The sequence below is a fragment of the Chelonia mydas genome, chromosome 10 (assembly GCF_015237465.2).
Source record: "Chelonia mydas isolate rCheMyd1 chromosome 10, rCheMyd1.pri.v2, whole genome shotgun sequence".
NCBI classification, from domain to species: Eukaryota; Metazoa; Chordata; order Testudines; family Cheloniidae; genus Chelonia; species Chelonia mydas.
Genome location: NC_051250.2, coordinates 45,602,481 through 45,739,100, shown reverse-complemented (window position 1 = coordinate 45,739,100; position 136,620 = coordinate 45,602,481). Strand labels below are relative to the sequence as shown.

Here is a 136,620-nt window from a genome sequence, read left to right as displayed (position 1 = left end):
ACGCCAGGAGCAGCTTTGTTATTCTAGGCCTGAGAGAGGAGTCATCCTGAATTTCTCTCCTGTCAAGAGAAGCACTGAGTTTGTTCCTCCACCAATAAAGTTAATGGAAGAGCTGCCAGTGAGCTCAGAGTTGCAAGGCTGGCTCATTTGCTCTCTTCCTCTTCTTTGCCTAAGAGCTCTCTTCCTCGCCTCTCTCCCCCTGACAAGGGGGGAGCCCTGAGCAGTCTTCCTGTTTCCAACTGGAGTGGGGGAAAGCCCCACATTCCTGCCTGCCCCAGAACTTCCTCACAGGGGACCAGGAGGCAAACAGACAGTCACTGTTTATAAAGTACGTTCAGCCCCTTTCCTGAGCTCATTTCCTGGGCCCTACCCCCCGATAAAAACGATAATCAACTGGTTGAGAATAAAAATAAGTGCCGGGCTAATCCCCAAAACAAGCATAGCAAACCCCGGAAATTCAGAGCCAAGGTTGCACTTAGAAGAAACCCAAGCATGTGACAGTGTGGAAACACATAGCTAAGGCTCCCAGACATCCATAATTCTGCCCTGTAGTGACTCCATGCTGTAACAACTCCGTTATGAGTGGTGCAGAACAGAATTTGTGGTCCCAGATTAGATTAAATTTGAATAGCTCCACCCCCTGGAAATTGAGTCATCTTCCTAGGGCTCTGACATTGGCGTTGTTAGCCAGGGGCTCAATGGTGACCAGGGCCCACACAATGGGCTGGGGGCAGGTGCCTTCCCCCCACCCCCGCAGCACTCACACAGTGCGGCCAACCACAAAAGCTCAGTTGTCATCAGTCAGGTCCAACAATCCTAGAACTAGCCCCCAAACAGTGAGATTTTTCTACCAGGTTATAACATGGCTTGGTCTGCTTTAGATTACTGACCTCCCCCTGTGCCCCCTCCCCAACCTAGTGCATGTGGGGCAGCTGCAGTGCACCAACAGGCCTAACATACAGATAGAGGGATCTGACCCCACTGCATGGGCCCTGGCTGAGCCTCCAGCTTCCCAAGCCCAGCCTTGGAAACAACTCATGCTGTGTGGAACCCAGCCCCGCCCCCTGCCATCCATTGTCAGTCCCAGCTCTGTCCCTCCCTACTCACCCATCCATTGCCACCCCATCCCAACCCCTTCCCACCCAGCCATCCAATCACCCTACACCTGTCCCACCCCTCCATGTCCCACACCCATCCCTCCCCACAGCCATCCATTGCCACCCCATCCCTGACCCACCTTGCCCAGCCCCACACCTGCCCCCTCCCCACACAGCCACCCATTGTGCCCCCCTGAATCTCCCAGTGATCTTCATCCCGCACCACAAGATCCAGGGAGGGGGAACTTGTAGCAGGATCCTCTTCTCTCTCCCTGGCAGACCACAGGGGCAGCTCCTCCCCCATCCTGGGTGCTGCAGCCAGGAAGAGGAGCGGGAGACAGCATGAAGCAGACTGACCCATGGCTCACAGGAGGGGAGGGGAAGCAGGGAGCATAATGACTAGTACACACTCTATATCAAGAGTGCCATGTCAGCTGGACGTTGATCCCCAGCAAGATAAGGGAGTGGCTGTTATGGGACTCAGTTAATAATGACGTAAAGGAGGGTAATGTAGTTAATGCAAATCAACATGGGTTTATGGAAGATAGGGCCTGCCAAACTAACGTGATATCTTTTTTTCATGAGATTACAAGTTTGGTAGCTAAGGATAATAGTGTGGATGTAATAGACTTCTGCCAGGCATTTGACAGCATGGTATTTTGATTAAAAAACTAGGACAATATAAAATTAACATGACACACATAAAATGGACAAAAAACTGGCTAACTGGTAGCCTCAACATGTAATTTAAATGGGGAATCCTCATTGAGCATATGTGTTTCCAGTGAGGTCCTGCAGGGATCAGTTCCTGGCCCTATGCTATGTAACATTTTTATCAATGACTTGGAAGAAAACAAAATTATCACAAACTGGGGGAGTGGTAAATAATGAAGAGGACAGGTCAACGATACAGAGCAATCTGGATCACTTGGTAAATTGGGCACAAGCAAATAATACGTGTTTTAATACAGTTACATGTAAGTGTATACATCTAGGAACAAAGAATACAGGCAACACTTACAGGATGGGGGACTCTATCCTGGAAAGCAGGGACTCTGAAAAAGATCTGGGCTTGTGGTGGATAATCAGCTGAACATGAGCTCCTCGTGTGACGCTGTGGCCAAAAGAGCTAATGTGCTTCTGGGATGCATAAACAGGGGAATCTCGAGTAGGAGGAGAGAGGTTATTGTGCCTCTCTGTTTGGCACTGGTGGGACCACTGCTGGAATCCTGTGTCCAGTTCTGGTGCCCACAGTTCAAGAAGGATGTTGATTAAATGAAGAGGGTTCAGAGAAGAGCCACAAGAATGCTTAACGGATTAGAAAGCCTTCCCTATAGTAATAGACTAAAAGAGCCCAATCTATTTAATTTAACAAAGAGAAGGTTAAGGGGTGACTAGATTACAGGCTATAAGTACCTACATGGGGAACAAATATTTACTGATGGGATCTACAGTATAGAAATGAAAGATCTAAAACCATCCAATGACTTGAAGTTGAAGATAGACCAATTCAGACTGTAAATAAGATGTATATTTTTAACAGTGAGGGTAATTAACCACTGGATCAACTTGCCAAGGGTCGTTGTGCATTCTCCATCACTGGCAATTTTTAAATCAAGACTGGGCTTTTCCTAAAAGCTCCGCTCTAGGAATTATTTTGAGGAAGTTCTCTGGCTTGTGTTATACAGGAGCTCAGGCTAGATTAGTGGTCCCCAAACTGTGTGCGCGCCCTGCTAGGATGTCATGGAGGAATGTTTGGGGGGGTGCACACTGGGGCCCAGGCCAGCCCCCACGGGGGGTGGGGAGGGAGCACCACACTTCCAAACGTGCTCCTCGCCCAGACCAGCTCCACCCCTCAACCATCAACCCTGTTCAGCCCCCAGTCCTGCTCTGCCTTTAGGCCAGATCCGCCTCCAGCTCCACCCTACCCCCTGCTCCACCCCCAGCCCAGCTCTGCCCTCATTCCCTCTCTGCTCTCAGCCCCACTCTGCCTCTAGCCCCAGCTCCTCCCCCATCCCCAGTTCTGCCCCCAGCTCCACCCTTGAGGAAGCCTTGGCTGCAGGGCCGTCCCTACCCATATGCAAAATACGCAGCTGCTTGCTGCTCCAGCCCTTGCTCCGCCTCTTCCACATGGCCTCCACCCTGGCCCCGCCCCTTCCCACCTCTGCTCTGCCCCAGCCATGTCCACACTCCAGCCAGCCCTTCCCCTGAGGACTGCAGCAGGGGTTGGGTTCCTTGCGCTCACTGGCATTGGTAAGTAGAGCCACCTGGCCCCAGGCTTGGGGGGAGGGGGAAACCACCCCCCGGCACTTGCCGGTGGCGAAGCTGGGAGCCAGGGAAGCAGAGCAGGCTGAGGCCGGGTCACTCCACTTCCCGCAGGAAGTGGTCAGTCCAACCCTGCGGCAGAGGCCTGGGGCCAGCCTCCCCCTCCCCCCCACGGAGGCCTAGGGCCCCACAAAGCCCTCCCCCACCCGTAGGGGGGGCTGCATAGGGTACCAAAATGGCTAGGGATGGCCCTGCTTGGCTGTGCAGTATTGGAGGAGGAGCACAGACAGATTCTGTTACTGGGGGGGCATGATTGGAAATGTTTGCACACCACTGGACCAGATGATTACAATGGTGCCTTGTGGCCTTGGAATCTATGAAATGGCAAAAGCTAGCAACCCTGCTGTAGCCGGCACCCAGTGCCGAGAGGCTAAACAACAGCTGGAGTTGGTTCGCTACCCGGTGTGCTACACCCAATAATCACAACGGGGTGGAGAAGCAGAAAATTTTATTTGCAGCTGCAAAAAGGTACAGGGAGAATAAAATCTCAAATCCTGCACACAGAGCAGGAAGTTACACAGGCTTTTATACATCCTTTTTCCCAGCATACTTATCCAATAGCAAGCTGCCCTAAGTATCCATATAGCCAGCCAATCCAGTTCCCAGCTAGTGCCCTTGTGCTCTGTATCATTTCTTAAACCATACATAAAGCTGCTTTATTCAGCATTGTTCTTCCATATCTGCCCTGTTTGGCCTTGTTTAGTTTCAGGCAGTCTGACTCTGCAACATATTGTTGTAGATCCTCAGCATAACTGCTGTGAGTGCCTCCAGGCTGGGGGGCCAAGGACACTTGGGCCTAGTACGCAGAGCTGCTGCGAGTGCCTCCAGGCGGGAGGGGGGGCCAAGGACACTTGAGCCTAGTGCGAGGGGGCTTCATCGACACTCGTGGTCTTCCATCCCCTCGAGTTACCTAGTGGCCATGCCCAGTGTCCCCAACAACTGCCTCCTTTGAGAACACTCAACAGCCTTGGCTCTGAGTTTTCTCACTTGGGCTACTTATTTCTTTACAATAGGACTTTGCATAAGCACTTTGTGATAGCCCTGAAAAGAATGACTTATTAACTTTTGCAAAAGGGTCCTGACACATGATACTGCACAGCGTAATACCAATAATACAAGCAATACAGGAAAGAGAAGTTTCAATAGCTGGCTAAATAAACAACCAAGCCAAAACAACAAACCCCAGCCTGAAAACAAGGTTTGCAACCAATTGCTCTCTCGGGCATGGGCCTCAGCCTGTACCACCTTTTCATAGATTTCATAACTGCTATCATTTACATATACACAACATCGGGGCCCGACGAGGGCACAAACCCCTCCTTGGGATGCCAAGAGATAGTTCAAAGCCAGCCTGTTTTGGAGGGAAAACGTCCTGAGCTGCTGTACCTCTTTATTTAATGTTTTTACTGCTGACACTAAATCGCTAACCGAGTCCTCTAACTCTAAGGCAACTTTCTCAAATACCATTTGCAGCCTCACAGTATAGCGGCCTATGCATGCCATGGCTGGCCCGGTAAACAGTGGCGCTATTCACAGTACAGAGCACCCTACAAGCTTCTCGGTTGTGAGAGAATTCTTCATGTTGCCCTCCAATGCTGTAGTCAGTCGCCGCAGGGTCTTTTCTCGTGACTGAACAGAGGTGTCTCGGGCATTTCTAATCTTTCCTTTGGGCAGTGTGGCAGTTATTGACAGATGAGAAACTCCATGAGCTATATAACAGCTACCTGTCCAGTTGGTTGGCAGCACCTTGTAAGCCTTTCGGCCACATACAAAATAGTGACCCTGTAGGGCCCAGTAAGGACTGTTTCTTAAGGGGATTCCTGGGATCTTTAAGACTGCTTTGGCTGCTTTTCCAAACAGTTCATATGCCCCTAAGGGGGCATCCCATCCTCCTGATTGGGTACAAGTGTGGGCGTTTCTAATTGTGCCGTTCAAATTACACTCGCCATAGGGACCACTACAAACCCACCATTGGCTTGCTACATTGGAGATATTAACTGGACGGCAAGTTATATTTCCAAACCCTTCTTTTGTGGTAAGAGTATTTGTAAGAGTTTCCCTAAAAGGGTAGGAACCATTACACCCACACTGCTGGCCTCCCCTTTTGGTCTTTATCCAATACCCATCAGCCCACTGTGTAATAATACAGGAGCTTTTTCCCACAGGACACCCATAGTGATCAGATTGGTTTTGGGTAAAACATAATACTCCCTCAGTGAGTACTGCAACTGAATACTCCTGGTCCTGATAGGTGGCTTGCTGTAAAGAGGTCTTATTCCAGAACAGCGAGTCCGTTCTTTCCTGCTCTTTGGTGGCGGCTAATTCTGCTAGGGTCAGGGGCAGCATGTCAAGGGGCATTCCCGTTTTGGGGGACAGTGGAGTTGGAGCACATACCCAGCAATCAGTCTGGTTTGTTAAAGTAGCAACATGGTGCACAAGCGAAACAAAGGAGTTATGCTCCCGATATGCACAGTTTGGAAATAACAATACAGAGAATAACAATGTTACCCAATTAATTATTACCAGAGTCTTTTTAACCCAGGGTCTCCAGTACCTGGGTGGGTCCATTTTAGTGTTAAGGTGCCCACTATTTGTGTCTTTTAAACAGTAGCTTTAGCCCGAGATCGTCACTAGATGAGGAGTCAGCAGGTTGGACGGTCCACTGTTCTGCTGACGAGGGGGCGGGTACTGCCTTCAGACGAGAGTGATGGATCCAGTTCTTGTGTCCCTCGATCTTTGCCGCTGTATGGGAGACCAGCAGGACGGTATAGGGTCCTTTCCACTTTTCCTGGAGAGGCTCGTCTTTCCAGGTACGAACAAGCACGGAGTCACCGGGCTATAAGGAGTGGACGGGAGAGTCCAAGGGGAGAGGCTGGGAATCCTTGGTATACCTGTGAAGAGACAAAAGAACAGCAGACAGGGAACACATATACTGTGACAAAAAAACATTACCCAACTCCCATTCCCCTGACAGAACCGGGGTGCCATTCATAGGCCATGCCCTTCCAAACAAATTCCCTTCCAAACAAAGTCCCTTTCAAAGGGACTAAGCCATAATCTACACTTAGGGAGAATGCGGATACGGAGTAGGACGAGGGGCAAAGCATCAGGCCATCGCAGTGAGGCTTCTTGGCACACTTTTGAGAGATGCCGTTTAAGGGTCTGATTGGTACGCTCCACTACCCCACTGGCTTGCGGTCTCCAGGGCGTATGGAGTTTCCAGGGGATCTGCAAGGCATGTGAGATGCTTTGAATGATTTTTGACGTGAAGTGTGTCCCGTTGTCAGATTCCATCCACAGGGGGAGTCAAAAGCGAGGAATGATCTCTTTAACAAACTTGAGGGCCACTGTTCTGGCAGTGCAATTACGGCATGGGAAGGCTTCTGGCCATCCACTGAACCGATCCACTATGACAAGGAGATATTTGAACCCTTGGGTCCGGGGAAACTCAGTAAAGTCTATTTGCCACACTTGTCCGGGGCCCGGAGTGGGTTCTAGGGCAGCTGGTTGCACAGGATGTCCCGGTCGGGGGTTATTCTTTTGGCAGACTAAGCAGTCCGCTTGTACCTGGGCAGCCAGGGGTCGGAGTCCGGAAGTGATAAAGTATTTTCCCATTAGCTGGATAAGTGCTTCCCTGCCAGCATGAGTGGTTTGATGTAGTTTCTGCAGTACTGGCCGGATCAGGCCCTTTGGTAAGAGGACCTTCCCTTCTGGGGAATGGAGCCATCCCTCCTTTGCCTGGAGACCGAGTTTGTCAGTTAGCTGTCTCTCCTCCCCAGAGTACTGAGGGGTTGGAAGCTCCCCTACTGATGGGATAAGGGCATGCATATGGGCATTCTCAGTCTGAGGGCATGGCAGGATGGCAGCATGCTTAGCCTCTCTATCTGCCCAGGCATTACCTCTGGCCACATCTTGATCTTCCCTTTGATGGGCTTTACAGTGTACCACCGCCACTTCCGAGGGAAGTTGTACAGCTTCTAGGAGTCGGAGGATTTGGGGCCCGTACTTGACTGGGGAGCCTTGGGCTGTCAGCATTCCCCTTTGCTTCCATAAGCCAGCATGAGTATGCAGCACACCAAAAGCATACTTTGAATCAGTAAAAATGTTGACCCGCTTTCCTTTTGACAGTTCAAGTGCACGGGTCAGGGCTATTAGTTCGGCAAGCTGGGCAGAGGTCCCAGCAGACAAACCTTCAGCTTCCACAGTGTCATGGAGGGTCACAACAACTTAACCCCCCTTTGCCCTCCTTTGCCCATCTATTACAGTACTGCTACCATCAGTGTACCACTCATAATCTGCATTTGGGAGGGGTACATCCTTTAAATCCAGACGGCTGGAGTACTGGGCATCTATGATCTCTAAACAATCATGTTCCTGTTCCTCTGTTTCTGGCAAGAGGGTGGCTGGGTTAAGGGAGGGGCAAGGCTGTAAGGTGACTTCAGAGTTCTCTAACAGCTTAGCCTGATACCGAGCAATCTGAGCCTGGGTGAGCCAAAGCCCTTCCTTTGCATCCAATAAGGCTTGGACCATATGGGGAGTATAGATTTGCATAACCCCTCCCAATGTTAGCTTCTCAGCTTCCTCAAGCACTAGGGCAGTAGCTGCGACCGCCTGTAAACATGCCGGCCAACCCTTTGCAACCTGATCCAGTTGCTTAGAAAAATAAGTCACGGGACGTCTCCATGCTCCTAACAGCTGTGTAAGCACTCCTAGGGCCACCCCCTTTCGTTCATGTACATACAACTGAAACGGCTTAGAGAGATCCGGCAGGCCCAGAGCCGGGGCTTCCATCAATTTTCTTTTTAGGATTTTAAATGCCCTGTCAGCCTCTGGGGTCCAATCGAAGGGGTCATGATCTGCTCCTTTTACACAGTCGTACAGGGGTTTAGCCCACAGTCCAAACTCTGGGATCCATATCCTGCAAAAGCCTGCCATACCCAGAAATGCCCTGAGCCGCTTATGATTACTTGGGGTAGGAACTTGACAGATAACTTCCTTTCTTTCGCTTGAAAGCTGACGCTCCCCTTGCCGTATGTGAAACCCGAGGTACCGTACCTCTGGGAGGGCGATTTGAGCCTTACTCCGTGCTACCCGATATCCCCGGAGTCCAATAAAATTCAGGAGGCTCACGGTGGCTTTAAGGCAGGGGGTTTGGCCCACAGCAGCAATTAACAAATCATCTACATACTGCAGAAGGAGGGCCTCCTCATTATCCCACTCCTCTAGGTCCCTGGCCAGAGCCTGGCCAAAAAGGGTGGGGGAGTTTTTAAATCCCTGGGCCAACATTGTCCAGCAAAGTTGCTTTTTAACCCTTTTTTGGTCCTCCCACTCGAAGGAGAAGATCTCCTGTGACGGGGTGGCAACTGGGATGGTAAAGAAAGCATCTTTCAGATCGAGGACTGAAAAATGGGTATACTATCCCCCTATAGAAGCCAATAAGGTATATGGGTTAGGGACAAGAGGGTGCAGAGTCTTAACCCGTTCATTGACTGCCCTTAGGTCCTGTACCAGCCGATACGTGCCATTAGGCTTCTGTATGGGTAGAATGGGAGTGTTCCAGGCTTACTGACATTCCCGGAGAATACCATACATGAGGAATCGATCTATAGTTTCCTGTAAACCTTCTCTGGCTTCCCTCTTGATTGGATACTGTTTTACTTGCACTGGGCCTTTCCCTGGTATGAGCTGAATAGTAATGGGGGTCTGGTGGGTGGCCTTTCCTGGAATCCCTGATGCCCACACGAGGGGGTACACCTGGTCTTACCACGGGCTCCATTCCGGGGCTTGCATGGCTGAGGGCTCAACTGCAAGGGTCATGATCCATGCATTCTCAGGGGATAAGGTAAGGGTTATTTCATCCTCAGTAAAATGCAGAGTGGCACCGAGGCGACAAAGCAGATCCTGTCCCAGCAGAGGTGTTGGACACTCAGGGAGGTATACCAGCTTGTGGGATATAGTCCTGTTTCCCAAAGCGCATTCCGCTGGGGCATACACTGGGCACTTGGTGTCCCTGCCTGTGGCTCCCACCACAGTAAGGGAATCTGCTACTGGCAACTGAAGGGGTCAATTTACAGCAGTTCGTGCAGCTCCAGAGTCCACTAAAAAATCTATTTCTGAGCTTCCCACCCGCATCTTTACTCGGGGTTCCGGGGGTAGGGTGGTCCGTCTCCCCTGACACCCCTATTCCTGCTCAGCCATCGCCATCACAGAGGCACCCCCCTTTTCTTTCCTCTTTGGGCGCTCATTTTTCCAGTGTCCCTCTTGTCGACACAAGGCACACTGGTTGCGACCCAGCTGTCTCTCCTGCGAGCCCGGACGTTCGTGTCCACAGCCCCTTCCTCCCCGGCCACTTCCCTTAGTGCCGGCCTGTACCTCTGTTACCATCAGTCTCACTTGCTTTCTCTCCTTCTCTGTCTCTCTCAGACTATAAGCTCGGTTTTCAGTCTCTGAGATTTGTGCCATGGTCATGCCCATTAAATCCTCCTTTTGTTGTAACTTTCTCTTAATATCAGGAGCTGCTCTGCTCGTAAAAATTCCCTTAATAATTGACTCAGTTGCCTGATCATCGGGGTCTGCATTAGTGTTCTGTCGAACTGTGTCCCGAATACGCTGTAGAAAGGCCCCTGGGCTTTCTTTTAAATCCTGCATTACTTCATATGGCTTTGCCCAATTATTATGTCGGACAGCTGAGTGACGGAGTCCATGCAAAAGCAACTCCTTATAGGAGGTAAGGCGGGTCATATCCCCATGATCATTTGGATCCCACCTGGGGTCTGCTTGGGGGACTTGTGCATCCGGGTCAGGGACATTAATACGATCCCGGTCATACCGTTTCTGCGCCTCCTCCCTTGCCTTGGACACAACCAGTTGTCTTTCAACCTCAGACAATAGGGTTCGCAGGAGGATGTTACAATCATCCCAGTCCGGCTTGTGACTAGTGAGGCACCCCTCAAAGACTGATATAAACCTGCTTGGGTTGGTGGAAAACTCTCCTGCCTGTGCTTTGAAAGCAGCCAAATCCACAGGATTAAAGGGCACATGAGTATAAACCTGCATAGTCGTGGCCGGACGCCTGTCCGATCCAGACCGGGCGACTTTAGTTTCGGTGATTAAGGGGTATAGGCCAACCATTGGGGACTTACAAGGTGTGGGTATAGGGGCCGAAGGGGACACCGGCTCTGCCATTACAGTGGGGGTCGGGGTCTGGGAACTAACATTAGCTGCTACCGAACCAGTCGGAGTCAGATTACAGTGCTGTAAAATATCTGGTGGAGTACATAAAGTCAGAAACAAATGTGCATACATATGTTCATTCCATTTCCTTGTTCTCTGACAGAACAGGAGTAACTGAAGGATCGTGTTGTAATTAATTGACCCTCCTGGTGGCCACCACTCCTGGTCCTCTAGTTGATATTGAGGCCAGTCAACTGTACAGAATCGTTTTAATTGGCTCTTAGTCATCGGATCCGCACCAAATACCTTCCAGTTTGCTAGAATGCATTCTAGGGGCGTACACCGTGCCCTAACCCCGAGCCCTGTCCCTGTCCCTGTTGCACCGTTGTGCCCTCCGGGGTTGATCAAATCGCATCTCCTCCAAGGCCCTGATGAACTCACTGGTGCGCACTGGGCGTCGGTTCTCGCTGCAATCCTCTACCTCCAGGAGGGGTCCGGGCAAGGCTAAATTGCAGCCTCGTCGCCCACCCAGGGACGCCAAAAGCTGTAGCCGGCACCCAGTACTGAGAGGCTGAACAACAGCTGGAGTTGGTTCGTTTCCCGGTGTGCTACACCCAATAATCACAACGGGGTGGAGAAGCAGAAAAGTTTATTTGCAGCTGCAAAAAGGTACAGGGAGAATAAAATCTCAAATCCTGCACACAGAGGAGGAAGTTACACAGGCTTTTATACATCCTTTTTCCCAGCATACTTATCCAATAGCAAGCTGCCCTAAGTATCCATATAGCCAGCCAATCCAGTTCCCAGCTAGTGCCCTTGTGCTCTGTATCATTTCTTAAACCATACATAAAGCTGCTTTATTCAGCATTGTTCTTCCATATCTGCCCTGTTTGGCCTTGCTTAGTTTCAGGCAGTCTGACTCTGCAACATATTGTTGCAGATCCTCAGCATAACTGCTGTGAGTGCCTCCAGGCTGGGGGGCCAAGGACACTTGGGCCTAGTACGCAGAGCTGCTGCGAGTGCCTCCAGGCGGGAGGGGGGGCCAAGAACACTTGGGCCTAGTGCGAGGGGGCTTCATCGACACTCGTGGTCTTCCATCCCCTCGAGTTACCTAGTGGCCATGCCCCAGTGTCCCCAACACTGCTGACTAATGCACTTGTGCACTCACTGATACTTTTTGCCTGTGGATTCGTGAATGGCTGGTGATTCTGTCCCCTGGGCTGCCCAGAGCCTTGCCAGACACAATGTGTGCGGCCCCTGACAGGCTGCTAGGTGCCTTTATCCCCACTGCATAAACAGCATGACAAAGGGCCTGTCCCGGGGTCATACGGGGGGAAAGCCAGGAATAGAGCCCGATCTCTGAACCCAGCTCTTTGCCTTCTCCTGCAGGCCGTCCCAATGCCACCATGCACAGAAGATACAGCCTTGCCTACCCCACTGCACAATGACACCTTCTGAACTTGAGTGAATGAGCTTCCAAAGGGGTGGCGTCAATATGGAATCAGACACCAGATAATTCAAAAAATTTGGGTTCTTCCCGAAGTTCATCAGTGCTGTTTGTCCTGAAAAATCTCAAATTCATCCAAAATTGCTTTCAAATGTAGGCGAACCCAGATCCTGTTAGCGACTGACTCACCACAGACACCTGGTCCTTCTTGTGCGGGTTGAATACATATCACAGCACCAGAGCGATGGTTTTACTTCCTTGCCTTCTGGTATGCCTGCCTTAGCTCCTTTATCTTCACACAGCACTGATGTGTGTCCCGTTTGTAGCCTTTTTCCAACATGCCATGGGAAGTCTGACCGTAGGTATCTAAGTCCCTATGGATGGAGCGGAGCTGGGACTGCACAGCCTCCTCCCCCCACAGTGCCAGCAGATCCAACAACTCAGGCGTGCTCCAAGCAGGAGAGCATTTGCTGCATGGAGCCACCATGGTCAGCTGGGAAGATGCAATGTGAACTGTCCACGCAGAGCAAACAGGAAGTGGAATTTCAAAAATTCCCGGGCCTTCAAAGAGGGAGGGGCTGATGTCTGGGTGCAGGACCTCGGAGTTCGAACTGCTGACTAGATGGGCATTGTGGGACACCTCCTGGGGGCCATTTACAGCAACATAACCAAGTGCAGGGATCTCACTGACACTTTATCGCTATAACTTTGTCACAAAAAGCTCTACACCTCTCATCAAGATGGGTTTTTTTGTCAGCAAAGTGGGAGAGTTTTGTCAGCGGAAGGAGCCTTATCGTGTGTACACCTCCACTATTTTGTCAACGAAAGCTGACTTTTTTTTGACAAAACTCTGTCCGGTAGGCAAGGTGTTAGATTGCATTAATAGAGGCTTAGCATGCATGTCACAGTGGGTGATAGTACCGCTCTACTCAGTGCTGGTTATGCCTAAACTGGAGTACTGTGTTCAGTTTTGGTCACAAATGTAGAGAAAGGATATAGAGAAACTGGAAAGGATCCAGAGGTGAGCGACAAAGATGATCAAAAGGATGGAACGCAAGCCATGTGAGAAAAGGCTGAAGGAACTGGGTATGTTTAGTTTGGAAAAGAGGAGTGTGACTGGGTATAGCGGACCCTCTGAGGCCCCCTACTGGAGGCCTCATGGTCCTGCCACACCCCGCCCAAAAAAGGGCAGCGGAGCGGGTTCTCCAAGCTGCCTAGAGTGGCTGTCCCCCACACAGCCAATCAGGGACCAGCAGCCTAGTATAAGAAGAGCGGCAGGGCCAAAGGGAGTTCATTCCTTGCTGGAGCTGTAGGAGTGTGGATGGGGTGTGGCTGGCTGACGGAGCTACAGAACCCCGGAAAGGGCAGTGCAGCCAGAAGAGAGAGCAAGAAGGAACTTTGAGCTTGTTGCTGGGACTCCATTAGGACAAGGCCCTGAGGTAAAGGTGAAGACGCCACGGGGAAGTGGCCCAGGGAATTAGAGAAGCCCTGCAACATCGTTGAAAGGACGCAGCAGATGGCTGCTACCTACAGGTCCCTGGGCTGGGACCCAGAGTAATGTAGCCAGGAAGCGCAAGAGGGTGAAGACATTATCTCCCGGGAGGGAGCCTTTGAGCTGTATCCCAGAGCAGGGGCAAACGGAGAGAGTGCAGGCACATGCACTCGGCCAGGGGCCGTGCATGAGAGGTGAGTGTGTCCCGGTACCAGAAGTGGGGATTTCACGACCGAAGCAAGGGAACAATGGAGGAGTTAGTAAGGCTGCTGGCCCAGCAGCAGCACAGCTCTGCTGAAACCCGGAGGGCACTCGGGGAAGCACAGCTGCTCGACAACAGCAGGCTGACCTGCTGGAGGGTGGCTTCCAGATAATGCTGCACACGGCTTTGGGGGCCAGCTGCCCGCCCAGGACGGACAAAGATACAAGACGAAGTACTTCCCAGCAGAACAAATCCAATTACGGAACAAACTTCCTGCCTTCGTTATTCAGGCTTGCAACATGCTTCTTTCGCTGACTGGGGAATAGAGGGTATATAACGACTGAACCACGTTCCACTCTCTGTAGGTGCTCCTACAACTACATTGAGGAGGGCCAAATGAGAACAGAGAGAGAATCACGTTAAAGGAAGACGCACAAACCCAGAGGCGGGTTTACCATGAAACAAACAGTGCCGTGGCACGGGGCCCCCAATGACGGGGGGGGGGGGGGAGAGGGGGGGCCCAAAATGCAGAACAAATCTCATCTGACAACCTGCCCCAGAGTCCTGGCTGGCGGCCCAGCTGCTTGCATTCTGTGGCCGGTGGCCTGACGCTGCTCCCAGAAGCGGCTGGCTGCTGGCACATCTCTGCGTGCCCCTGGCAGGGGGGAGGTGGCTCTGTATGCTGCCCCCACCCCAGGCAGCACACAGAGTCCCGCTGCCTCCCTCCCCCCAAGGGTCACACAAAGACTCGCCCGCAACAGGGCTAAGGCGGCTCCCTACCCGTGCTGCCTGCCTCCCTCTGCTCTGTGCCGCTCCCGGAAGCGGCCGGCAAGTCCCTGCGGCCCCGGGGCGGGTGTGTGTGTGTCCACGCATTGCCCCCGCCCCAAGTGCCGACTCCGCAGCTCCCATTGGCCGGGAACTGCGGCCAATGCGAGCTGCAGGGGCGGCACCTGCAGGCAGCAGCATGCAGAGACCCCCTGGCCCACCCCGTCTAGGAGGTGCCACCAGAGGGGTGTGCTGGTCGCTTTGGGAGCCACGCTGCCCAAGGTAAGCGCTGCCCCTCTGGCCCCTCCTCCACCCCATACCCCTGCTCCAGCCCAGAGCCTGCACCCTGCACCCAAACTTTCTCCGAGAGCCTGACCCCCGCACCCCCTCCTGCACCCCAATCCCCTGCCCCAGCCCAGAGCCTGCACCCTGCGCCCAAACTTCCTCCCAGAGCCTGACCCCCGCACACCCTCCTGCACCCCAGCCCACGGCCCCAATCAAGGTACCTCACTTTATTTTCATTTACTTCCTATTATTTATAATATAGGAGGAGGATGAAGAAAAAAAGAATGAAAATAGGGGGGATTTTAGAGAATGTTCTTTTCCTTGGCTGAGTCCCAAGGGGGGGCCCCCCGAAAATGAAGCTGCGCACAGGGCCCCACTAACTCTAAATCCGCCACTGCACAAATCCCAACCCAGATGTTGAACCCTTTAGAACCCATGCTCATGAGTTCTGATTACTCCGCCCCCACCCCCAAGTTCACTCTCTCCGTTATAGAAATCTATTGGTTGTGATGGTCTCGGCTGGGCTGATTGATCAGACCTGAAGAAGACCTGAGCTGAAGAAGAGCTCAGCACAAAAGCTTGTTTTTCTCTCTCGCCAACAGAAGTTAGTCCAACAAAAGATTTTTACCTCACCCACCTTGTCCCTTGGGTGATCTCTGTCAGTTTCAGAGCTAACCAGGCCAGATGAGGAGTGATGCATTCTGGTCGTGTTTGTGCCTGTGCGTGGCCTGTGAAAATTTGAATAGAGCAGCCAGGCAGCCCCTAGGAGAGAGGGCCAGCCCTGTGCATCTCATCCCAGTTAACATCCATCGAAGAAGCTGGTTTGAAGAGCAGGAGCTGAGGCTCGGAGAAGGGACAAGCTTGGGAAGGAAGGAGGGAGATGTGGAGATGAGACCTCAAGCCTAGGAAAAGAATGTGAAGTGTGCAGCATAGCCAAGCCACGCCAGGCCCCAAACTGTTACTGACGGCAGTGGGTTTTGTTAAAGCAGACAGCTGCTGTCTGGACCACAAACGGAGCGTTGCAGCAGGGAGGGGGGCTGGCCCAGCACATTAAAGACTAAACCCCTGAAGCAAAAAAAAAAAAAAAACCCCACCCTAAGAAAAGCCCCATTCTCTGTGCTTGTTTCCAGTGAGCCCCACTGCGCTGACATCCAGGGAGCATCTGTCTCTAATTAATGCCCCAGTCCCTCTGTCTTCAGTCAGGAGAACCATACGTTTCAGGAGCAGAAGAGAAATGGAGCTGAGCGAGGCTCAGCAGCTTGTGCAGGTTGCACCGAATTGGAGTCGTAGTCCTTGAAAGGGTAGCAGGGAACTTCAGGAACTTCCCATGCGCTTATGTGATGGCGGGATTCTGCAGAGCAGGGGGAGAGGAAATAGAGAGAGGGGTTGATTTTTTTCTACCCTCCTTTGTGTGTGACTCCACAGGTGCACAGCGGCAGCTGCGTCATGCCACAGGTGCCTGCAACCGGGCCTTCGTGCATACACACACATCACCCGATGGAATCATTTCTCACTGCTTCTGCACAATGCGTCCCTGCAGTCTGTTCCGCAGGCCTGTGCCCAGGAGATGTACCCCGTCCCTGAGACAAGGTCTTTGCCACTGAGCGTCACTCTATCATAGCAGTACGGCCCATAGCAATGAACTGAATGTGGCTAACTTCTAGATCTCTACGTGCAGCTGTTAACATGGGATCATCCTTTAGTGGAGGGTTGCTAGTGGGGTCACACAGGGCTCCCGTCTCACTTTAATGTCACAGGACTGTGCCGACTTTAGGGTAAGACTACAATGAAGTGTATTAACCAAGAGCAGAGATTGAAGTGACACTGAGCCGAGAGAATAGGTTCCAAGTGAAACAAAAAGAAAACCTGCTTTCTAATGTCTAAAACTTGAGAGGAGAATGTTCTTTTTCTTGGCTGGGTCCCGGGGGGGGGGGGGGGGGGGGGGCAAAAATGAAGCTGCGCACAGGGCCCCACTAACTCTAAATCTGCCACTGCTCATCCCTGTGTTAGCGTGGTCCAGGCAGACAGGTAAGTCCACATTCCTTTGGCTAAGGCAGCCTTGTTTATCAGCCGCCCCCAGGAGCTATTTTAGGAACCTATTTCCAGCACACGTACCTACCGCTTTATGCACCATCTGTACATAGTGCACCCCATGCTGTTCATGGCCAGTGTGTCGCCGGTTTCCATGTTACCTTACCAGACCCAGTCTGGCTAGATAGTCTGACAGTGTGTTGGGCGTAGTGAGTTTGTCAGCCATGCTGAGATTTACTGGTACCTAGCAATGCGCTCTTCAACTGGCATAAAGGGGCTCTTCCCAGGCACACATCCAGTGAGTGCAAAAGAGTGATAAAGGCTGCTTGAGCAGGAGATGTGTTTGTGTCACACGCCTGTCTGGGGTGATCGCAATGGGGCATTCAGGGCTGGCTAAAATCAACCCGTATCAATGGAGCATTTGGAAAGACAATTCGGGGGGGGGGGGCCCAGTGACTGAACAACTGCCAATGGGAAGCTCCTGAAATGGGGACACATGAACTCGGCAGAGCTCGGCAGCAGGAAATGGCGCAACAGATGACAGGAGCTAGGATAAGAACTAGCCTCGCACGGGACATCTACAGTGCAAAAAACCACACCGTGGCAGTGAGCGTCAGAGACCGGGGGAAGCCATTGACAGAGAGCAAACCCCACTCTCATCCTCCATTTTCCTGTCCCCTAAGAAGGGACGGCTGTTACTGAAATTTGGAGGAACACTGCTGGGGGAGGGGGACAGGGGACTAACAGTTCAGCCCCTGGCAAAACGCTGGCTGACTGCAGGACATGAGGTCTCCTGCTGTTTGCCAGCAGCCTGTGACAATAACCCCTCCACCTGGTGGAGGGAATACAGCAAATCAAAAGTGGGGAGGGGCCAGCACTAGAAGCAGGGCAGGACTGGATCTGAGTGTGTTGTTCCCTTAAAGTGATCCAGCCTCAGACCCCCATCCAGGTACCCATATCAAATATGATGAAAATTTCTGTAAGTCTTATTTCATCATATAAAAGAACAGGTTCTACCAATCCCAAAGGATCGGACACATTACCTCCCAGGTTAATGAATGTTTCAGCTCTTACCCAAATACATGCTACAGCCAATTCTTATTAACTAAACTAAAATTTATTAAAAAACAAAAGCAAGAGAGTATGGTTAAAAGATCAATATACATACAGACATGAGTTCAATTCATTGAGAGTCAGATTCACAGAAGAGATGATGAGCTTTGTGGTTGCAAAGAGTTCCTTTAGCATTCAGTTCACAGGTCATAGTCCAATGTCCAAATCTCATATTCAGGGCATACCAGCATAACCGGGACCTCAGTCTTGCGACTCAAACTTCCCCTGATGAAGTCTAAGCAGATCTGAGATGACAGAATCAGAACCCAAGGATCTTTTATAAAATTTCATGTCCTCTTTGACAAGTTGGGCTTTCCTCGTGGAACAAAAGGTAATTAGGATGACTTTGAAGGAAGTCCATCACTGGTACTTAGCTATATGAATTAACATAAGGCCATTTGCTTTTCCCTCCACCATTCACAGTACATTTCAAAGAGAGATGCATACCGAGATAGCCCGTGTTTACAACTCATTTAAATGATATCAGAATACAGCATAGACAGGGACTGTTGATTACGTTGTGGACCCTATTCATACGTATGTAAACACACAAAAACACAAACATTATCTCCCTACATGTCTTTTAAGGGTTATTTATTTTGCAGGATGTTTAACGCTTTCTAGCCATGCGTCACAAGGGGCTTTGTGTAAAATAGCATGTTTAGTTTTCCTTAATCTATGGGCCAGCTTCTCAGCAGCATAAATCAGCGCAGCTCGATCGGCACCTAATTTTAAAGCAGTGAATACATAATGGCAAATGTAAACCCTCCCCCTGAAACAAACACTGAACAAGTCTACCTCAGAAGCTGTTGCCTAAAATAGTCCTTCAGTGTTCTGAGAAATCTCGGAGGAGCGCTGAGATGAAATGACGCTCATGCCAGAGGGAAATGCAAATTAATTCCTACTTTCCATTTGGCTTGAGACGCCGCTGAATCCTGTAGTCTCAGCCCCTCATTCTCCATGGCATGTAGTAGATGAAACAGCTGGAAAAACTCCAGAAAGAATAAACAAAGCAGAGAGGGAAAAATTTAGCCTTTTGCATTCAGATGAATCAGAGTTTGGGGTGTGCATGGCAAGTGCTAGTAGGCCTAGTCAAACATAACTGGATAAACTTCCTGTAACAAAAAGTATGCATAGGACTGTCCCTTCTTCTATGGCATTACAGTCCGCTGGCCTGCATGCACTTGCTCTCAGAATAAATCCTGGACAATGGACCATTTGGGGGGGGGGGGGGGGGCATGCTTAAGGTGACCAGCTAGCAAGTGTAAAAAATCGAGACAGGGGATGGGGGGGGGGGGGTGTAATAGGTGCCTATATAAGAAAAAGCCCCCAAAATCGGGACTGTCCCTATAAAACCGGGACATCTGGTCACCCTACCCATGCTTCGTATAACTGCTATGAGTGTAGAAGAGATCCCACCCCTTCTCCCTAATAACAAACCTTTTGTCCCTGTCCCATGTAACATGGCAAAAGACACATGGACTGGTTATTGTTCTAACAGGAGCCGTGTGAATGGCTGCTGTCGGGCTAGGCAGTGCTGTCCCAAGATATTACCCAGAGCTGCTGCCTTTCGTTATCAGACAGGACCGGTCTCTGGGTGAGCACTGCATTCAGGGAACTCAGTACTTGCAAGCCCCAACTTAGCAATGGACTGGAGCGGGTGCTTCGTTTTAAGCACATACTGACCCTTTGCTAAGCAGGGCCAGTTGTAAGCACATGGCTAATGCTCAGTGCCTGCACAAGTGCTTTGCTGAATCAGAGCCTTAATGCTGGCCCATCACTGCCATGCACAAAGCAGGAGTGAAGTGCGCAACACTCTGCCTCATCAGTATCCGGCTGCACTCCCCGTGGGACTGCTGCTAAGCTGCTGGTACAGCACCGACACTGACTTTTATTTTTCCTGGTGGGTGCTCCATCCCTGCTCCCCGGTAGCCCCCACCCCACTCCGCCCCTTCCCCTGCGGCGCCACCCTCGCTCCACCTCTTCCCGCCCCTGCTCAGCCCCCTCCCCTGAGACGCCCCACCCACCCACGCTTACTACTCGCCGCCCTCCCTCCAGTGCCTCCCACCACCCGCTGAACAGCTGATTGGCGGCCCCGTGCTGAGCACGCCCTGTTTTTTTTCCATGGGTGCTTGAGCCACAAAGCACCCACAGAGTCGGCACTTATCCTGGACAGCATCTTCCCATCCATCTGCACTCCTGCTGCTAGAGCCAACAGTTCTTGCAAGGAATTTAGTTCTCTGTGACAGCCTCCGCTCTGCACCTTTTCTTTAACTGGCCTCATCCATGGGGTTTATTTCAGGCCAGCTGTTATTTGCCTTTCTATGTAACCCATTGCTGGGATACATAGATCTAGCTATCTCCATACATAATCCATACATCCATGTAATATGTTAGAAGCCTAGTGAGGATGAAATGTGCTTGACTTGAGTTGCGTGTTGACAACTGAAGCAAGCATTTGCGGTTTTAAGCCATCAAGAGCGGTTTGTGAAAAATAACTTTGTTCTGAGAAAGATGGAGAAACACCAGATAAGGCAATAACACTGGGGGCATTGCCATGACAATGTACCTGTTGCAATGTATCTGCTGCAGTTATAAACAAGAACTGGGGAAAGAGGAACATCTTGGGCCTGGGACTGTTTCTAAACATCTTGGGTTTTGACAATTTGCCCAGTACTCTTTGAAATTGCCCAGACAACTGATGAGGGGAGGGAGTGGATTATAAGAGATGTTTGATACACTCGCAATTTGGAGTCCTTCGTGGATCCAGGGCCCTGTTTGGATTAAGATGTGGTAATGCTGGATCCCTGTGTCTTGTGAGCCGACTAACGTCGACTGGCCATCAGGACTTCAGTTCTGATCATCAGACGCTGGTGTAATATGCTTGGGTTATGAATGTGGAGTGAATGGTTTATTTTGTAAGCAATAAAGAGTATTTGTGGATTATATACCAACACTGTGCCCAGTATCTGCCTGCTCCCCTATCTCGCAGGGAGACTCCTGCTGTGGGTCGAACACCATGACGGTTATTTGCAAACATGGCCTCATTTTTCTCTGCTGTGTTGATAAGATACAAAGATATTTGCTGCTTCAGGTGAATCTAAGGAGAACGAATTAGGGTGCCACTTTGCTCAGCTGCCATTAACTCAGGAGTAAACTCAAATCTCCTGGAGAGATTGCACTGAAGGTGACACCGGGCCTTGTGTAACTCCCCCCACCCCCTTCCAGGACTGGGAGCATGCTGAAAACTGAGCTGGACATTCTTAAATGCTGTTGGACTAATGCACTGATGCTCCATTCACCAGCTCTTGAGTGTCAGCTGCGGCCCCCCCTACACAACTTGGACATGATCTGCTAGACAGGCATGATGCAAAAGCCAAGCCAGGCTGGTGGGTCAGCTGGCAACACAAAGGGCTATGCCAGCATGACTGGCAGCACAGCAACCTTGTGATGCAGAGTGGACACATGCTCTAGCGGTTTAGGCACAGGAGAGGAATTGTGAAATTGGGCTTCTGGTTCTGATTTGGATTTAGTTCAAAATGTGTCCTTTGGACTTAGAACCCAAAGAAGCTTGTGCCAGCTGCTCAGAGAATGTTTTCCTGGATTGAGCATTGGATGGGGCTACTGGACAAGCAGCCTGGAGAATGTGACCCAATCCACACCTCCGTGCCACAGATCTGCTGTGTCTCAAGAACTGCTGAGCGAGGACAAAGCCAACAACCGCTATGTTAAGCTTTCCATAGAGATGGTTTAATTCATGCTGGATGGGCTGCGTGACTCACCAGGGCCCTGCACTGGATTTGCCAGAGGACTTGGCCAGGAGTTTCTTCAAAGGGGAATGGGGAAGAGCCGTGCCCTGGAAAAACTAAAGATAAAGGTCAAGAACTTCATCTTTGGGGGTCAACAGGGAAGGCTGATGCTCCTGGGTTTCTAAGGATGATCACCCTGCCAGTGAGCGACTGGCCAGTCCAGCCTCTGACCACACTGTGTCCCACACTGAACCAGTGTGCTTATTAGCTAAAAGCAGCGAGCCACCAGAATGTCTTTGACTGGCTTCTTCACTGCAAGAGCTACTCCAGGGGGAATTCTGTGCCACTGTGCATGTGCAGAATTCATGCCCCCGGCAGACTTTTTTTTTTCTCCGTAGAAAATGCATTCTGACAGAGAGGTGCTGCAGTTACACCTTTCACCCACTGGGGGCTGCTGTGGCACCAGAACAGAGGGCAGCCGGGGCCAGAGCAGCCAGCCACAGAGAGGGGAGGGAGGAGGAGGAGAGGCTGCATTCCTCATAGTGTCCTGCCCATGGGGCCAGGTGAGGAGGAATGGGATATGGGGCGGATGGACAGAGCGGGACACATGGTGCTGCTGGGGGATCACATAGACGGGGTTCAGAAGGGCGAGTGTGGGAAGACAGACTGGGGCAGGGGTCACAAGAACTAGTGGGGGTGACAGCATTGAGCCAGGGCAAAATGGGAGTGGGGGTGCAGGGCCCATTGGGATGGAGGGAGGGGGATTCTGGGACACATGGGGCTGGGGGGCAGAGGTGTCTGAGGGGGCACAGGGACACATGGGGATGGGGGAGGAGGGGTGGCTGAGTGGGGTGCAGGGACACATCAGGGGGGGGGTGGGGTGGTGCAGGGACACCTTACCTAGGGAGGTGGTGGAATCTCCTTCCTTAGATATTTCTAAGGTCAGGCTTGACAAAGCCCTGGCTGGGATGATTTAGTTGGGGATTGGTCCTGCTTTGAGCAGGGGGTTGGACTAGATGACCTCCTGAGGTCCCTTCCAACCCTGATATTCTATGATTCTGTGATTCTATGACACATGAGGACAGGGGCAGATGTGCCTGACTGAATGGGAGAGGCTAGGGGTCAGCCAGGGTCTGTATGGGGGAAGCTCCCCAACTCCCTAACAATCCCCCCCCACAAAAAAACAACAACCCTGTTCCATATTTCTCCCACCCACACTCAGCAACCCTCCAGGTTCATGCCCAGGATCCTTCCCAGCAATTAATTCCCTCTCCCTCAGTTCCTCCATTACCCCTGACTCCCCAAGCCTTTGCTCTGCTTCTGAGGAGTGTGGGAAATCCTGTTCTGTATTGTAGTTTAAATTAATTATTACTCAAAGCTCTGTATTACTATGCCTAGTACAGAATCTATTTGTCAAAAAACATTTCCTAAATCTGTTTTGTCATCTGTATTGTTACAGACATACTTGCTGACGGGTATTTTGAAATAAATGACCAAAATAATTGAAACTGGCGTGATTATACTGTGTTATTTTGACAAATAAAAGCTGCAGAATTTTAAAATACTGAGCATAGAATTTTTAATTTTTCTGGTGCAGAATTCCCCCAGGAACAAAGAGCAGAAGAGGGCACAACACCCCACCCCCACCCCTGCCGCCCTTCTCTTTCCCCAAATACACACTCAACCCGATGGATCCCAGGCATGGAAAACATCAGCCCAAACATTAAGAGTTTGGCAAAGTTACAAGCAACTGAAACCAGGGTCTTATATGGGATGCAGCGGGCAACCGTCCCTCCAGGCATGCTGCCAGCCTGACCTGAGGCCAATGAAAATCCACAAGAACAAAGAATGCGAACAGATATCACAGTGCCAGTCCTTTGCATTGACATGACACTAGGGGGCGCCCCTTGGCCAGGGTTTAGGGGATAAGCACAGAGCAAATAACTAATCCATTCTAATGACACATGGGCATTAATAATCATTAGCCTGAATCTGCTCTGATGTGGAGGGTTCGGACCCCACTGCCTGGAGCCTGGGGCTGAGGATGCAGCTCAAGATGCGTCCCTGGTCAATAAAACTTCTTCCAAGACACGTGAAGTGCAGGAAGCTGCGTCAAAAGGCCCCTGGCACCAGGGATCCTGAGGCAGGGACAGGATTTATTACTGGCCTGCCGCACTGCAGGCTGCTCCGGGCAGTGCAAGCGGCAGAGTCTGAGGAGCCAGTGTATTGGCAATCAGATTTCTGTGGGATCGATGTCCGCTCCACCCCTGTTACCTTCCGATCAGTTACCCCTCCAGAAACCCCCTTCCACCATCTCCAACCCACCCCTTAACCACCTGCCCCCAGACCCTCGCCCCACATCCAACCCATCCCTTACCTCTCCGCCCCGCAGACCCTCGCCCCACGTCCAACCCATCCCTTACCTCTCTGCCCCATAGACCCTCGTCCCACGTCCAACTCATCCCTTACCCCTCTGCCCCCCAGACCCTCATCCCACGTCCAACCCATCCCTTACCTCTCTGTCCCCAGACCCTCGCCCCACATCCAACCCATCCCTTACCTCTCTGCCCCGCAGACCGTTGCCCCTCGTCCAACCCATCCCTTACCTCTCTGCCCCCAGATCCTCATCCCACGTCCAACCCATTCCTTACCCCTCTGCCCCATAGACCCCCCCATCCCACATCCAACTCATCCCTTACCCCTCTGCCCCCCAGACCCTCATCCCACGTCCAACCCATCCCTTACCCCTCTGCCCCACACCCCCACAACCAACCCATGCCTTACCCCTCAGACTCTCCAGACCACCCCCCACACCCAATCCACCTCCCCACCCTTCTGCACCCCAGACCCCTGCCCCCATGTCCAACCCGTCCCTTACTCTCTGCCCCCCCAGGCCCTGACCCCACATTCAACCCATCCCTTAACCCTCTGCCCCAGGCCCCGCCCACATCTTCAACCCATCTCTTACCCCTTTGCACCTCAGACCCCCGCCCCCATGTCCCACCCATCCCTCACCCTCTGCCCCCAGACCTCGCCCCCACATCTGACTCATCCTTCACCCCTCTGCCCTGAGACCCCGCCCCTACGTGCAACTCATCTCTTACCCCTCTGCTCTCAGACCCCTGTCCCCACATCCAACCCATCCCATACCCCTCTGTCCCTCCAGACCCCCGCGCCCATGTCCATCCCATGTCTTCCCCCTCTTCCCCCCAAACCCTCACCCTACCTGTCCAACCCATCAGAGTTGGGAGGCTGGGAAAAGTTATATTAACAAACATACCAGTATCATTTTTCACAGCAGACTTGCTAGCGCAGCGTTCACGGCAGCCAGCAGCAGCGCAGAAAGAAGGGTGGCAATGGGGCGCTCAGTCTCCTGTGAAAAGTGATACTGACAAAGTTTCTTCATGGGGTCCCAGTATTAAACACTAACTGGTTTAAATAGTAACTGTTTTGCTTATAACAATCATTTGATAAAAATGTGTTTGTCTTAATTTAAAATTGGTGAGAAATGGTCACGTCATTTTAAACAATTGGGGTATACATTTAGTATTTAAAATAGTGCTAAATATAAAAAATGTAGTTTTGATTTATAATGGGGTTTGCACTCAGAGGCTTGCCGTGTGAAAGGGGTTGCCAATACAATACATTTGAGCACCACTGCTCTAAGCGAAGGATACACACCTTGCCACCTGAAATGGGGTGACCCAGACAATTTAACTTAACACTGAACTGGATTAAACAATAAAAGAAGTTTATTCATAAAATAAAGGATTTTAAGTGAGTACAAGGAATGAGGCCTAAAAGTCAGAAATGGTTACAAGAAAAATAAAGATAGAACACTTCCCAGTGCCTAACTTAGCAAACTATACTTGACTGACAGTATGGGCCACACTTTTTAGGTCAGGGCTCCTCCCCCAAAGTCCAATAGCTGTTTCTTTTGTCATCGGTGCAAAAAGGGAGGTGGACAGGGAGAGTGATCCCTTGGCATGTTTGCCACTCACTTTTATAGTTCAGCCCCATCATACAGTTCTATCCAGCTGAGCAGGAGCCATGGTGTCTAGTGAGGAGAGATGCTTCCTGCTGTTTTCTTTCACCGGTGCGTGCCGCGGTTCAGATTTTCTTTGTCTTCTTTCTTTTCTCTCTCGCTGTCTCAGGACTCTGTTTACAATTTGTATGGCAGTTGAGAGAACCACATATCCCTTTGTTTGAGACCTGCTTGACCAGTTGTGCCTAATCAGGGCTACATGAGTTTGAACATGCCCCTTTAACATTATACAGGGGGGATTTCATAACTTTACACACAATGTTGCTATGCACTTTCACCATGATATTATTGACCAGCGGGTTGATAGTTTTCAGATGATGATGTACGAAGCATATTTGGTACAATGATTATTACAATAGTGTGCAGAGTGTGAATACAGGAGTGCATTCAGTCACTGTGGTGTATTAGTACCATGGTCTTTCCAGTCCATTGGTGGGGACGGGGATTTTATGAGAGAGCTGGTCTCTGGGACCAGTGTCCCCTGGAACTAGCTCAGATTTGATTTAGTTTATTCACCTAGAAATTACCTGAGATCTGGATGGCCAGCTGCTTGGCCAGATCCTCTTCCAGCCTACACAGCCCTTCCTGCCTCGCCCCAGTCACATCTCCTCCTCTGCTCGACCATGACCGTTCCTGCAGCCCCATCTACCTTGGCCCTCTACCCTGACACCTGTCCAAGAGGGACAGTGCAGAAGGATCCCAGCAACACGATCTGGGTTCCGCCCACCATATCTGTTGTCACAGAGTCACAGGGTCTGGTCTATGCTCCAGTCTGTCACCAGTCTCCTGAGAGTGACCCCTCTAGCCCTATGGTTCCACCAGGGCAGGCTGGTGGCCTCCAAGACTGGGCCTTCAGCACCAGCATTCCCTGCAGCGAATCCAGCCAAGCCAGACCCCTGCGGGAGACGTGTACGGTCCCCCTTCAGGAGGTGATATATTCTCAGGGAGTATTTACAGCAACACAGGAAGCTTTTGCAAAATATGGGAACAATTTATCAGTCACCTAGCCAGAGAATCTGATGGCCCTTGGGTTAGCAGAGAGAGGCAGAAGTTAAGCCACAGTCCAGCCTGGTCAAACCAGTGCCATGATGGGCCATCCAAGCTGCGATGGACTCCAGGTCTGGTTCGCTCTCTCTGTCCTCCCCTTTGTCTTCCAACTCCGGGACACCCTTCGTGGGGGATGATATCCCTGGGGCGTGGCTGTGCGAGCCCTGCTGAGCACTGCTCCCTGCCACCCTGGGATATTTAACTGATGGGAAATGCCACCCTGGTGCGCGAAGAGCCAGACCTGGCACCCCGTCCTGTTCATAACACGCACATCCGGAACAGGAGCAGATGAGAAGCGTCAGCTGTTCCATAATGGCCCTGAGCTGGCATGAGGCAGATATGTTGTGTCCAAGGAGAGTGTATGTCCCAGTCTCCACTTCCATACAACTCTAGCCACAGCAATGCAGTGGCTAAGGAAGTCAAGGAGAGATGGAGAAGCAATTTCCAGTGTATTTGTCTCTCCTGCTGAGCCCAACCCAGTGCACCACAGAAATCTCCCCATACACTTCCCTCTGACACCCTGTCTGTAACGTGGTAATAGTGGGGGGAAGAACACAAATAGAGACACACTTTTTGGATGAGAGCCCACAGCTGATTGGCCCAGTTTTGCATGCACAGCACTTTGTGACCCTGCACACTCTGTCCTGGCCTTGCTTGCACAGGTAGGAGCTCGTTGGATCCAGGGTGCTGGACGGCTGGCTCCCAGTCTGCAGTGTTCTTTGCATGTGAAAATGCAAGGATTGTGCATACACAAAACTCTGCATGTTCAGACATGCAGGCATAGGCTTAGAGGTGGGGTTGGGACTCTGGACTAAAGCTTGGCCGGCTGGGACTCCGGCTAGGCACACAGTGAAGGAGTAGGTCATGCAAGCAGGAGCTGTTACTGGTGAGGAGCTTAAAGATACTCAGTGGAAACTGACGAATGCCCTTGTCCCCACAGCAGCCCCAGGGGCCACTCCACTATCACCTGCCAAGAGAAGGACCGCTGAGTTCCTTCCTCTTCATTTCCCCGTCCCTCTCCAGGGAGCCAGAGCCGTTCTGTAGGAGAGAGGGATTCAATTGCCAAAGTCCAGGGAGTTCAGAATGAAGCTTGCCATGCACGGGTGGCGCGTGGCTCCGGCACTTGGGGAGGCTGGCCCGAGGGCTCGAAGCTCCCCCCGCGCCCGCACTGCGACCCCGCCCCCTGCTCCCCCCGAGGCCCTGCCCCCACTCAGCCTCTTCCCCCTGAGGCCCTGCCCCCACTCCACCCCCGCTTCGCCCCAGGCCGCATCTTCACGCGGCCCCCCTCGCCACATCCCTCCTCCCCTCCCGCAAAGGCCCCCTCTCATGCCGAATCGCTCCCCCCCCCCCGCCTCAAGGCCGCAACTGTCCGCTCGCCACATCCCTCCCCTCCTCCCCCCAGGCCCCCCCCGCCCGCTGAATTGCTCCAACCCCTGCACCCCCGAGACCCCCCCCCCCCGCACCTGCTGCTAACCGCATCCCTCCTCCCCCCCCCCCCCGAGCCCCCAGTGGAGGAGAGGAGAGACTCGCAAGCGGCGGGGGCCTCAGCAGAGGTGGGGAGCAGGGCTGGGCATAGGTAGCGCTGGGGGGGCGGGGGGCTGGGGGTGAAGCGCGGGCAGGGCCACCGCAGCCCAGGCGCCCATGAGCTCAAAAGCAGCGGGGCGGCGGCGGGGCCACAGGGGAGGCTTCGCCGCCCCTCTCCTCTTATACCTGCTACCTTGCCATAGCAATATGAACCGTGCCCCTTGCGCGGCCCTGCTCGGGCGGGGGCTCCTTACCCAGCACGGGGCTCCGTCACCGGCTCCCAAGCGCCGACCCTGTTTGCTGAAGGGGGCTCAAGGCTCCAGGCCGGCAGAGCCGCGGCAGCCGCTGTCCCGGGAGCGCGAGCGGGGGCGCCGGGCCGGGGGCGCCGGGCGTGCGTGTCGCTTCGTCCCCGCGCCCAGGAGCAACCCAGGGGCGCGCTCGGACTGCGGGGCAGAAACGGGCCAGGCCAGCTGCAGCCCCCCCCCCCCCCGCCCCCAATTCACTGCACTTCACCGGGGACCGAGAATGCTTTGAATCGCCCCTGGGGCCCCAACTCAGCACTGGGAGCAGGGATAAGACCGGTGCCAACCCCAGCTGTGGCGGGGGGAGCTCAGTGGTTTGAGCATTGACCTGCTAAACCCAGGGTTGTGAGTTCAATCCCTGAGGGGGCCATTTAGGGATCTGGGGCAAAAATTGGGGGTCGGCCCTGCTTTGAGCAGGGGGTTGGACTAGATGACCTCCTGAGGTCCCTTCCAACCCTGAGATTCTAGGATTCTGTGATTCTGTCCAGTCCAAGCGGCGCATCCCTGTGTGCCCACACGCCGCACCCCGGGCTGGGTAGCTTCATGGCCACAGCGCCACCTATCCGTGAAGCTGCGCAGTGAAGTTGACGGGCCAGCCCGGCCCGTGGGAGTTCGGCTGGGCTCCAGCTCAGCTCCCTTTGACCTCAGGGCCACGAGGTCCTGTTCGGCCCTTCGGGCGGGATGAAAGCAGCTCGCCTCACACTGGTGGCCGTGCGCAACTGCAGCGCGATTGTGGGGGAAGACGCGGGGAGGCCAAGAGTGTCCTTGGCAGGGCTGGCCATGGAGGAGCTGGGAGAGCCTTGACTCAGAGGGCTCCCCACTCGTTCGAAGAATCCCCATGATGAAGCACTTTGTCCCATTGGCAGCCCAGCAGGGAAGAAGCAGGCAGGCTGGGGCTTGTCAGCTGTCAGGGAGGGTTTGCTACTCATCTGAAGGGCCCTGGCAGATGCAGGGCCTTTTTTTTTCAGATTGACGCACTAACCAATGTGGACGCCAGTGCCCCCAACCCTGTCCCCAGCAGAAGCCGCATGGCTGCAGGGGAAGCCCCCACACCCGACCCCGCTCTCCAACAGAAGCGCTGGGGGTGGCGGGGGAAGCCCCAGCACCCGGACCCCTGCTGTGGCCCCAGGGCTGGGGGATCTTTCTCTACCTGCCACAGCTTCAGTGCTGGGGGAGATCTCAATCTGTGCTGCAGCCTGGGGCCGTGGCGGGGGGTGGGGGGTGGGGACAGAACTTCTATGGTCTTGGGGCCACAGTGGGGGGAGCAGAATGGGGGGGACACTGGGTGGAATAGAGGCAGGCCCCAGGAAGGGGCAGAAAGGGGTGGGGCCACAGGCAGAAAGGGTGGAATGGGGGCCTGACCATAGGCTGAAGGGGTGGGGAGGGGCCCCAGGAAGGCAGAAGGGCCCTGGTGCCACCAGAGGGCTGCTCTGAGAGTTGTTACATACTGGGGTGCCTGCTGGTCCCCTGGCCCCATGGCAGGCCCTAGCACAAACCCTGCTGCACCTGACCTCTCCCTGTGCAGCCTCCAAAATGCTATGGCAGCTCCTGTGGATCAGACTGCACCTGGCTGGGTGGGCAGAAGCCATTTCGCTGGGCCCCCAAGGGATTTTGGCCCCAAAGCATCTGTTTGTCCATGCTCCCTCAAGGAAGTGGGGGTTGTTACAGCAGCCTGCAGGCACCCAGGGTGGAGCCCTAGGCTGACCACTTTGCATTGCAAGGACCCATCACCACCCCCAAGATCCTGCTCTCCTGATGAATGAGTTTACAGTTACATATAGAACCCCCTGGGATTCCTTCTTCCCTGCCCCTTGCTCAGTGTCTGCAGCTCTGGCCCCCCAATCTCTACCCAGCACCGAGAGCCCTCACACACACACACACCACGCCAAGCCCGTGGCCCCCTTCACGTCCATGCACGGCAGCTGGGGTGCACAGTGTGATTCATCCACATGCTGGTTTTGTGTTGGCTCCTTGGCTCTTTGCCATCAGATCAGCTTCCGTTCCTTGGAGGGTGTGGGTCCTGGGGCGGGGAGGTTGACTCATCCCACTGAGGTCAGCCTCTCTTCCCTGCAATTGCAGCAAATCCACCTGCTAGCTGCTGCCTTGATTGTGGCGATCACGGAGCGGCCCCCTTATGTCACTCCCAAAGCCAGACCCCATCCCATGCGTGCACCAGTACCCAATCCAACACTCAGGGCTGAACCCACAGGGGACACCCAGCGATTCATGGATGGCTCATGGCCCATTCCTCCTTGTGCCTCCCTATCTACCCAAATCCAAGACCCTGCCCCCTGGATCAGCAGCACGAGCTTTGGCCACAAGCCACCAAGTTATTCTCACGCTCAGGGGTCAGTGTGTTCGGGTGATCGGTAGGAGACCCAGGTTCAAATCTGCTAGTCTACAGCAGGCAGAGGATGGATTTACACCTGTGGCTTCACATGTGAGGTAAGTGCTCTAACCATGGGGCTAAAGGCTCCCAAGGAGGCCACTACCTGGCAAAACATGTTCTTGAGGCTGAAACTATGCAGCAAATTTGCCAACAGTTTGAGATAGCCACAGATGCATTTTTCAGTGACTAATTATTTTTCTGAAAAAGTGTTGCCCAGCTGTAGCGGGGCCCCTGCTGGCATGCTCCCTGAGCCTCTCCCTGCAGTTTGGGTGCATTCACCAACCCATGCCCCTCCAATGCCACAGCCATGGCAGGGACAGTGCACCCTGGCAGCTGGAGTCCACTGCCCTTTAAGAGCCAACTGTTCACTCTTTATCCCACACATGGTTTGTTATTGTAAGGTTGCTGATGATCTCTAAGCTGCACATACAGGTTTGTTATTGTAGGGATGTTGAGGAGCCCTGGGTTGTGCACGCAGGTTTGTTATTGTAGAGTTGCTGATGAGCACTGAGGTTTCACCCTGATTTCATTTTACAAGAAGACTAGAAGTGTGTGCTGAGGGCAAATGCTACGTTAATGAAGGACAGTGTGGGAGAATGGGCAGGCTTGCCCTTTGAGCTGGCAGCGTCTCCAGCTGGGTGTTTTGTGAGCACAGTGCCCAGTCTCTAGACAGCACCTGAGACCAGCACCTGTCATGCAGCTCCAGGGACTGGCTTGGCCAAAACACTGCGCTCTGGGGCTGGTGATGGCTCAGCCTCTCTGGAATGGCCTGGCTGGTGACCCTTCTGCTGCTGGGACACCTGGCACTGGCTGGCCCCCCAGGGAAGGCCAGGGCAGTAGCACAGCCCACTCAGTATCAGCTAGTAAATCCAGGTACTGGTGTCAGGAACGGTATTTGCATATTGGTTCAGGTGATAGCTTGTGTCCCAACATTGCCATCTGTTGGGCTCTCCCGCAGCAACACCCCCAGACTCCCACCAGAGAGCAAAGGGAACCATCAGTCTCCACAGCTGGGGCATTCTGTAGCCTGGCCCATAGCCCTGCACACCCAAGGTATGTCTACACTGCAGTTCAAAACTCATGGCTGGCCCGTGCCAGCTGACTTGGGTGGCTCAGGCTAAGGAGGCTGGTTCATTGCCGAGTAGACCTTCAGGCCCAGGCGCTAAGATCCTGCGAGGTGGGAGGGTCCCAGAGCTCGGCCTGCAGCCCAAGTGGGAACATTTATACGGCAATTAAACAGCTTCTTAGCCTGGGCCAGCCACGGGTGTCTAACGCCAGGCAGATCAGCAAGATTTGCTTGTGGGGTTTTGCAGCTGCCTGACCCAGCTGTGCGCGTGTATGGTGGGAGTGGGAGTGGGTCAGCAAGTCAGTGACTTGGTGGAGGGAGTGTCAGTAACTGGGTGGCCCTGGCTGGGGGGAGAATCAGGGACTGACTAGCCTAGGTTGGCGGGGGGGAGGAGAGAATCAGGGACTAACTGGCCCATATGAGGGCGGGGAGGGAGGGAAATCAGGGACTACCTGGCCTAGGTTGGGGGTGGGGGGTCAGGGACTGACTGGCCTAGGAGTTTGCATTTCTGTCCCGGTGTCCTGCCCCCCACCTCATGTGCTGGGCACCCAGACTGGGGCTGTGCAAGGGTCAGCGGGGGCTGTGACTGCCGCTTGTATTTCTGCTTGTCTTCCCCCATGGCACCCTCACCAGAGCAGGACTCTGTGCACGGGACATGGAGCAGAACTCCGCCACGCAGCGTGCCTGCCATGGACACTTGCCCTGCTCACACACTACAGCCCGTTCGCAGGCAGAACACCAGCAGCTGCCCCACCCCGTGTCCCTAACGGATTTCTGAGCACAGATGAGGTTGGCTGCTTCCTCACGTAGCTGTTGCTATGCTGCCATGAGTATTCACTAATGCCCGCACAGCCCCACAATGCCTGGTTGCGGGTGGGGGCTCATGAACATTGCCTGGGATTCTCTGCCATTTTCTTTCCTAGATACCAAGGCCAGAAAGCCCAGTGTGATCATCTAGGCTGTGCCCAGCACAAGCCAGAGACTCTCCCCAGGGATTCCTACATCCCCCCAAGTGCTAAAAAGAGGCCCAGTCTTCACTGAGCGCCCCCACGTGATGGAGACTCCCAGTGTCCCTAGAGGAGCTGCTCCAGTGTTTAATTCCCCTCCCTGTTCAACATTTGGGCCTTGTTTCCTGTTCAAGTCCATCCAGCTTCACCTCCCAGCCGCTGGCCCTCACTCTGTCTCTGGCCATGGGATTAGAGAGCCCTCAGCTGCTAGAAAGCTTCCCTATGTGGGTACATGTCTCTGCTGAGCTAACCCGCTGGCGCTTCATTAGTCCCTCCTATCCAATCTGGTTTCCCACCACCTCTCAGTCCCACGGCTCCCTCAGCAATTTGTCCCAGTGCTCTTTGAAGTGCCACATGGAGCTGCATGGAGGTTGGCATCAAAACGTTCTCTTGTTGGGAAATGGTGATTCGTCAAAACCAACTTTCTGTTTCAACCAAACTTTCTCAGGGCCGGGATGGAATGTGTGGGCAAAACCAGAGAGAAGCACCCCAGATGAGCCAACAGCTCTGCCTGACTTGGAGTAAGGCCTTCAGCCTGGGGCTCCCATGTCCCAGGCAAGTACTGGGCTGCAGAATCATCTGCTTGCTGCCTTTTGCTTGTGGCCAATGACTATAGAGTGATTTACACAGGAAACAGCTTCAACAAGAAAGATTTGGCTCTATAGCCTGGGGGTGCATGCACTCACATGGGATATGGAAGATGCAGGTTTAAATCGCTCTTCTGCCTGATTCAGGGGTGTTCACAGGGCTAGTGGCCATGCTGTGGTTTTTGTTTTTGTTTGTTTGCTGTGACAAATTCTGAAAGGGCTGCTTCATTCTGATGCAGAACAAAACCTCGATGTGTTTTATGAAGCAGCGGTCTTATTTTCCAAGCAGCCCACCCCAGTACTGATCTCCCTAACCCCTTGGTTGGAGGCCACACCAGCTCCCTGCTGTTGTTCAGCATTCCCTTGTTAGTGCAGCCAGCTTTCCCGGCAGTGGGAGCTCATGTTCAGCTGTTTGCAACAATGGCTCTTTTCCATTGTCTCCGGTCACTGGGCTACAGGCCCCCATTCTGCAGGGATGGCTGGTGTTCCTAAATGGATGACCTTGCATTTGGCCCTATTGAGACACATTTGTGTCCCGCTTGCTGGGCTCAGTAGAACTGGCCAGCTCTTGCTGTTATTTATCACCTCGGCATCAGCTGCGCCCTTTGCCAGCAATGAGTTGGTGTTTCCTTCCAGACCATCGATGAAGATATTGAATAGCACTGGGCTGAGAACACATCCCTGGGAGGCACCACCAAAAACATCCCGGCTGACGATTCCCCATTGGCCACGTTTGGGGATCTCTCACCTGGCTTTTATTCCAGGTAACATGGGCTACAATGTTTGGAGTCAGCTGCTTCAGCAGGCAGTCGTGCATGCTCCGTCCCACAAACTTTAGTTGCTCCTGGACAGTAAGTGAAGAAGGACAGAGGCCCTGTGGCAGGCCTGGTGATGACGGACCAGCTGTCCCTGTGGGCTCATGGTAATGGAGGTGGGTGTGCCCCTGGCCACACCGTCTCTGCCTGGTCCTTGCACAGCAGTTAGATGAATGCTTGTGTTCAGAAACAATCATCGGCTTTACTGCTTGCTGTACCAGTGATGAGCAAGCTGCCCATCTTGACTGTGTATCTATCGGAGCATGGTCCATCAGCCAGACAGCTTCATTGCCATTCATCAGCTTCCTACGCAGGGAGCACTAGCTGAGCGGGGCGGTGAGGAAGAGCCTGGAGAGCACTGTGAGGGCTAACTCGTTGCCCTGTGGGGGGTGGCTGCAGGATGGGGGTGGGGTGGGCAGAGAACCCCCTGCCCCAGCACAGGGCTCTGGCAGGGCAGGGGTCAGTACCAGACAGCCCCTCCTGGACCCCTGCACTGCCCGTGACTTTGCATGCAGAGTCGAGCTTGCAGTGGCGAGGAGACTGGCAGCAGTGCAACAGCCAGGAGACCCCTGATGTGCCCAGCCCTGGGATCTGCCAGCCCAGGAATGCCCTGCCCAGGAGACAGGCCAGAAACCCCCTTGCATCTCCCAGACCCAGAGACTGAGTGGGTTCCCTTCGGAGTTCACCCCCAACTGTCCCTAGCCTCCCAGTGCACCCCCATTTGTGCCATCTTGACCTTGGCTGGACATGGGGTGGGAAGCCCATCTTGAGGGGTGTCTGGAGGTGCAGTGCTGCAAGGGATGGGGAGTGGGACCCTTGAGCCAGCAGATGCAAGGAGGTCTCAGTTGTTGCAAAGGTTGGGCTCAGCCCCCCAACCTCCAGCCCTGAGAACTCACTGGGGGCTGTCTGTAGAGGTCAGGCTGATGTGGTCAGGTGCTTCCACAGCAGCCAGCAGCTTGGGCCCTGTCTCCCCAGGCCAGGCTGGGCACACACCCAGGGCAAATCCTGCACCAGATGCACATACCTGCAGTTCTGCCCCATGCTTGGGGGTTGCTCCTCAGCATGGACCTGGCTGGAGTCTGGCTCGGCCCAAGGTTGGAGTTTGCTCCTGCTCAATCCCACTGACAGGCTGCAAGGTGTCCAGGCTGCCTCCTGTCCAGAGTTGGGTCTCCTGGCCAACAGCCTGTTGGCTCCTCTCCATCCTCACAACAGGAACAGCTGGAGGAGCTTGGCCCTCGGTCCTGGGGAGAAGGACCCTCAACACTACGGGGCCGAGTGTGCACTGATGGTGACCCAGGCCTTTCCACCCTCCAAAGGGAAGGGCTGGGAGCCTCCCTCTTGGCCAGGTGATGCTGCAGGAATAAATCCCCCCCAGCCCCAAACTGGGGGAACAGACTGCCACACAATGTCAGGGGAGGGGTAGTAACCTTCTCACAGGTGTCCCCTCCCAGCCCAGCTCCCCGGGAAGCCCCATCATTTGAGACCCCATGAGCTGTAGCTGCACAGGTGCATGCGAGCACCGCGTCTCACAGGGAGGGTGGCTGGCAGCTTTGCATGACTTTATTGGGTGCTGGTACGGCACACTCAGTGTGTACATTTGGCCAAGGAGAGTAGCGGATTGTCCTGGGCCCACTGACCCAGCTCTGCAGTGAGCTGCGCCAGCTAGCCACCTGGCCTGTCCCACGGCGCGGTCCTCTTCCAACAACCTCTTCCATGGTGAAACAGTCTCACAGCAGCAGCCCAGCAGGCTCAATCCGGTTTTCACTGCCCCCTCTAATGCAATGAGGGCCGGGGGCGGGTCAGGAGCAGGTCCTAGAACCCCCCGCCCCTGGTCTTATTCCTGCTGTGGAAAAATGTGTTAGGAATTTTCTGTGATATCAGGGTGTGTGTGTGTGTGTAGGCATACACAATGGGCACATCCCCTCAGCTCCTTCACACTGCCTATGGGCAGGCCAGCACTGCCAGGGGTCTCGGCACTTCTGGAAAGGGGCCACTTACCTGCTTTAGCAATAAATTATCTCCCAATTCCCCCCTTGGTCCCTGGGACTCCACCAGGCCCCTGTTCTTTTCCCAGCCCTGGCAACGGGAACCATGGGAGCCAGCTGGGCCAGGCCTGCAGGCAGGAGACCGGCGAGGGGGCGGTGGACACAGTGGTAGCCGGACCTGGGTCTTTCCATGGGGGTATGTACACAAGCTGGTCCCAGAGAAGGGGCGCATCCCCTAGAGTTTGGGAAGCGTCCTACTGTGTTGGCAAGAAGCCAGAGTGCAGCTAGTGGTCCGGCCACTCCCAGCGCCGGGCCCAGAGCCAGCTGTACCAGTGAGTCTGTACTTTGGCCAGCTGTCCGGAGCCCTTCCCTGGCTCTGCCCCAGCCAGGATTGATGGTCGGCCTCCCTGGGAAAGCTGCGCGCATGCCAGGCCCAAGCTGGGTGCTCCATGGACACCTCCCTGCTGCGCAGCAGGCTATAGGGTTCGGATAGCCACTGGGTAGAGCAGGGACATATGCTCAGCCCCCTTGATGGGCAACTTGTGGCTGGTGTAGTGGTGGATGATCTTGGGCACGCTGTCAAACAGGGGGCTGTTCTGGCCCAGCACGTATTTGTTCTCTTGGGTGCGGGACAGTTTCATGTGCATGAAACCCTGGCTGCTCCTGTCAGGAGAAAGAGACAAAGCCAGGATTAGAGGGGTGCAGTGCCACCCCCCTGCTCTGCCCAGCGCCGGCGCAGCATGCCGTCCACACAGCTCACTAGTGCCACCTGCCAGCTGGCCCTGCCCTCCAGCATGGGACCGTAGTGCAAGGGGGCACCGGGGCACTCAGCATCAGGGGGCTGCCGAGCTCCACACGCCAGGCTGCTTCAGCCCTGGCCGGCTGCTACACCTGCAGCCCCCACGCAGCACTAAACTAATGCAGAAAACAAACATCCCAGTTATCGGGAGCTCCTGCCTGCTGGCCCCCTGCAGCAGGGTCCTGGGTCCAAGTAAGGGCCACTCCTCATTCGTGCCAGGCCTGCTGAACAGCTGTCTGAGCGGAGGGTGCCTTAGTGTGCCAATGGCACTAAACGGGACTTTTGGGTTCAGGCACAATCTGCACAGCCTGGCGGCCAGGCAGCCCCAGCAGGTGCTGGGGAGCAGGGCTTTGCCAGGAACACAGGGCTAGCAGCACTTTGGAAAGCGGCAAATCCCCTTATCTGGATCCCCGGGGGAGGGGAGGAGGGGGAGGAGGAAATCTAAGATCTCCTGGCACCTTCCCACAACCCTGTGCTCCCCCCCCCCTTGGTGATTGGATTACAGTAGCTCCCAGAGGCCGCACTGAGGACCAGGCTCTGGGCACTGGCCAGACACCACTCCCTGCTGTGAGAAGGGCTCTGCAGACCCATGGGCAGTTGTATGGCCCAGCGGCAGAACCGCTGGGTCCTGACTTGCTGTGGGACAGCACGCTGACGGGCACACGCTCTCTTAGCATTCAGGGAGCTCTCTGCGAGCTCGTTCACCTGCTGCCCACAACCCGCCCGGTAGGAGTGGGGAGCGCGCAGTCTGTCACTGCCAGCCTCAGACCCGCATGCCAGGAACACCTTGCCTGTTCCAGGGCAGCGGCTTCTTCTCTTTGGGCCTCAGCCTGACCCAGAAAGCAGGTCCCGTCCCATCTCTGCTTCCTGCCTAGGCCTGCGCAAAATCCCATCAGCCTCCCTCAGGAGCAGCGAGGCCCAGCGCCGGCTGAGCCGCATGGGAAGATAATGCCACAGCCGCTGATTCCAAGTGACGGGCTAATGGCCCTGTTGCTATTAATTTGTGTCTCCGAGGAGCGCCACAGCCTGTCTGCAGCATCTGGAATGCACATTACCACAAAATATTGATAGCTTACGAGCAGCCTCGGCGGCTAGGCTGAGCCGTCTCCAGCTCTGCGCTGCGGCCAGTCCCCTCCCCCATGCCGCTGCCGCGCAGCAGCTGCGACTCAAGCGGAGGCCGTGCCCGCGATGGATTGATGGCTGCATTAGTGGAATGGGTTTCAAATCCATTTGCGAGCTCAGGAGCTGAGCCATTCTGGGGTGGGGGCTGTGCTGCTGCAGAGACTGAGCTGAGGCAGGCAGCTCCCAGCGAGGGGAGGCAGGAAGGGCCTGAGGTGAAGCCCAGCTCTGTACCATGCGCTGCGCCAGCTGGGGCTGCACCAGTCCTGCAGGAAGCACTAATGCCCAGCCTCTACTCTGCCCGCTTGTGGATCATTACAGTGCTCCAGGCACTGATTGCCTGTCCGCATTCGCAGTGCCTCCAGCTGATGCTGGCTGCTCTCTGCCCAGCCCCAGTCAGCCTGGGGGCTGCTCTGAGCTGTGCCAGCTAGGCATGGCCCTGAGAGACTGCGTGCCAGCTGGGGACTGCTGCAGTCCTTTGTGGGCAGGGGTTGTGAGGAGGGAGGTGGGGAAGCAGAGCCTGCCACCTGGGGACTCACCCATGCTGCAGGGCAGAGCAGAGCCACTCTCCCTAGCCAGGCTCTTAGACCATGCAAAGCACTATGGGAGGCGTCTGGGCACCACTGGGAAACCCAGCCCCATGCACCTGGCAAGCCACTGGTGCTGCGGCAGGGCAGTGGGAGTGCAGCGGCAAGAGCCTCGTGTGAACACACTGAGCATGCCCAGCAGCAGCCCAGCAGTGCGGTGGAAGGTGCTAAGTCCCAGCCCCTGCCCGCCAGCAGGGGATGCTCGGTTTGCAAAGGGGTATTTTGCCACTCTCCTGCAGGTCAGAACAGCTGCAGCTTCCAACCAATGCTGCTCGGAGCCGAGCCTGGACAACATCAGCCTGAAAGGCGAGTATGGGAACTTTACCCACGACAGAGCCCAAAGCACAGCCGTAACTGCAGAATCGCTGGTGCTCCCTCCAGGAGCCGGCAGCAGCAATCCCTGCCCTAATAGCTCCTCGCAGCCAGGATCCACCCCGACCAGGAAACTGACCCCGGAGCGGAATAGTGACTTGTGCCAGGTCACATGGTGGCAAAGGGCAGGCTCTTGGCCGCCCACCCTCCCTCCAGAGCGGACCTTCCTCTTCCCTGGGAGGCTCCCAGAGGCAGACAATAAAACCCACTTGTAGAGGTGAAACGATTCCCATCTCAGCAGCCCAACTCCAGCCTGGGTGTGTGGGAGACACTCCTACCAACACCTACGGCAGCTGGAGCCAATTCCTAGATGTTAGGGCCAGAAGCGACCATTGTGACCAACCAGAGACTGTCCCCAGCGAGCCCTGCATCCAGCCCAGAATGCCTGGCTCAGCAAAGACATTACCCCAACCACCCTCCACCCATGCCTGGATCCCTGCTGGCAAACGTGGCACAGAGGGTCCCCAGGACATGGGCAGGCAGCACCAATGCCTACCTCTGGCACGGGGGGGGGGGGGGGAGAGAGAGAGAGAGAACATGGGCTCCTGCTAACCACAAGGGTTATTCCAAATGGCTCATACAAACTGCCTGCTTAATTCCTGATGGAGGAGAGAGGGGAATGGAAGGCAATGGATTAGCCCTGCAGGCAGCCATCCCACACAATGACTACCAGATACCTCCGTGGGGACTGACAAAGGGAGCAAAGAGCAGGGCTCAGGCACCGGCTGCTGAGCAGGGGGAGCATTCCTGGCGATCCCCTGCATGGGGGCACATGGAGGAATGCCCCGGGGTCAGGGCTAGCGACCATTTAATTGGTCACAAGAGCAACTTCCCATCTCTCCCACTGCCAGAAGACCCTCACCAGCCCCGCTGTCCCTCGCCAGGCTCTGCACAGACTCACTGCCCAGGTAGGGGCCCGCTCAGCTAGCCTGCCACTGACCCCAGAGCCAGAGGGGAGAAGGAAATCCAAGCACCGAATGCCCCGGGGCTCCTGGCAAGAGTCAGGCCAGAGGAGAGGAGTGGTGCAGCCTGGAAAGCAGGTGGCCAGAGTCCGTGGCCTTGATCCTGGACAGCGCTGAGCACTGGGGTCTCTATACAGCCATAGGCACTCCAGGCAGGAGGAAAGGGATTTCACTGGGCAGGCAGGGAGCCACAGCCAGATGTTGAAGGGTAACACATCCAGGGCACACACTGGAGACTGCTTCTGATACTCAGGGCACTGAGCTAGAGGAAGAGGCACCCAGCCCTGCAGCGACGGGCCTGTGTTGACCGGACGACATGGGCGTTCAGGCAGAGATCCTCCTGCAGAGATCCCGAACGAGGCCTGCTGGGAGGAACTAGAGGGGGACCCAGGTGCCTCAGACTCAGCAATTCCAAGGCCAGCAAGCACCATTGTGACTATCTTATCCGAGCCCTGCCCAATACAGGCCACAGGGCCTGCCCCAAATCCATTCTTGGAGCAGATCTGGGCCCTTCTCTAGGGCATGCCACAGCCCTGCTGCTGCCAATCACACTGACTCACCAAAGCAAGCGGATCAGAACGACACCAGAGTCCTCCTGGTATGTGGGCACACTGTGGCCAGCTCTGATGCTCCAAGCAGCCGAGCAGGGAGGGAGTGACCTGGAGTTCAACCCCTCTGGGGAGCTCCTTCCCCTGCCTGCCCCGCAACAGCCAGAACAGAACGATGCAGCTTGGCAGGGTGGCTTTATTCTGCTCCCCAGCCTGCATGATGTCACCATCCCCCAGCATTGGATGGGGCTGGGCAGGCCTGCAGCCTTCCTGACACTAACCAGCTCCGCTCCCACCCCAATTCACTCCCCGCTCGCAGGACCACGCCGGGCCTGGAGGAGCAGCGGGGTGAGTGCCCGGGGAGCTGCGCTGTCCCATGCAAACGTCGGAGGTAGCCCCCGCACCCTTTGATTGGCTTCAGGCTCAGGAGGCCGCAATTGGCGGGTCTTTCGTGGCTGCCTGTGATCGGTGCCATTTGCTCACACTCGGACCCCGTATCTAGGGCCTTCCTTACCCATACACAAACTACGCAGCTGCGTAGGGCACCAAATGGCCCCAAATTTCCTGGTGCCCTACGCAGCTGTGTACTGCTCCAGCGGCCAGCGCCATCACCCAGCCGGCTGAGCTGGCCAGGAAAGCTGCCCCTGCCCTGCCCCCGCCCCGCCTCTTCCCACCCCTGCTCTGCCCCAGCCCTGCCCCCGCTCCACCCCTTCCCCTAAGCTACATCCCAGGGGACTGCAGCAGGGGTTGGGCACGTCCTGCACTCACTGGGCAGCGGGAAGTGGAGCAACCCGGCTCCAGCATGCTCCGCTCTGCTGGCTCCCAGTCGCAGTCGGTGAGTCGGGGGGGGGAGGGGGTGGTTCCCCCCTGCCCCCCAAGTCCCAAGGCTGGGAGCCAGGGGAGCAGAGTGGGCTGTGGCCGGGTCACTCCACTTCCCACCGCCCCATGAGTGTGGGGTCGGGCCCGCCCTGCAATCACCGGGCAGCAGGAAGTTGAGTGTCCCGGCACCATCCCGCTCTGCTCTGCCGGCTCGTGCTGGGGGGTGGTTTCCCCCCGCCCCCCAAGCCTGCTCCTGCCCCTCACAGACCTAGGGTGCAGCCCCCTTCTCCCCTGCGGAGGCCTGGGGCCAGCCCCCTCCCTGGGGGGCGGGGGGGGGGGGGTTGCTGCGTAGGGCACTAAAATGTCTAGGGATGGCCCAGCCCCTATCCCTCATTCAGCAGGAGCTGGGAGTTTCCCCTGACCTGGGGCACTGAGGCAGTATGAGAAGCAGGCAATCTTGCAGGAGCTGGCAGCACTAGCCCTGCAGCATATTGCCAATGGCACAGTGCATGGGGCCCAACAGACACTGCATGCGGAGCCCCTCGCCTCACACACGAGGCCCCCTAGCTCTGTCATGCTCCCATCACCACACTGGCCCCACCTGCCCTACGAGTACAGTCATAGATTCTAAGGCTAAAAGGAACCATTGTGATCATCTAGTCTGACTTGTACAACACAGGCCAGAGACCAGTCCCAAAATAATTCCTAGAGCAGAGCTTTGAGAACAGCCATTCTTGATTGAAAAATTGCCCGTGATGGAGAATCCACCACAACCCTCAGTAAGTTGTTCCAGTGGTTAATGACTCTCACTGTTAAAAATTTACGCCTTATTTCCAGTCTGAATTTGTCTAAGCAACTTCCAGCCATTGGATGGTGTTAGATCTTTCTCTGCTAGATCGGACTACCATTATTAAATATTTGTTTTCCATGTAAGTAGTTATAGACTGTAATCAAGCCACCCCTTAATCTTCTCTTTTTTAAACTAAACAGATTAAGATCCTTGCATCTACAGAAGGCAGGTTTTCTAATCCTTTAATTATTCTCATGTTTCTTCTCTGAACCCTTCTTCAATTTATCAACATCCTTCTTGAATTGTGGGCATCAGAATGCACGCAGGATGCCATCAGTGGTCACACCATTGCCAAATACAGAGGTAAAATAGCTTCTCAACTGTTACTCAAGATTCCCAGTTTTGCACATCCCAGGATTGCATCGGATCTTTTGGCCACAGCACTGCACTGGGAGCTCATGTCCTGCTGATTATCCACCACACCCCCAGATCTTTTTCAGAGTCACAGCTTCCCAGAATAGAATCCTCCACCCTGTAAGGATGGCCTGCATTCTTTGTTCCTAGATGTATCCTTTTACATTTAGCTGTATTAAAACACATCATTTGTTGATACCTGGTTTAACAAGCAATGTAGATCGCTCTGTATCAGTGACCTGTCCTCTTCATTATTTACCACTCCCCCAATTTTGGCCCATCTGCAAACTTTATCAGTGAGGATTTTGTGTGTTCTTCCAGGTCATTGATAACTATGTTAAACAGCATAGGGCCAAGAACTGATCCCTGTAGGACCCCACTGGAAACACATCTGCTCGATAATTCCCCGTTTACAGTTACATTTTGAGATCTATCAGTTAGCCAGTTTTTAATCCATTTAATGTGTCCTGTTAATTTTATATCATTCTAGTTTTTAAATCAAAATGTTATGCAGCCACAAGTCATACGTCCCACAGAAATCTAAATATATTATGTCAACTTTAATATCTTTATCAACCAAACTTGTAATCTCATCAAAAAGAGACATCAAGTTAATTTGACAGGATCTATTTTCCATAAACCCATATTGATTTGCATTAATTACATTACCCTTCTTTAGTTCATTATTAATCGAGTCCCGTATCAGTCACATCATTATCTTCTCCAGGATCAATTCAGACTCTCAGACCTGTAATTACCTGGGTCATCCTGTTTACCCTTTTTAATAATTGGCACAACATCAGCTTACTGCCCTATGCTCCAAGGTTTATTGCAAATCAACATTAAAGGTCCAGCAACCTCCTGAATCAGCTCTTTTCAAACTCTTGGATACACAGTATCTGGACCTGCTGATTTAAAAATGTCTTACTTTAGTAGCTGCTGTTTAACATTCTCCAGAGATACTAGTGGAATGGAAAGAGTGTTCTCACCACCACATTATGAGACTATATCATGTTTTTTCCCCAGATACAGAACAGAAATATTTATTGAACACCTCAGCCTTTTCTGCATTATTATTGATAATTCTACCATTTCCACCTAGTAATGGACCAATATCATTGTCAGGATTCTTTTTGTTCCGAATATTGTTTTAAAACAACCTCTTTCTTATTGTCCTTAACTCTTCTGGCCATAGATTTTTCCTTGCGTCTCTTGGCTTCCCTTATCAATTTTCTATAATTCCTAACTTCTGATTTATATTCATTACTATCAACTACTCCTTTCTTCCATTTGTTTTTTTTTATATAGGCAGCTGTAAAATATTTTTAATTTTTTACAGCTGCCTTCACTTTCCCTCTAAACCGGGTCATTTTTTTAACCAGTTCAGCCTTCTTTCCTCAATTGTGATATTGTGGCTTTTGGAGCATCTAGTCAGGTGTTTTTAAATGATTCCCAATTATCAGTCATATTTTTCTGACTAAATTCTTCCTCCCAGCTGATTCGGCTCATAATTGTTTTCAGCTCTGTGAAACTGACCCTATTAAAGCACCAAATATATATATCACTTGTCTGGACTTTATTTTGCTTATCATTATAAATGTGATCAAGTCACGGTCATTTACACCTAAGCTACCATTAAGTCTCAGTTCTGTGATCAGTTTGTCTTGAATTGTCAAGATGAGGTTTAATACAGAATTCCCCCCTGTTGGCTGTAATACTTTCCGAGTTAAGAAATTATCATCTATAATGTTTAGAAATTCCAAGGATGTTTTAGTACTGGGACCATGAAACCTCCAGTATTTGTCACTCAAACTGAAGTCCCCCATGATCACCAAGTGCCATTCCTACACATTGTAGATAAGAGCATAAGGAGCCGGTCCTCTTGTTCTCTAGTGTGATTTGGTGGTCTGTAGCAGACACCAACTAACATCGCATCTTGTGCTTTATCTGTTAGGACATTAATCCATACGCATTTAAGATCATTTTCTTCCAAGATATCAGTGACTCGGAAACAGATAATACCATTTTTGACAGAGTGTTCCTTCCCCTCCCCTTTTGCCCACTTGATTCGTCTTGTATAGGTTATAACTGTTGACTTTTAACATTCCAGTTGTGTGACTCATCCCACCCGGTCTCAGTAATACCAACTAAACTCAAAATTATGCTCATAAATGAGCAATTCCAATGTCTCTTGTTTGTTTGCTCTTTGGTAGAGAGGTCCAGTGCTGCTCTGCTCTCTCTGCTGTCCACCCTGCAGAACTCTCAGTCCCACTGCTTTCCCTGACATGAGGCACAGCAGCCATGGGTCAGGGGAGGCAGGTCGTGGAGCCAGAGCTACTTTGCACGGTGCCACGAGGTTGCGAAACAGGGATTTCCCTACACCCCCCTATGGGGGTGTTTACCCCTCCTGAATTCCCCCCCCCCCCCCCCCCCCAGTTTTGTGAACTAGTTACATGCAGTGTTGCCAATTTAGTGATTGTTTGGAAATCTGAATTGAAATTGAAACATTAATACACACTTTAAAAGCACATACAGTCTATGATAAAATACATATATCTGAAAAAGTGTAATAGATTTGAAAAGTATGAACATCGACTAACTTCCTTGTACAGCTGTTTATGACAATGTCAGTGCATTCATTTCGGTGATGTTGGCCAACCTAATAATTTCAAATTATGATTTGTAAGCAAAGTCTAAATGAGCTCTCCCTGACAGCTAGTGATGAGCTGGGGGTTGGGGGGGGGAAGGCTTCAGGAGCAGATTGTATTTACATTCACACCTAATCTACCTAGGTATCCAGCAAACAGAGCTGTGTTGCCCAAGTGATAGATTTTGGCTGGGGTTGGGTTACAAATCACTTGAATGCGGGGGGGGGGGGGGGGGGGGGGGAGGGGGGTAATGAAATGTTGTTATTCTTATTGTACGAGTAAAGGACAGCAGAACTGTACTCAGCCTGTGCTGATGGAGGGCATCGAGAGAGAGAGAGGGAGAGAGGGAGGGTGGGGACAGGTGTTTTGCTTGATGGTCTGCCTGAGTCACAGGTACTATTAGACCTGCCCCTCTCCACTGTTTAAAGACAGAGTGGTTAGGCTCCATAGATAGTCTTTGTTTTGTTAAGTGATCACTACAGCTGAAATCACTGATGATCAGGTCTAAGTGCTTAGACCTGCTGTGGATCAGTGTTTCTGTGGAAGAGATGGCCCTAGCAGCGAGGTTCCCCCACTGAGAGCTCAGCTAAAATCACTGAGAGCTGGTGGAACCTCAAGAGACCAACTTGCAGAGGTCACAGTGGCAGGTGACAGCAGAAGGTGATGGCCCAGGGCCATTGGCAACAGAGCGATGGAGTGAACGGTGGCACAACGAACAACAGCGGCCAGAGCAAACAGTGAGCAGCTGGAGGAACGAGGAAGGTGCCTTCTTGCCCCCTACCTGGGAGATGAACTCATGCGAAAGCACCTCTGAGTCTCCACTGACCAAGGACAATACCGGTGAGTATTAATGAGGCTGTTGAGAATGTTGGAGACACAGTTCATGGGAACAAACATGGCCGTGGCATCGTACTTTCTATTTAAGCAAGAGATACCACACACAACAAACTGGAGGCCAATGTTAAGTGCATTGTCACTTGTTCATCCTGAAGTTGAACACTGGTTCCGAACAAGACCAGCAAATACTCACTATCTTTCTGCAAGAAACTCAACTGACTGGCTAGACTCATGTGGTGCAACAGTGAAAGACTCAACGGTTGAAAAAGTCAAAAACTCCCACCACATTCAAAAAATTTGCATACATGACTGATGAATGCACCAATGCAAATGGTCATCAAGTATTAGGTCATTGTGTACGTTATCTTGATGTCAGTGGTAGGCCAGTGGATGCATTTCTAGATGTTCAAGTTATAGAAGACAGAATGGCTGCATCTGTGACAACCCACATCTTAGAAGAGTTAAATGCTTGTCAGTTGGACCCCAAACAGATGGCTGCTTGTGCATTTGATGGAGCTGCAAACTTCTCTGGAAGACATGGTGGAGCACAAGCTTTGCTCAACGAAAAGTGTAACCCTAATCTCTCCTACACATACTGCAGAGGCCATCTACTCCAACTAGCACTAGTACAAGCTGCAGACTCTTCAAAAGACATTTAAAAAGCTATAAATTTAATGTCTTCATTATATTCTTTTTTCAGCAAGAGTCCAAAAAGACTGAATATCTTGGAAAATATAGAAGATACACTGGGACTGAAGTTCAAATTAGTCCAACCTGGGAAAACCCTCTGGCTTTCTCATGAGTGATCCTTGGCTGTTGTCTTAAAATTACTCCAGCCATTATTACTGGCTTTGGAAAGTATCTACCAAGATGGGATGGATCTAAGTAGTGAGGCTGGTGGATTACTTTTGTTACTACATTCAGAGAAGACTACTGCCATTCTCTCTCTTGTAAGTCTATTGTTGAAACCACTTGGGTCATTAAACAATGCCAGCCAGGCATCTGCTACAACAGTAGTAGATCTTTGTCCAGAAATAGAAGCTACATTTGGATCAATCAGAGAGCTATCCATTGAAAAAGTACTGGAAGAGGCAAAGATTTCAGTCCAGAAGTTGACTAATGAAGGCATTTATATTGAATCCTTAAGTGAAGGGGACAAGAAGTGTTCGTTAAGACAACTGAAAAAGCACAGACTTGATTCTTAAAAATCTACAACAGCGACTTCTAGATTCTACTCAACCTCTATGTAGCTTTTACAGATCCCTGTCCTATAAAACACCGACAGTTGAGTGGAGTGAGGCACTACCAGCAATGGGGCTGCCATGGGATCAGGACAGAATAGAGAATTTGAACACAGAGTGGAATATCCTACGACGAATGAAGATTTGACTTCAACTTCTTTTTTATCATCACTAGTGGCTTGAACGGATCTTTGTGTTTATGTTTCCTGGGCTGAAAGAAGCAGGAATTCATCTCTTGCTACTCCCAGTCACAACAGCTACAGTTGAGTGTTCTTTTTCATCATTGAATAGAATTTTGTGTTTTGAAAGAAGTCGCCTTCTGCCTGATCATGTGAATGAACTAATGAGCATATCAATTGAAGGAATGGAAGTACTGGACACACGAGAAGCCACCAAAGATGAATGCATTGCATTCAAGAAGTTCGTTAATAGAGTTGTGCAAAATTATAATAAGAAACCAAGAAGGATGTAGACGTAGTGCTTCATAGAAGGCTTAAATAGCCAACTTTAATTCGTGTGATGATTTTAAAATCAAATCAAATGGTCATGAAACATTTTTCAGTTTTTACTATGGTGCCATAGAGCCCACCTTCACCCTCACGGTCTCACCCCTCATCGGCCCTGACCCCCGCGCCCCGCTGTAAATTTGAACACCCCCCCTAATCTCAATTCCTGGGGAAAACACTGTTGCGAAAGCACCTGCTGTAGAGATGGGGAGTGAGGCTGGGCAGGGAGCCCTCCCCAAGGGAGCCAGCACTGTGCTTCAGATCACCCTGCCCAGACTCCATGATGGCTGGTGGCACCAGAGACCCTGATCCAAGCAGCAAAGCCAGCCCACAGGCAGGGATGCTGGGTGGAAATAGGAAGCCCAAACACTGACGGCAGTGAGTTACGAGTTACGGGAGTGAGTCACGAGTCCCCCGTGAGGCCAAGGGGTGCAACAGACCATGTGCTGGCCACTCTGCCCTGGGTTGCATGCAAGGGAGGGAACTGAGCAGTTCAGAGACGTGCTGTTAAAATACCACAGCCAGCTGTCATAAGAGTGGGTCAGACCAATGGTCCATCCAGCCCAGTGCCCTGTCTTCTGACAGTGCCCAATGCCAGGTCCCCCAGAGGAAATGAACAGAACAGGTAATTATCAAGTGGTCCATCCCCTGTTGCCCATTCCCAGCATCCGGCAGTCACCCAGCACATGGTTTTGCATCCCTGACCATCTCGGCTAATAGCCATTGATGGATCTAGCCTCTATGAACTTACTGAGTTCTTTTTTGAATCCAGTAATAGTTTTCACAAAAAGAAAAGGAGGACTTGTGGCACCTTAGAGACTAACAATTTATTTGAGCACTAGTCTCTAAGGTGCCACAAGTCCTCCTTTTCTTTTTGCGAATACAGACTAATACAGATTACAGACTAATACAGGATATAGTACAGATGGCTGCTACTCTGAAACCAGTAATAGTTTTGGCTTTCACAACATCCTCTAGCAAGGAGTTCCACAGGGTGACTGTGCGCTGGGTGAAGAAGTACTTCCTTTTTTTGTTTTAACCCTGCTGCCTATTAATTTTACTGGGTGACCCCTGGTTTGTGTGTCATGTGAAGGGGTAAATAACACTTCCTCATGCACTTTCTCCACCCCATTCATGGAGTGCGTGTTGCATGTGATAGGCCCAGTCACAAGGGAACTCAGCAAGCCCCCTAAGCAGGCAGATCCAGAGAGCTGTTTTGGCCCTGGCTGTCTTGTCGGAGATGCTGCCCGGATCCCAACATTGTTAGAGTGGAAATAAGGGGTACATTTTTAACAGTGAGAATAATTAACCATCGGAACAACTTACCAAAGGGTGTGGTGGATTCTCCATCACTGACAACTTTTCAATCACGACTGGATGTTTTTCTAAAAGCCACCTGGCATGGCCCCCACTCCACCCAGCACAGGGCTGAGCTCACTGCCTCTCAAGGGGCTAATGGGGGGGGCTGTTATAACTGAAAGGCCTGAGGAAGGCAGGGGAGGGATGCCAGGGGTGGTTAAAAAAGCTGTCTGTGCGTGCACATCCATGTGTCTATGCGTGTGTGTGCATGCGTGTCTGTGCGTGTCTCCACGTGGAACTGCGTGTCACTAATAACAATACATGCTCATTCATTCGTGCCTCCTGCTTTACTGAGTGTGTCATTCTCTGATCCCTCCCTACTCTTTACACCCATACCTCCATCTGTTCTGGGGCTTCCTTCACTCCCCAGAGCAGCAGCATTCCTGACCTAGGATGCAGTGTCCCGGGGGGTGTGCATGTGTGTAACAAAGGGGGAATGTTCTTAATGTCTTCTCTGAATACTGTGTGCGTGGCTCAGTTTCCCCGATGTGTTACTCAAGTGTTTAGGTGGTGGGATGAGAGTGTGTGATCATTGCAGAGGCAGGTGTGACTGCTGGCTTGCCAGAGGCGCTAGGTGCCGCTGGCGGTATCTGTGCAGAAAGGCCCATCCTGCAGGCATGAAGCAGCAACTCTCCTGGGAGCTCACTGAGCCACATGTGCTCTCACGTGCCTCCACACACCCAGCCACTCTGAGACAGCGCCACCCTGGGGACAGCTGCCAGCAAAGGGCAAGGACAACATCACAGGAAAGGGAAACAACAGCCTCGCTTCCCCTCCCCCCCCGGAGCCCTCAGCCTGCTGCCTCCCCGCACAGGGGACGGATGCAGCCTGGTACACACAGCAGCAGCCTGGCCAGTCACTGGTCCTGCAGCCTCCCACCCCTGCCCGTGCCCTGCCCCAGCACTTCCAGTGGGGGAAGGCCCTGCCCGATGGCCTGGCCAAGCACACTCACTTGAGGGAGAGAGAGAAGTCGTTCTTGCTGGTCTCGCTGTTGCGCACCAGGTAGCTGGCCTCCTTGCACAGCCTCAGCAGGGTCTCAGCGTCCGTCCGGCTGATTGCCCCATGGTACCAGCTGTCAGGGGAGAGAGAGGCTGGCTCAGGGGCACTGCCCGGGCACGGAGCACCAAGCGGCAATGTCTATCCAGGGAGGAGCGAGCAGGAGGCATCAGCCAGCGGTGATGGCAGGCGAGCCAAAGCCACAGCAAGCAGCAGGAACAATTTGCTGCAGAACACTGTGGTTCTCTGCGTGGAACTTGCAGCAGCCATGTCAGTGAGTGCCCTGGTGGGTTCGCAAGCATGCTGATGCCCAGGCCCCGTGTCGTGAGCTGCGCAAAGCAGAGGAGAGCTGGGGGGCAGCGGACTGGGAAAGGCTAGGGAGAGTGCTGCAGAGCTCCAGGAAGGATGGATGGGTGGCTGGCAGCGGGATTCTCTAGTCTCACAACAGGCTGAGGGAGGCAGAAGGGAAGGATGCATGGAAGGGGACAGGCTGTGAAGAGGGGTGAAGGAGACTGCTGGGGTTCCCAGAAATAGAGAATAACATGGAGTGGGGCTGGGCATGAAAGGAAGTGAAGGGACTATGGAAAGACATTGGAGGGGAAGCAGGACAGGGCAGTGGGACGTAGGGGGGAAGCAGGGCAGGGCGGTGGGAAGCGGGGTAAGGCAGCGGGAGGTGGGGGGAGCAGGGCAGGACGGTGGGATGAGCCGGGGGAGCAGGGCAGGCACTGGGACGTAGAGGGGAAGCAGGGCAGGGCAGTGGGAAGCGGGATAAGGCAGCGGAAGGTGGGGGGAGCAGGGCAGGACAGCGGGATGAGTGGGGGGAGCAGGGCAGGGTGGTGGGACGCAGTGGGGGGGGAGCAGGGCAGGGCAGCAGGACACAGGAGGAAGCGGGGCAGGGCAGCGAGGAAGAAGCAGGGCAGGACGGCGGGAAGCTGAGGGGAGCAGGGCAGGACAGCGGGATGAGTGGGGGGAGCAGGGCAGGGCAGCGGGACAGAAGCAAGGCAGGGCGGCTGGAAGTGGCGGGGGAGCAGGGCAGGGCGGCAGGTTGCAGGAGGAGCGGGGCAGGGCAGCAGGATGCAGGGGGTGAGTGGGGCAGGGCGGCAGGAGTGCCAGGACGGTCGGGCAGCGGGGGGGAACAGGGCAGGGCCGGGGAATGGGGCAGGAAGCAGGGCAGGACGGCGGGGGGGAGCATGGCAGGGCGGGAGCAGGGGTGAGTGGGGCAGGGCGGCAGGAGTGCCAGGACGGTCGGGCAGCGGGGGGGAACAGGGCAGGGCGCAGGGCAGGACGGCGGGGGGGAGCATGGCAGGGCGGGAGCAGGGCAGAGTGGTGGGGTGGAGTGGGGCAGCGCAGCGGGACGCGGGGGGAGCAGGGCAGGGCGGCGGGGAGGAAGCACGGCAGGACGGTGGGAGGAACAGGGCAGGACAGCGGGAAGCAGGGGGGGAAGCAGGGCAGAGTGTGGGATGCAGCAGGGGAGCAGGGCAGGGTGGCAGGATGCAGCGGGGGAGCAAAGCAGGGCTGTGGGCTGCAGGGGGGAAAACAGGGCAGGGTGCTGGGATGCTGCGGGGGAAGCAAGGCAGGGCGGCAAGACGTGGTGGGCAGCATGGCAGGGTGGTGGGGGGAGCAGGGCAGGAAGGAAGCAGGGCAGGGCGGCGGGACACGGGGGGCAGGGGAGGTTATGGAGCATGGTGGAAGGCCACTGTTATGGTTCCCTTGTGCTCAGTCATGGTCCCATGGCCTGGGGCACTAGGGGCAGCGTGACGGATTAATGGCCTGGCCAGTACCCAGAGGCCAGGCCCGCAGGATGAGCAGGGCTGGTTGGGGGGCTGGTGGCGTCCCTGACCGGTACAGGACTCACCACTGGCTCTCCAGAGGCAGGGTGGGGTTGATCCTCTCCCCGAGGGCCGGGCTGGGCTCTGTCTTGGGGTTCCCACTCACGTGTCTGTTCGCAGTTCGGGCCTTCTCCTCCCTGCTGGGTGACGAGTGGCCGCGCCCTGGCCCCTCACAATGGCCTGGGAGAGACAGACGCAAGGTCAAGGGCCAGCTGGCAGGCACTGGGTACTGCTCCCGTCCCGCGTCCTGCTGCCCTGCCCAGCTTCCCACCCCATTGCGTCCCGCCGCCCTGCCCTGCTTCCGCACAGCTGGGGCACTGAGCCAGCCTGCCAGTTCTGGCTCACAGGCCCCAGTGGGGACAGCATTGCTGGGCGTCCCCTACACACCAAGTGCTGCACCGGGCCTGGGGGCACGAACCACACAGAGGCCTTGGGGCGCATGCATGCCAGTTCCCATGGAGATGTGCTGCGGAGGTAGGGTGACCAGACAGCAAATGTGAAAAATCAGGACGGGGGTGGGGGGTGGGGTAATAGGCACCTATATAAGACAAAGCCCCAAATATCAGGACTGTCCCTATAAAATCGGGACATCTGCTCACCCTGTCTGGGGTGGAGGGACATGCTGCTATTATCAGCCTCCCTGCAGGCACAGGGGAGACACAGACCCTGCACCACTGAGGGGGTGCAGTGCAGCTGTCCCCCGTGCCAGGCCAGGCGTGCCCTTGCTCTGGTTTCACACTGCACCCACATCGCAGTTTGCACTGGAGCGAGGGAGTGAGCTCCCGCAGCCTGAGCGGCGCCGTGTCAGCATGTGGGCAGCATGGCACAGTGCGGTGCGCCAAGGAATATCACTGCTGAGAGGCTGCTGTCTGAGGGGCATCGGCTCCACGCAGCCCGGCTCCAGCAGGCAGAGGGCTGGCGCAGCGTGGGGTGCAGGGGAACGCAGGCTGTTGAGCAGGGAGATCAGTGCTAGCACTGCCTGGGCTGGGTGGTGAGCTCAAACCAGGGCTCAGAAGGGGGAAAGAGTGTGGCTGGCTCAGGAGAGGGGGCATGAGAGGGAGTGTGGCAGATGGATTGGGGAACAGAGGCAATATTTCCCAGGGTCCCACGAGGCCTCACTGAGGCGCCTGGCTGCGGGACACAGGAAATAGTCCCAATACAATCATTAAAACTCTCCAGTGCTCTTCAGGGAGGTTTCCTGCTCATTGCAAGGCCCACCCAAGTGGCAACAGGGCAACCCGGGCAGTCTGCAACTCACCCCCCTCAGAGCACAGGCTCCCTGGCCCTGGGCACAGACAGCAAGAACCAGGATCTGGGCCAGCGTCCCAACGTGGAAATCTCCCTGCCCAGTGCTGCCCACAACCCCAGGGGCTACGCATGAGCAGCGCTCTGCCCTCCCGGCCTCTTAACACAGTCACACCCAGAACAGCGCATCCTGGCTGAGCTCCATGCAGCCTCACCGGGACGCCCACCCAGCCCCACGGCCAGCTGAGCTCCACGCAGCCCCACTGCCAGCTGAGCTCCACACAGCCCCACAGCAACACCCGCCTAGCCCCACAGCCAGCTGAGCTCCACGCAGCCCCCCGGTGATACCCGCCCAGCTGAGCTCCACGCAGCCCCATGGCAACGCCCACCAGGCCCCACAGAGAGGTCTGCCATGGGGCTTGTCTATATGGGACACTCAGGCAAGTTGAGCGGCATTGCCTGGTGATGTGCAGTCAGGGCACAGTAACCCTGGGGGGTGCTCTCTGCCAGCAGTCGGCAGCCATAATTTGCTGTAGCATCCACACAGGGTTGAAGTGCGGTCACTGCACCAGAAGCTAATTTGCCCTCACACTCCTGAGTGTCCCATGCCGGGCTCTGACGAAGCCAGTGTGCAGAACAGACCTGTGGCCAGGGCTGGCGCAGCCCCCACAGCACGGAGCAGGGCATGGCACTGGCACAACACTGCAGGGATCTGCAGCTGCCAGAGCCATCAGCCCTCCCCCCCCCGCAGCCTGAAATGTTCACTAGCTCCCTGCTGGGACACACTGAGCCCCCCGTCACCCCCCTAAATGAGGGGTGAAGGGTAGCTCCCTTTTATGGACACCCAGCCAGCCATAAAATCCCTGTTAGAGGCTGTTCTCTACTTACTTTACCTGTAAAGGGTTAAAAAAGTTCATAGGTAAAGGAAGGGAGTGGGCACCTGACCAAAAGAGCCAATGGGAAGGCTAGAACTTTTTAAAATTGAGAAAAAACTTCCCCTTTGTCTGTTTTTCTCTGGAGAGAGGGGACAGAGCAGAGACAAGGCTGGAGCGATGCTGTAAAAAGCTGTGGGCCAGGTATGAAATCACCAGATCACACCTAGAAACTACTCATTTGAAACCCCAGGTATGTAAGTAGATCAGGAAATGTCTAGGAAGATGCAATTAGGTTTATCTCTTTTATTTCTTTATGGCTTGTGGACTCCTCTGTGCTAACCCCAGGTGCTTCTGTTTTGCTTGTAACCTTTAAGCTGGACCTCAAGAGAGCTATCGTGATGCTTAATCCTTGTAATTGTTTTTTTAAAATCGAGCAAAAAGTCTAAGTTCCAAATGTATTTTCTTTCCTTTTTGTTTTAAATAAAATTTACCTAACAGGTTTATGCATATCTTGTTTAATTAACTGATGGCAACAGCTGATTTCCTTTGTTTTCTTTCTCAGCTCTTCCCCGGGGGGGGGGGAGGGGTGAAAGGGCTTGAGGGTACCCCACAGGAAGGAATTCCCAAGTGCGCCTTCCTGGGTTCTAAAAGGGTTTTTTTGCACTTGGGTGGTGGCAGCATCTACCCATCCAAGGTCAGAGAGAAGCTGTAACCTTGGGAGTTTAATACAAGCCTGGAGTGGCCAGTATTAATTTTTAGAATTCTTGCAGGCCCCCACCTCCTGCACTCGAAGTGCCAGAGTGGGGAATCGGCCTTGACAGCTTCTCCAGAACAGTTCAATTCCACAGCCTCCTCCAGCCGTGCTCAGCCCCCATGGCTCATCCTCCCCACAGCCCCCTCCAGCCATACTCACCCCATACAGCCTCCTCGAGCCGTGCTCACCCCCCACAGTCCCCTCCAGCCACACTCAATGCCACAGCTCAGCCCCCACTCCCCGCGGCCTCGCTCATCCCCCCCACGCAACTTTGCCCCTCCCATAGCCATTTCAAATGCCCCCGCAAAGATCATTTCCCAGCCTGTCGCTTTGACCCGTCTTTGCATCCCTCCACGGGCTGCCCCTTCTCTATCGCATGAAAAATAAGCTACTGGTCTTCACTTTCAAGGCCCTGCACCACCTAAAGCTCTCATTCTCTAGCAAGATGTCAGCTCCCGCTTCCATAATGTCAGGCTCCATTGCACCACTTGTTACATTTTCACACAAGCCGCTTGGTGCTCCTCTTTCTTTGGAGTTTGTGATGGAATTGCACCCCCGTGTTCACAGCAATATAATGATCTTTGCACATGGTAGCATTTGAAAACTCATTTCCTGGTAAGTATCACTCCAATAAAATGTGTGTGGCAACATTGTATGTGATGTTCTAAGATTCCCCAGTGTGATGTTCAAAACTCACGCAGCACCAAACTGGTCACGCAGGCCTGTCTTGGCCAGAGGAGTGTGTGTTTGCCTTAATTTGCATTTAAACAGAGTCACCAAGCAGGAAGGGAAAGCAAAGCAAGCTCAAAACAGGTGAAAAAAACAGCAGGGAACATCTTTCCGACTCTGTCTCCTAGTGCCCAGTTGGAAATGTTTTTTTCAAGAGAGGGACTGAATCTATTAAAAGATGGGGCAAACATCCCAAGTGACCCCTCCCACTCCCTGCCCATTGCATTCTCTGCACCTGAGAAGACAAAAGGAAACAGCCATTGGACTTGGAGGCGGGTGGTTTCTGACTTAAAGAGTTTGGTTGGTAACCTTGATGGAAGCATGTGGTGAGAAATTTTGCTTGAATTTAATACAGTTTGTTAAATTAGGGCCTAGGAAGCATTTTATCTTTATTTTTCTTGTACCACTTCTGATTGTTGTGCCTCATGACTTGTTCTCACTGAAAATCTCTCTTTGTAGTTAACAAACTTGTTTTACTGTTTTATCTAATCCAGTGTGTTTAAACTGAAGTATGTGGGTAACACTATTTAAAATAATAAACTGATATATTATTCCCTTAAAGGAATAACAGACTTGAAATATGTATACTGTCTAGCAGAGGGCTGGGCAATACAGGACATATATTTCTGGGGGGAAATCTGGGACTGGGGGTGGGGTGTGTTGTGCTGCAGTTACACACAGGGTGTGGCTTGCACGCTGAAAGGCTGTTTGAGTGGCCCAGGTGGAAGCCATTCAGCAAGGCACCCCAGGTTGCAGGGCAGGGGTGACACAGCCTCCCACTAGTCTGGCTGTCACAGAGTAGCTCCCCATAAACATCCCCCAAAGCTCCCTCATTATCCACCTTCAAATCCCTCCTGAAAACTCTCCTTTGCCGTGATGCCTACAGAAAACTAGACAACAGCCAGGCCATGGTGTGCTGAGCTCACTGCCCATTGTGCTGACCAATACAATCTCACTGTTTCTTTGTGCTCCCTCATTGGTCTGTTAGTATCCAAAGTAAGTGGGGGAAATGGACAGCAATCCATACCAATTAGAATTCAGCAATGGCAGAAAATTAGTAACTGAAGCTAAGGGCATTAGGGAAAAATTCATGGCTGGCAGGGATAAGGACAATAAGTTTTTAAACTATGCTAGCAACAATGAAATCCTAGTGTTGGTATGGGCCCATTGTTAGCTGGAGATGGGAACATTCTTTATAATGATGCAGAAAAGGCAGAAGCGTTCCACAAATATTGCTGCTCTCTCTCTTTGGAAAGAAGCAGAATCACCAAATACTTTCTAGTCCATTAGTAATCTAGGAGGATGTTAGATAATATCTACATAGTCCTGCCTTGAGTGCCAGGGACTGGACTAGAAGACCTCTTGACGTCTCTTCCAGTGCTACGATTCTACTAGGGATAAACATTATTAAACTAGCAGGTCTGGATCACTTGAACCCCAGAGTTCCAAAAGAGCTGGCTGAGGGGATCTCTGGCCAGCTGATAATTTCTAATAAATTTTGGAATACTGGGGAAATTCCAGAAAACTAGAAGATTGCTAATGTGCCAATATTCAAAAATGGCAAGCAGGATGAGCCCGGTAACTATGGGATGATTAATATTGCTGAATGAAAGTTATATATCAAAGAACAATGAGTGCAGGCCATGCCTACAGAATGGGGGACTATATCCTAGAAAACAGTGATTCTGGAAAGGATTTGGGGATCGTAGTGGACAATAACGGAATGTGAGCTCCCAGTGTGATTCTGTGGCAAAAAGAGTGAATGAGATCCTGGGATGTATAAACAGGGGAGTAGTGAGCATGAGTAGGGCAGTGATTTTTACCTCTGTACGCAGCATTAGTCAGACAGACACTGGAATACAGCATCCAGTTCTAGAGCCCACATCTGAAAAAGGACTTTGAAAAATGGGAGAAAAGAGCCACAAAAGGGATGGAGAAAATGCTGTTCGAGGAGAGATTTAAAGATCCCAATCTTCTTATCAAAAAGAAGATTGGAGGTGACTTGATTACGGTGTATAAGTACCTTCCTGGGGAGAAAAGACTGGATATTAAAGGGCCCTAGAATCTAGCAGACAAAGGCAGAACAAGAACCAATAGCTGGAAGCTATCAGACCAATTCAAATCAGAAATCAGACACAGATTGCTAACAGGGAGGGTGATTAGCCACTGGAACAAACCAGCACAGGAATGTTGGTGTCTCTATCTCTTGAGGTCTCCAGATCCGGACTGGGGCCTCGGGGAGATGCTTTAGCCCAACACAAGTTATGGGGTTCAATACAGGGGGAAATGTAATGGCTGGTGTTACACAGCAGGTCAGGCTAGCTATTGAATGGTCCCTTCTGGCCTTAAATGCTATTAATCCACAAATCTGTCACCTCCTGTCTTAGTCTGTAACTGTGCAGGATAGGGACCATCTTTTCCTACTTTCACAGTATCTCAGGGACCATTAGACTGTCGAGTCTGACCTGCTGTATAACACACAGAAAGTTACCCCTGCACTGAGCCCAAGGACTATAGTTAGATCAAAACATTTCAGCCCTCAGGAGACTAAACGGTTGTGAGCCACAGGCAGAGAACAGGAGTGCTGAGGTGAAACAGTGCCTAAGACCCCTGCAATGGCAGGAAATTGGTTAGGTGGGATATGCTCAGATGATACTACACCCCATGCAGCAGAGGAGAGCAAAACCCCTCCAAAGTCTCTTGCAATCTGACCTGGGGGGAAATTCCTTCCTGACCCTAATCTGATCACCCTGAGCATGTGAGCAAGACCTGCTACCCAAGCATCTAAGAAAGAAGATTCTCTGTGACACCTCAGAATGCTGGTCCACCCCATCCTGTGCCCCATCTCCAGCTGTGGCCAATCTCTGGTGCTTCAGAAGAAAGTGAAATAAAATCCAGAATACATGGAGCCAATTGTGCATGTGGGGAAAATATTCCTTCCTCACCCCTGGCAGCGACTGGCTGAAGCCCTGAAGCATGAGACTGGGTTACAGAAAGTAGCACAACGGGGTCTTGGCCCGTGACTGGCACTAGGGCAACACAAATCAGAATGATAACTTTTCCCTGCCAGCACACTGCCACTTGTGTGTGTGTGTGTGGGGGGGGGGGTACAGTAGCTGTTCTGCACCCACTGCCCCATGCAGCCCAGAGCCAGCTTTTTGCCTACATTTCTGACAACCCCACTGGGCATCAGAGAGGCAGGAATGAGCTTAGAGCCACCCCAGAGATCGGCCTGTTAGTGGATATTATTTCCTCACAGGATGATTCTTGCTTCCCTCTCCTCCTGAGGGTTCATTATCGTTACTGAGCAGCACAGCCCTGCTGCACAGGTGCCCTACTGATCACCCAGCCATGGCAAGATTCCCCTTTGTACTGTCCTGACACACTGGTCCTGGCAGCCGCACCAGTGGTGCAGAGCCACAGGGAGTGGGACTGCTCACAGGATTAGCTTCCTCCACCACCACTCGGAGCGGGGTTTGGGAAGCCTGCTCCATCACTGCCATCCTCCAGCACAGCATGGCAGGTTCCCCACACCCCCCTGCAGGAACTAACCCCCACTTCCTGCCTTTCTGCTGGGGGCATTGGACAAACACTGCCCCTGTCCACACTGCCCAGTGCGACCGGGGTTCACTCTGCATCAGCCCGGCTCATTCTTGGCAGGGCCCTGCAGCCACGCTCCAGCTGCCCTAATCCATCTCCGCTGCCATGCCCTCTGGGTACCGACCCCATAGTTCCCAGCACAGCTACCAGAACAGTGCATTCTGGGGGATTTGGACAGTGCATTTTGAGGGAGCCCAGACGAGGCAGGTCCTGGCCTGGCTGATTGCACCATTCCCAAGGGACCAGCCGTGGCTGTGCTGCCGGCTCAGCCCGGAAGACAAGGTCGCCTCCCAGCAGGCCAGTGAGTGTGGCCAGGAGGCAGGGCTTGGGGGAGTGGGTTTGTGGGAAGTCTAGGGGGGTGCTGGGCTGTGAAGGGGCGGGGAAGATCTGTGTGCATTGGGGCACTAGGGAATGGGGGTTCTGTGGGGGGTGCTGGGCAGTTGTGGTGGGGCTGTGGGCAGGGGTGGTGTTGTGCAGAGTGCTGTGCATTTGTGGGTGGGGCTGTGGGGTGCTTGGCATAGTGGATCCAGGGGGTCTCTGGCCATAGGGAGTCGGGGGGTGTTGGGCGGGGGAGAGGGGGGCTGTGTGGTGTGGCAGGGCCTGCCCCCGAGGGGAAGGGGCATGCTGGCAGCACAGGGCTGGGCAGGCCACTGTGCGTCTGGCAACTGCCAGTTTATAAATAGTGCCCTTGCATTGGGCAGAGCAGGGCCGCCCCTGCCATGCATGTCCCATTGCCTCTGGCTGGCCCCTTGCTCTGGGGACTGACCTCCCCGTGCCATGCTCCACTGCCTCCATGGGGTCCCACAAATATGCTTGGCACCGGGCCCACAAAAGGTTAATCCGGCCCTGCTCTTGCTGGCACCATTAAGGACGTCCAGCGAGCCCCTATGCCAGGCAGCTGCTGCTGCTCAGCCACTGAGAATGGGTGTGTGTTAGGGGAACCCACGCAGCTACCCATGTGGGGCAGGGAGCCATGCGTTGCACTGGCTGGAGCTTCCCAGCAGCCCCCCAGGTTGTGGGAGCGTGTGGCCCTGGGCACAGTTGAGGGCGACTCACCGTTAGTGTCTTCGTGGTTGTGTTGGGGCTGGCTGGGGTGCGCAGGGGCATGGGCCTCGCCATCGGGGGGGCTTGTACCGCTGTCGAGCTGTCCCACAGGGGGAGGCCACGGCAAGTCTTTGATCACTTTAATCTCAACTGGACAGAAGCAGCGGGGGCGGGGGGGGGGGAGGGAGAGAGAGAGAGAGAGAGAGCGCGCGCGCGCACGTGAGCTGGCTGAAGCTGTCCCGGCACCCAGGGTCCAGAGGAGGTGGGCAGGAAGTGGTGTGGGGAGAGCGGAGGATGGGGGGAGATGCTGAGTCCCTGTGTGCCCAGCCCCACACTTGGTTTCCAGCTCCTCTCTGCAGGCTGGCACTCCCAGGCTGGTCAAGGCTGCAAACCAGCACCTGCCCTAGATGCCAGTGTGCAGGGCAGTGCCCAGATGGGGCAGGGTGAGAGGCACAAGGTGAGTCACGGGAGATACCTGGATCTTCCTGCTGCACCGTGGGGCCGGGGCCCAGGCAGTTGCTAGGGCAGCGCTACACACACGAGAGGAGCTCTGCTGGGGGCACAGCCCTCAGCAAACAGCCCTGCTGCACCCACAGCCTGGCAGCAGCTGCCCCACTACAGACCAGCGCAGGGGGCTGCCTGGGCCAGGGAAGAGCCAGGGACAGATCGTCAGCATCCCAGCACACCATATGTCAGGCTCTCGCAGCACTGTGGCCCCTGAGCGGGAGCGTCTGGCCACCCAGACTCAGTGCCCCCAGCTGTGCCCCCGCATCCACCCGGGCTCTTGCCAGAGAGCAGGGGACACCCAGACCTAAAGCCCATTCTGGATAGCCCCAGCGCTGCACCCACCCCTCCCAATCACCCCGTCCTCGTTGGCAGGCGCTCTCCAGCTCCCCATGACAGCCTTGTGACCTCTCCCGGAGCTCTGCACAGACTCCCACAAGCCCACCTCTCCTCCCTCCTGGCTGGCGCCCATCACATTCCTACCATGCTCCCCCTCCTAGGGTCCTGCCCCCTCCACAGCTCAGTAGCTCCAAATTCTGCCAGCCCCTGAAGCACCCCTGTCTGCCCCTCCTGCCTGCAGCCCAGGCTGGTCCCTGGCTCCTAGCTGAGGGGGAAGGGGGGGCACCTGACTCCCTGGGCTCCCTCTCCTTGGCTTGTCCCACTCAATTCCATCTCAGCACCTCTTGAATCCTACCTCAGAGCATGGCCATGTCCCCCTCTCCTCAATCTCCTGGCTGGCCTCCCTTTTTCCCAGGCTCTTCCTACCCCAGCACTCCCAGATGGCCAAGGGGGATTGTGCTGTGGTGCTCATGGCTGGTGCATGGCTGCTGTGGGCCAGCAGAGTGGGCAGCAGAATTCGCTGCACCCCAGGCCCGAATGGTGCCCCGCCTCCAGGGACAGCGCAGTGGCCCAGGAAATGGGGCCATGCCCGTGGGATGGCTCGGGGTTAGCGCCAAGCCCTCAGCTCCATGGGGGTGCAGAGCCTGGTGCTAAGGGAGTGAGCACGGAGCAAGCGTTATCACACACACCGAGCTCAGCTGAGCGAGCAGAGCCCCAGGGGACTCTGCATAGCACGGGACCAACCCCTCCTGCCACCCCAGGGTGCTGTTACAATGTGCCATGCCAGCCCCACATCACTCCTCCAGATAATCAGGGACAGCAGCAAGACAGCCCATGCCCAGGATGCCAGCCCCTGCACAGCCTGGGCACAGGGGAAACCGCCCACCCCTTCTACTGACATCTCTGCAGGGGGCTTTCCTTGGGGGGGCACAGCTCCAGGACACTGGGGCATGGGTGTACAGGCAAGTGGAGCACAGCTCCCTCCTGCCCCTGGGCTGACAGGACTGTGGGGAGCGGTGGCGTGCACTCGCCCAGCCCCCTGGCTGCAGCTGGCATGATGAGCAAGGGACATGGAGGCCACACCCAGCTCCACTGCCATGGCTGGCTGGTCGGGAGGGAGAGGCCCCATGTCCCCCGCCCCGACGCAGTGCACAGGAAGAGGTGCTTGCAGGAAGTGCCTGACTTGGGGGGTGGTATTGGGCAGGACAGGCACTAGGTTATATCCTCAGTAGCAGGCCAGCCTTCCCCCTCCCCCAACTTGTGGGACTCAACCCCCGATGCCCCTCTTAACAATACCTATAACAAAGCACCTGCCTGAGGAGTGAGATCCCGGCCTTGACCGCATGTTAACTGTGGTGCTTAACAATGGCCACTCAGACACTGCCTGTGGGATGCTTCACTGCTGGTCTCATGCTGCCAGGATTGATTTATTAAGCACTAGTACCAGCTTGGTGAGGTTGGGCCCTGCCCCACGGATGCATGCTGCCTGATGGAAAGATGGCGAGACAGGGCTTTGAGACCACCCAGGCAGAGCTGGGAGGTAGAACGGAAGCCCAGAGCTGTGACAGCAGAGGGCTGTGATTGCCGGGCACCAGCAGAGCAGATCCCCATCCCAAGCAGGAGCCAGGAGCTCCAGGGTAGGGCACCTGTTCTGCCCCATGCTATGGGGAGTGGGACAGGTGCAGGCCCAGTGCTAATGGGAGGGCGTTGCCCCAAGGTCTGGACAAAGAGTGGGTGTCCGCCAGGGAGACGGGCTATGTGGACCCAGAGGGAAGGGGATGGGGTTCTCAGGCAAACCCAAGGAAGCTGGGGAGTCTCTAGCGAAGCCAAGGAATCAGGAATCAGTGCGGCTGGTGCTGAGCCCCAACCCTGGCTCATGCCCGATGCCACTGGCACCCCGCAGCAGAGAGGGGTGCCCAGGCCCAGGCAGCCTTGGTCCCCATCACTCACTCACATGCCCTGGCACAGCTGAGCTATTGCAATTAAACTGCAGCTAAGATAAGAGTCGGGCAATTAGCGAGCGCTGCTGAGGGAGCCGGGCGCTAATGTGCTGCATGGATTTCCCCATTAGCCAGCCCAAATGCGATCAATCCCCAGCAGGGAGATAAATGGCTGGGGGGAAGGGGGCTGGGACTCCCAAGCCGAAGGCCCAGAGACAGCCAAGGGCAGCGGCTCCAGGGCAGGGAAGCCCAGGAGGTGGAGCTGTGGAGGTCCTGTCCCTGGGGCAGGAGCACTATGCAGGGAAGAAGGGAACAATAACATGGCAGCCAGCAGGGCCCTAGGGATCTGCCACCCCCCCACCCCCAGCACCAGGGGCTGAAACTCTGGGGTCCACGATCAGCCAGGCAGAACAGGCAGGAGTTGGTTCCCAGGGAGGCCCAGAGCAGACGGGCAGCTTCACCGCAGAGACTGATAAAAAGTTTCCTTGCCAGGGCCCAAGTCCAGAATTCCCACGTGAGCGGCACGGGTGCCCATGCCCCACCGCTGGAGGGCTCAGAGCCACACCAGGAAGCCTGGACACTGAGTCAGGCAGCAGAAGGCAATGAGTGTGCATGTGAGCACAGGGGCGGGGCAGGGCAGGGAAGGCTGGAACTGCCCCATGCCACACGGAAGGGGGGGCCACAGGGAGCCCCTAGGGATGGGGTTCCTGGCGCATGAGACCCAGGGGGGTACTGGCAATGTGAGGCCTTTCCAGGCTGACCCAGCAAGGCTGCCCCTGCCAGGCCAAAACAGCTGAACCCTATGCCAGGACCCTGCCCCTGCCACCCTCACCTGCAAAGGCCTTGGAGATGCGCTCCTTCTTCCACTCCCAGGGCTGGTCATACTCCTCGGGTGGGCGCTCATCGTCCTGGGGCAGCCGCGACTCCCTGGGCCGGACACAGGATGGGCGCTCACTGTCTGGGGGTAGCCCATTGGGCACCGGCTCATAAGGTGTGTCGTACAGGGGCAGCGGCTGGGCAGGGGCCTCGAGGGAGCCCTTTAGGCGGATCTCTGGCAGGAGGGAGAAGGGAGAACACCATGAGCTCCTTTCCAAATCCTGACCATGTCACTGAACGGCTGAGCCCCCTGCCCCGCATGGCACAGGGCTCCACCACCAGCTGCAGTCACAGCTTGCCAAGCCCCCTCCACGCTGGGCCAGGGCTGCCACCTGCAGTGCCAGGGCTGAGGCTGGATACAGAGACCCAAAAGGCGTGAGAGGCTCTCTGGAGCGTTGGAGACGTTTCGCTAAACAAGACTGAGTCCCAGAACATAAGAGTTACCTGTGATGTGCCGGGGTTGGGCCCCACCTAGCAGGATGCCCAGAATATCCCTGTGCCCCGCATCCCAGCCCCTGATCCCAGGGTTCCCATGCTCCAACTCTGCTTCCCATAATCCCCAGCCTGCAAGGTAAAGAACCCTGCACACACCTTCCAGAGAAGCCAGGAACCGTTGAGAGGAACGACTGGCCCTGGAAGAAGATACAGGGGGTTTTTCCCATAGATTCTAAGCCAGAAGGGACCACTGTGATCATCTAGTCTGACCTCCTGTATAGCACAGGCCAGAGACCTGCCCCATCATAGTTCCTAGGGCAGATCTTGTAGAAGAACATCCAGTCTTGACTGAAAAATTGACAATGATGGAGAATCTACCACGACCCTTGGTAAATTGTTCCAATGGGTAATGACTCTCACTGATAAAAATGTACACCTTATTTTCAATCTGAATTTGTCTAGCTTCAACTTCCATCCATTGGATGGTGTTAGACCTTTCTCTGCTAGATAGAAGAGCCCACTATTAAATATTTGTTCCCCATGTAGATACTTATAGACTGTGATCAAGTCACCCCTTAACCTTCTCTTGGCTAAGCTAATCAGGTTGAGCTCCTTCCATCTATCACTAGAAGGCAGGTTTCTAATCCTGTAATCATTCTTCCGGCTCTTCTCTAACCCTCTCCAATTTATCAACATCCTCCTTGAATTGCGGGCACCAGAACTGGACCCAGGATCCCAGCCCCAGTCACACCAGTGCCAAACACAGAGGCAAAATAACCTCTCTGCTCCTACCTGAGATTTCCATTTCTGCATCCAAGAAGGACATTAGTCCTTTTGGCCACAGCATCATGCTGGGAGCTCATGTTCAGCGGATTATCCACCACACCTTCCAGATCTTTTTCAGTCACTGTTTCCCAGGAGAGAGGCCCCATCACATAAATATGACCCACATTCTTTGCTCCCAGATGTATCTATTTACATTTAGCCCTATTAAATGCATATTGTTTGCTAGCATCCAATTTACCAAGCATCCCAGATTGCTCTGTATCAGTGACCTGTCCTCTCTTATTTACCACTCCCACAACGTGTGTGTCATCTGCAAACTTGATCCATGATGATTTTATGTTTTCTTCCAGGTTATTGATAACAATGATAAATAGTGTAGGGCCAAGGGCCACGAACCAATCCCTGAGGGACCCTATTAGAAACACACCCAACTGATGACGATTCCCCGTTTACAGTTACTTTTTCAGACCTATCAGTTGGCCAGCTTTTAATTCATTCAATGTGTGCCATATTATTTTATAGCTTTCTAATCCAAAGGTCGTGTGATGTCAAGTCAAACACCTTACGGCAGTCTAAGCATGTTAACGTCAACACTGGCACCTTCATCAACCAAATTTATGATCTTATTAAAAAAAAGATATCAAGCTAGTATGACAAGGATCTATTTCCCATAAACCCATGTTATATTACCCAGTGAGCAATCCCCAGCCCTCGCCAGTGTCAGTGAATCAGAACCTGGCTCTCCAGGTGGAAGCATGGGACAGCCCTGGCATCACTCCGTGCAGAATGACACACTTGTGTCAGAGCGTGCCACCTGTCTGTGGCGCTGGGAACAGGGCCAGGGGCACAGCTCGAGCTCCAGCATCTGCCTGCGACGCAGGGCAAATGCTAGCTACCAGGGGTTTGAAATACACTTGTGGCCCTTGGCCCTAGCTCTCTCCCTGAGGCCAGAGATGGCACATGCACCCACTATGGAGTGTGGGCAGCCGCGGGGCGGGCAGGCATAGCCGTGCTGAGCAAAGTGCACCTCTGCCTTTCCCTACCCCGCGCTAGGCCCAGGAGCAGCTGCAGGTTCAAACAGGGAGGAAATTCTGGACCTGCCAACAACACAGCAAGGCCTCAGACTGCAGAGCAAAAGTCCCCGTGTAGAGGCTGCCCCCGTCTCCAGGGCATCTGGGGCACAGTGACCCAGGAGCAAACAGTGCCAAGCAGGCCCCCAGCCCAGGCTGCTCAGCACAGCGCAAAGGGGCAGAGCTCTGCCAGGGAGGAGGAGAGGGGCCTATGTCCCCAGCGCGCTTGCAGTTGCCAGAGCAACTTCACCCCAGTGGAACCAGGAGTGCGTCTGGGCTGCAGGAGACAGGCTGGGTATGGGCAGCAGGTGAGAAAAGGCCTGTGTGTACAGGTGAGAGGGACCCAATGAACACGGAGCAGCTGTCTCCATCGCCAGCCAGGCAGTTCCCCGAATGCAGCTCCCTCCCCTGGTTCCCTACCCGAGCACTGCGGGCAAAGGCAACAGTCGAGTTTGCCCCACATGTCACCACGCAGCGCTGACTGACCATGTTAGCCAAAGCGTCCCCAATAAAAATCGCTGACAAAGTTGCCCTGATTTATTAAGTTAGTGGTAATTTGTCTTATGAATTAAAGGAGTAAATGAGATGGGTTTGTTTCAAAATCATGATGCGCTGTTACAGGGCTGCTTGTTAGACAAGTATTCAACAGTCTCTGTGCTGTTTCCTCTAATTGCTTAGTAGATGGATGTATCGTTGTTCTTTGTATGAGTGAGGTATGCAAGGGTGTGAGTAAATAAGAGAGGCCAGCTGAGCAGATGGGCCTAATCGCAAAAAGAAGGGAGTGAGAAAATAAGATGCCAGTCCTGGTGTATTGCCTTATTCCCTTTTTAAAAAGATTCGGTGTGCTTCCTATAAGCATAACAACCAGGGCTGCCCATGGAATGGGGTTCTCTCATTGCCGCACCATCCTGGTACATCGCAATGCAGCGTATCGGTCCATGGGGCCCTGTGACAAAGTGGGAATGTTCTTAATGTTTTCTCTGAATCCTGCATGTGCCTCAGTTTCCCCTATGTATTACTCAAGTATCTGTGGTGGGATAAGGGGGTGTGATCCTTGCAGAGCCCCAAGAGAGCAGGTGTGACTGCTGACTGGCTGCCTGGGCACAGAGAATGGCCAACACTCTGTATCCCGGCAACTAATGGCCAGCCCCCTCCTCTGCAAGGAGCCAGCGGAAGGTGTTGGAGAACAAAAAGACCAGGTGACCTGGCTGCCCTGGAAAGAGACAAAGGATGAAGGCGGGGCGGCGGGGCATGACTGAGGCTGGGCTGGTGGAAACTGGTCAGTCTGATTTCTGTGCTAAAAAGATCTGTTCCCATCAACTAATAAACCTTCTGTTTTATAACACTGGCTGAGAGTCACTGCTGACTGTGACATTGGGAACACCTGGTCCAAAAGGGACCTGGTCAGCTCTGGTCAGCACCTCCAACCGGGCTGTTAAAAGTCTGTTTGGTGCTGCTATGGTGCTAAGGCAGGCCAGTCCCTACCTCCAGCTTCGGCTCTGTGCTGCACCCCGGAAGGGTCCAGCAGGTCCGGCTCATAGGTGTGGGAGCCATGAGGCTGTCCCTGCCCTGAGCACTGGCTCCGCACTCCCATTGGCCAGTTCCCGGAGTGGGGAAGGCAGTGAAGCAGTGAACAATCCCAGAAGATGGCAAAGAGGGCAGAAGATCAGAGGAAAGGGCTCATGGGACCAGACAGGCAAGAGCGACAGATGGACGGGGGACCAAGGTGGAGGGCCAGGCAGGGGTGAACGGGGACGTGTCAGAAAGGACACTGGAAGTGACCCAGACAGATCCATTTGCTGGAGGACACGGGGCTCTCTGATCTGGCCCCAGCCCCCAAATCAAGCCAGGTGCTACAAAGCAGAGTGGGTACCAGGTGCCCCTGGTCACTCCCACAACCACACAGGGCAGATAGTGCCCCCCATCCAATGCCGCAAGGACAATTACAACCCAAACACCCCCATGTTGTGGCATGTTGCTGCTCTGAAGGCGGCACGCTCCCAGCCATTGGCTGAACAGAGCTGGCTGGGAGGGCAGGAGAGAGCAAATTCTCTTCTTCCTTTTTGCCAGAGCATCGGTCACGCCAACGGTGCAGGAGGCATCACGGGAGCACCAGGAGAGCGCTGGTTCTCTGCACAGCTTGGATCTGACCCAGTGAAATAGCCAAAAAGAAAAGGAGTACTTGTGGCACCTTAGAGACTAACCAATTTATTTGAGCATGAGCTTTCGTGAGCTACAGCTCACTTCATCGGATGCATACTGTGGAAACTGCAGAAGACATTATATACACACAGAGACCATGAAACCAGTGAAATAGCCGACGACGCTGCTCTTCCAGCCTGCGTCCGCTTGGTTCCCACTCAAGAGGCGCCCGCTCCGCCTGAACCTCAAGGGCGATCTGCGCAAACGAGACCGCTCGAGGAACCCTAGTCACTGCCTGTGTTGGCACGCCGTCCCATTTCCTGAAAAGCTAGGGCCGACGCTTTGGAATCAGAGAACGCGAACAGACGGCGCTTCTCTGGAGGAACATATGCTGGGGCGCTTGCCAAGAAGAGAATTCCCCCTCCAGGTCCCATCCTTGCATCCCCGCTGCATCTCGCCAGCGCTAGCACAAAACAGTTTCCCCTCCCAGGAGCAGCTCAACTGTTCCCAATCCGTGGGGGGCCAGGAAGCCACCTGACTGCAGTGCAGCGAGGAGGGCTGGAATACACTCTGGTGCGCAGGCCCAGCATGCGATGAGCACTGTCCATAAGGGGTCTCACACCCACTGGCCTCTCCTGAACCCTGCTCTCAAACTATGAGCCTCCCTGACCCTTGTTCCTGGGGGTCTGGTGGCCCCTCTTGTGGCTGTTCAGAAGGAGCAGGAGGGTCCATCCACTTCCAACCCCAGCCAGCAGTGGCCCGTGACTGTGGGACTCAGGGTCAAACTGCCATCATTCCTCCTGCTGCACCTTGTCCTTTAGTCTCTGCTGAGCACCCGTCCCTCACCAGTCCGAAGGGGATGCTGCCACTGCCAGCGGGGCAGCATTGGGTGGGACACACCCAGCGCCAGTCACACAAGGCCGATCTCTCGGAGGTCTCCAGCTGTGACGAGACACCTTCACCTTCCTTTCAGACACCTCCCCCTCGCCAGCAATTCTGCAGGTCTCTTCACAGCACCTTCTCCTGGCCACATGAGGGGCCCTATCCGGTGGAAGCGACCACAGCTGGAACCACGACACCATTAACGTCCATGGGAACGTCCACTGCCCTTTTTCATGGCATGAAGTGGGTGAGTTTCTGAGCTCCTGGCATCAGGGGTCAAATGCATGTTAATGACCCTGCCCAGGCAACCTGCCATGCCTGGTAGGACATGGAGCAACACCCCTTTCTGTAAATGAACTCCAAAGCCTGGAGGGGGAGAAAATAACATGCATCTGGGTCCCAGCAATGGCCCCGTGTGACACTTGTCAGGGTTACTTCAGATCTGAGGCGAACTGCTACCATCTGCTCATAGCAGGAGGGAGCCCGTCTGTGCCCCCCAAAAGGAAACTCTCCCCAGCCATTGGCTGCGGGCAACACAGGCACTTCACTCCAGGCTCTGCGAACCCCGACTCTTTCTGTCTGCAGGCTAGCAATGTACACCTGCTCCCGCTCTGTTACACTCGCATGGCCAGTCCTCCTCCTTCTGGGCGCCCGCAAGGTACACCGACCCGCTGTCTCCGCAGAAGCAGTGCACCCCACTTCACCAACTTCAGCTCAGTTCAACGTCTCCTCAGCACGAGGCACTCAGACATGTCTCTAGTGACATTTGCTTAAGAGAGCGCCAAGTGCAGATTCAAAATAAAGGCGAGGAAAAGATCTGGACAAATCAGGTTCCAAGTAAAAGAAAAATGTAAGACACACACTAGCGCCTCCTCTTATTAACAAGTTCCTTTCCTGTATACTCCGGGATTTCTCACCTCAACCGGTTCTAAACAGCGCTTGTCCGGCGAGGAGGCTGGGAGCCACCGTTCCTGCCCTCGCTGCCACAGTCGCCTCAGTGGATACCGCCTTGTGCTCTTTGTCTCCTCTGACACAGTGACGGACCATTGTCCTTCAACCCGGGGTCAACTGGGGAGATATTCTACGTTATGTACCTCTAAAATTGTTGTAGCTTTCAGCAGAGACCCCACCCAGCCCCTTCAGTCACACACTGAAAACACAGCTAGATCCAGGGGTAATATAGATCCTGCAGGTCTGTGTCACTCCCCTACACACGTTGGGAATCCCAAGAGCTCACAGCTGCCACCCTCCTGTGCATTGCTTGGGCAGCAGCCCATGCTCCCCGCCAGCAGCCCCGATACCTGTTTTACCAACATCAAAGCAATTGGCTACTGACCAGGAGCAACTGGGAGCTGGGGCTTCATCACGGTAACAGCCATGCGCAGCCCCTCACAGAGGAGGACCCTTGTGTTGATGCCTGGAGCTGCAGCTCCGAGGCGGGGTGGGGTGGGGCAGGGCAAGGCGCACCGCACAGCACAGCCGTGCAGGGCAGTGGCCTTCTGCAGCCCCTGCTGCTCATCCCAGCTCTGCCCCCATGAGCCGCCCCGCCCCGCCCCTGCTGCTCATCCCAGCTCTGCCCCATGAGCCCCCCCGCCCCGCCCCTGCTGCTCATCCCAGCTCTGCCCCATGAGCCCCCCCGCCCCGCCCCTGCTGCTCATCCCCGCTCTGCCCCCATGAGCCCCCCCGCCCCGCCCCTGCTGCTCATCCCAGCTCTGCCCCCATGAGCCCCCCCGCCCCGCCCCTGCTGCTCATCCCAGCTCTGCCCCATGAGCCCCCCCGCCCCGCCCCTGCTGCTCATCCCAGCTCTGCCCCATGAGCCCCCCCGCCCCGCCCCTGCTGCTCATCCCAGCTCTGCCCCATGAGCCCCCCCGCCCCGCCCCTGCTGCTCATCCCAGCTCTGCCCCCATGAGCCCCCCCGCCCCGCCCCTGCTGCTCATCCCCGCTCTGCCCCCATGAGCCCCCCCCGCCCCGCCCCTGCTGCTCATCCCAGCTCTGCCCCCATGAGCCCCCCCGCCCCGCCCCTGCTGCTCATCCCAGCTCTGCCCCATGAGCCTGCCAAGCCCACCCGTGCTTGTCACCCAGGCCAAGAAACATTGCTCCACCAACTGCAGCTGGTCTAGGAATACATCAAGGAGCATCTGCCTGGGTGCATGTCTCCCCCCTGGGGGTAGCTGCCTGGGGTGGCACCGTCATGGTGATCAACAATCTCACCCAACGCCACCCAGCTGCAGATTGGCAGGGGTCAGCATCCCAGTGCCCAGCAGAGACTCCTGTGTGCTGCTTGCAGCTGTTTGAACGTGGCCTGGGCTGCTGGGAACCAGAAGAATGATGGGATGCAGCAGGAGGAACAATGGGAGTTTGTCTCAGAGTCCCAAACAGCGCCGGCAAGCACCCCCGAACGTGTGAAAACCACCCACGCACAGCCTGGAAGCAGCCTCCTGCCCCCCCACTCCAAGTGCCCTGTGCCCGTACCAAACCAGCACCGCACTGCATGGATACAGCAGTCCCCGTGCGGAGTAGCTGAGCAGGGCATGCCTGGCAGCACAGGCTCTGCCCATCAGGCTAGCTATAGCCATGATAGGAAAGCCGTGCGCCAGACCAGTGCAGCCCTCGCTGCACGGCCAGGCCTACGTCCCTGCAGCCAGGGCCAAAGTCTATGCAATGCCAAGGACCCTTCTCCCCTACAGCCCAGCACAGGCCCTTGTCCCAGGCTGCATGAAGAGAGGTCAGCGGGGACAGCCTGCAGCCAGCAAAGCTCAGCAGCACTGCTCCAGTGTTACAAAACACTGCCCTTACCGGCCATCATCTTCTGGGCCTCATAGGGCTCCATGTACCCATCGTTTTCTGCCACCTTCTCCTGCCCTGGCTGGCCGCTGGCTGCTTGTTTGGCGTCGAAGGGATCCGCATAGTCCTCGAGGACAATCACCTGCCAGCAGGGAGAAGACAAGAAGGGTTAGAGACCAGGACCCCGCAACAGCCTGCTCCACTCTGCCTAGCATGGACACTCCCCAAGGAGAGGCCAGGTGGGGTTTACCCTCAGGCTGGGTAAACTCTCTATGCCTGCACAGGTCACAGAATACGCTGACGGGGCATTGGTCAGCAAGCTGCTGAAATGTCCAAGTCAGTTCCTGGCAGCTGCCCTCTCCTGCTCCATTCCAGCTGCCTGGCATTTCTCTGTTGAAGATCGCAACCTGCCCCTGCCCCACAGGGTCTCCCGACCGCCATGGGAACCGAGGAAGGTGGGGCAGTATGTGCAGTGTAGGATGAGAGATGCTGCCAGCAGTGGTTCATACCAGCCCTGCTGACGGTACATGGGATCAGGCAGCTAGTTGCCGGGGAGGGTCCCTGGGGAGGAGGAGGGACAGGGGCTGGCCTCTAAATGGTCAGTATCCAGCAGGGTGAACCCCCTCCCTGCAGTATCTCAGTGCCCACAGGGGGATGGGGACAGAGGAAAAGCCTTGGAACATCCTGTCTCCTGCACATTAATGTGTTTGTCTCTCTCCATCCCTGCAAATCCAGGGAGCTTCTACCCAAGGGCTTGGGTCGCTCCCACTGGCTCTGCCGCTCCTGTGCTAGTGATGTGGGGAGCCCTGCCAGAGAGAGGCCCTGGCTCACACCACTAGCCACGATCCTGGCCCCAGCGAAGTAACTGGCCAAATGCCCAGAGTGTCCCTAAGCCCTGCTTGGAGCAGACTGAACCTCTGCCCAGCATGGAGTGAGCTGGTGAATGAAAGGCGGTAGGGGGCCTGGGCAGGGATGCATGGCCTGGAGAATGGCCAGTAAAGTGCTCAGCGCATCAGGGAGCTAACAGGAACTGTTGAGAGCACAGGTACATTTGTGGGCAGAATACACCTATCACCCACCGATCTGGGCAAATGGGGCGCTCCCACCTGTCTCTGGCTCTGGGCCAGGAGCCGGGCTGGCTCCATGAACCAAGCGGCAGGGCAGATCAGGACACCTTGCAGCCAGACTGCATTCCCAGATGCCAGCCAGAGGCCCCAGCCATCGGAACCATCCAGTCTTTGTCCCCCAGCAATCGGACTTGGGAGTCCAAACAGATTAAGGCACTTTTATTAATCAGATGCTCACTAATGATACAACTGTCAATCACACAGCACCAGCACTGGGCTGTCCCGAGCACACTCACTACAGCGCTTACCTGCCTGTGGGTGCACAAGGCTGGGTTACTGACTGACCTACCATGGGGGGCTGCAGCACCAGGAGCTGGGCAAGTTGCTTCCCAGGGACTACCCAGAGTTATTATGTGCAAATTTGGAAAGATACATATGCACACACACGTTGCTGCTGCCCCACGACTGACACAAAGCACACTCCTCTTGCACATACTGTGGGACAGGCAGCCCCAAATCAAGAATACTGTAAACACCAGTTAGGAGAAGTGGCAGGTCAACAATGTTCTCACTGGGTATTTTCTAGGGCTCCCTCCAGATCAGCTATGAATATCCCAGCATTTGCACCATTTTGGGACAAATAGGTATGAATAGGCCTCATGACAAAGGGAGCAGAGCCCATGAATGTGTTTTTATTTGCGTCCTTGGGCAGCAAGAAGGTGGGAGATGTGGGAGCTCCCAGACCCAGAGTTCTGGATAACACAGACCAGAGAGCCCACAAGGGGAGGTATTCACAAAGACAGTCCGAGAGTTTTATCAGCAACAGAAGAGATGGCGAGACACCCAGGAGCCAAATTACAGGGACAGAGCCAAAGAACCAGATAGACAGAGCCTGGCCAAAGAGCACTGCTAGCAGCACCTGAAGAGCAAAAACAGCCAAGAGATACGGTAATTACAAGGGGGTTAACTGGGACTAATGGGATGGATCTGAAGATGGGAACCTTTAGACTAATTAGCAAGGGGCGCTCTGTGCCAGGAGGCTGCAGACAAACTGCTCTAGGCAAGTAATGGAAGCCCCACGGCTTGGGATTCTTAAACTCAGACAAGCCAGTGTGCTGTGAGGCCGGATTCTGCCCTGGGCTCTGGCCAGCTCAGGCATCACCTGCTACTCAGAGCAGGCACCACCGCACTAGCCCCTCAGGCAGCTGTGGAACATGGCCAGCTGCCGCTTGTTGCTTGCACAACAAAACCAATAGCTGCCAAGCCCAGGCAGAGCTGAGGGCGTGGGGGCCACAAGCCTCGCTCCTGGATGCAGAGGCAGGGGAGATGCTATCTTAGTGTGAGGAAGGGGACAGGAGCCTGAGCCCCAGCATTATTCCTGGCTGGGGCTGAAAGCCCTGGCTGTCCCCTCCGCTCTCCTACAGGCGAGGCTCTCGCAGAGCTCCGCTGAACACTGCACCTGAAGGGAGGGACGCTGCACAGAGCAGACAGAGGAATCCGTGCCTTGGCACATGCAGCCTGGGTTGGGGCAGGGAAACCCCGAGCTGAACGAGGAGCTGCAGACATGCGGTTCTGCTCCAGACACTGGAGGCTGCAGACCCCCCACCTCCCTCTTCTCACAGGCTGGCAGAACCCGCCGCCCAGCGCACACAAGACAGGATCCCCCCTGCCAAGGTCTGTCTGCAAACTGCTGCATGGAGCAACAGGCCCACTGGGAACTCCCCCACCACAGAGGCCTTTGCCAAGAGACAGAACTGGGGGCGGGCCTACAGGGTGAAGGGCAGGGCCCAGGCCCTGTGCCCTAAGGACCACAGGGGCAGGCACAGCCAAGAAGCGAGTTGGAGCAGCCGTGGATGGATTCGTCCGCTTAGCCCCTGCACATGGGGCCTGAGCAGCAGCCAGACCCTCTTGGGCTATAGCCTCAGTGGGTGTGGCTGAGCCCAGAGCAGAATCCAGTATCTGTGGCGCATCCAGACTGGCACTGACAATGGTGTTAGGCAACTCAACTACACCCCTCCGCCAAACTCTAGCCTAGCCAGGCTTAAGCCAAGCCCTGACAATGAACTGGGCTGGGCTGTGGAATCACCACCACCACCACCACCACCCCGCCGCCCAGGAAAGGGTTGAAGCCCCCACCCATGTCCCCAGCACAGGAGACCTGCAGTGACACACTGTAAGGACCAGGCCTGCCCAGGACCCAGGGTGGGAGCTGATGGGTCTATTCCAACTCTGGTTCTTCAGCCCGTATCCACCCTGGGCTGGCAGTGCCAGCCAGTGCCCCAGACTTGGCGCGCAGTCCCCCCTCCTCAGACACCTGACACTGGGATCTCCCATCATCCCAGGCGGAGGCTGGATACAGGGGTCACACCAGTCCACACACGATGCTGCACTGGCTCGTTCCAGGGCTGAGCACAGGCCAGGGCTCTGTGCTCAGAGTCCCATTTCCTGCAGAGCCTTCCTTCAGTCAGAAGCCCACGCTCAGCACTGTCAGGACCATGGCCCCTTTTGTCCCATGACTGGATGCCTCTGAAGAGCCCACCAAAAAGTGACCAGTCCCAGGGCCAAAGGGCCACACAATCCTGAGCCCAGATGGCCCCAACATCAGTCTGAAACCCCACCCTGACCCAAACCTGCCTCATCTTCCCACACCATGAATACGACTTGTCCTCCCTCTCTAGAAGATCAAACCCCATCGCCTCCCACCTCAGGGACTGTGCCCCCATCCTCCCAGATTCCCTGATTCTCCATTGTCCCTGCGAGCTGTGCAGAGCAGTATCTGACCTGCCTTGCCACCTCCACTGGTCCCCCGAGCATGATGTGCTTCATTTCCACTTCTCATCTTCATCTCCAGGTGCAGCACACACTGGATCTCCTACAGTATCACCACTGCACAGTCACCCCAGCCCCACAGTGCTCACTGGATCTCCTGCGGTATAAGCTCTGTGCTGTCATCCCAGACCCGCAGTGCTCACTGGATCTCCAGCAGTATCAGCACTGTGCAGTCACCCCTGCCCCTTGTGTGCAGTGTCATATTTGTTCCAGCATTTCGACTTCAGACAGTTCTGTCCCTAGGGACCAATGCTATATTCAGAGGATGCATGTGGATGAGGCCCCTGGGTGCTACAGCGCCATCCCACGGTCACTTACTGCATGACACTGAGTCACGTGCATTCATTATAATCTGTTTAAAACAAACCCTTTCCCTCCTTCCTGTCCTGTGAACCAAGCAACAATAGCCAGAGCCTAGGAACACAGCAGGAAAGTGAGCAGGGCCCCGCAGATGGGAATACCTCCCATGCTGTCCATTCTGAGCCATGCAGCTCCTACCCTACTCACAAAGGGCCCCCAGCTCACCATGGGATTCACCCGCTCCAGAGCGCATGGGGACATCCGCATTAGTGCAGGAAATGAGTTTTCTGTCAGTGCAGGAATATTTACATGCAAACATGTTCTGTCAGTGATGTGGCAAAACACAACAAAAAGAAGACTGACAATTAACTATTATTATAAACAATATCTTACATTTCTCTAGTGTTTTCCCTGCCAGACGATCCTAAAGCCCTTTACAGAGAACAGTCAGGAATCATTCTACTCACAGCTATCATTGCTGCAATGCAGCCATGCCTGGGGAGGAGCACAGCCGCTCTTTAGCAGCGCACAACACCTCTGAATAATTGGCCACACGTACCTCAGAATGGAAGCTTGTGGCTCAGCCGCATGGCCAAAAGTGGTCGGATGGAACTGCAGCTGTGACAGGCTCTGGATCTAGAGCATCCGTGACTCACTCTGTCTCTATCCAGAGAAGCAACATTGGCAGGAAGAACCCTCGTTGTTTGTTGGTGGACTGAAGCGGCGATTTCACTTCAAAACTCTTGGGTGAATACCATCTGGTCCTGGTGACTTATCACTGTTTAATTTACCAATTTGTTCCAAAACCTCCTCTAATGACACCTCAATCTGGGACAGTTCCTCAGATTTGTCACCTAAAAAGAATGGCTCAGGTGTAGGAATCTCCCTCATATCCTCTGCAGTGAAGACCAATGCGAAGAATCCATTTAGCTTCCCTGCAATGGCCTTGGGTTTCTTTAGCATCTCGATTGTCCATTGGCCCCCATGATGGTTTGGCAGGCTTTCTGCTTCTGACGTACTTAAAAAATTTTGCTGTTAGTTTTTGCCTTTTGCTAGTTGCTCTTCAAATTCTTTTTTGGCCTGCCTAATTATACTTGACAGTTTACGTTCCTTTCTATTTTCCTCAGTAGGATTTGACTTCCATGTGACAGGTTATGCCCCTTAGGAAGCCATCTGATGTGCTGAGATAGCACTGAGTCTACCTGTTCTTCCAGCATGGACCCCCTTTAACCTGTCTTGCTGAGCCAGGCTATTAAAGCCTCCTCTAACACACACACACCCCAGCTGCAGATCAGCTCTGGGAAGACTCGGCTTAAGGGACTTACTAAGTCAGGTGTCCACCTCCCTTGGAGTGCAGACCCAAAGGTATATTATGAAATCCACCTCCTCCCTCAATGTGAAGGAAGGGTACGCATAATTTTTCCCCTCCTCCCCCTCCCCCAGTTAGAAATTAGAGAAACTGGGTTATATTATAAACAAAACAAATTTTATTAACTATAAAAGGCAGATGTTAAGTGGTAAAAGGAGTAGAAAACAGAACAAAGCAGATTACTAAGCAAATGAAACCAAACCCACAAACTAAACTAGTTTCACTAAAGAAACTGGTTATAAATAGTATTTCTCACCCTAGATATTGTTGCAGGCAGATTACAGAAGGTCCTGAAAGGCAGCTGCACTGGTCTCCCTCTTGAGACCTCAAATATTATTATTCACAAGCTAGATGCCCTTCCAGCTTGGGTTCAACCCTTCACCCCTCAGTTCAGTTTTTGCTTCCAGGTCTTTTTCAGTGTCTTTTTGGATGAGGAGGCAGAGAAGAACCACGATGATGTCACTCCCCTGCCTTATATAACTCTTGTGTAAGGTGGGAACCCCTTGTCTTCTAGTGGAAAACCACTGGCATTCCAAAAGGGGAAGAGGGGTATCCAGTACCAGGTGACTCGGACTGGTCTCTGAATGGCCGTGGCAGCCATTGCTCGTAGACTGACTCCAGCGTCCACAGGAAGACTAAGCTCTTTCACAGTCCATTGTCTTTGCTAATGGCCCATTAGCCCAGTCTGGCTTTTCCATTGTTGTACCTGAAGGGCTGGTTGGGGTTGACACCCAAAGTAACACATTTGACATACTGATACGTAGTTAATGTTCCTAACTTCAGATACAGAAATGATACAGGCTGGATAATTGGATGATCACATTCAGTAAATCATAACCTTTCCAAGGATACCTTACATGAGCCATCTTGCATGAAGTATATCTCAGTTATGTCATTCATATCATAAACACATTTTCATAAGGAATGTCACATTCCAATTTGTAAAGCATGGCTTTTTGCCTCTAATCATCTCTTTCATGCTGTTATTTAGCCAGGGTGGCATTTTTTCGGTCCTCTTACGGTTTTTTCTTTTATTTGAGGTAAACATTTAATTTAAGCCTCTATTATGGTGTTTTTAAAATGTTTCCATGCAGCTTGCAGGCATTTCACTCTTGTGACTGTTCCTTTTAATTTCCATTTAACTAGCCATTTGTGGTGGGCTTCTTTGGTATTTCCCCCTGCCCAAGGATGTTAAATTTAATTACATTATGGTCGCCATTACCTAGTAGTTTGGCTTTGTTCACTTCTCTGCCATGACAGCTTGGACCGAGATCCAGTTTGTCTCAAGCTTTTTGGCATGAAAATCCTCTGCATACCACCTCCAAAGAGATGGACAGAGAGAGAAACCAGCACTAGAGCAATACCTAACGTGCTTTATCAACTGCCATCAAGATAACTGGTTCTCCCTCCTGCTTTGTGCCGAGTTCCCATACAACAATGCTGACAAGGCCTCCAAGGAGCAGAACAGTCGTCATCTTTTTATTTTATTTTGCAAATTACAGATTCCACTATGGCTTCCGCCCGGCCTTGCCAGAAGCCTCCCTGAACCTAGCAGCCACCAACTGGATCCAATTAATTCATCATATTCAGGCGCTTAAGGACCACCTCGAAGATGCGAAAAAGGACTACAAGCAGTAGGTGAACCATCAACACCGGGAAGGCCCTTACAGTGGGCTGTTTGCAGCCAAACACTGGCCTACAAACAGGCCGTCATGCAAACTAGACCACCTGTTCCTCACACCATTCTGGATCTGTCAACAAATCAACACTGTCACCTTCAAACTGCAGCTCCTTCGGTTCCTTAAGCTACATCCTGCTTTTCATGTATCCCTTCTGAAGCCTTACATGGAGGATTCCTTTCCCAGCTGGTTCCAACAGCTACCCCTGCCATACTATGTCCAAGGGCATGAGGAACATAGTCCATGCTATGCTAGACTCTAAACTCCAGAGAGGGAGACTACTACCTCATCCCTTGGGAGGGATGAAAAGCGAAGAGTGCTCCTGGGAACCTGCTGCCCATGTCTATGCACCGGACCTGGTAAAAAGGTTTTATCAAGACCATCTGGCCAAACCAGGCCTGGGGCCAACCCAGAGGAAAGGCACCCCTAAAGGGAGTGAGTAAAGCAAGGATCTGTGGGACTAGAACCCGAGTCTCCCGAACCTGGCATAGCTGATGTTCCCACATCACCATGAGGAAGCCATGAAGAGCCGCATCCAAGGAGTGCTGTGATATTAGGCGCTGCAGGAAGTACTGCCCAAAGAATCCAGAGGGACAGCACCATGCGGCATTCCGATTGGCCCATGCTCACTATTTAAGGGGGGGGGGGGAGGAAGTTGTCTGGGCATCCATGCAGACTTCTAGTCTGCAGCAATGCCAGATCTCACCTCACTTTCAGATATCCAGCTCCGACCCTGGCCTGACTCTGAACCTGACTCTTGCCTATTGATTCTGGCTCTAGCAATTACCTGCTTGCTTCCTGCCACCTCGTGATGGCCTTCGACTTGTGGACACCAGCCCAGCTGTGCCTACTAGGCCAGACTGCCAACGCCCCAGTCCCTTACACGAGCAAAGCCAGGGATGCTTCGCGTCAGCATCAGGGCCACCGCACTTGGGAGCAACAGCCGGGACAGCATGAGAGTAAAGGGGGTTATAGGTGCTCGGCAGGGCAGTTGCCTGTTGCCTTCAACACTAGCGGAGGAGCAAGCCAAAGGCAGAGCAATCCTCACACCCGCCACTGCAGGGCGCTTCCTGTCTAGGCCCACAGGGCTCCATTTGCCCTGGGCAGTGCCTGCACAAGCCAGGCTATGAACCCCAGATGCACCCAAGGGTCCCTGGGGCGGGGGCACCACAGCAGCTGCTCTACTGGGGAGCCTGAAGCTAGGCCGAGCAGGCAGGACCAGGCCAGGAGGGAGGGGGCAGGCTGAGTGCCTGAGGAGCTGAGGCTGATCTCAAAGCTGCCCGCCTGCCTCAAGGCAAACACCCTGCCTGGCACAGGCCACCCAGGTGCCAGGAAGTGGAAGTGACTGACCCCCAGGCCCTGCAGCCCTCCAAGAGCCTGGCTGGAAACAAAGCAGTAGGGGTGCAACTTACCATGGAGCCTCACCCAGCCTCTCCCCCAAGGAGGGAGCTGGACTGTCCAGGCGGAGCTACCCAGCAGTCCTCAGAGCAAACCTGCCACAAGCCCGAGGGGAAGGGGCTCCACCTGCCCAGGGAGCCACCCCATGTTCAGACACCAGCACTTCCCAGCCCCCTTTGTGCCTGGCCCATCACCCACTCCCCCAGTGACAGAGACAAGCAGACACAGCTACCAAGGCCAGTTAGTCAGTTCTGGGGCTGAGAGCAACTTTGCTGGGAGGAGAGGGGAAGGGGAAATCTCCAGCAGCCTGCACCTCCTGGCCCTGAGCACACAGGGCCCTCTGCAGGGGGAATAAAAATCAATGATTTTTAAAAAAAAAATTAAATCAGATTTTTTTATTTTGTCATTTAAATGCTAATAATTTTTTCTTTTTAAAAATAAACCTGTTTAAAATGAAATCAGAATTTAATACAAAATGTGGTTTGGCCTGAACTTCTTATAACCTCTTAAAACATGTAATTAAAAAAAATAACAAAAACGAATCCATGAGCCTCTATGAAAACACTGAGTTGAAAGCTGCTTTTCTATATAAAAAAGAATTGGGGGGAAACACCTCACTTTTGAGGTCAAGCTTCATAAACAGGGCGCATAGGTCAGCCTACATAACTTTGCAGTCTGTCTCATTTTCAGGAGACTTTGGTGAGACTAGGAATTTAAGCTCCAGTCACTTTCACTCTGGCATATTTGAACATTTGCCCAGGCTGACCTCAATTAATCAGTTTAATTCACTGACTACAGTTAACCCCTCTGTTTCATAAATCATTTAGTTGTAAATGTGAAACATGTTTTGATAAGAGAAGTCCATGTATCCAAAACACTGAAGGTTGTTTTACTTAAAAATACATTTTATATGCTGTGTTGTGTGTTTAATTAAATTCCAGTTACCATGCTAATGCAGCTAGATGTGATATCATGAGCAAAAAGTTCATTATCTAGTAAATAAGCAATATACCATTTCCTAACATACTAAAAAATAACTAAAAAAGTTAATAAGAATGAAAATATGAAGCTATATAATTGCTTAAATAAATGTATATAGTTATAGTGTACTCTCCTAGGTAGTAAAAAGCTGTACCAAATCTAGCGTAAAGGCTCTATTTCGCTGTAAGTCAACACATTTGGATAGTTACAGCAACCATTGAGCATGCACCGTTCTTTAGAAAATAACTTTATTCAAGTAACTGATGCACAAATGGAAACAATGATTTAAATCAATCCAGCCTGGCCCTCTGCCAGCAAGCTGAGCTAGCTCTCCAAGAACAGCCAGCCTCTGGCTTGCATCAGGAGGCAGGAAATTTGCTATCATTGTTCTCTGGCAGCTCAAAGCCATCCTAGGAACAAGCAGCGTACGGCGCTTCCTAGCACAGCGCCTGCCCAGCCACGCTCTATTTACAGCCATTTCCTAAACGCTGGGCTCCCAGCTGGCTAACCAGCACAGAGCTGAGCACAGCCCACAGAGCTGAGCAGCACGCAGCTCAAAGCAACATGGGGAGGAAACCCATGGCTCAGCTTGCCACTAAGAAGACACTGGGTTCACCACAGCTGCTGGGCCCTGGGACCATAGCCACAGACTCACCACAATCAGAGCTGGAGTAGGGCCCACTGTTAGCTTATGGGGGCAGGGCAGAAATGGGCTGTAGGGCGCATTCCCCAGCCAAACTAGAAACTGCTAGAGTCAAACAGCTTCCAGCCACTGCACAGGAAGCACCATGGGTACTCAGCAGTGCCTAGAACCCAGGGCAAAGGGAACTGTGTCCAGACAGAGGAACCTGCGTGTCCCTGCCTCTGCTCCACGAACAAGGGGTGGCCTGAGGTGGTGCTGGTTCTTTCGCAGTCAGCAGGACAAAGCCCGGTGCTGGTCAGACTTTGACCCCTGGAGGCCAAAGCCCAAGTCACTAGCATGAGGTGGGGAGACCCGCCAGCCACACAGGATGTGTGAGCACAGATCCTTAAAGAACACGAAGGGGCTGATCCACCCTCTCACCATCAGGGGCCAGTGAGACAAGCATGGGGGCAGGTTACCCCACATCTGGTGCACTCACTCATGCAGCTGCTGGCGCAGGCCACTGAGCTAGATGGACCTCGGGTCGGATCCAGTCTGGCAATTCCTGTAGCCCTAGAAAAAGGGCTGAGATTCAGGGGTGGGGAGTTATATCTTATAAACATGCATCCCGTTCAAATCAGATGTGCAAATACACAGAGACCCAGACACAATCCCCCTCCCTCTGTTACACACACACACGAGATGTCTACCCGTGCTGTAATCATGCACCCCGATTGCAGTGTGCACACACTCACGCACACGCTCTAACAGGCAGGCATACGTGTGGACATGAACAGACTTACAGACGTGCACGCCACACAGGTGGGCATGGACAAACAGATACGCCCAGAAGCAAGCGTTTACACACAACCCGCACTCTGCCTGTGCTCCTAGAGAGTGAATCTTCCCTGATCAGCCTTCAGGAGGAAGCGCAGGGCTGGGGTTTCCCCGCACCCTGGGGGCTCTGAAGCACAGGCATTGCATTTGCTTTGTGGGAGATGCTCAGGCTGTCTGGCTCACCCAGGCCACAGCAGCACCTCAGAGCTCTTTATGGTGGCAGTAAAGTTACAGCCAATAAGGCAGCTTCCTAGCAGGGAGAGGAGCCACATCTGTTTTCTTGAAAGTTCAAAGCCTTTCCTTTTGCCACGAGCTGGGTCACCACGAGCTGGGCTGCGTGAAAGCCAGGAAGGCAGGCCAGGGGCTTAGCTGTGAGCAGGGTGGGGGAGGGGATGCAGTGTCTAGGCAGGCAGGCTCCAGGCCCACCTAAAAGCAATAAGGTTCAGAACCCCCATCCCCTCAGGGATGTCCTGGACAGCTGCTCTGAACAGGCCCGCCAGCCTCAAACCCATCATGAGCATCAAGTGTCACTGGCAAATGCAAACCACAGCACAGACTCAGAGGTACACAGATTCAAAGGCCAGAATTACTCTCCCTGTTAAAAATGTACACCTTATTTCCAGTCCAAATTAGTCTAATTTCAACTTCCAGCCATTGGATGGTGTTAGACCTTTCCCTACTAGACTGAAGGGCCCAATAATAAATATTTGTTCCCCTTAGAGGTACTTATAGACTTTGATCAAGTCACCCCTTAACCTTCTCTTTGTTAAGCTAAACAGATTGAGCTGCTGGAGTCTCTCTCGAGAAGGCAGGTTTTCTAATCCACTAATCACAGTCATGGCTCTTCTCTGAACCTCTCTCCAATTTATCAACATCCTTCTTGAATTGTGGGCACCAAAACTGGACTCAGCATTCCAGCAGCAGTCCCACCAGTGCAAAATACAGAGGTAAAATAACCGCACTACTCCACCTCAAGATTCCCCTGTTTATACATCCCAGGACGCCTTAGCTCTTTTGGCCGCAGGGTCACACTGGGAGCTCATGTTCAGCTGATTCTCCACCACGACCTCAAGTCTGTTTCATAGTCACTGAAACAGGACAGAGCTTCCATCCTGTAAGTATGACCAACATTCTTTGTTGCTAGATGTATCCATTTACATTTAGCTGTATTAAAATGCACATTGGTTGCTTGTGCCTAGTTGATCAAGCAATCCAGATCACTCTGAATCAGAGACCTGTCCTCTTCATTATTTACCACTCCCCCAATTTTTGTGTCATCAGCAAACTTTACAAGTTTTCTTCCATGTCATTGATAAAAACGTTAAATAGCACAGGACCAAGAACCAATCCTGTGGGACCCCACCAGAAACACAAAGGCTTGATGACAATTCCCCATTTCCATTTACGTTTTGAACCCTATCCATTAGCCAGTTTTTAATCCATTTAATGTGTGCCGTGTTAATTTTATATCGTTCTAGCTCTTTTAATTAGAACGTCATGTGGGACCAAGTCAAACGCCTCATAGAAGTCTAAATCTATTACGTCAACACTGTTATCTTTATCAACCAAACCTCATTAAAAAAAAAAAGATACTGAGTTAGTTTGACAGAATTTATTTTCCATAAACCCATGTTGATTTGCATTAATTACATCACCCTCCTTTAGTTCACCATTAATCGAGTCCCTACCGCATCATTATCTTGCCCAGGATCAGCATCAGGTTGGTAGGCCAACAGTTACCTGGGTCATCCTGTTTACCCTTTTAAAACCCTGGCACAACATCAGCTTTCTTCCAGGACACCATCTTGTGCTTTACCTATCAGGGCATTGATCCATAGACATTCAAGATCGTTTTTTTTTCAAGTTATCACTGACTTGGAAACGGTGATGCCACTTTTGACACAGAGTGCCACTCCCCCTCCCCTTTTGTCCACTTGATCCTTCATAAATAGGTTATAAGCATTGATTTGACCATTCCAATTGTGCGAATCACCCTGCCAAGTTTCAGCAATACCAACTCGATTGAATTTATGCTCATAAATGAGCAATTCCAATTTCTCTGGTTTGTTACCCAGGCTCCTGGCATTGGCATACACACAATTCAAGAATTTCTTCTCTTTGTGTCCTTTGGTTCCTAAATTTTGTTCTCAACATCTTGATTTTGTGCTGAGTGCCCATTTCTTCCCTCTCTTACCCTCCCCTTTTGCTATTAGTTTAATCCACACCTGACTACTCTAGACAGCCTGCCTCTGAGGAGATTGGTCCCGCTTCTACTGAGGTGGAGGCCATCCAATCTATACAGCCCCCTTCCCCTAGAAAGTGGATCAATTCCCACACAACCGAAGTCCTTCACCCTGCACCACTCACCCGGCCAGCGATTCACTTCCAGAATCTTCAGACACAGCAACCGTGGCATGATACTCCCCATCCCCCCAGAACCTCAACAGCAGGGAGACATAAATATAAGGAGAAAGACCATGGCTTCCTCACCCCCTTTGAGGGCACACTCCAGCCCTTCCACTTCATCCCCAATGGCAATCCGGATCCCATCTTCTACAGACTGTCACTCCAAAGTAAAACTGTAGCAGCGCCCTCAGCAGCAGGAGAAAGAATTATGTCCCCACCGCACAGACTGTGGGGCAGTCGGTCGATATCATTGACAGGACAGCACACGAAGTCACTGCTGAAGTTAAGTGTGACCAGAGGAGTGGCCGTCTAACACTTTCACCGTAAATACTCCTCAGGCAGTATTTTTGAACACCTCTGATCCCTCCATGGCTATGAAATTCAGCAGAGGGATAGCCCTGGGGTCAGGGAGGTGCCATTTGCTGAGCCCACCTAAATCCAAACAGATTGGGCTGAGTTACCGGCTGCTGAAAATAACCATTTCCCATCTGCACTGTGCCCACTATAGCTTGGACTTGGCTTGCTGCCAAAACCCCTGGACTCTATAAACCCTGCACACGCACACGCACACATACGCACACCTGTGCACACACGCGGTCACTGAGCTGCACAGAGCACCTCCGGAGCTCTTCATAACCCTTATAATTGAGCAAAGACTTCATAGGCCACTGAGCAGTTACCAAGCTGGGAAGAGAGTCCAGGAGTCTAATACGGCAGCCCACTCTCTGTGGCTTAACCACCCTGTGTCTCAGACAGCAAATCTAAGGGCGGGGCTATGTTGCAGGTAAAAGAGGGCTACTTGTGCAGATGTAACCCAGTCAACGTGTTGTGCACCTCCCCTGAAGCGGCTCATCCACAGAGGATAACAGTCTACTCCTGCGGCCAGCTACTGGAGTCCGTGCTGTATCTCCAGTGGTAAGAAGTCTATGCTGAAGGTCCAGAAGGACCAGCCTTACTGATGGGAGCAGGAATTACAGCTGCAACAGAAACTGATTTGGTTTTGGGGGGATTTTTTTTAAACTAGGAAATTACACACAAAATCTGTTAAAAAGTTATTTAAATTGCAAAGCCGAGCATTCGCAGTTAGGAAATGCCAGAATGCAGGTTGCCCATTGAACTTTAATTCAAAAGCCTTGCTTGCATGCATTATGACACCCTGTAATTACATGATCACAGACTATTCTTTGCAGGGGCCCCCTGCCTCATTCACTACGCAGGCTGGAGCTGCTGTGGCGATGAATCAGGGCTGTGTCATGAAGGAGGCTGTGTCATGTGTCATGTAGGACCCCTGCCACATCTGTTGCAGAAGTTGCAAGGCATGTAGTGAACCAAGTGCGGGATTGAAGAAGAGAAAGGATGGCCTCATGGCTGTGGCAGATGAATGCTAATGAGAACTGGACCACATCCCTGCCTCTGCCACAGAGCTCCTGTGCGACGCTGGGCAAGTCACTTGCACCAAACTTTTCACATGTGATCACTAGTTGTGTGCAGGAATGGCAGAAGGTCCCTAAAAGTGGAGGGGGCACTGGCATCCAAACTGTGGCCCTGGCCCCCACACTGCCCCATCCCCTGAGGCCCCACCCTTACACTGCCCTGAGGCCCTGCCCGCGTGCTGCCCCTTTTCCCTAAGCCCCTACCCTAGCATCACCCCTTCTCCCGGGGCCCTGCGCCCATGCCACCTCTTCCCCTCAAGACCCCGCTCCCCACTCATTCCTCTCTGTCCCCTCCCCGGCATCGCTCACTCTTATGGCCAGTAAAAGTGTGTAGGGACCATGACCCCCTGGTTCCCCCTGTTCTAGCACCCCTGGTTGTGTGCGCCTCATTTATGGGCATCCAGCTCAAGACACCTGGGAGGTCTGCAGGAACAAGCACAGAGCTTGGAGTCAGGAGGCCCCAAGTTCGAATCCTACCTCTCACTGGCCTGTTCGTTGGCCTCACGCACTTGACTTTGCCTATCTATCCGCACCCCCTCTGTCAAATGAAGATGGCCCTTCCTCACCTGCCTCTGGGGATGTGAGGGTTAATTAGTCTCTGCCTATATAGGGCGTGGAACTGCTCACTGCTCTGACACCAGGCCCTCAATGCCACCCATTGGGTACTCAGTCACTGAGGGCCCCAAATTTAGTGAAAACATGAATCTCCCTCTGTCAGTGTCCCATCTGGAGGAATCCAAACCCACCCCCCCTTTGTGTGCGCGCGCACGCACACGCACACGTGCATACGGGTGTTGAGAAGTTACATCCATTAACACCTGAGCTCCTCCGATCCTTCACAGATGAGCAGCAACCCAGAGAAGCCCAGGAGACAATGGATGACAATCCCCCTTCTATGCAGGGTTCACAGGGGGTGCAGTACACAAAGCAGGGGTCTTATGTCACATGTTAAAGATCCAAAGAAATCCTGAGCTTCAGCCCCATTCCTTGAGAGCCGCCCATCCTGTGTGCTGGATGAGGTAGGGGTCCCACCAGTTACAGACCATATCACAACTCTGACACACAAGGGGGTCAAAGGAAGGTTGCCTGGATAACTGCAAAACTGGCATTTTCCCTAGGGCTTTGTGCCTGGCAGGGCGTTCTTTCCTGCATGCGGCACTGCTGGCGTGTAAGACGTCATGCAGACACGAAGAACTGGAGCGGAGCTGTCACTCCACTGACCAGCCGCGCAGGATGGCAGAGGTCCAGATAGCTCAGCTCCCAAGTGGCCACCGCACTCGACTGCCTCCTGTTATTGGTAAGTGGTGGCATGAGGCTCAGCTCCTGTTGGTGCTGGGATGCTGTCTCGGCCCAAGAAGCTCCCATGATTTGGAGTGCGCTGAGAAGGCTCTGCGGGAGTTCACAAAAGCCCAGCCCTTCCCCAACACAACACATGGTTAGAACAGTCCCACGCTCCTCTTTGAGCCCAGCCCTGCCACTATTCGGGGAGTGTGCCCAGAGCTGGCCCGGCCACGGAGCTCCTAGGCTAAGGGACAGGGCTGGCACCAGGACAGCTCTGCCTGCAGCCGTGCCAGGACAGTCATCGAGCGGCAGGGACATGGGAGCTGCTCAAAGCCGCACAAGGGCGACGTAATGCCCTCACACCCAATCTGGCTCCCAGCCAAGCAGGGAGAACACCGGGCTCTGGGCGGCGCGCAGGATTTGCCCCCCCCCAATGTAGACAGGACCAAGAAGGTGATGCCCGCTCTCCACAGAGCCCCCTTGGGTCTCAGGATTGTCGACTGGCACGTTTATTGGGATTAAGGCCGGGGGTGCACTTAAAGCACACTGGCTTTTCCAGGACAGCCCCATGTGCAGACAAGCCCGCAGGGTACCACAGGACAAGTAGCTGGGCTCCTATGTCATTCAGGCGCTTTCTAAACAACACACACAGTCTGTGTTATGGTGTATAAACGTGCGTGTGCTCAGCTCCGTTAGCACAACGGGCAGCCTCGTCTTGCTGGGGTACTTTATGATCACTGTGTGCAAGAACAAACCAAACCAGATTGAGAGAGATGAGACTGAACATTAAATGTGTATCTCACACACACACATGCACCCTGACACAAATGCACAGGCTCACACTACCACACACACACACTGGGCCTGTGCACATGACAATGCAGACATCCCGACACCCTAACACACACAAGCAGGCTGCTTTGTGCACGTGACGGGCACTATTTTCATCAATACCTGGGAATTGAACTAGGAACCTCCAGAGCTGCTACAACTTGAGCTGGAGAACCGGTCTCCTTAGCTGGGGCTTTAATAACTCACATCCTGTGTGGATCGGCACAGAGCAAGATATGGACCATGCATTCACCAGGCGGTTACAGGCACAATCCAACCCAAACACACCGGTACATGTATACTGTAGCACCCTAATGTGCGTGTGCGCACACACACACACACTACATTCAACACACACCAGGGTTGTGCACATACCCCGACATACAAACTTATGCAAACACTCAAATAAAAGAATCTCATTAATTGTGAACAAGTGGTCTGTGTGAAAGTCTGGCCTGCAGAGGGGATATGGAGCGGTGGGCTGAAGAGCGCCAGCGTGCAGTGGCTGCAGATCATGCAGGGGTGCACGGGGCTGCAGCTGTCTTGAGTAGGGGGCTTTGTGTCCTTGCGGCAGAGGTCAGAGGTAAGGTTGCTTGTAGAATCTGAACTACAAATGTTCTAACTGCCGGCTCTCTGCGGAATTATTGCTACCTCCAAAAGTCCGTGCCAGTTCCCTGATAGACAGTCACCCACTTGGCGCCCAGTCCAGACAGCCCCGGATATAGTCACCCTTCACATGGAAAGCAGGATTTTGTTTTAAGGACGCTGGCCAGGAGGGTGGGCAGTCAGATTTGTAATGTCAGGGGATCAGCATACAGCACTAACCACCAAGCAACTCCCACAGCTTTATATCCCTGGGGAACGGGCAAGAGTGCCCTCGGCTCTTCAGAACTGTCTCCGACACTTCCTTTTTGGGGCTGACATTTGTCACTGTCAGCCTTAGCCCAAAGGGGAACCACAGTGGCAAGTCGGAAGAGAAGCCGCTGAGCTTTTCAGAGCTGGGGAAACATAAGCCCAAGCTGCTGTCTGCTCCAAAGGCCATGTCTCTAGCAGTGGTCCCCCTAGAGCAGTTAGTGTTCCTGCGTGTGCTATGCGATCACATAGTGAACACACGCTCAGGGCAGGGGAGCCATAGGAACTGCAGCTTTTCACTTTGGGGGCAGGTAAAGCTCAGCTGTGAAGAAGGCCAGAGGCCAGCTGTCATAAATTTACAGCTAAGGGTAGCATAAAATCCCTCCTTTATTTGTAAAGGGTTAATCAGTTCCATTAACCTAGTTGGCACCTGACCAGAAGGACCAATGGGGAAAGAAGATACTTTCAAATGGCGGGGGTTGTTTGGGCATTTGTTGTTCTCTCCCGAGACAAAGAGAGAGACCAAGCAAGTAATCCAGCTCCTACTGAATGATACATCCAAAATTACAGAAATAGTAAGAAATAGCAAGGAAATGCGTTACTGTATCTTTTGTTTTAGCTTGTGAATTTTCCCTATGCTTAGAGGAAGGTTTATTCCTGGTTTTTTGTAACTTTAAAGTTTTGCCAAGAGGGGAATCCTCTGTGTTTTAAATCTTATTACCCTGTAAAATTATCTTCCATCCTGATTTTACAGAGGTGTTTCTTTTACTTTTTTTTCTTTATAATAAAAGCTCTGTTTTTAAGAATCTGACTGGGTTTTTTAGTGTCTGGTCTGTGCTCACCTTGTTTACTCTCAAGCCTCCCCATGAAAGTGGGTGAAGGGACTTGGGGGGATATTTTGGGAACAGGAACTCCAAGTGGTCCTTTTCCTAAATCTTTGTCTAACTCACTTGGTGGTGGCAGCGATACCATTCCAAAGACAAGGAAGAATCTGTGCCTTCGAGAAGTTTTTAACCTAAGCTGGTAGAAATAAGCTTAGGGGGTCTTTCATGCAGGTCCCCACATCTGTACGCTAGAGTTCAGAGTGGGGAGGGAACCCTGACACCGGCTTTTCCACACAACACGGCTTCTAGAGCGGAAGGGTGCAGAGGAGCATTGCCCCGGTACCATTACCACAAGTCACCAAAGCTTGCGTCACAGGTGGGGCTCAGCTATCGGCCGATGAAGTCACATGAGCCTATCGGTTAAAATGAAGCTGCCACAGAAGTGGGTACGGGTGGAATGAGAGTGATGGCCTAGCAGGTCCCTATGACTGGGCCTGGGTCTTCCCCGAGCAGGTCCTACACAGCGCACTGTTGTCATCCCTGCACACCCAGTCACAAGGATCCCTGCACAGCTGGGCCTCGCTCCAGCTGTTCACCTGTGGCACCCATGGGCCCCGGGGCAGCACAAGAGAGACAGGCCGGACAGCCAGAGGCCCTTGTCCCCCTCCCTCTCTGCATGGCTCCAGGACCAATCCTGGCCCCTCTGCTAGGGGCTGAGCTCAGTGAGGTGACCAGGGCACATCCAGCCAGCCAAGTTCCCCAGCAGGGGCAGAAAGGGAGCAGCACTGTAGTGAGCTCTGCTCCAAGCCAAGAACAGAGGGGAATGTGTGCTCAGCCCCCCAGCACCAGAGTCCTAATGCAGACAGGACTCCAGCAGCCGCCAGAGCACTCTCTAAGCCTGCTCAGCACCGGTCTGCACAACGCAGCGTGAGAGATGCCAGCCCCTTGTCTACAAGAGCGTTCCCACCTTTGCTACCTCCAGGGAGCTGCCCCCAGGGGAGACCTCACAGAAATAGGTCTAGTGGAGACAAGCCTGGGAGGGCCCCGCTCCCCGAGGGCAGGCGTCCCCAGTGCTCGGCGGGGTATCGAGACGTAGCTTCTCTAACAGAGCCACCAGACCACAAGCCGTCAAGGGAAACAGAATAGACCAATGCTAGGAGAAGGGGTCAGGACTCCTGGGTGCTATCCCCACTTGTTCCAGCGACTCACCATGTGACCCTGGGTGCAGCACTTCACTCCTTTGTGCCTCAGTTTCCTCATCTGTACAACGGGGCCCATGACACTGGCCCCATAGCACGATGAGATTGCAGGAACGCTTGCAATGCACTTTGAGATCCTCAGTGGGGCGGGGCTAGAGACAAGCAGAATAAACCTGTCCCTGCAGACAGGCAGAGTCGTCCCCTGTGGGCAGCACCAAGAAGCCAAGCTGCTATTCACAGCCTACCAGGGCAGCTGCTGTCAGCAGCCCAGCAAGCACCCAAGGAAGCCAGCATCTCAAAGGCCTCATGTGTTTCTGAGAAAAATCTCCACCTCTGGTACTGGAGCTGGGCCGAGCCAGGCCCCCTGCTCCCCCTCCCCATTGCATGGAAGGTGTCTCTGGCAGACCATGCAGAGCTGAGGGAGGGTGAGGGCCTGCTCCAAGCTGCAGAGCAGGAAGCAGCCTGCAAAGCCCGCCCTGCAGCTCGGAGGACAGGCTGCATCCCACACAAGCACAGAGTCCTACCGGTAATTCTGCATTATGCAGGGAGGCGAGGCGGCTCGCCTGGGGACAGGAAACTGCACCCTGCTCCCAGCTCACCAGGCAGAGTGGGCGAGCTACCGCATTCCCCAGAAAAGCACATGCTGGGCACAGAGAGGCTGCCAGGCTGGTGCCCTCTCCCCATCAACCACCACAGGGAAGCAGATACCTTAAGGCCCAAGAAGCCTCTCTATAACCACTGCCAACTACACACCTTCCAGCCAAATCTCTGCCACCTCCAGCACTGGGGGTGCCAGCCCTGCCCTGCAGACACAACCCCCTGGCCCCACCCACATCCTGAACAGTAACTTTTCCAGTTCCCTCTCTTCCCTTCACTCTGTGGCTCCTGGGAAGCCCCTAACCTGAGTGCTTAATTTGTGCCAGCGCTGAGCCTCAGCACCTCTGGGCTTGCTGCATCAGTTATCGATGTAAAAAAACTGCTTGAGCCCCGGCACCTCTTCCATTACAAATTAAGCACTGCCTGACCCCAAGGGCTGATGGGCATAGCTGTTGCTGATGCACACACACGCCATCACTAGTGACACACAGAGTGACTCACTAGCTAGTGACACACGGCGCTCCTGAGATGTTCTGTCCCTCCCCACCAGCACTTCCTGCTCATGGCCCCTAGGGTGGCACAGTGCGCCCTATGCAATCACAGCAGAGCCAGTGCTGCCAAAGTGCTCTCACCAACCTGCCCAAGGCACAGCTCCCAGACCACGTGGGCCTCTTCCTGCAGCCCCAGCACTGCAAGCGGCTGCACTGGCCACGCTTAGCCAGGCCTCTCAGCCCCGCTCCCACCTGTGCTTGTGATTATCACTCCCTACACACAGCCCAGCTTCCTCCTCAGGTCCCTTCCCGTCCTCCCTGCTCAGCAGACCTGTGAATTTCATTACCGAGCAGCTCACTCTGTCGGATCCTTAACAAAGGTGTTAAACACGCCCCAAGCGAGCTCCATGCGACCTCTGCAGCAGCTCGCCAAGTGAATGCCAAGCATTGCCTTTAGCCCCGTGCTGGCTTCATCCCACCTCTGAGCTCGCAGGCCAGCTGATTGGACTCCATCTGCCAGAGCAGCTCTTCTCAGCCTGTTCCTGCTCCCTCGCCTCTGAGCCAAAGTCCTGGAGCCGGACATAGCACTGACCGTTCAGGACACCAAGGAACGCTTCCATTGGCAGACAAGGAGGATGGCCCAGTGCACTGCCCTGGGACACAGGAGCCCTGGGTTCAGTTCACAGCTCTGCCACAGACATCATGCATGACCTGGGGCAAGTCACTTAGTCTCTCTGGGGCTCAGTTCCCATCTGTGAAATGGGAACTCCAGCCTTGGGAGGAAGGGCAGCGCTATACAATGGTAAATGCATAAAGACTGTGTGCAGCTCAGACACTTTGAGAATGGGGGCAGATAAATACCTTCCAGAAACAGAAAGCCCAGAGCCTTCACTGCATCAATTCCAAGACAGATCCTGCCACTGCCTCCACCCCCACCCAGGATTACAGTCACACTGATCTGAGCCTACCTGCTGACCAGAGGGCAAAGCCCTATCAGTCCAGGGAGAAGCCAAGAGGAGGAATGTGGTCCCAGGCTCCATGCCAAGGCCCCATCCCCTGCTGGTTTCCCTTTTCCCTTATTCCTGCTGGTCTGCCTGGTGTCTCACATGGCTTTACAGTCTCTCCCTGTAGAGGAGAGAGTTGGGGTCAGAGCCCTGGGCAGTGGGCTCAGCTGTGCAGGGGATCGACCCACACCAAAGCATGTTCCGTGGTCTTGCCTTGGTGAGAAGCTGCTGTGTTGGGCACCCAAGTGACCAAGCCCAGTGAGGGGATCTGGAGTGACCCTCCAGGGATTCCTGTGACTGGTAACACTGTGCTCCAGAGAGTAGGATTCAGGCAGGACCCCTCCTCCCAAAGACATGAAGGAATCTCCCATTTCTCCTCAGCCCTAAGTACAGGTCCTAACTCCCAGCCCTCATCTGCAGTGAAAGAGCTGGTGGGGGTGCTGTGATCCGTCAGAGTGGATGGGGCAGCACTGATGCTGTGGGGCGCATCACCTTAACCCTGCAGCTTCCCAGTCTCTGAAATCCAGGCAATGTCTTCCTGCATTCCTAACCCCTGCTGGTTCCTGTGATGGACTGTGGCCCAGGAGTCACACTGAGAACACATCTCAAACAGGACTTCTACTTAGAAATTCTCATCTGGGGCTTCTGACACGATATGCAATGACCCACGCGAGTCCCGTAGTGCTGGCACTAGCCGTGCATTTCAATGCCAGGAGTGGCCCACAGAGAGGGATGGGAGGCTCTGGTTAATAAGAGCTTGTGATTGTACAGAAGAGGGGAAGAGGAGACTTGACCTGATGTTCTCCGGGCTCCCAGGCTGGAGCACCTTCCCGGGTGTTTGGCAGAGCAAGACTGGTCTCGCTGGCACTCACAGAGCTCTGTGTGGCTACAAACCCAGCTGGCCCTGCAGAGTCAACAGCTTTTCACTGTGAAAGTCTTGGAGCTGGTTCTTGGTGTCTGGCACTGGATCTTAGCAAAGGCAGCGCCTTCCATGGGCACTGCCTTCTGCTGCCCTACGTGGCCCCAAGAAAGCCGCACAGGCAGCTGTAACTTAGAAAATAGATCGGGGAGGAGGGAAGGGAGCTATGTTGCATTTCAGGACCCCCTTGACCAAACAACCCCAATTCACACGGCTCTCTGTCCCAGCCCTCGGGCTGCCACACCAACTTGCTAACTGAAGCTGACATGCAACATCAGATTGGAGTGGGGAGAAAATTGGGCTTTCAGCAGAAACGTTGCTGCCTCCTTTCCTGCCGTGTCGCCACTGCTCCTCCTTAATAAACAAACCAGCCTGGGAAGGACGGGATTTCATTTTCATTAATGCAAGGAGGAGACTTTTCCACTCCAATCTTCCAGCTGGTTCCTGGGTTTATCTACCCAGGAAACGTAGACAAATGGACCTCGTCCTAGCCTATCACCAGGGACTCCCCTCTCATCCCCACAAGCAGGGGAGCCCTACATGTTGCAGCAAGACTCTGCAGCGCTCTGGGGCACCAGGCCAGGGAGCCTGTGGCAGGTTCATTTAAATCAAAGTGCCAGGTTTTAATTAAATAGGAAGGTGAATAATGCAATCGGCAGAGCACTCCCTCATGTTATTTGGATATTAAATTGAATGCTTCTTACCCTGTGTCTCCCCATCCTCCAAACACACACACACATTCATACTGCACAGCCTAACTACACCGCAGCAATTGTCATAGGGTAACCAGGGAGGAAATTTAGCTGAATGTTTCTGCTACAATGACCAGCACTGAAATAGTTAATGTTGACAATTAATTTGTCATCTTTAGGATAGAGACTTAAACTATCTATCTAGAGACATGAGGCAGCTCCCCTGTCTCAGAGCGATTGTGTCAGGCTCTCTGCAAAGTCAGGCAGATGTTACTGAACATGTAGCACTCAGGGTACCTTGTCAAGGTTCCCTTCACAACCAGGACTAAAAAGGGTTAGTTTATTAAAAAGAAAGCTCAGATTCAGGAGAACAACCTGTGATACCTGCAGTCCGAGCAACACTGCAGCCATGCCATCACGTGACACAGTCCTGCACGCGCTGGCCTCCGGGCAACACTGCAGCCATGCCGTCACGTGATACAGTCCTGCACGCGCTGGCCTCTGGGCAACACTGCAGCCATGCCGTCACGTGATACAGTCCTGCACGCGCTGGCCTTCGAGCACAGCCACAGCGGCAGTCTGAAACATTTCTGATCATTCACTCTGACTTCCTGCATCGAGAGGCCAGACCACCTCACCCAGTGAACCCTGTATCAAGCTCAACAGCTGGTGGGTGAGCGACAGTAGATCTTTTAGCGAGAGACACCCAAACCTGCTGTAAAGACTCCAAGTGATCGAGAATCCACCACAACCCTGCTCCCACGGTTAATTATACTCACCACTAAAAATATGCACTGTATTTTCAGTCTGACATTGTCCAGCTTCAACTCCCAGCCTTGCTCTGCCTCTGGCTGCTAGATTAAAGAGCCCTCTGCTAGTGAAAGTCTCCTCCCCGCACAGGTGCTTATAGACCATGAGTTAATCATCTCATACCCTTATCTTTGACAAGACAGACTGCGCTTTAGTCTCGCATTATAAGGCAGATATTCTTTGCTGAACGCTCTCCAATTTTTCAACTTTCTTTGTGAAGTGTAGCTCCTAGAACCAGAACCAGAACACAGTAATGGTCTCACTAGTGTCACATACAGAGGTGATCTCTTCTCAGTATTCTGTTAAAAAAATCCACCCCTCTCCCCACAGATTCACATGGTGAGCTCATGTTCAGTTGTTTATCTACAATGACCCCTAAGTCCTTTCCAGAGTCCCTGCTTTCCAGGATACAGTCCCCATCCTGTTGGTATATGGCCTGCACCCCTTTGTCCTAGAAGCCCGATCTTGCATTTGGCTGGATTATAATGCATGCTGTTTGACTGCACCCTGCTTTACTAAGCAATCCAAATGGCTCTGTCACAGGGACTGGTCCCCTTTGTCATTTACCACCCAACCAATCTTTGTGTGTCTGCAAACTTCCCCAGCAATGATAATTGATAAAGAAATTGAACAGCCCCAGGCCAAGAACAGACCCCTGCAGGGCCCCACAAGAAACTTTGCACTCATTGCTGATTGTTCGTTAACAACCAATTAGAGAGATCTATCAATTAGCCAGTTTTATTCCATTTAAAATACACCCTCTGGATTTTGTACAGTGCTTGTTTAATCCAAATGGCATGTGGTGCTAAACCCAAGCATGTTATTACATCCACACAGTTACCTCTATCAACCATACTTGTCATCCTGTCAAAGGGAGATATCAAGTTCATTTGACAAAAGCTATCTCCCGTGAAGCTGTGCTGATTGACTTTAGTTCCGTTTACTGGGGGAAATCCCGTGTCAGCGGTTCCACTGTGTAGCCCAAGGCTGGTGGCAGGCTGTCCCAGCTCCTGTCCCATTTACCCTTCTTAAATACTGGCATGACTGTGGCCAGTCTCAGCAAGTCTCCTCCCGTGCTCTCCCAGGAGTTTGAGGCTCTCTCTTCCCCAGCCTGGGATTATTTCTCCCCCACGCAGCCTCTCTGCTCCCTCCCATGTTACCCCAAGAGTTATTCTGTTGCTCCTGCTGTGGCACCAGATGGCTCTGCACTAAGCTCCTGCTGAGCACCATGGTGCAGAGCAGGGTGAAAATGATGGAAGCCCGGGCAGTCCCTGCAAGATCAGAAATAGATGAGGCTGCCCTCTGGGCAGTGGCAACACACTGCTGGGGAGCGTATGTAGAAGGAGGCAGAGTGAAGAGAGTGGGATAGTGGTGACATCCTGCCTAATTCCAATCCCCGAGGAACCGGCACAAATGCCATGAAGTACAACACAGGACAATGTAGCGAATGAGGCTGCCCATTGCTTCGCACCCCTGACACCCTGCCTGGACAGAGCACTAACGCACCCTCCCGGTCAGGATCAAACAATGCCCCACAGCACCGGCAGATGGGGCATGACACAGACAAAACGGGGAAGCTCTTGTGCTACCGAGCAGAGATTAAAGGAAAACCAAAGTGTGACAGGCCACTTGGCTCGCTGCATGGGATAATGCTAACAGAGCTAACCGTGCGGTGCTGAGCCTGCAGTAGGGTGGAAACCAGCACTCAGGCAGGGACAGTGCCTGTCTTTGCACTGAGCACACTGCTGGAAACAAACAAGAATACAGTGGGGCTGGTAAAGGGGACCAGCACATGCAAAAATCGAGGCTTCGTCTGCCACCGCACTAAGCAAGGGGGCCACAGGCCCAAGGCACTTGCATTTCATCCAGCACACTTACCCTTCTGGGGAATCTACCTGTTTAAGGCGAGGAGGTGGTGGAGGCTGCCAGAGCCACTTCTCCCTCACACAGGGAGCTGCTGTTGACATTTGAGTGGCATGTTCTTGCTGTCAGGACAATGGATGGAAGGCGTGACACTTCCAGCCTTAGCTCACACATAATGCTGTGAGCTATTTCGACACAAGTGCAGCTCTTAATGAGATCTCATACAATGGGAGGCAGCATCCCTCTGTGGAAAGGCAGCTCTCGGCTTGCCAAAAGGAACCCCACTTGGCCAGGAGAAGCCTCTCTGCCAGGGCAACAGCCCTCAGGTCAACAGCTGAAAGAGACAAAGCCATGCCCCTTCCACCACCTTCCTGTACTCCAGGCTGCGCTCAGCAGCATACAGCAGGCACAGGGGGCTCTGGCAGCTCAAAGTTGCACTCACAGAGTGCCCATGCGAAAACAGGGCTGGCCTCAAAGAAAATGAAGAGGTGTGACTGGTCAGCGACTGTGGAGTTAAGCTGATAAGCAGGGGCTGTTGCAATCCCTTCTCGGACCCACCTCCACGGGCAGACCCGTGCATCACTTCCAACCACCAAGCCCACACGTCATCAAGCAATGACTCACTCTCAGCCCCTATCTGGCAAAGCCCCTCTGTGCAAGATCAGCTGCAGGCTGCGGTATCAAGTAGCCATTAATGGCTTACCCATGTGTGGCACCTATCCCACTCTGCCCCTGCCAGCAGACCTGTGTCCCTGGCGGAGCCTGGCTCCAGGACGGGCACATAGGTGCTGGAACTGGGGGTGCAGCCACACACCCTGGTTTGAAGTGGTTTCCCGCATATACAGGGTTCACAGTTTGGGTAAATGGCTCTCAGCACCCCCACTAGATAAACTGCTCCAGCGCCCTGGGCGGGCATGCTAGGAGCACCTGGCAGGTCGGTGGAGCTCCTGGGTCTTTGCTTCAGAGCGGCTCTGCCTGGCGAGCAAAGGGTTAAGCAATCCTGCCGCTGTTGCAGTCTCTGACGGGACCCCGCCGCCCGGCCGCGCCGGAGCAGGAGCGGAGTAAACAAACGCGCAGAGCAACATGTGGCCTAGCCCGTGCCCCCCGCTCGGCCTCCTTCCCGCAGCTCCCCGCCGGCCGCGCACCGCAGCGGGGTCACCCAAGGGCGCTCGCTCGGGCCGGGTCCCGGCCGCAGGGACTCTCCGCCCCTGGCCAGGGCGCCGCGAGGGGCTCACTCCCCCGGCACCGCAGGCTGGCTGCGGGAAGCCACGGGCGCCGCGTCCCCACGAGCCTGGCCCCTGGCCAGGGGCTCCGAGCCAGCGAGCCCCGCTCCCGCACTCAGCGGCGAGCCAGCCGGGGACGGGACGATCCTGGGCAGGGCGCGGGGCTCTCACCTGCTCCGGGGCGGGCTCCTCCGGCGCCTTCTCCGCCGCGTCCACCTTGATGAGCCGGTGCTTGGGCGAGCCGTAGCGGGCGTCGGGCGCGAGGCCCCCCGGGCCAGCCCCCGTGTAGGGGTCCTCGAAGTCCCGGTCCCGCTGCAGCTTGTAGGCGGCCAGGATGTCGGGCTGGGCCGCGGCCGGGCAGAGCGGGGCGGCGGGGGCGCCCCCCGGCGGCGGCGGCGGCGGCTGGGGCAGGCCCGCCCGGTAGTCGGGCTTGGGCGGCGCGGGCGGCGGGGGCTTGGCGCTGCGGAAGCCCAGGTGCTCCCGGAGCCAGCGGGCCATGCTGCCCACGCACTGCGGGGCCCCCCCGGGTCCGGGTCCGGGTCCGGGCCCGGGCCCGGCGCGCTCCGAGCCGGCCGCGGCTCCGCTCAGCAGCATCGGGACGGGCGGACTGAGAGCGCCGAGGCGGTGGCGGCGGAGCCCGGAGCCCGGCGCCGGCCGGGGAGGGGGGAAGAGCGGGGGAGGCGGCCAAGGGGAGGCGGCCAGTGCCACCTGCCGGAGCCGTGGCGCCTGCTGCACCGACCTGCGCTGCGCCCTCGTATCCCGCACAGCCCTTCCTGCGTCCCCGGGCTCCTGCGCCCCCCAGTGCCTCCCGCGCGCTCCTCTGCTGCACCCTTAACACCCCCCCGTGCTCCCACACCCCGGTACTTCCCTGCACGTCCGTACTGTACCCCCAGGCTCACCTGTGCCCCACACTGGTCCCTGCATGCCGTACACCCCAGTGCACTCTCCTGCCCCCTCCCCAAGTTTCTGGGTGTGTCCTATCTATACAACACCCATTTCTCACACTACCACCTCTGACCTATAACCCTCTGGTCCCCGTGTACCCTGCTGTGCCCCATCCTTGCATCCACCAACACCCGGCTTCTTGTGCCCCCCTACATGCTCTGTACTCAAATACTGCTCTGTGTGCCCCCTGCCTGAATCCAGGTACACTGGGCACTCTGGTGCCCCCTCCACATCTCCCCTCAACCCAAAGCACCCCATCTAAACAACGATTGGTGCAGCCCTGGCACAAGGGTCACTGGCTACCCAGGGCCACACAGGGCCAAGGACAGTGCTAGGGGGTGGGGTGCAATCACTCACAGTGTTAGAAATGCTCCCTCTGCCACAACACCCCTCCCACTGTGTGCCCCATGCCGGGCAGCTGGCACCGGAGCTGCTATCTAAGGGTCCTGGTTCTGGCTGGGCCACTCCTCTGTCCCCTGCCCCCGAGGTGGTCACTGTTACTCCAGGTGCTGTTGCCTTGGGGAGCTGGCAGGGCTGGTGACTCAGACAAGACATGACGCTGTTCCCTAATCCTTGGGAAAACACCTAACTTGCCCAACACGCTGGTGAGTGAGGGACCAAGAATGTAGGTCTCTGAATCACACTCAGTTTTCACTTGGAAGGGCTTCTGTAACTGCTCCAGTGAGGCCTACCTGAGTCTGCCAACAGCCTAGCAAGCGCTGTCTTAGTCACCTTGATGGGCGTTTATTCTGAAACCTAATGATGGAGACGTCAACTGAGTTAACTAGCAGTTCACTGCTGAACACTACAGCAGAACATGCTTTTCCCATAACCCCAAACAGCCTCCCAGGGCCGCCCCCTGTACCACTCTGCATCTCAATGCATAAATCTGCAACACATTGAAAATGTGGGAGCAGCATCAAAATAATTGGCCTGCATATCAGATTACACCAGGGAAGTCTCACTGACTGCATCAGTCACTTGCATATTTAGTTCGACCACAACGTGCAGCTGTGGACTTGCCCAAAGCTGCATGCCATTTGCTGCTCGGGAGCACCACAGAATATAGACTCCAGGGGTCCCACTACAGAAGTCACATTGGCCACAGAGTACAGGGTCCCTGTCTCTCCTTCAGTTCTAGAATGCAGGAGTCATGGAGCATGCATGCACACGCACACACACACACACACACACACACACACAACAGCTAACTGCTTTGAAATGGGTTCTGTGGCCACCTGCCAAGGCACACAGTCTTGCGGTGGGGCTCTGCAGAGGCACTGGCTTGCAGCAGAACTCCCTTGGGTGTGCCTCTCTGGAGAGCTGCCTTAAAAGTGCTTCTCGAGACGCAATTGAAAATCAGCTTGATGGCATCCTTCTGCTCGGTGTCTGCAAGAATACCATTGTTTGCCACCAATGGCACATGGCGTCTTCCCACAAGGGAAATCCAGAACTGAAACAGCAGATGTTGCAGAAGATGGGGCATCAGCAGCATTTTAGGGTTGCAAGGGGGGGCCGTGAGGGAGGTTTGAGGGGCATTGGCGGAGCTGAGGGGGAGCCCAGGGCTGGAATAATAGAGGGGGTGTGGATCTGGATTGAGGAGCACTGGCAGAGCTGGATGGATGGGAGCCTAGGGCTGGAGTAGCAGGGCAGGCAATGCATACAGGGCAGAGATTAAAAGAATTGGCTCAGGAGTGAGGCGCTGCTATTACAGACCCTCCAGGGAAACTGGAACTCCTCCTTTGAGTTTAATAAGTCCCCTTCCCTGGTCACTGTCCCAGTGGAGGAGCTGGACTGAGTAGAGCTATTCCGGGGTAGTTTGCACGGCCAGAGCCCCCTGATTCTCAGGAGAGGGGCTCGCAGCTCGAGTCAGGATCATACTGGAGGTGGCTAGCCCCTCCTACCAGCTGTGCCGCAGCAGCTACGCTTCTATTTTTAGTGTGCCCCCTCGATCAAAGCCAGGGCCGGATTAACTTTTTGTGGGGCCGGTGCCAAACATATTTGTGGGCCTTCATGGGGCAAGGTGCAGGGGGGGTGGGATGGTCGGTCTCCAGAGTGAAGGGCGGGCTGGGGGCAATGAAGCACAGCACGGCGGGAGCAGCCCCGCTCCGCGCAGCCCAGCAGGAGGGCACGGTTTACAAATCTGCAGCTGCCAGAGGCACACTGGTCTGCCCAGCCCTGTGCTACCAGCAAGCCCCTTCCCCTTGAGGGCAGGCCCGCACCACACCTCCCCGGTGCCCAGTGCCCCACCCTTAGCCCAGAGACCTCCACCACAGATCTCTATGCCCAGCCCCCACCCCTCCCAGAGACCTCCCCCGCTGGCCTCCCACCACAACTGCTCAGCACCCTGCACACCACACCGCTCGCCCAGAGCCCCCCGCCCATAGACCTTCCCACCACCTTCCTCACAGTCCCGCCATCACAGCTGCACAGCACCCCATATTCCTGAGGGGATTCTGCACCAAAAAATTAAAAATACTGTGCACAATATTTTAAAATTCTGCACATTTTATTTGTCAATAAATAAATGTGGAGGCTCCCTCATGGCAGTGGGGAGCACAGGCCACTGGTTGCATGGAGGTGGGAGATCACCCTGCAGCCTCCCCCAACCCTACCCCAGGACAGGGACTCGGCAGTGAGGCTGCACCCGACCCTGACACAGTGCAAGGGCCAGGCCTGCCCCAGAAACACCCTGGGGCCCTGCCCCCCTATGCCAGGTGCACCAGGTGTGGGTGAGCAGGCTCAGCCCGGGAGCAGGATCCAAGTGCAGAGGGACTTCGTGTGGGGGGATCCAGGTGGGGGTAAGAGAGTTCTCTGTGGGGCAAGCTGGGTGCGGGCAGCTCAGTGGGAGATCTGGATGCACAGAAGCTCATTGCGGGGTTCCAGGTGCAATGGTAATGGGACTCTGCAGGGGATCCAGGTGAAGGTGTTTGGGGCTCAGCGGGGGGGAGGGGGTCGAGAGGCAGGGGAGGTGGGGTTCATTTGGGTGGGGGTCCAGGTGCAGGTGGTTAGGGCTCAGTGGGGAGGGTGTCTGGGGGGGCTCATCAGGATCGTACAGATGCAGGGGTGGTGGGGCTTGTCAGGGTGAGGGTTTGATGGGCCTGCTTAACAGGGGAGCCCCAGCTTCTGCCAAGGAGATGCCGCATGCTGGGCTCCAGTGTCCCCCCTGCCCCTGCTTCCCCATCCTATGCCCCTTCCCCACTGCTCCATCTCCTCCCCATCCCACCCCCTTCCTTCCCCACTGCCTCTTTCCCCCGAGCCCCAGCCTGCCCCAGCCCTTCCCCACTATAGGCACTTACTGTTGTACAGAAAACAGGATGGCTCCCAGCACACAGAAGGGGAGCTCAACCAGCACTAGGACCCAGAAAGTGGCATCTTCTGAGCAGCACCCTCTTTCTTTCAGCTGCTTGCAGAAAGCGGGGGAGGCAGTGGCATGTGACTCCATGTGCCCCCATGCCTTGCCTCTGTTCGGGGGCACTGCCCCCCAAACTAAGCTCATGGGCGTTCTCAGCTGCCATCCCCATCCCTTTGCTTCTCGGTCACTTTTGAAAGGGAAGCAAAGAAATCTGCAGGGGATCTGTTTTCATTCCCCCAGGAGTACCCCACTACGCAGTGCCCCCCCCCACAGACCCTCCAGAGACCCGCTCCCCCACGCCCTTCCTGCCACCCAGCCACACTCACTGGCCGGCTGGAAGTGACTACTTGAGCCTGCAGCACTGCTAGGGCCGGTCACGGATCCCTCTGGCCCCTCAGAAGCGGCTCAACCAACCAGGACAGAGCGGGAGCCCGGCCTGCCCCAGCCAGACTCCCTCAGGACCCACATGCCTGGAGGGGCCTGGCCCAGGCCCAGCCCACCACTCACGCCCCAGGGGTTACGCGGGAGAGAGAGGGATGAAGAGGAGTAAGCGGTGGGTGGGGCCTTGTCTGGGCAGAACCCAGGCAGAGCGGGTTGGAGAGGTGGGACCAAAGTCCGGACACTGGGGCCACTTCTGAGTGAGGGCCTGGCGTCATGGAGCCATGGTAAACCTGGTACTGATCAAAGCTAGTGGGTATATCTACTTGAGCTGGAAATTACACCTCCACCTCGAAGTGTAACCATACTGGCCTGGTCTGCACTAGAAAATTAAATTAAACTATGTCACTGGGGTGTGAAAAATCCACACCCCTGAGTTAATTAAACCAACCTAATCCCTAGTGTAGACAGCGCTAGTCAACAGAAGAGTTCTTCCATCCACCTAGCTACGGTCTCTCAGTGAAGTGCCTTACCTATGCCAATGGGAGAGCCCCTCCTGTCAGCCTAGATACTGTCTACACTGAAGCACTGAAGCATTTCAAGAGTAACTAGCCCACCCTGAGACAGACCCAAGAGGTGCAAGGAAACCCCATGTGCAGGTGACACTGTCACACTGCCACCTTTTGGCCAATTTCACTCAGCCCAGAGGGACTATATTGACTGCAAAGCAAACTACACAAGTGCCGCCAAAGCAAGAGACCCTCTGTCAGCCTCCGCTACCCCCATTTGGTCATTTGCTGCCCTTGGAGGCTGATCCCCAGTCCAGGTGTCACTGGCCCCTGTCCTTCACCTGGCAGCAGGTGACCCCTAGTGCAGCACCACATGCCAAGGCTGGATGCAGCTTTTCCTGCTCACTCCTGCAGTGCCTTGTGTTGGGATGCTGTCTCTGTCTCAGTGGCCCTGCCTGCGCAGTGGCTCCCCGGGCCTGTGCTGCACTTTGTGTCTCCCTCTCCCACCTCTGGGGTATCCCTGAGTCTGTATCTGGTGAGTGCCAGCCTCAGTTCTGCCCATCACTGGGGCAAGGTGACAGCTCTGGGTAGTGACCTGGTGCCGGTCACTGCTTTGGATTTGTCCTGAGTGACTCCTGCGTGGATGGTTGAGGTGCTGGCTTGGCCTGGCCTGGCCTGGCAGGCGCCTTTTGGTGTTGCTTGCTTGCATCCTGGCTGGGGGCTGTGGGACACAGGAAGCAATCAGCGATGATACAGGAATGGGTAGTGTTTCCAGCTGCACTCAGTTTCTGATCCCCTGGTGGGAACTTTGTGGTGGACGGGATGCGTGCAGCTCTGGCTGAGGCAGTCCCAGGAGAGTTGATATGGCACAAACCCCACGTCACCCTACTCCCAAATTCCCTCTCTGCTTTGCTTTTCCCTTCCTCTTTCCCAGCTGGGTATCCAAGCCTGCCTCCCTCTCAGGGGGACAGCTGGGTGAGCCCACAGAAGGGGCGGGGACAGCCGGGTATCTGAGCCTATGGGGAGGAGGTGACTGGATATCTGAGCCCCTGTGGGGAGTCCGAGGGGCTCCACAGTGGCCACCTTTTGCTGGGGAGGGTGACCATTGGGCAGTAGGCGTCGCTGCTCAGTGAGACTGGCGGAGCTGGGGTTGGTGCGGGGTTGATAACAGGTTTCCCCGTTTGATAACGGGTTTGATAGCCTGGATTCCAATGCCCTCCCCACCTGGCTAGGATACTCAGGGGCACGATTCCCAATGCCAGGGCAGTACAATTTCACCAGAAGGGGGAGGTGCTGCTGGCAGTGGTTCATTCCCCTGGAGGGAGCTCAGCTCTCAGGCATCTGGGATAGGCTGCAGTAGCTCCCACTAACAGACTTGGCTGGGGGGAGACAGTCTCCGCACCAGGCTCGGAGCAGAAGGGAATCAGGAAGGGCCTGTGGGGCAAGGTGGAGCGGCATGGGCCGGGTAATCAGGGACTAGGAGGAGGCTGCCTGTGCTCCCTGCTTGACTGAGGAGCACTAATGCCCCAGTCAGATGGAGGGACCAGACAGCACTGACTGCAGAACCTACTTCCATTCTCTGCCAGGTCCAGGCATCCTTATTTGCACCTGCCCCAGCCCAGGCAGAGGGCAGCTTGGTGCAGAGACTTTCCCCTGGGACCTGCCACGCACCACCCAGCCCTGCATGGTTATGGTCAGGGACTGTGCTTATGCATTGATGAAGCTAGCACCTCCACAGCCTGAGCAGAGAGAGGTCCTGAGTCAGCCGGCTCCACATGGGCACAGCCTGCTCCAGCACAGGACCTGGTGTGTGGCCGTGAGCCAGGAGAAGGCAGTGAGGGGGCCAGAATTGATGTCCTCTCAAGGTCCCTTCCAGCCCTCTCTTTCTATGAATCTATGATTCTAGATGCTGAGAGGACATGCTCATTCCAATGCCAGCAGTGGGGGGGCAAAGAGAGAGAAAACCACGCTCCAGGCAGCTGGTGAGCCCTGTCTCCCCAGGCTCAGCACCCCAGGATAGGTAAGACTATGAAGGTCTCTGGAGCTTGGCTGGGAAGGAGGAACACGGGAACAAGGATTTGCAGGGCCCCAGGAGGCATGTATGTGGGTGAGGGAGCACTCCTACCCTCCTGTTAAGGCACCTCCCCCTCATCTTCCCATGCTCACACCACCCCCATCCCTTGAGAGACAGGCATCATTCAGCACATAGCCAAGAACACAGCCCGGCTCACACGGGGCAAACCCACTGCCGTGTGTTCTCCCCAGAGCAACTGCAGCAAAAGATGGGGGCATACTTGACATTTTGATTTAAAAAACTAGAATATAAAATTAATAGCACCCACTGAATGGATTAAAAACTGGATAACTGATGGTCTCAAAATGTAACAGGGAATTGTCATCTAATGGGTCTGTTTTTAGTGGCCCTGTGCTACTTAACATTTTTATCAATGACTTGGAAGAAAACAAAATCATCACTGATAAAGTTCGTAGATGACACAAAAATTGGGGCAGTGGTAATTAGAGAAGAGGACAGGATCTGGATCAGTTGGTAAATTGGGCACAAGCAAACAATATGCTTTTTAACACAGCCAAATGTAAATGTATACATCTGGGAACAATGTAGGCCATACTTACAGGATGGGGGACTCTATCCTGGGAAGCAGGGACTCTGAAAAAGATTAAAGGGGCGTGGTGGATAATCAGCGAACATGAGCTCACACTGTGATGCTGTTGTCAGAAGAGCTAATGTGATCCTGGGATGCATAAACAGGGGAATCTTGAGTAGGAATGAAGAGGTTATTTTACTTCCATATTTTTTCTCTGGTGTGACAGCTGCTGGAATAGCGTGTCCAGGTCTGGTCCCCACAATTCAAGAAGTATGTTAACAAATTGGAGAGGTTTCAGAGAAGAACCATGGGAATGGTTAAAGGATTTGAAAACCTGCCTTGTAGTGATAGATTCAAGGAGCTCAGTCTGTTTTTGCTTAACACAGAGAAGGTTAAGGGGTGTCTTGATCACAGTCTAAGTACCCACATGGGGAACAAATATTTAATAATGGGTTCTTCCATCTAGCAGACAAAGGTCTAACACCATCCAATGGGTGGAAGTTGAAGTTAGACAAATTCAGACTAGAAATAAGGTGTACATTTTTTTAACAGCGAGAGTCATTAACCATTGGAGTAGCTTACTGAGAGTAGTGGTGGAGTCTCCATCACTGACAATTTTTCAATCAAGACTGGATGTTTTTCTCAGAGATCTGCTCTAGGAATTATCTGGGGGCAGGTCTCTGGCCTGTGTTATACAGGAGGTTAGACTAGATGATCACAATGGTCCCTCCCGGCCTTAGAATCTGTGACTCTATGCCCATGGCTGAGGAATTCTGCATGGGCACCCTGTCCCCCAGGGCCAGATGGGCTTTCCCTGGGCTCTGCCGCTTCTTCTCCCATTCAGAGTTCTGCTGCTTGCTTCCCCTCCCACCCACTGAGACAGACCCACTGCGCACACACTGTCCCTCTGGAACAGCATGGCACACACCTGCCACAAGCATCCCTTCTCATCACGTGTATCTGCAGTCTTTAAACCAGTCCCCGCCCTAGTCTCAGGCCATACCCCCAGGGCTTCATCCCAGAAGGCAGTGGTTTCACCCTCTTAGTCCATTCTGGCCCCAGCTCTCCAGCTGGGCCTCCTGACGGTTCAGTTCCCTTCACGGGGGTGGAGAGGGTGTTGGTTACTACTGTCCAGTTGTAGGCCCTTCCCCAAAGGCCTATGGCCAGGGGGGAAATCCAGGCCTGCCCACTCCTCTGAGTCCCAGCCTAGGGACCCTAATAATAGCAGCTGTGCACCACCATGTCTGCTTAGCAAAACTGTCTTCAGTTCCCTGGGCAGCTTCCGCATAGGCCCAGCCTTCACTGATGCCTTACCCTTAACTCAGGGCTTTTCTAAGCTCAGGCCCAGTAGCCAGCCAGCCAGCCAGCCACTCCCTCCCTCCCTCCCTCTTCACTCCCCTGGTCCCTACTAGCACTGAGCTGTCCATTGTGCTGCAGTTCCCTATAGCCAGCCAGGAGCACCAGCTGTACTCCTCTAGCTCTAGCAAGGAACTGATCTTATGCTAGCCCTGCAGCTCCTTTGCATAGGGCCCTCCTGGGCCCTGATTGGCTGCTCCCTGCAGCCTTTCTGATTAGTTGCTTCCTCTGCAGCCACTCGAGGCTGCCTGGAGGACTTCCCCTTTGCTCTTTTCTGGGGCAGGGTGAGGCAGGCCCCCACTCCAGCAGGGCTCTCTGGACCTAGTCCACCCCATCACACTCACTCGCCAAACCACTAGGCTACTGCCTGCTTCACCAGCCAGCCAGCCACCCAATCCCTCTCTCACACACCCCGTATCTTTCCAAGAGCTAATGGGTGCCCTGACGTGGGCCTGATGAACGTGGGTTATAAATAATGACACACAAGAAAGCGTAGATGGCACCAGGGGGCCTCAATGCTGCACTGGAGTGACCAGGCTGCCAGGGCTCTGGACATGTGGGAGTTGAACAGGGCAGGGATGGCTCCAGACTTGCTGGAGGAAAATGCACGTGTCCCGATTCTCCACAGTGACCAAACCAGAGTGGAGAGTGACACCCCCAGGTGGCAGCTTGAGCAGGTGCCATCTAGCCATCTCCTTTGGAGGGGTATGGATTCCCTTTGGCTGCAGAGGGACAGAAGGGACATGGGAGTGTTGGATCAAACTGCCACAGTGGGCCAGGCCAGGGGTGCCAATCCAACCTCCTGACTAGGACAGCACCCCGCATAGGGCCAAGTGTGCCATAGCCTGCTGTGGAGACAGAAAAGGGGGAAGGGGAAGGAGCGCTCTCGCCAGCTCCACAGCTGCCACCACTGTCCTCAGGTAGTGGGCATGCCCCAAGGCTTGGCCACCCTCAGCACTGCTGTGTCAGTCAGGTGGAGGGTCCCCCCATTTGGCCTTTGAGAACATTGGAGTGCTCTTGCCTCATTGCTCTCTTCTGCCTCTGCCCCATGGTCAGGCTTGGTTGCCTCCTGCCTACTCTGCTCCTCCCCCACCTCAGGGCCAGAATCAGAGTAGGATGCTTCTGGTGGGATCCCTCCAGGGTAATCCACCCCACTAGTGGGAGTCCAGTGACTCCTGGCCCTGCCTCCTGGTGACAGTGACTACAATTTCCTTCCCTGACTCTGTTCTCTGGCTTGGGGTCAAAGTGGCACAGCCTGAGCATGTTCCAGTGGACCACTGTCTCCGGCCTAGCTGCAGCCTCTGCTCGGGTCCTGCATACTGGCCATTTAAGGTAGGGATCCCACAGACAGCGTGCGGTTTGCGGCCCCAGGCTGCACACAATTTGGAGCGCTTCTGCTGCTTGAATAGGACCCGATCCCCCAGTGCCTATGGCCCGGCTCCAGCATGTCTGTCATAGCTCTGTTTCTGTCTGTCTCGGGCTTGGCCCACATTAGTGGCTAAGATCTGGTCTGGCTTACAAAGGCATTGGTGATCCCCATGGACCTATTCTGGGGCCCCTGGACTCTGGTTCCCTGCAGTCCCCAGTTAGAGGCCCAGGGTGATGTCTATCAGCAGCCAGCCTTGCTTGCCGAATCTCAGGAAGTAGCAGCTGTATTTAGTGGCGGGGTGCACCATACACGTAGGTCAGCTCCAGCAGGTAGGAAGGCCTGTATCTCTGCTGCATCTCTGACAGAGTTGTCGGCCCCACTAACAGTGTCTGGTTGGCTCGCTCGTTGCCTTGTGGGTGGTAGGCTGTTGTCCCTAGCTTGGGGCTACCATGCAGACAGCACAATTCTTTGAACATCTGTGACTTGAAGGGCGTGCCTTGGTCTGTGGGGCAGCTGTAGGACTGGACAAAGTAATGCCAGAAGTCTTCTGTGGTTGCTCTGGCTGTGATCTCCCTGAGGGGTGCGGTGACCTGCTTGTCCTGACCTGAATTTTTTCCTATTTTCCTTCTTTCCTCCTTCTCACTTCCCAGTCCCCTACATTTTATTCTCCTCTTCTTTTATTTTACCACCTCACCTCCTACCCAGCCTCCTGTTCCCCTGCTAGCTCAGGATCTCGATTCTTCTCCTTCTCAAACAGCTTTTTCCATCTGCCCTTTCGAGTGGATTCCAAGTGCCCCCAGCTCGAGCTGCCCTCTCCTTGGCCATCTCTCTCCCCAGGACAGCATTCTGTGCTGCTGCATCACAGCTGCAGCAGGTGCTAGTGCCAGGGTCAGGGTTTCTACAGGGGACTGCCCCATCCTGGATCTCTCGGTTCGGCCTTTCCCATTCAATGACTGCCCCATCCCAACTTTTGAATCTCCAGGCCCAGCTTTTTGGTCACTGACTGCCCCATCCTAGGAGCTCCAGGCCTGGCCTTTCTCTGTCACAGACTGCCCAGTTCTGGGGCTTCAGGCCCAGTCTCAGGCACCTGCAAGGTTGCCAGTTGTCCAGTTTTCAATCGGAACGTCTGGTCAAAAAGGGGCCCAGACGGCTCCAGTCAGCAGTGCTGACAGGGCCGTTAAAAGTCCGGTCAGTGCCAAAGCAGGGCGAAGGCAAGATCCCTGCCTGCTGTGGCTCCGTGTGGCTTCCAGAAGCAGCAGAATGTCCCCACTCTGGCTCCTACATGTAGGGGCAGCCAGGGGCTCTGCACGCTGCCCCCGCCCCTAGCGCTGGCTCCGCAGCTCCCTTTGGCCAGGAACCACAGTCAATGGGAGCTGCTGGGCGGCACCTGCAGATGGAGCAGTGCGCAGAGCCACCTGGCTGCACCTCCATGTAGGAGCCGGAAGGGGGACATGCTGCTGCTTCCGGGAGCTGATTGAGGTAAGCGCCGCCCAGAGCCTGCACCCACTCCCATGCCCCAACCACTTTCCCTAGCCCTGATCCCCCTCTCCTCCTACACCCCAAAGCCCTCATCCCCAGCTCCATGCCAGAATCTGCACCCCCAGCCAGAGCCCTCACACACCCCTGCACCTCTGCCCCAGCCCAGAGCCCTCTCCTGCACCCCAAATCCCTCATCCCTCGCACCACACCAGAGTCCACACCCGCATCTGGAGCCTTCACCCCCCCACACACCCCAACCCCCAGCTCAGAGCCCCCTCCCACACCCTGAACCCCTCATTTCTTGCCCCACCCCAAACCCACAGCCCCAGCCCAGAGCCCGTACCCCCGCCCACACCCCAACCCCTTGCCTCAGCCTGGAGCCCGCTCCCATACTCTGAACCCCTCGGCTTCACCTCCCAGCCCGGAGCTCCCTCCTGCACCCCAAAACCGTCATCCCTGGCCCCACCCTAGAGCCAGCACCCCCAGCCAGAGCCCTCACCCCATCCTACACCCCAAATCCCTGAGCCAGACTAGTGAAAATGATCAAGTGAGTGAGGGTGGGGAGAACGAGCAACAGAGGGAGGGGGGATGGGGTGAGCGGGGGGCAGGGCCTCAGAGAAGGGGCGGGGCAGGGGCGAGGCAAGGGTGTTCGGTTTTGTGTGAGTAGAAAGTTGGCAATCCTAGGCGCCAGTTATCTGAAAGATGGGGAAGGACTGGCACTGTGCCATCCCCAGCCCTGCAGACTTAGAACCACAAGTTACTGGTATTTGCAATTTACGGCTGTGCTATGTGCGTTCTAGCTGCAATTCTGTGAGAATGACATCCCTGGGTCAGAGGGCAGCATGAGGCCTGTGTACAGGACAGATATATTCCTAAGTGGAGCATGGGTTCTGGTCCAAGAGGTGCATATAGCTGTACCACTCAGTAATTTCAACCATAATGTAATTAAATTTAATATCCTTGTAGGTGGAAAAGGCCAAAGAAGCCCATCACAGTAGCATTTAATGTCAAAAAGGGGAACTGCACAAAAATAGGGAAGCTTAGTTAAATGGAAATTTAAAGGAACAGTCACAAAGGTGGAATGCCTGCAGGTGGCCCGGAGTCTAGGTAAAAACACCATAATAGAGGCTCAAAACCCAGGGTTGTGAGTTCAGTCCTTGAGGCGGCCATTTGGGATCTGGGGCAAAAATTGGGGATTGGTCCTGCTTTGAGCAGGGGGTTGGACTAGATGACCTCCTGAGGTCCCTTCCAACCCTGATATTCTATGATTCTATATGACCTTAAATGTATCACCCAAATGAAAAAAAAAACAATCAGTAAGAGGACCAAAGAAATGCCACCATGGCTAAAGAGCAGAGTAAAAGAGGAGGCTAGAGGCAAAAATGTGTCCTTTAAAAATTGGAGGTCCAATCCCACTGAGGAAACTAGAAAGGAACATGAACTCTGGCAAGTCAAGTGTCACGGTATAATAAGGCAGGTCAAGAAAGAATGTGAAGAGCTATTAGGCAAAGGCACAAACTAACAGCAAAAAATAAAAAAAAAATAAAAAATTAAGTACATCAGAAGCAGAAAGCCTGCCAAAGAGTCAGTGGGGCCATTGGACAATGGAGGTGATCAAGGAGCACTCAGGGAAGACAGTCAATAGAAGGGGGACACCAGGACACGCAACACAGACTACATAGTGCTCTTTCTATACTCATTACTTTCATTAGTCAACCACACACTGCAAGCTGGCGAAGGAGAGTGAGACCAATACAGAAAGCCCAGCATTTGCATTACTCACACCACGCCTTGCAGAAAAACCTGAAGTCTTAGTCATCATTCTCACCACCACTGATTGTCACCCTGGCGTCATCCCTCCCAAGGCACACAGGCTGGGTTACAGATTTGATAATGTGTTATGCTGATGCCTTTCCCTTATTTGAACTTCCACACCCCACTGCTTTTGGGGTGCTCTGTTTTTCATAGGCTAACTCATTAATTCCCCTTATACTCAGTAACATTTACCTTCCCTTATCATCATAGTAATAGGTAGTTACCTCGAGGAAGTCTCCAACTTTTCACCCCATCTGCAAAGATCATCTTATGGTGTCTACTGATCTCTAGTAGACATTATTACCCACACTCAGCAGCTGTTTTCAAACTATCAACCTGTCACAAACAGCCATGCTTAGCAGATATTAATTTAATTTATATTTATAGTATAGCTAATTTAGCCTAATCCTAAAGCCTAATTTGGCTAAACTAAATATCTTACAGGACTAAGACCTCTAGGCCCTGTGTTACAACATGAATTAATACTTATATTTCACCTCTATATCCTCAATATACGTGATCTTTTATCCTTGGCTACAAGTTGTCCCCTTTGATGGGCTGATTAGCTATAAAAAACCCCATCACACATGACTATATTAAGTGCTGGTTGTTTCATGAGGGACAAATGGAAGCATAGGGATATACATGATAAATATGTATGTGTGTGTATATATATATAAAAATTACTTTGACTTGTTTTTAGTGCTGTCGATTAATCACAGTTAACTCATGCAATTAACTCAAAAAAATTAATCGTGGTTTAAAAAATTAATCACAATTAATTGCACTGTTAAACAATAGAATACCAATGGAAATTTATTAAATATTTTTGGATTTTTTCTACATTTTCAAATATATTGATTTCAATTACAACACAGAATACAGAGTGTACAGTGCACACTTTATATTATTATTATTTATTACAAATATTTGCACTGTAAAAATGATAAACAAAAGAAATAGTATTTTTTCAATTCACTTCATACAAGTACTGTAGTGCAATCTCTTTATCATGCAAGTGCAACTTACAAATGTAGATTTTTTTTGTTACATAACTGCACTCCAAAACAAAACAATGTAAAACTTCAGAGCCTACAAGCCCACTCAGTCCTACTTCTTGTTCAGCCAATCACAAAGACAAATAAATGTGTTTATATTTATAGGAGAAAATGCTACCCACTACTTACTTACAATGTCACCTGAAAGTGAGAACAGGCTTTCGTGTGGCAATTTGGTAGTCGGCATTGCAAGGTATTTACGTGCCAGATATGCTAAACATTCGTATACCCCTTCATGCTTCGGCCACTATTCCAGAGGACATGCTTCCATGCTGATGATGCTTGTTAAAAGAATAATGCATTAATTAAATTTGTGACTGAACTCCTTGGGGGAGAATTGTTTGTCTCCTGCTCCATTTTACCCACATTCTGCCATATATTTCATGTTATAGCAGTCTTGGATGATGACCCAGCACATGTTGTTCATTTTAAGATCACCTTTACTGCAGATTTGACAAAACACAAAGAAGGTTCCAATATCAGATTTCTAAAGATAGCTACAGCACTCGATCCAAGGTTTAAGAATTTGAAGTGCCTTCCAAAATCTGAGAGGGATGAGTGTGGAGCATGCTTTAAGAAGTCTTAAAAAGCAACGCTCCGATGTGGAAACTACAGAGTCCGAACCACCAAAAAAGAAAATCAACCTTCTGCTGGTGGCATCTGACTCAGATGATGAAAATGAACATCCGTCGGTCCGTATTGGTTTGGATCGTTATTGAGCAAAACCCGTCATCAGCATGGACGCATCTCTCAGGACATCTAGGATTCTGCAGAGGAGGAACAATGTCACGAGGCACTTTTTGCTGTGACCCAATTCTGACTTTGGCCTCCTCAGAGTACCTTGGATTGTTGTTAGAGACCTGCAAAGACCTTTTTCCTGGTATAACTTTAGCTAATTAGCATGGTAGATTTTATCCACCTCTCTTTTCCCACCTGTTCTTCTGAATGTATACACTGAGGAAATGAGTTTATCAATGATGTGGTAAAGCCCTCTCCATCGGTTACATAGCCATGCTTTGGCACTAATGTGATAAAAGCATGACTAGATCTCCAACTCCTCACTGGTTTTTTATCAAAGAAGGAGTTTGACTCTCTTGGATTTTCACAATTTTAAACAGCTACATACCAATGCACATTGTACACCCCCTTGTGTGAGGAGTGCAAGTATGTATCCATTTTCTTAATTTGGACATCACTGGTTTGCCATAATTCCATTTTTTTTTTTTTTTGGTCGTCACCTCAAAAAGGTGATCGGCCAAGTGAGGCAGCAGGAGTTACTCTAAAAGCCATTAAAATGACAGGAATTCCAACACCCTAAATTGCCATGGGCATTTATTAGCTTTCAATTTGATAATTGGATTTGTTCTTTCAACTATCTCTGAAAACTGTTGGTGATAAGGGAAGTAGAACTTTTGTTAAATGATATTCTAACCAATTAAGTGGGGAAGGTTTTTTTTTCTTTAATGTTATATTTGATGAGACACCTCAGAGAGAAAACATCAGAACCTTAGCAGTGGCAGAAGTTGGGTTAACCTTTAAGGGAAAAGTTTTTACCCACTTTGAAAAAGAGATACATTCTTGCATACCTTTTGTGTAAGAGATAATGGTCCTACAAAATCAGTCTGGAGGATTTAATAAGTTCCCTGGTGTTTTTCAAAAGGAACATCTACATCGAGAGTTTTAACCGCTGAATTGGTTTTACAATATTTTTATTTTCCTTTTGCAGGGCTTTCAGATCAGGGACTAAGTCCTTTTGACTTCCCTTAATCAAAGACATTGAACTGGGAGTGATAGGCTGGCTCACAAATGTGAGAGCCTGTTTATATCACACCTCCTACATCCCTTTCTGGGAGCTAAATTAGCTTTATTGTTTGGCCGTGTAGGCCCTGTGTTAAGACATTAGTTAATGTTCTAGTTCACCTCTGTATCCTAAATATACCTGATACCTTTGGCCTTGTAGCCAAGGCCAAAATTATAACTGGGTGTGACAAAGTGGGAATTTTTTGTAATATTTTTATGAATCCTATGCGTGCCTTAGTTTCTCCCCATTACTTTGCATTGCTACCCAGTGTGGGAAAAAAGGATTACATTTGCTCTCCTGGTAGACTAAGGCTTTGTCTACACTACCAAGTTTAGTTGCCAAAAACTGCCTTTTGGCGACAAAACAGTGAATGCATACACACTGCGATGCAACTTTTGTTGGGAAAAATGCCTGGTTTTAGCGACAAAATACTTCCACCCCTACGAGAGACTTTTTTCTTTTCCTTTCCCTTAATGTCAACAAAGAACCAGTGTAGACACCACACCTGCTTTAATCACTTTATTTGGCCTCCAGGAAGTGTCCCACAATGCCCATCCTGACTGCTCTGGTCAGCAGTTTGAACTCCGCTGCCCTGCAGCCAGGTAAACAACAATTCACCCCTCCCCCTTGCAAGCCCTGGGAATTTTAAATTCCATTTCCTGCTTCCTGGCTCGGCATGGGAAGATCTCATTGTGTCTTTCCAGGTGACCATGGCACCAAACGCTCTCCTGCCTGGACCACCGCGGAGCTGCTGGATCTGATCAGTGTATGGGGAGAGGAGTCTGTGCAGTCCCAGCTGCACTTGACCCATAGGAATTGGGATACCCATGGGCATATTTCTTGAGGCTTGTGCGAAAAGGGCTATGATCGGGACACACTGCAGTGCAGAGCGAAGATAAAGGAGCTGAGGCAGGTGTACCATAAGGCAAGGGAGGCAAACCGTCGCTCCGGTGCTGCACCTAAGACCTGCCATTACTATAAGGAGCTGGATGGTGTACTTGGTGGTGACCCCACCTCCATCACCAAGAGCATCATGGATACTTCGGCAGGCCTGGAGGTGGCAGAAAGAGGACCTAACCTGGAGGATGAAGTTATTGATGAAGAGGTGGAGCTAGATGAGGATGTGGAGCTCCCGGCGGGGTCGCCCGGTGGGGGAGACAGCCAGGAACTGTTCTCCATTTCAGAGGTGCCCAGCCAGTCTCAGCAGTTGCTCTCTGGTGAGCAAGAAGCAGGAGAGGAGACACTTGGTAAGTGGCTGTGGCTTGTGTAGTGCAGAGGTGGGTTCAGGGCATAGAAATGTGGGAGGCTGGCTGTGTTTCTGTGAGCTGGACATTTCCCTGTGTAGCTAATTGGTATGACGAAACAGGGTGTTGATGCATGCTGAGATCTCAGGGGATTCCTCCAGAGAGATCTCCAGGAAACTTTCCTGGAGGTACTTGGTAATTCTCTGCCGCAGGTTGCATGGCAGTGCAGCTTTGTTCCTTCCCCCATTGTAGGATGCTGTCCCATGCCATTCAGCAATCACTTGTGCAAGGACCAGAGCGGCACATAGGTGAGCTGCATATAGAGCGGGACGGAAGCCACAAACATGGAGTAGATATACGCTGGTTTCCTTGCTTACTCCCAGCAGTGAGATGTCTGCTAGAATGATCCCTGCCTGTGGAAAAGTGTGGGATAATTTTAAAATTATTTCCCTGTAAAGCTGCACTGCAACCCCTGCAAAAACCACCACAACACCTGTATGTTCTTCTGTCCGGGTCCAGACCCCTTTCCCCCCTCCCCTGGCCAACACTCACTAGGTTTTGGGTGCTTGCAGAGATATGTGCCTGGCAAGGGTCCATGAGAAAGTGATTGGTATGTTGCAAAAGGTGCATATAAGTGAAATGTTTCAATGATGTGCTTGAATTTAACAATCCCACTTCTGTGCATCATCCCCTGTGCATCACCAGATGTGGCCTTGAAGAACACCCCACGCACCCCTGCCGAGCGTCTCCGCCAGATAAGAAAGAGGCCAAGATGCAGCAAAGAAGACATGTTCCAGGAGGTCCTGCAGTGTTCCAGTACAGAGAAAAGGGAATGAAAGGAGTGCTGGGAAGCCAAAAGGCAGGACAGAAATGACAATCAAACGTTTGCTAGGGACACAACTGAGCAGATGATAAAAGTAATGAGGAGCAAACAGAAATGTTCAAGTCTTTAATAATGCTGCAGAGTGAGCAGGTCCGGACTCGGCCTCCACTGCAGCACATGCACAATTTGTTACCAGCCCCCACCCCCCCAGTCCACCTGCACATTCCTTTCCACTTTCTGGGACTCCTCAGTTTCCCCTTCACTCCACTACTTTCACAATGATAGCTGGACCTACACACAGTTGTGAGGGCCTGTTCTTTCCCAATTCCTCCTTTCCCAGCAAATATCTGTGTTTTGGTGAATGTTACTGTGCTTTTTTTTTTATCAATAAAGGCAAAGTTTTATAATGATAAATCATCTTTATTTTATTTTCTACAAATTCACATTGCAATCACTACGAGTACATGTACAGGCATTTTAATCATTTTCTTACTGGGATATGCGGCCCCAAATGTCAGCATAGCCTCCTAGGAAAAAAACGTGGAATGCACCATGGAAGCTACTCTAAGACAGATATACGTTACTGCTGCTCATTGTCAAAGTGCTTCCACAAAGCATCCCTGATTTCAATTGCTGCCCTCTGGGCTTCTCTGACAGCCCTCGTATCTGGCTGCTCAAACCCAGCAGGCAAGCACTCTGCCTCAGCACTCCACCCCTGAGCAAACATTTCATCCTTAGATTCACAGACATTATGCAAAGTGCAGCATGTGGCTATAACTATGGGAATATTCTCCTCATTAAGGTCTAACCTGCCATAAAGGCAACGCCAGCGTGCCTTTAATCTGCCAAAGGCACATTCAGCTGTCATCCGGCACCTATTCAGCCATTTGTTGAAATGCTCCTTACTGCTGTCCAGTAAGGTTTCATGAACCACAGCTGTAAGAGGTAAGCTGGGTCTCCCAGGATCACTATGGGCATTTCTACATCCCCCACTGTAATCTTGTGGTCTGGAAAGAAAGTCCCCGCTTGCAGTTTTCTGTACAGGCCAGTGTTCCTGAAGATGTATGTGCCATGCACCTATCTAGACCACCTTGCATTGATGTCTGTGAAATGCCCACGGTAATCCACAAGGACCTGCAACACCATGGAGAAGTACGCCTTCCTATTGATGTACTCTATTGCAAGGTGGTCTGGTGCTAAAATTGGAATATGTGTGTGAGAGAAGCATGGCTAGAAAGGGTTAAACGTCCTGCAAAATAAATAACCCTCAAAAGATATGTGGGGAGATAATGTTTGTTTTTGTGTATTTACATATGTATGAGTAGGGTCGACAGTGTAATCAACAGTCCCTGTCTATGCTGTATTCTGATAATTCAGAGGTCAAAAGAACATCCTATCATTTAAATGAATTATAAACATGGGATGTCTTGGTATTCATCTCTCTTTGCAATGTACTGTGAGTGGTGGAGGAACAAGCAAATGGCCGTATGTTAATTCGTATAGCTAAGTAGGAGTGATGGATCTTCTTCAAAGTCGTCCTAATTACCTTTTGTTCCCTGAGGAATTCCAACTTGTCAAAAGACATGAAATTGTATAAAAGATCCTTAGGTCCTGAGTCTGTCATTTCAGACTGCTTAGACTTCATCAGGGGAAGTTTGAGTTGCAAGACTGAGGTCCCGGTTATGCTGGTACATCCTGAATATGAGATTTGGACATTGGACTATGACCTATGAACTGAATTCTAAAGGAACTCTTTGCAACTACAAAGCTCATCATCTGTACTGTGAATATGAACCTCAGTCGACTGAACTCATGTCTGTATGTATATTGATCTTTTAACCATACACTCTCACTTTTGTTCTTTAATAACTTTTAGTTTAGTTAATAAGAATTGGCTGTAGCACGTATTTGGGTAAAATCTGAAACATTTATTAACGTGGGAGGTAATGTGTCCGATCCTTTGGGATTGGTAGAACCTTTTCTTTTATATGATGAAATAAGATTTACAGAAATTTTCATCATGTTTGACATGGGTACCTGTATGGAGGCCTGAGGCTGGATCACTTTAAGGGAACTGTGTTGTTTGGACTTCTGAGTAACCAGTAATGTAATAAAGAAGCTGTTTTATGCTGGCTTGGTGAATCTAAGTATTAGAATACCCACCAGCTTTATGGGGATTGTGTGCCCCATTCTTTGCAGTTCACCCTAATTGAGTGACCACAGCTGGCTCCCCACTAGGACCCCAGTCACAGTGTGCCATCTATTGCCCCTCCGCAGTTAGGGAAATCCATTTCTGCAAAGCTGTCCACTGGCACAAAAGAGAGTCGGAAGCCAATGGAGGGCTGAGACACAAAGCAATGCATGATGGGACATTTAGCACGGTCCCAAGATGTGCTGCAATCCACTCCGCCTTCCCACAACATTTAGCGACAGAAGGTGTCACCCTGCACTGTGGGATACATACCCACAGTGCATTACTCACACTGTTGATGATGGTGACCCCAATGTGGACATGATCTGTCGCCAGAGGGGCTAGTGTGAACAAGCTTTTCCGATTTTTATTAAGTCGACTTTTGGGTGTCGATATAAGTGTAGTCGACAAAACTTGGTAGTGTAGACAAAGTCTCAGAGGCGTGGGGGTGTATCACCTGCCTCCCTGTCTGGGTGGAATGAAGAGAGTCATTAAAGAACTGGCTGAAATCAAGCAAGATCAACAAGTGGTCCAGAGAGACAATGCAACCTCCAATGACTTATGAATCAACACTCAACAGCGGGATGCTCTGGCCAAGGGGGGTTGTGAACTCAGCATGGCCCTGCCTGGAGAGCAAAGGGCAGATGTGTCCAGCCGTGAAAACGTGGGTTCTGGAAGAAATAGGTTGCTCGTTTTTGGACTGACTAAGGAAGTCAGAGAGAGACACAGAACTTGAAAATGGAGTTCACTACAGCTGCTGGTGAATTGCTCTGGTTTGACCAGAATGGCCTATGCTTTAACCTTCATTTCTCTATCCTAACCTAAGGACTTCCAGTGCCATGTTCCAGCGGACTAATAAATCCTACTCTGATTTGAAAATGGTGTTTGAGTGTCACTGAAAATACTGGCTGGGTGCGTTAGCAGGGCCGGCTCTGGGCACCAGCGAACCAAGCAGGTGCCTGGGGCGGCAAATGTAAAGGGGTGGCAGGAGTTCAGGCTCTGGGGCGGCAATCCTCCCTCGGCAGCAGCGGGAATTCGGCGGCCGCACCATTGCTTCACCTCCGTGTTCGGTGGCAGGGTTTTTTTGTTTTGTTTTTTTTTTTGCTGCTTGAGGTGGCAAAAACACTGGAGCGGGCCCTGGGTGTTAGTCCCAGTGCTTAATTTGTAACGAAAGAGGTGCCGGGGCTCAAGCAAGTTTTTTTACTTTCATAACTGATGTGGCAAGCCCAAAGGCAAGCGCAAATTCTAGAGGTCCCAGGGCTAGGAACTGCCAAGCTTAGAGGTCCCAGGGCTAAGCCCTGGCACAAATTAAGCCCTGAAGAGTGTACAAGACTCTACCAGAAGTCTGTCTCAGCTGGACTTGCTGAACAGAGTTCATGGCATGAAGCAGGGATGCTGGAGCCCTATAGCAAAGTCTAGAAGGCAGGGGTGGCCTACCGTGAAGGAAGTGTGAGACTCCTTGGCACACTAAAGTGGTTCCTCCCAGAGGCTGTTTAAAAACTGGGGCATAGCACAGATCCTTCTGGATCCATGACATTGGGTTCAACAAAGAAATAGAGCAGTTCATGGAGGATAGGTCCATCAATGGCTAATAGGCAAGGTGATTAGGGCCATGCTGCAGATGTCCCTAAAACTTCCCACTACCAGAACTTGGGGCTGGACAACATGGATGGATTTCTCAACATTGCCGTGTTCTATTAATTCCCTCTGAAGCGTCAGGCATTGGTCACTGTCAGAAGACAGGATTCTGGGCTAGATGGATCACTGGTCTCACCCAGTACGACCGTTCTTATGTCTGGGCTGTTCCAGGGGACAGAACAAAACCTCAAAGTTCTAAGCTTAATCGGTCAGTTTGTACTGAAGCTAAACAAGGAAAAGTGTGTTTTCTACCTATACCAAATCGAGCTTTTATGACAGACAATAAACAAATATGGAATTAGTCGTAGCTCCCAAGAAAGTTAAAGCAATTTGAGAATTGAATGCACCAATGAATATACCAGAACTGAGACAAGTAGTGGGGATGGTAAATTACATTGGTCAATATCTACAAGAACTTACTACAGTGACAAAAATCACTGAATGATCTGTTGAAGTCCAATGCATCATGGCTATGGGGGCCAAAGGAAAAATTTGTCTTCAAAAAGGTAAAAGAAATGATTTCAACAGCTCCAGTTCTCAAGTACAATGATGTGAACAAACCCACAATTGTTGGTGCGGATGCAAGCAGCTATGGCCTAGGTGGTGTATTGTTGCAACAACATGGATGTGAGTGGAAGTTAGTTGCATTTTGCTCCCGCACAGAAACAGAAATACAACATGCACAGATTGAAAAGGAGTGCCTGTCAAGCACAGGGCATACATTCCATTTGACAGATATCTGTGTGAACTGGATTCCTTTACACTGACAACAGACCATAAACTGCTTATCACCTTCATCAATGGAAAGCAGTGCTTGAGCCACGTCCTAAGATGCCCATGTCTATCAATAAGGTTAATGTGATTTAACCCAATTGCTAAATATGTTCCTGGGGCAGACATTGTCACAGAGCCCAACATTGCACTCAACTACCCGTGAGCTCGAAGATGACATGAAGACATGTGGCTGCTGTAGATGCATCCAGATCAGTGTCACAAAAGACACTACACCGGCTACAGTAACTCCCCACTTAACGTCTTCTCGCTTAACATTGTTTCCATCTTATGTCCCTGCTCCATTACAGAACATGCAATGTTCCCCTATAACGTCGTTTGGCCGCCAGCTTTGTCCCTGGCTGGCAGTCCCCCACGTGCCCAACCCCCAGTGCCTCCCACCCACCGGCAGACCCTGCGGATCAGCGCCTTCCCCTTGCTCCCCCTGCCTCCTGCCTGCCGCAATCAGCTGTCTTGCAGCATTGGGGAGGCTGGCGGAAGGAGCAAGGACGTGGAGCACAGCCTCCCCCATCCCTCCCCAGCTTCCTGAACACCAAATCAGCTGATTGCCATGGGCGGGAGGCGGGGGGGAGGCTGCAAGCCGCATTCTCACTCCTCCCCCCAGCCTCCCCAACACCGCAAGACAGCTGATTGCCACAGGCAGGGGGTGGGGGTAGCGGGGGAAGTCACTGAACCACGGGGTCTGCCGGCGGGCAGGAGGCGTTGGGGGAGGGCATTGGGGAGCTGATAGGGGGGCTGCCAGCCTGTTTAATACCTGTATTAAATTGCTTGTTTAAAATGTATATAATGCCTTTTGTCTGGCAAAAAAAAATTTCCCTGGAACCTAACCCCCCCATTTACATTAATTCTTATGGGGAAATTGGATTCACTTAACATTGTTTCACTTAAAGTCGCATTTTTCAGGAACATAACTACAACGTTAAGTGAGGAGTTACTGTACAACAAACAACCTTGACACACAACTTCAAGAAGTTCTAAGTTACATTAGAGCCACCTGGCCCAAGTATCTCAGGAAGTGACAATTGCGGTACATGGACAATTAAGCAAGTGAAATGGACTCATGATTAAAGGCAAGTGCCTCATAAATTTCAAAATTAAATGAGAAATCCTAAACCTCTTCCATGAAGGACATCAAGGACTAACTGACTGCTGTGAACAGGCCATTCTGTCAGTGTGGTGGCCAGGCATCAGCAAGGACATAAAGAATCTGCAGATGAATATTGCAGAACTAACAAATCAACATAATACGAAGAACCTTTAAAAACAACACCTTTACCAGACAGATGTTGGAAGAGACCAGCTGCAGATGTAAGTGAATTCAGAGGACATCATTACCTGAACACATTGGTCTATTTTTCCAGGTATATAGCAATAATGTACTTGAAACACACAACACATCACAGTGTTATAGAGAAACTGAAGTGCACTTCTGCTCACTTTGGCATTCCTCAACAACTAGTGACGGACAATAGACCACAATTCCCTGCAGTGGAATTTAAGTAATTCCAAATGAAATATGATTTTGATCATATTATTAGCAGCCCACATTAACCACAAGCAAATGGAGAGGCTGAGAGAGGTATACAGACAACCAAGAAAATCCTACGACAGGAAGAGCCATTCCTTGCTCTTCTGAGCTACAGATCAACACCGATAACAGCTATTGAGTATAGTTCAGCACAGTTCCTGATGGGAAGACAGCTCAGAACTACTGTTCCGATTTGGGACAAGAACCAATCTCCAAAGTGGCCAGACACGAAGAGTGTAGCCAAATTGGATAAAAAGGCAAAAATTGCGTATGAACACTTTTACAACAGACGTCACTCAGAGGGCTGCTGGGTCTAGAACCTGGTGACTGTGTTCATGTCAAATTGGACGGAGAAATGGAGGGAGAACACCAGCTTTGTCACAAAGAAAAAGAATTCATCACCCAGATCATATGTGATTGAGACCAAGAGTGGAGAATTCAGCAGAAACTGTCCACATCTACAGTTTGTTCCTCAGAAAGAACCATCAGAGCAAACTCTACAGATGATAGATGCAGAAGAAGAAGATTCAAAGATTCCAAAATGACCACAGCCCGTCATTGCAACTAATGGTCAGACAGATGACAAAGTTGTTACACATTCTGGTTGTGTAATTAGAAAACCAGTATGATTCAGAGACACTTAATAGACTGATACATACTGAACTTCAAAGATAGCATGAGTGTACATTTTGAAATATTTTGTAAATTGTAGGAATCATGGGCAGCAGGTGGGACATGGCAAGCAGTGGGGCCTCATGGGGGAAGGGGGATGGAGGAGAGGAGGGATGCGGCAAGCAGCGGGGACCTCCAAAGGTGAGGGGTAGGGTTGAGTGGAGGAGAGGAGGGACTCAGCCAGGCAGCGGTGGGTCCTTGGGGAAGGGGCGGAGCAGAGACGGGAAGAGGCGGAGTGCAAGCAGAGCCACCATGGCCCAGGCGACCGGCAGCGGGTCGGCAGCAGGTGCGCCAGGGGAGGCTTAGCCTCCCTTGTCCTATTATACCTGCCACCTATGGCAGTAATGTAAAACTTAAGGGGGAGGATGTAATGACACACTAAACTGTATAATACCATTCGCCACTAGGTGGTGCCCTGTGTAGCATTCCTTATCTGAGCTGCTCAGAGCTAGAGCCCGCAGTGTATTAAAGAGCTCTTAAAGAGAACACACCTTCATGAATCTTTCTCTGGGGTGGAAGCTCTGTTACCAGCCCACATGACAACCTGCATTCGGCTTCACTCTTTGTTAATGAAATATGGTGGCAGCGTCTCAGCAGTGAGTTCTCAGCAGTGCAGCAGAAGAAAACATGAGGCAGGGAACTCGGTGTAAAGCCCCCTGGACCGGACCCCTGGATTTTGCAGACACAAACCTAGCCCAGTGATGGTGGAGCCAGGGGAAGGAGCAGTTTGAGCTGTGCACTCCCATGGCCAGGCAGGAGGACAACCACATGGTGGGAATGTGGCTGACAAAGCCCCATTAGCCAGATTGCCTCTGGCAACAAAGCATGCAGGCTTTGCTGTAATTGCTGCTAAACCTGGCTCATGCATGCAGGGATAACTGCTCTCTGCAAACCAATGAAGGAAGCTTAATGCCATTCCTTGAGGCGCAAGATGATGGTTATAATTTGGATTAATTGATAATAAACAGAGAGCTTCATTAATCACACTAGATCCACGGAGAGATGACACATTGATCCCCTAAACTGCGGGCATTGATTGGAGGTGTTCAGCTCTCTGCTTCCCATTAATTTCTCTCTCAGGGCACCTGCAAACAAATCTGCCTACAGCTAATCTCTGTCTTCCGTGGAGAACTGTGGGATTTGGAAGGGTCTCTTTACTCCTGTGTTCTGACAGTTACAAAGCCCTCACTCTGATCCGTACAGCAGAGTAGTTAGGAAATTGTGAGTTTTACTGTATTCTGAGCTCCATAATCATTGCCACAGAGATTCACTGGCTCACATCAGGCTGGAAGGAAGCAGAGCTTATCCAGGCATTTTGATGTAATGTGCTGAGACTTCCAGGGTAATTGCTATGGAGTTCTTTGGGGATCCAGGATGAAGGCTCCTACAAAGGGAGAAACCTGAGTGACGGGTTGGATCACAGAAACCCCCTTGGGGCTGCCAACTGATGTGCCAAGACTACTTCTGCCCCTGCTTTCCCTGCCAGCTTGGGCCTCCAGCACCCTGTCTTGCTGAGCCAAACACGCCAGTCTGCTCCAACACAGACCCAGGGTCTGAACCACATGCCCCAAAGCTGAAGACTTAACTGAAAGCAACTTAAGAAGTGTTCCTGCCTTGAACACTCAGATGCCCAACTCCCAATGGGGTTCAAACCCCAAATAAATCCGTTTTACCCTGTTTAAAGCTTATACTCAAAAATTCTGTAACACTGATAGAGAGATATGCACAGATGTTTGCCCCTGCAGGTATTAATACATACTCTGGGTTAATTAATAAATGAAAAGTGATTTTATTAAATACAGAAAGTAGGATTTAAATGGTTCCAAGTAGTAACAGACAGAACAAAGTGAATTACCAAGCAAAATAAAATAAAACATGCAAGTCTAAGTCTAGTACAGTAATAAAACTGAATACAGATAAAATCTCACCCTCAGAGGTGTTTCAATAAGTTTCTTTCACAGACTGGACACCTTCCTAGTCTGGGCACAATCCTTTCCCCAGTACAACCCTTGTTCCAGCTCAGGTGGTAGCTGGGGGATTTCTCATGATGGCGGCCCCATTTGTTCTGTTCCACCCACTTATATATCTTTTGCACAAGGAGGGAATCCTTTGTCCCTCTGGGTTCCCACCCCTCCTTCTCAATGGAAAAACACCAGGTTAAAGATGGATTCCAGTTCAGGTGACATGATCACAGGTCGCTGTAAGACCCCAAGCCTTCATTCCTTCCAGCCTGACTCACAGGGAGGCCTGCCTGCAAACAGAGCCAACCACAGTCAATTGTCCTGGTTGATGGGAGCCATCAAGATTCCAAACCACCATTAATGGCCCACACTTTGCATAATTGCAATAGGCCCTCAGAGTTATATTTCATATTTCTAGTTTCAGATACAAGAGTGATACATTTATACAAATAGGATGACCACACTCAGATTATAAGCTTTGTAATGATACCTTACAAGAGACCTTTTGCATGAAGCATATTTTAGTTACATTATATTCACACTCATCAGCATACTTTCATAAAATCATATAGAGTGCAACGTCACAACCTGGAGCTGCATCTCCTTTCACTGCTGTCCTTGTTGGTGTGGGTTGAACATGTGGGGAATACTCTAGGATAAGCAACATGGAGGCCATTCACAGTGAGCTCCTGGACAGCAGATTAGGGTGAGCTGTTGAGCTATGGTGCTAAGCTGAGCATGAGGGGCCGGGAGGTGCATTAGGGAGAGCACATGGGCAGAAGGACTGCAATCAGGTGAGCATGTGAGGAATTGTCCAGGGGAGCCCCAAGGGACCAGTCTTGGGAGAGCACGTGGGGAAGAGTTTAGAGTGAGCACTGGCCAAGGCGGGTTAGGAGGTGTGGGAAGGGTCTGGAGAGAATGCAAGGGGCAGATCAGCATGAACGGAGGGGGCACTCTGTGGATGGTGAGCCATGGGAGCACAGTGAAGGGTGAGGAGCTATTCAGCATGTGTGTGTGTGGTGGTGGTGGTGGGGATGTAACAGAGCAGGTCCTCATAGACTTTGAGGCTAGAAGGGACCCATCATGATCATCTAGTCTGAGCTCCTACACATTGCAGGCCCTCACCCTCCCACTCCTTTAATAGACCCCTAACCTCTGGAGAGTTATGGAAGGCCTCAAACCATATGTAATGGGGTGTACTGACCTCTCACGAGCGCCCCCTTTCTCAGTGTGTGTGCCTGCACTCTTGCTCTGTTTGTGGTGGGTCTTCACTGACTCAGCCCTCCCCAGCCAAGGCATACACAGTCTGTCCGTGAGGTAAATGCAAAGCAAACCCCTTCCAGGGTACAAGTTCAATAGGGGCCTCTCTCAGTGCCCTCTAATGTCTCTCTCAAGTTGTCCCTGCTCCAGTATAGAGCGGTGCCCCACGGCTCCATCCCTGGAGGCAATGTCTTCACCCTCTCAGGGCCTTTCTGGCCCCACCTCTTCAGCAGGGCCACTACAGTTCAGTTCCTCTTCTGGGGTATATCAAAGTCCCAGCCACTTTCCCAGTGACTTGCGGGGAAGGGGGACCCAGGCCTGCCCTCTACTCCAGGTCCCAGCCCAAGGATCCTATAGATAGCAGCCATGCCATGTCCCTTTATCTAAGCCGCACCGCTGCTCTAATTCCCTGGGCCACTTCCCCGTGGCTCCAGCACATTCTTCACCCTTCCCTTAGGGCAGGGATCAGCAACATGTGGCTCTGGAACTGCATGTGGCTTATAGACTGCCCTCTTGCAGCTCTTCACAGGCTCTACCTGCATGCCATGGCCCCATGCCGCTCCCAGAAGTGGCCAGCTGCTGGCACGTCTCTGCGCACCCTTGGCAGGGGGGACGCAGCTCCATGAACTGCCCCCAGCACCATCCTCACAGCTCCCATTGGCTGGTCCCTGGCCAATGGGAGCTGCGGGGGCAGTGCTTGCTGGAGCAGGCAGCACACGGAGACCCGCTGCCCTCTTCCCCCCCAAGGAGCACGCCAAGACATGCCAGCAGCCAGACGCTTCCGGGAGCAGTGTAGGGCCACAGCATGCAGGCAGCCTGCCCGAGCCCTGCTGCACCACCCGCCGGGAGCCACTTATGGTAAATGACTCCCAGCCAGAGCCTGCACCTCTCACCCAATCCTGCACCCCAACCCCCAGACCCAGATCAGAACCTCCTCCTGCACCCAAACTCCCTCCCAGACCCCTCACCCCTTCCTGCACCCCAATCCTCTGCACCAGCCCAGAGCCCCCTCCTGTACCAATCTCCCTCCCAGAGCCCACACCCTTCACCCCCTCCTGCACCCCAACCCTCTGCACCAGCCCAGAGCCCCCTCCTGTACCAAACTTCCTCCCAGAGGCCAGTTTATTTCATCACCTATTTTGTTTATTTAAGTCAGAATTTGTTTGTTCCTTGCAGTATATCTGCTATCTTTGTGTATGTGTACAAGTAGTTTTGTGTCTGATGCGGATCTCAAAATATTTTGGTCAAAGACACACACACACACACAAAAAAATGGCTCTTCTTCTTTGAAAGGTTGCCAACCCCGCAGGGTTTAGGGCCTTGTCCTGGTGCAATCCCAGCAGCCAGCCCGGAACACCTTCCCATTCCCCGGCCCTCTACCAGCACTGCTCTGTCCAAGGTCCTGTAGCTCCCTCAGCCGGCCAAGCACACTATCCACTCTCTTCCAGGTCCAGCAAGGAACTGATCTCACCGGGTCTGCAGCTCTTCTCATACTAGCCAGGCGGGCCCCGATTGGCTGCTCCCTGCTGGGGCGGAGTGTGGCAGGGCCGTGAAGTCCCCAGCAGGGGCCTCTGGACCTAGCCAGCTTGGTGACATCATGGTTTAAAGGCTTCAAGTCACAGAGAGTCCACCATTTACACTAGTGAAAACCTGCAAGTGACCTGTGTCTCACACTGCAGAGGAAGGCAAAAAACCCAAAGGTCCCTGCCAATCTGACCCAGGAGGAAATTTCTTCCCAACCCCAAATATGGTGATCAGTTAGACCCTGAGCATATGGGCAAGACCCAGCAGCGAGACACCTAGGAAAGATTTCTGTGTAGTAACTCAGAGCCCTCCCCATCAACTGTCCCATCACTGGCCATTGGGGATATTTGCTACCATCAGTCGCAGATGGGCCACATGCCATTGTAGGCAGTCCCATCCTACCTCCACGCCTTTGTCTTCTGTGCACGCACAGACCACCCAGAGACTCTCTACTGTGGTTTACTTACCGTTCCCTGCCGCCTTTGCAGCTGTGTGCAGCGCTTTATCTACAATAGGACATAATTCCTGTCCCCTTAGACCAAGGAGAGGAGTGGAAGGAGCGCTCTCTTGGGACTAGCTCTGAGATTCTGGTTGAATGGCTTAATGAGTCTCGCAGCTCTCTCCAGCCCATCCCCACCCTGTCAATTAAGCACAACCGTCATCCTCAGGTTTAATCCCAGGCAGGGGTGGTAGAAGTTTCCTAAAAGTGGGGGGGGGCCACTGGCACCTGAACTGAGGCCACACCCCCTGTGTCTCCCCTTCTCCAAAGGCCCCACCCTTGCTCCGCCTCTTCCCCCAAGACCCCACTCTCTCCTCTCTGCTCCCTTCCCCCATTGCTCGCCCTTAAGACTGGTAAAAAGTGGGAGGGCCATGGCCCCCGCTATTCCGGCGCCCTTGCTTCCAGGCCCTCACTGGAGCTGTGGTGAGCAGAGTGCTGGTTCAGCTGCGGCTATCCAACCCTCTGCCACAGGCGAGCTTTTCTAGTGAGCACGAGACAGAGCCCTAAAGTCACGCGTGTAGGGCAAGGATTAGGGTGAGCCCGAGTGTCACATGGGGACCAATGCTGTGAGGAGCTGTTTCAGGGAGCGTGGGGAAGGTCCATGGGTGAGCATGTAGGATGGGGTTTGGGGTGTGTTATGTCACACAGTGGGCCAGTGCAGAATGTGTACAGGCAGTGGTTTATCCTGAGCATGTAAGTAGCAGGTCGGGTGGGTATGAGGTGTGAGGCACAGGTGAGGCTGCACTATTGGGATGTGGTGCTGAGGGGCCTGTGGGGGAGCAGAGCTGGTCAGAACAGGGAGTGCTCTTGGGAGCAGCAGAGGATGTCTGTGGGGTGAGGTGTCTAGGGGAGCATGGGGCAGAGCTAGGAGCATGGGGAGCAGCTGATGAAGACCACTGGGACAGCAGTGTCAGGTGTGTGGGGGGGGAGCAGGGCAGTGAGTATCTGGAAAGCTGGGGTAATGGAAGGATGCATGGATCATGTGGGGTGAGAATTGGGGAGCCCTTAGCCCTCCCCCAAGGCTGCAGCTCAGCCAAGAGCTCCTGATCTGATTGCTAAGCCCTGCCCCACAGCCCCCAGATTTACTCCTCCCTTGAGATTGTGACATACAGCATCGCTTCTCAAATACGATCTAGTCCCCTATGGAACCCCCACTTCTCTGGCTTGGGAGGACTCCACAACTCACGGAACAGGCATGGGTCAGAGGAAATCAGCAAAGCAAGAATTCTCCACAAACTTATGGGCAAATAACTTTGAATAATGAGTCAATCTGAGAAAGTCCTAAGGTGTCCTGGGCTATTCCTGAGCAGAAAGAGGTGAAATCCATCAGCGGCACCTAGACAGATCCAGCCTGACCTGGCTGTGTGAGCAGGGGAGGTGATGTTACCTTCATATGCAGCACTGGGGAGACCATTGCTGCAATACTTCATCCCATTCTGGTGTGTCCACAAAACAAGAAGGAGGCTGGGAAAATTGGAAAGGCTGCAGCAAACAGCCACAAGACTGAGTGGAGGGCTGGAAAAACAGCCTGCCAGGGAAAGACCAAAGAAGCTAAATCTATTTAACTTACCCAAGACAGGGTTAGGAGGTGACTTGATCTCCATCTGTAAGTAACTACACAAGGATAGGAATCCTGACAGTAGTCGGCTCTTTTAATTTAAAAGCAGATTAAAGCATAACAAGACCCAAAGGCTGGAAGCTAAAGTGAGACAAACAGAGCTTGGAATTAGGTGCACATCTTTAACAATAAGAATAATTGACCATTGGAACGATTTACCTAGGAGTGTGGGTGTCAAGGTTCCTTCCCCACTCTGAACTCAGGGTACAGATGTGGGGACCTGCATGAAAGACCCCCAAAGCTTATTCTTACCAGCTTAGGTTAAAAACTTCCTCAAGGTACAAACTTTGCCTTGTCCTTGAACCCTATGCTGCCACCACCAAGCGTGTTAAACAAAGAACAGGGAAAGAGCCCACTTGGAGACGTCTTCCCCCCAGAATATCCCCCCAAGCCCTACACCCCCTTTCCTGGGGAAGGCTTGATAAAAATCCTCACCAATCTGCATAGCTGAACACAGACCCAAACCCTGGGATCTTAAGAACAATGAAAAAGCAATCAGGTTCTTAAAAGAAGAATTTTAATGAAAGAAAAAGTAAAAGAATCACCTCTGTAAAATCAGGATGGTAAATACCTTACCGGGTAATCAGATTCAAAACATAGAGAATCCCTCTAGGCAAAACCTTAAATTACAAAAAGACACAAAACCAGGAATATACATTCCATTCAGCACAGCTATTTTACCAGCCATTAAACAAAAGGAAATCTAAAGCATTTCTAGCTAGATTACTTACTAATTTAAGGAGTTATGAAGAGCATTCCTGATCTGTTCCCGGCAAAAGCATCCCACAGACAGACAGACCCTTTGTTCCCCCCCTCCCCTCCAGCTTTGAAAGTATCTTGTCTCCCCATTGGTCATTTTGGTCAGGTGCCAGCGCGGTTATCTTAGCTTCTTAACCCTTTACAGGTGAAAGGGTTTTGCCTCTGGCCAGGAGGGATTTTATAGTTCTGTATACAGAAAGGTGGTATACCTTCCCTTTATATTTATGACAGTGAGGGAGTCTCTGTCTTTAGCTCAAGACTGGATGAAAAAAGAGCATATTCTCATTCAACCAGGAGTTATGGGTTCGATGCAGGACTTACTGGGTGAGATTCTCAGGCCCATGTGATGCAAAAGGTCAGGCTGGATGACCATCATAGAATCATAGAATATTAGGGTTGGAAGAGACCTCAAGAGGTCATCTAGTCCAATCCCCTGCTCAAAGCAGGACCAGCACCAACTAAATCATCCCAGCCAGAGCTTTGTCAAGCTGGACCTCAAAAACCAATAAGGGCATGGCTACACTTCCATATGTAGAGCACCAGGAATTAAACCAGCCCTTGGAGACTGCAGCAGGGTTCACACTGTCAGCTGCAAGCGCACTGGCATGGCCACATTAGCAGCTCTTGCAATGCCACAGAGAGCAGTGCATTGTGGTAGGTATCCCAGTGTGCAAGTGGCTGCAGCGTGCTTTTCAAATCGGGGGGTGGCGTGTGACAGGAAGTATGCTGTGTGTATGTGGGGGGAGAGAATGTGTTTTGGGGGGCAGAGTGTGTCAGCAGGCTGTCTTGTAAATTCAGACAGCAGCAGAGGGAAGGGGGAAACCCCAACATCAGCCCCCACTCCCATCCCTCTCTCTCACATATACACGCACAAATGCCTGCCTCTGCAGCAGGAGCATTCCACAGTAATGGCTGCTTTGTCCCGGAGCGGAGAAGCAGCCGGCTGTCAGAAATGGAGCTTTGAAAGGGGATATCCACATGCCTGCAGCCGAGTTCAAAACAATGACCAGTGTGGCCACTTGACTTCAAGGGATTATGGGACGTTTCTGGAGGCCAATCACAGCACAGTAATGCAACACATCATTCACACTGACACCCGGGCATTTCAGCCAGGGCGCAGCAAGCTTTATGCTTCTCATGGAGATGGATTACCAGGAGCGCTCCAGCTGCACAGTCCAGGCGCTCTACGTGCCTTGCCAGTGTGGACACCTCAGAAGTTAGGGTGCCCGGGGCTGATTTAATGCGTTTTAACTTGCAAGTATAGACAAGGCCTAAGGATGGAGATTCCACCACCTCCCTAGGTAACCCATTCCAGTGCTTCACCACCCTCCTAGTGAAATAGTGTTTCCTAATATCCAACCTAGACCCTCCTCCACTGCAACTTGAGACCATTGCTTCTTGTTCTGTCATCTGCCACCACTGAGAACAGACTAGCTCCATCCTCTTTGGAACCCCCCTTCAGGTAGTTGAAGGCTGCTATCAAATTCCCCCCCCCCAACTCTTCTCTTCTGAAGACTAAATAGCCTCAGTTCCCTTAGCCTCTCCTTGTAAGTCGGGTGCCCCAGCCCCCTAATCATTTTCATTGCCTCTGCTGGACTCTCTCCAATTTGCCCACATCCCTTCTGTAGTGGGGGGACCAAAACTGGACACAATACTCCAGGTGTGGCCTCACTAGTGCCAAATAGAGGGGAATAATCACTTCCCTAGATCTGCTGGCAACGCTCCTACTAATACAGCCCAATATGCATTGGCCTTCTTGGCAACAAGGGTACACTGCTGACCTATATCCAGCTTCTCGTCCACTGTAATCCCCAGGTCCTTTTCTGCAGAACTGTTGCTCAGCTAGTCGGTCTCCAGCCTGTAGGGGTGCATGGGATTCTTCCTTCCTAAGTGCAGGACTCTGCACTTGTCCTTGTTGAACCTCGTCAGATTTCTTTTGGCCCAGTCCTCCAATTTGTCTAAGTCACTCTGGACCCTATCCCTACCCTCTAGCGTACCTACCTCTCCCCACAGCTTAGTGTCATCTGTGAACCTGCTGAGGGTGCAATTAATCCCATCATCCAGATCATTAATAAAGATGTTGAACAAAACCGGCCCCAGGACCAATCCCTGGGGCACTCCGCTTGATACCGGCTGCCAACTAGACATTGAGTTGTTGATCACTACTCGCTGAGCCCGACAATCTAGCCAGCTTTCTATCCACCTTATAGTCCATTCATCTAATCCATACTTCTTTAACTTTCTGGCAAGAATACTGTGGGAGATCGTGTCAAAAGCTTTGCTAAAGTCAAGATATATCATATCCGCTGCTTTCCCCATATCCACAGAGCCAGTTATCTCATCATGGAAGGCAATCAGGTTGGTCAGGCATGACTTGCCCTTGGTGAATCCACATTGACTGTTCCTGATCACCTTCCTCTCCTCCAAGTGCTTCAAAATGGATTCCTTGAGGACCTGCTCTGTGATTTTGTCAGGGACTGAAGTGAGGCTGACCGGTCTTTAGTTCCCCGGGTTCTCTCTCTTCCCTTTTTAAAATATGGGCACTATATTTGCCTTTTTCCAGTCGTCCGGGACCTCCCCCAATCGCCACGAATTTTCAAAGCTAATGGCCAGTGGCTCTGCAATCACATCAGCCAACTCCCTCAACACCCTCGGATGCGTTAGATCTGGACCCATGGACTTGTGCATGTCCAGCTTTTTTCCTTCTGGCCTTGGAATCTGACTCTGCTTGACAAACAGTTGGTGACCCTTTGTCTGAAGGAAGCTGTATAAAAGCAAAGTGCTTCATCACAACCCATAGCCATGTGCCAGACCAGCCAATTGCCAGGTCCTGGCTAGCCCAACTCACGACAACAGCCCCCTTAAACTCAGTATGGATGAGAGCTAGGGGAATGATGCACAGTCATTGATTTATTATTGCTTGAACTCAGCCTGTTTCTCTGCACACGCAATCTCCACAAAACTGATCACAGCACGCTACCAGTTATTAGTTACTGATTCTTTTAACTGGGGCATAATTGTGGTGAGTTCTGAGGCAATTTAAACTTCAAACTTTGAGCGTAATTGATTCTCTGTGATACGCTAAATGGTGTGTCCTTCTCCCCTGACTGGGGCCTGATCTACATGTAAAAATTAGATTGACCTAGGTACAGTGCTCAGGGCTGTGAAAATTTTTGCACACTGAGTGCTGTAGTTTTGTTGACCTAACCCCCGGTGTAGATGTGGCACAGCTGCTGCAGAGGCTGTAGTGTAGACATGGCCTGGGCGAGCAAGCAAACACTTCCCCATGAATATGAGCAAGTGTTTCACCACCCATTCCAAGAATACTTGCATACGCAGCTTGGGAATGTGCTTTCCCCAAGGATTTGGGCCAGGCCGATTCCACTGTTCCCAGGAAAGGGAACTCAAATAAGAGGCAGTCATACCTGAAGCACATTTATTTAAAAATTCAGGCAAATTCTTGTGGACATTTTTGACAGTCTTCTTCCCTTCCTGTCAACAGAGCTCATCACCCGTTTGAGCAAAATGATGCTAATCCCCGGACTGTAGACATGACAAATCACCAAAAGACATCGGTTTGTTCTGAGCCAGACACACAGCTCCTCATCCCAGCCTCTTGGAACAACACTTTCCACCTTGTTCTCCTCTCAGCACTA

The 136,620-nt window shown here is 52.9% G+C and overlaps 1 protein-coding gene across 4 annotated transcripts; it reads right to left on the bottom strand.

Annotated features, from left to right (window-relative positions):
• Positions 1–35,987: 35,987 nt before the first annotated feature.
• Positions 35,988–100,703, bottom strand: SHF (Src homology 2 domain containing F). 4 transcript variants are annotated; one of them, XM_043524100.1, is made up of 7 exons: positions 100,684–100,703; positions 72,290–72,419; positions 64,135–64,353; positions 60,532–60,669; positions 52,299–52,452; positions 50,400–50,519; positions 35,988–37,109 (listed from the first exon to the last, which is right to left on the bottom strand). In XM_043524100.1, the coding sequence occupies exons 2-7, from the start codon at positions 72,321–72,323 to the stop codon at positions 36,923–36,925; spliced, it is 852 nt and encodes a 283-aa protein (XP_043380035.1). In that variant the 5' UTR covers positions 72,324–72,419; positions 100,684–100,703; the 3' UTR covers positions 35,988–36,922. The 4 variants fall into 4 exon arrangements, with proteins under 4 accessions (XP_043380035.1, XP_037767249.1, XP_043380034.1 ...); XM_037911321.2 differs by lacking the exon at positions 100,684–100,703 and adding an exon at positions 99,956–100,444; XM_043524099.1 differs by lacking the exon at positions 100,684–100,703 and adding an exon at positions 98,594–98,927.
• Between the last annotated feature and the right edge of the window lie 35,917 nt (positions 100,704–136,620).

What these genes read in the sequence shown, in the direction of transcription:
- SHF (XM_037911321.2), bottom strand. Translation starts at nt 100,378, where the DNA reads ATGCTGCTGAGCGGAGCCGCGGCCGGCTCGGAGCGCGCCGGGCCCGGG. An exon ending in AGGAGCCCGCCCCGGAGCAG is followed by an intron (nt 72,420 to 99,955) that starts GTGAGAGCCCCG and finishes CCCTGCTGGCAG; the next exon opens with GTGATTGTCCTCGAGGACTA. An exon ending in GGCCCAGAAGATGATGGCCG is followed by an intron (nt 64,354 to 72,289) that starts GTAAGGGCAGTG and finishes CCCTCCTGCCAG; the next exon opens with AGATCCGCCTAAAGGGCTCC.